General features: G+C 41.6%; 6 protein-coding genes and 1 pseudogene across 12 annotated transcripts; 5 read left to right on the top strand and 2 right to left on the bottom strand.

Annotated features, from left to right (window-relative positions):
* Positions 1–35,627: 35,627 nt before the first annotated feature.
* On the top strand, positions 35,628–46,380 carry faima (Fas apoptotic inhibitory molecule a). The gene is made up of 5 exons (XM_088353415.1): positions 35,628–35,744; positions 36,218–36,339; positions 40,017–40,245; positions 42,165–42,214; positions 43,064–46,380. Exons 2-5 carry the CDS (start codon positions 36,226–36,228, stop codon positions 43,211–43,213), a joined length of 543 nt encoding a protein of 180 aa, XP_088209541.1. The 5' UTR covers positions 35,628–35,744; positions 36,218–36,225; the 3' UTR covers positions 43,214–46,380.
* A 195-nt stretch (positions 46,381–46,575) lies between these two features.
* Positions 46,576–54,151, bottom strand: LOC148352913 (lactase/phlorizin hydrolase-like). The gene is made up of 13 exons (XM_088353511.1): positions 53,402–54,151; positions 52,527–53,175; positions 50,888–52,438; positions 50,028–50,296; positions 49,669–49,959; positions 49,270–49,468; positions 49,000–49,202; positions 48,801–48,907; positions 48,607–48,738; positions 48,327–48,550; positions 48,028–48,264; positions 46,666–46,854; positions 46,576–46,601 (listed from the first exon to the last, which is right to left on the bottom strand). The coding sequence occupies exons 1-13, from the start codon at positions 54,149–54,151 to the stop codon at positions 46,576–46,578; spliced, it is 4,827 nt and encodes a 1,608-aa protein (XP_088209637.1).
* Positions 54,152–57,233: 3,082 nt separating this feature from the next.
* hecw2a (HECT, C2 and WW domain containing E3 ubiquitin protein ligase 2a) lies at positions 57,234–91,123 on the top strand. Of its 5 annotated transcripts, none has more exons than XM_088352419.1 (30): positions 57,234–57,556; positions 64,269–64,751; positions 67,732–67,839; positions 67,911–68,005; positions 68,075–68,141; positions 68,228–68,397; positions 68,924–69,063; positions 69,140–69,240; positions 69,303–70,093; positions 70,186–70,456; positions 70,543–70,635; positions 71,098–71,248; positions 71,322–71,428; positions 71,510–71,634; positions 71,708–71,893; positions 72,890–73,024; positions 73,114–73,219; positions 73,291–73,387; positions 74,232–74,315; positions 75,311–75,396; positions 75,470–75,590; positions 77,869–77,982; positions 79,823–79,975; positions 80,049–80,147; positions 80,663–80,792; positions 82,454–82,600; positions 82,672–82,786; positions 84,576–84,661; positions 84,747–84,859; positions 86,218–91,123. In XM_088352419.1, exons 2-30 carry the CDS (start codon positions 64,373–64,375, stop codon positions 86,327–86,329), a joined length of 4,482 nt encoding a protein of 1,493 aa, XP_088208545.1. In that variant the 5' UTR covers positions 57,234–57,556; positions 64,269–64,372; the 3' UTR covers positions 86,330–91,123. The 5 variants fall into 5 exon arrangements, with proteins under 5 accessions (XP_088208545.1, XP_088208544.1, XP_088208543.1 ...); XM_088352418.1 differs by having other exon boundaries at positions 73,096–73,219; XM_088352417.1 differs by having other exon boundaries at positions 67,911–68,141; positions 72,953–73,024; positions 73,096–73,219.
* A 1,071-nt stretch (positions 91,124–92,194) lies between these two features.
* Positions 92,195–108,864, top strand: stk17b (serine/threonine kinase 17b (apoptosis-inducing)). The gene is made up of 7 exons (XM_088352926.1): positions 92,195–92,592; positions 98,410–98,622; positions 100,628–100,766; positions 100,838–100,964; positions 101,290–101,338; positions 103,166–103,345; positions 104,860–108,864. The coding sequence occupies exons 1-7, from the start codon at positions 92,483–92,485 to the stop codon at positions 105,074–105,076; spliced, it is 1,035 nt and encodes a 344-aa protein (XP_088209052.1). The 5' UTR covers positions 92,195–92,482; the 3' UTR covers positions 105,077–108,864.
* Positions 102,764–102,853, top strand: LOC148352911 (U2 spliceosomal RNA; annotated as a pseudogene).
* A 1,462-nt stretch (positions 108,865–110,326) lies between the features above and the next one.
* Positions 110,327–116,116, bottom strand: c14h2orf69 (chromosome 14 C2orf69 homolog). The gene is made up of 3 exons (XM_088352976.1): positions 115,517–116,116; positions 113,429–113,667; positions 110,327–112,102 (listed from the first exon to the last, which is right to left on the bottom strand). The coding sequence occupies exons 1-3, from the start codon at positions 115,712–115,714 to the stop codon at positions 111,634–111,636; spliced, it is 906 nt and encodes a 301-aa protein (XP_088209102.1). The 5' UTR covers positions 115,715–116,116; the 3' UTR covers positions 110,327–111,633.
* On the top strand, positions 115,373–124,752 carry ftcdnl1 (formiminotransferase cyclodeaminase N-terminal like 1). Of its 3 annotated transcripts, none has more exons than XM_088352974.1 (6): positions 115,373–116,776; positions 117,204–117,343; positions 117,949–118,044; positions 120,690–120,845; positions 121,053–121,241; positions 122,852–124,752. In XM_088352974.1, the coding sequence occupies exons 2-6, from the start codon at positions 117,229–117,231 to the stop codon at positions 123,277–123,279; spliced, it is 984 nt and encodes a 327-aa protein (XP_088209100.1). In that variant the 5' UTR covers positions 115,373–116,776; positions 117,204–117,228; the 3' UTR covers positions 123,280–124,752. The 3 variants fall into 3 exon arrangements, with proteins under 3 accessions (XP_088209100.1, XP_088209101.1, XP_088209099.1); XM_088352975.1 differs by lacking the exon at positions 115,373–116,776 and adding an exon at positions 116,786–116,995; XM_088352973.1 differs by lacking the exon at positions 115,373–116,776 and having other exon boundaries at positions 116,786–117,343.
* The last annotated feature ends 342 nt before the right edge of the window (positions 124,753–125,094 follow it).

Here is a 125,094-nt window from a genome sequence, read left to right as displayed (position 1 = left end):
GGGTGTTGCAACAACAGATTAAAAGAATGACTGATTTCTAATAAGATTTATTTGCTTTAATCACCTCTTTTTAAATAACTGTCACGATTGCCGATTGGTTACGCCAATACAACTAAGTAACCCAGGGTAGCGATTTGAGTGCCTTGTTCAAATGTATTGGCCATCAAAAGCTTAGTTTCCAATTTTTAAGTTTATGCTTCTCCCATTAGCATCACTGCAAGCTTTGGGACCCATAGCCAAGCACGCGTGATTCTGAACCGTATGAAGTGACAGAAAGGCATTGTGGGAGTTAGTTCAGCCAATAGTATATTAACAATTTTGCTATGACGTGACACGTAGCAGAGCAGTATTATATACGAAGTTGACCAAACACTGATAGGAATCTTGACAATTCATAGGTTTTTGTGCATGCAAAATAATTTGTTCTTGACATCATATTCTGTAGTGGGAAAATGCTATAAAAGAGTGCCCAAAAACACATTTTTCCACTTAAAAGTGAAAACGTAAGGCGATTTTGCCGTTTCGCTGGGGACCTGCTGCTAATTGAAAAAAATGATTTGGATGGACTGAACTGGGACCAAATTGGTGAAAATAAACCTAACAAGGACTGTTCTTTGGGTCCACTATTGATGGGCTATAATTGACCCAATTTTAGATGTCTACTTTTGGACTAAATCATGTCCAAAACTGACCAAACCAATTTTAGGGCCAATTTTTTGGGAGCTGGTCTTGTATCCTCTAGGTCACTATCAGGTTAAGATCTAAATTCCTGTTGGTATAGATTCATTGTTTAAATGCTAATTTGGTGAACCCCCCCCAGGACAGAGGACTGTTTTCATATGCGGATTCTTTCTCAGTTCTCTATTGTACGTCTTTATCTCAGGAAAGATAAGAGGTCAAAATTGCAATCCTAAGCAAGTTTGGTTACAACCTTGCAAAAATGAGGGCTTTTTGACAAGTCATACTTCTGTTCACATGTTTTGGAGCCACTCAGACAATTTTGTGTTTTCCAAGAAAAAGTCACACTATTCGGCTACTAATTACTGAAGTTGCAGGTTGAGGACCTTTAAAGCGTTTAATTTTCAGACTAGGAACTCTAATTTACTCGTAATTTTGCCACTCTCTTTCTACTCTTTTGTGCTGTTCTCCGAAGGGAAGTAGTAAACCCCATTGTAGGAGATCTTCGGTTTCTTGGCAATTTCTCGCACAGAATAGCCTTCAATTCTTAGCTTAAGGATAGGCTGTCAAGTTTCTCATGAAAGTTCTCTTTTCTAGCCATTCTGAAAATTCAAACACACCCACAAACCTGATGTGCCAGGTACTCGACTAGCTCAAAGGAAGGTCTGTTCAATACCTTCCCTAACCAGCTAAACTGTTTTCAGCTATGCTAACATCATTGGACAAGGGTTTTCTAATCATCGGTTAGCCTTCTAACGTAATTTACTATAAGAAGACTGGAGGGCCAGTTGCTGAAAACGAGCCTCTGTACATCTGTCTAGGTTTTGCATGAAAAGGACAAAATGCCATAAAGCTATGCTTCTTCTAAAAAAGTACAAATTAGAAACTATGCATACACAAATAATTAATTGTATCGTATAAATGACTTGGATTGTGTTCCTCACATTTGTTTGCAATGCATGATTGTTTTTATTATCGACCAGTCGCATGCAATGTTTACAAGGCTAGTGTTGGTATTTGGGCTTCACGCCTGAAACAAGTCAAGTCATTCCCTTTTATTGGTATAGCCCTTAATCACAAAATGTCTCAAAGGACTGTACAGGTTTCAATTACACCATCCCCTGATCTTAAACCAACATGCAGGCTGTTGGGAATTAAATATCAAAATGTCCAGTTTACCAAATTGTTCGAATTGGTTATCTGATTGGCTGGCAACCAGTTCAGGGTGTCCCCTGCCCACTGCCCGGAGATGGCTGGGATGGGCTCCAGCCCCCCAGCGACCCTAATGAGGATAAGCGGTACAGCCGATGATGGTTATCTGACTCCATTAACCAAACACAACCTACATTCACCCAACAATTTATGCACGCTCGTTTCTTAAGGGAAAAGATGAACAAGAAAGCCAACATTTTCACACGGGGGCAGATTTAATTTCATTAACAACTTATCTAAGTGTACTCCATCGAAAACGGCCAAATTAGTTTCGTTGGAGTCTCTGGGAAGCCCTCTTCCGAAGTCCTTTAGCTCTCTCCTATTGGCCATCTTCTCCCCGCATAATACCGTGCCGACTCCTCCCATGGGCGTGCCAAGGAAGCCCCTCCTGGGCGTCACGATGTCTGGAACACTCAAAACAACACCGAGCGTTTCTACATCATCAGGGCCTTTATGCGTTGGGATGTGCTCATTATCTTATCAGTCTTACGTCCCGTTCCCGCCGTTCCTGTAAACAACTTTTCCCGCCAGGGTGCCCTGAAATCGAACTACAGCCCAGTCAGTGAATATCTTTTGCATTAAATGTAATTTGTAATCAATCATATAAAATCCTTTATAGTCAAATGTATAAAATCCTTCAGGGAAGAAAAAACCTCAAAAACCTCAGCACGGCCTCATAAATGGTAACCCCCCTTCTAAGATGACCAGGGAGCAATAGGTTTGGCATTGGGTCGCAGTACACGGACATGGTAAACATCAATAAAATAGAACACTAGGTAACATGTTGAAATTTGTCCAAGAAGTCCATAACCACAAGGACACAGCTTCCCATTTCTCCCAGCTGGTCGATCCAGGCGTTGACATGCTTCAGGTCAGACGCTGGTCCGCTGATTCATCTCAAATCGTCCTTCTCCCTCGTATCACCACCAGCCAGGCAGTTGGAAAGGACAGGAAAAGAAAAGTATGAGGTGGGCATCAATCATAAGCTATTGAACAAAAGTGGGTCTTGAGTCTAGTATTTGAAAAATGTTCACTAAGAAAATGAAAAGATATTTTGGCAATATAATAGGTAAGTCTAGCGACAATCATAAACGTTTAATTTCTCTTACCTGATATAAAGTGTGTGCTGCAAATTTTTGATGATTGCCTCGGTCCAATCTTTTCGCTTTATTGCATTTAACCACAACTCTCTTCTTTTTCTTTAATCCTTGATCAGGAGTAAAACTTCAATTACGATCACTAAGGTTTTTTTCTGCGATTCTGGCACCCAAAAGCACAAAATGACGACATTTTAAAACCCAACTAGCAACAACGACAGCTCGGTTTTCTTCAGTCTTTTGACCGTCTTGTTTTTCCTTTAATTTCGGCTGTGCCGTCAAGCGTGACGAAGGATATTAAACTGCCCATTGAAACGGAACCTAAATAAACGTCAGTGCAAACTCAAAATTGTAATTGACAATCCAAAAGCGGGCACGGCGCGTGGCAAACTCGTTAGTAAAGCTCGCCGGGAACTTTGCGGCGCTTGCCCGGCCAGATTTATGACCGCCTCACGTTGTTAGGTGTCTACGACCATGAATCACAAGTTTCGCTGCCCGCCTGAGCTCAGCACTATGAGGATTATAAAAGGCCCTCTTCCTTGCCTCCCCTTGCACAATAGCTTAATGTAAAGCTTTAAATGGCATTCCATCAAAAAGTGAACGTCTCTTTAAACGCTGCGCATCGTTCCCGGGGGATGACTCGGCACTTTCTCTTTTAGACGAAGACGGATGAGGTGCGAAGGGGCTCCATGTCGGGGCTGCCCTCAGCGCAACTTTTAGGGAAAACAAAAGTCCCCCAAAAATATTGCGATAGATAGATCTAGGTTGTTTTCAGTAGCTATTGTGGATGGATCAAAATAGATCCAGAGATAAACATCCAAATGATTAGATAGATTAAGGTACATAGCTTGATCTAGGTAGATGCATAGATGCATTTAGGAAGATTGATCTAGACGGATTGATCACAATAGATACATCTTGATCAGACCTGGTCACTCCGGTCCTCAAGGGTAATGTGTCCTGCATTATTTTTTAGGTTTCTCAGCTTCAACACAGGCTCCTGCCAGCTCGCTAACAAGCTGATCCTTTGTATCACCTGAGTTGAAGAAGAAAGTCCTCCAAAATCAGGCAGTGCACGCAGACCTTCCAAGACCAGAGTGCCCCGGTCTGAGAAGCTCTTGAGTTGATGTAGGTAGATTGATGGATTGTTTTTGTAAGATAGGTATTGATGATAGATAGAGGTTGGTTGAGCTGGGTCGATCTATCTCAATAGATCGTTTGAATTAGTTGAATGGATAGTTGATCTGGGAATATTGATAACGATATCGATGGATCTAGATGGAAAAATTGATTTATCTCAGTAGATAAGTTGATCACAGTAGATAGTTTGATCTCGATCAATGGTTCCCAAAGTGGGCGGTGGCACCCCCCGGGTGGTGGTGGAAAGATCTGGGGGGCGGTGAAGAAGAAGAGGAAGTTGAAGTCAGAAGTTTGAACGTTTTTTTGACGATTTGTACACAACAAGTTAAGACTACACGGTTAACCGAAATTGAATCGACATCGCAATGTGACGTAATGCTGCTGTGAAAACGCAAAGCACTGCGTTTTTTTCAAGGTTTTGTAGTGAGTGGTGGAGTTTTGGCCAACCACAATTGTTACTGTTCCAGTTTTAAAAGCGCCGACCAATCAGAGGCAAGTTTTAAAAATAGCACATTCAATAAACGCGTTTGAAAGTTTGCAAGCCCCACACTATGCCACACCCACCGTGTAAGCTCATTGAGTGTCATGGCGGACTGCGTAAACATAGCCCCAGAGTCAACAAACGAAAAGGAAACGAAGCTTGCACCGAAACAGGGCGGTACATCACTTGTTTGGACCTATTCTGGTTTTGACGAAAAAGGACGTGGGACAGAAGAAAACGCCCGTTGCAGAATTTTCTTTCACGTAGATACAAATGATCACATATTAAAATACACGGCATGTCAAAATGGATTACAACTAAAAGACGAAGAAGGTACATCTACAAGTGGACTGAGGGGTAAACAAACCTCCATCAAAGCAGCTTTTGCGCCCATCACTGGGGAACCAAGGGGGCACCAGCCTGCAAAGGTTTGGGAACCATTGATCTAGATAAATCTGGGTGGATGGGTTAATCTAGATGAATAAATCAATCTAAGTGGATACATTGATCTCAGTAGATAGTAAGACTCAACTCAACTCAGTAGATTAACCTAGGTAAATGGATGATAGATGGATCTAGAACTCATCTTAACTTGGGGGCTGCAGATAGTGTCAACATTCTCTCGGGGGCCGGGCTAGTAGATTAGAGAGAAAAAAAAGAGTAATAAATAAGATAAAGAGCGGGGGAGAAAACTAGAGAGGGTGGGACAAAGAAAGAGAAATGGAGAAAGAGGGAGAGAGAGAGCGTGAGAAACAAAATAGATAAACAGAGAATTAGAAAGAAAGAAAAGAGAATGAGAGAAAGAGAAAGCAAGAAAGAGATAAATAAAGAAAAACCTGAGAGCAAAAGAAGGTAAAAAGACACAGCGAGAAAGAGACAATGAGGAACAAAGACAGAGAAAAAGAGAGTGAGAGAGAGAAATAAAAGTACAGCGTTTGTGAGAGGCACCTGGCTTTGGCAACATCATCTGTACATATTTCAACATAATTTTTCTCTTGCGCTTCCTTGAGCGTTGCTTCGCGGGCCGGATTCAATCCCCTAGCGGGCCTGGTCCGGCCTGCGGGCCGCCTGTTTGACACCTGTGTGTATCTAGTTGATGATGAAGTAGATGGATACATTAATCTCAGTAAATAGATTGATCTCAGCATATAAATCTTTCCACCCAGGTTTATCTAGTTTAATATATCTTATTAGACCTAGATGAGTAAATTGCTCTCTGAAAATAGTAAGATTCAACTCAGTAGTTAGTTCAACCTAGGAAGTAGAATGGATAGATTGACCTAAGAAGTTTTTGATCTAGATAGATCTAGATGGATCGATCAAATGGATCGGATGGATGGAGAGATCTATGTATCTGTCATCAGTACAAAATTATAGAAACTAGACTAATACTTGTGTCAGACTCGCCTATCCCAAAAACAAGAACGCCTCGAAAGCCATCCCTGATATGAACTCAACTCCCTCAATTATTTTGACGCACTTTATTATCAATTGTGAGTAAAGCCTAGTCTGCAGCATCACCATCTGCTCCTGGACGGGGGTAGGGCCGTCTGTCTCCACGGCAACGCCTTACTCCTCCTCCCAAGCACTAAATTGGCGGTTTTGGGGGTCGTTTTTTGCGGGTTCCACGTGTTGCCAAATGTAACCTGAGCACCGGCCCAAAAGCGTGCAGATTACGTCCAGTTCACAACATTCCATTCCTCTTCCACTCCAGCCCGCCAAAGAGAATTGGGGGTAGACTCAACCAGGAGATTAAGTCCGGAGAGAATCCCCACTGAGCGTGTCCGACCCCTCCCCCATTTACAACAAGGTAAAGCCTGCTGTTGGCGTCACAACCCCCGACATGCCCCAATAAAGTGGGGGTACGTGCCAAGACTGTAGTCAGCAGGAAGGAGGCAATAAACCACTTAAACATCTTTTAACTCCAGCATAACACGAAACATCTATTCCAACCCTTTGATATCCGTGTTAGGACGTACTAGTATGTTAGATTCCAGGAGGTGGAGGTGCAAGGTGAGAATTGCTGTATTGAGGGGGGGTAGAAACCTATGGTAAATAGCTACTTCCTTCCGAACCCTCAATGCCCCAGATAAAAACATGAAAATAACAGAATACTATATAGTAAGTGCTACGTACTTGTGATACACGTGATGTGCATATGGTTAAATAAATGTACATGTAAAGTGATAGGAAATAAATATATTAAAAATGTTCTGTTTAACAAATTGTTCAAATTAGTTATCTGACTCCTTTAACCAAACACAACCTGCATTCTCCTAACAATGCGCGCTTGTTTCTTGATGTGAAAAGACGGATAAGAGACCGGCATTTCCACACGGGGGCAGATTTAATTTCATAAACAAATTAACAGAGTGAACTCCATCGAATTAGCTGAATTAGCTGAATTAGTGTCGCTCGAGTCTCCGTCAAGCCTCCTCACTCGATTCTCCCTCTCGATCCTCTCAAGTTCTTCTCCCGGCTCACGTTTTTGTCCCCAAGCTGGTGTGCCGGCTCCTCCCATGGGCGCGCCCGGAAAGCCCCCCACGTGGGGTCCTTCATCCCGGAGAAGAGCGTCGCGATGTCTGTCCTTGTGCGTCTGGCCTTCTCCGCCAGAGTCCTGTTATCAAAATTCCCCAGCCAAAACATTACGCATTTGGAATGGCGTGACCTGAAGCTCACTCAATGAAAATCTTCATTGCACTCGATAAATGTAACTTGTATTTAATAAAATCCTCTATAGTAAAATGTATAAAATCTTTCAAAAGGAAGAATGCAATTTTATTTACCCCAGGTGTGACATGATTAAGATGGTACAGTCAATTTATTGGGTGTTTGCAGTGGTGGGGGAAGATGGCGGACTTCCACTCGTGAGGATTGACTCGGTTGCTGCAGTCGCATCCTTATTCTCAACAATTGTCCCAATCGTTTATTGGTTACTGCCATGTTCCTTCGTGAGCGTACTTATTTGTGTGCCTTGTTGCATATTTTTGACAATCTCGAGCTTCGTTTCCATGGTTATCATGTGTTTGCTTCTACCTCTAGTAAATCTGCAAGTCCTTAGGACCCATAGCGAATGAATACAGTACCAAAATACAGTTATGTATCGCCATTTTTAAAAGTACACTAGATACCAAATTGAGCGAAGAGAAAGAAAAGCATTTTGAATGGGTGTCCAGTAAATAGCATATCGGCATCTTCATGATGCCATGACGCAAACCAGTATATGATATCGACCAATAGGAGTCAGGTATCTTACAGACCCAACTTGTCATTTGCCCCAACACCGCAAACTATGATATATACTGTATATTATGTTATATATATTATATTTCGGCATACGAAAAAATTGATGTTGATGTTGTACGGCGGGGAAAATGCCGTAAAAAGTCTCAAGAGTCCTATTTTTCTACATCGTTCCGTGAAAACATCACAACGTGGGGATGCCGTATCCTGGGGGTCTACTGTATGTTTTAAATAATTTTTCAGTTGACTTCATAATAATGGCAGCACGGCGGCACAGTGGTTGGCGCGTGTGCGGCACAGCTCTGAGGTCATGAGATCGAACCTTCCCGTGTGGAGTTTGCATGTTCTCCCCGTGCTTGTGTGGGTTTCCTCCGGGCACTCCGCTACCTCCCACATTCCAAAGACATGCATTTCAGGTGGATTGGCCGGTCCAAATTGTCCCTAGGTGTGAATAAGCGAGTAAGTTGTCTGTCTATGTGTGCCCTGGGACTGGCTGGCAACCGGTCTAGGGTATCCCCTACCCACCTCCCGAAGATAACTAGGATGGGCTCCAGCACCCCCGCGACCCTACTGAGGATAAACGGTGCAGAAAATGGATGGATGGATGGACTTCATATCATTTCAGATGCAATATCCAGTACTGGTCTTCTACAAAAAACACTAAGACCCCTTCAGTGTTGTTCGTTCCCAAAGACATTATCAAGCGTACTGTAAAACCTAAAGAACTCTTTCAATCTTGAAAAATGGTACAAAAGATCCATGCTGCAGAAAATCTGTGAAAACGAGGCCAAGAATTTTCTGGCAAGGAACTCAACTTCCCTGTTGCAGCAGCAATTAAACGGGAACGTTTGGCATACTTAATTCAATTGCGTTCTACTCGGCCAATACAAAATCCGACGCACGGGAGCCGATTTACGATCGTTTTTAGGCAGTGACTCATTCGTGTGCACCAATCAGTAAAGGTGATGGAAAAGAAAGTACAAATTTATGATTGTTGCCCAGTGGGGCCCGCATTTCAGAAATACAGAAGACATGCGGGATATGGCGTTCCCACCTTGGAAGGTTTTCATTTTATATTGTGGAATAAGATGGTTTTTAGGCCCCACTTTTAGGGGATTTTCGCCGCTACACGAACTCTTGTGTGTTTCAAGACGGATAAAATTCACTTTTCTGAGTTGGTGTGTATGACGGGTTACTACTCGTCATCGTATCAAATATTGGTCTGCTATTGATTTGCCTCATAAAGATGCCGATGTGTTATAGGCTGAACTCTTTCCCATAATGATCTCTCTCTTTTTTATTCAGAATATTGTGTAACAGACTTGAATTTTTCAGCTATTGGTCCCCAGACTTGTCGTGATGCTAAAGGTTGAAAACTTTGCACGTCAACAATGCAATACTGTGTTTTTCGCAGTAAAGCAAAATTATAACACCGGAAACGAAGATTGTGATAATCAAGAAATACGAAGAAGGCCCATAAATGGCTACTCTCAGTAAGTTGCGTGACCGTAACCAATCAATGATCTATTATTAAAAACGGTGTGGTGATTTAAGCAAGCAAATCTTCTAAGGCAAGGGTGGGCAAACTACGGCCCCCATGGAACACATGGCCCATCCAGCTTATTAATAAGGCTTGCTGAACGAAAATTGTTTAAATATAATGAGAATACATACAACGGTAAATCAATGACTATTGCTACTATTAATTCAGTTTTTGTGACTCACCTGTCACCAATATCCTTTGTTTTTCTTCAGGCTGAGTTATCAGATTAGTATCCACAGATTCAAAAGAACGAATCAATAACTTTTTTTTCTCCCTGGCCCGGTCCATCTGCCAAATTGTTTTTATCCAATGCAGCTCGCGACTCTAAACGTTTGCCCACACCTGTTGTAGGGGCATGACGGTCTACGAAAGTAAAAGTTTTAAAATCAGTTTTAATTTGAAGTTTACCCCCTATGTCTCCTCTTTTCATCCACCCGCCGCCCCGCTCGACCAGCTGAAGTCACGACCAAAAGTGAATCAAATTTCATTTTTCCTTTATTTGTAATGTTATTTAATCCTATACACAGTTATTAAACGTATGTCCCCGGTTCACGGATCCCTTAAAGGGATAACAAAACACCCATTGTTTGTTTTCAATTGGGCACAAAACGTGTTGTGTTCTTCCCCACGATCATGCAGATATGTTTCAAAGTATTTCATGCGCCACGGATCTTGAGGAATTTAAGTAGACAGTTTAATCTCATATTCCCTAGAAGCCAAAAATTGGCACGCCCCGTCGAAAAACAGACAGAAATTGTAATGACCAGCCAATGGATAGCGCTCATTCCCGCTTGAAGTAATTGGAACTTTGCCTACCATGTCGCTGGGCGACTTCCGACTGTTTTGTCCGAGTTGTGTTCTTTGATCATCTCAAGCTACGTCCAGTAAGTCTACCTGTCATCTTGTACAGTGTGTGTTCCTTTATTGCCTTTGCCTATTCATAGGTATGTGACTGTGACTTTTTCTTTGCTGTTTTTCACCGCATGTTTTGCAATCAATATAATATTGTCCGGATAGCTCCCCGTTAGCTTTCGGACTTCTGAAGGGTTCCAGTTTTGTTTAGTCTAAGTTAGTCCCGGAAGCAGTCGGCTAGCTGGTTGGCCTGCCGTGCTCAGTTTTTTTCTCCTAGCTGGGTTTGTGTTTGTTGCTGTCGTGGCTCGCAGTTATCCTGGCTGCTTACTGCATGTTTTTGATCGGACAGTCTTCCGTTTTTCTGCCTGTCCTTTGAGTTTTTCGGACATGTTTTGACATATGTAACGATGTCCTCTGAACCGTTTTTAGCTTCCGGTTAGCCTGCAATGTCTCGGCTGGTTTAGCCCCTGAAAGCTCTCTGTTATTTTTGCTAGTTCGCCCCATTTTGGCTGCTCGCTATTTGTTGTACCATTGCTGCGCCCACCTGCGACACAACGCAAAACAAAACTTTTTCAACTGATTAACATGTAAACCAATACGGTGACTGGCTTACTAGGGTGCTGGTGTTCTTCACATGATGTTAGAGCTCAGAAGGTCAAAGACGAGACAGACTGTCTTCAAAATTCATTATCTTGGAAAATAATTGGAATATACCAATGACATATATCGATATTATACAAAAAATATATATACTATTTACTCACATTTTGTATGTTTTAGTATTTGTGTGTCCCTTCAACCGCCTGAGTCGTCAGGGCACCACTTCCTGTTGTGTGTCTTGGGCAAGTACAGCCTGGCGGCGCCCATCCAGTTCTTACTGTATATTATTTTGTTTTCTGAATGTATTTATCTGGATTACTAGGGATTCGGTTAGGTTTCTATCCCCCACCACACGGCAATTCCAACATACAATACCCACATCAGAACAGATTCTTGTTGTATACTGGCGGCCTACTCTCTACGGCCTTTGTCGTACGTCTTTACCCGTGCTTTGGCCTGAATCAACCGCCTGAGTAACTTGAGTTCAAATATCGCGAGCAAAAGAATGTTGGCAGAGAGCGGTCATTCTGACCACAGTGGCCCCGCGCATGCGCTATTTAGCCTTTCCACATTCAGGCAGTCGTGTGCTCCAAGGCAAAACAGACAAGAGGATGATTCAGAGAGGGTCACTTCCTGAGTCCCGAGTCCAAGAAGGCATCAAAAAGCCCTTTGAGTTCTTCAGACATGTTTTGACATATGGAACGATGTCCTCTGAAAAAAGACCAAGCACAAAATGAACGAATGGATGCAGGACTTTGCAGAAACTAATTAGCAGAACTTGTACTTTTCCTTCTTCAAATGCTTCCACAGTCTTTCGAGGCTTTTGGGCTCAATGAGAAGGACCATGAACCATCAAAAACATGCTTCAGTCACCGTTTGGCACGGGTAACAATTATTCAAATCTCTAGAGTTTAAGACTTATTCCACTTTTTTCCCTCCACCCAACCCCAAGAAGTCAGTAGTGGACCGCCTCAATGAAGGGATCATGCTGTGCTTTGCTAGAGAATACAGGAGAAGCTTACTGATGCTCATCAACAGAGGTCAGATTATTATGAGCTGCTCTGTGCTCAGTCTAAAGGACATTACCAGCTCTCGCTACCACACCAGAGACAAACTTTTATTAAGGACTCCTCCACCCGATGTGGTGTGCTGGCTGTATGGCGGAAGAGAGGCGCACTTATTGAGTCTGCAACACATCCCAGAAAATAATTGGCTCTCTGACCAGTCTGGAGGACATTGGTTGCTCTTGTTACGCAGAGCTGAAAACCGTATTAGGGATTCCTCTTAGCCAACTGTGGTACGCCAGGTGACAAGAGAACCGTACAGTGAGTAATCAACACAATATCATGGGCTGCTCCCTCCCGAGTCTGGAGGACATTGCCAGCTTTTAGGCCAGTCTTCAAAAACAACCTTGTAAATGTTGTTATCAAAGAATTCGTTTTGATTAAATTATTTTCTTTTCTGACGTGTTTCTCCTGGAGTGCCCTGTCTGAGGTACACTACGTTGTGTTATAATAACATATTTGTCAACCTGTACGTTTTTGCCGTACAAAGTACGTTTATTATGCATTTTAAGACGTGTACGACATACAACGAAATCTGTATGGAAAAACGCAAAGTTATCAATTATGGGAACCATCCGGTATAGACCGACTATCACGAAACAGCAAATCAATCAAGTCAAACGGGTTCGCCGCGGTAGCCTCTATCTCTGTATCGTTTTTTTTCGTTGCAGACTAAGCGAGCGGTTTGATGCTACTGTGCGCATGCGTCTGCTGCCTCAGATTTCATGTGGTAGTTATGTAGTGAAAGGAAGTCCGTCTCTTTTTAGAGAACCGGCTTTTCCGGCTCAATTCATTAAAGAGAGCCGCCTCTCAAACGGCTCACTTGCTTTGATGCAGTGTATTACGAATTATTATGTTGTGTAAAGAAGTTATGAAAAAAAAAGGAAGTATAAAAGGAGAAAATGAAAAAAGACAGGTTTGTGGTTATCCCTTTAATCAGTATATTACCAACAATAATTTAATGCAGAAAATGAATTAATAATTTGAATAAGAAAATGTATTATTCTACTTAATTCCATTTGCATGTATTTTTCCCTTCTACAGTGAACGTCCAAGCTACTTCATTTTTTAACCTTTTTTATAATAAACCTCATTCATGTCGAGCAACTCAGTATCTCACAACAAAATGTTAATTAAGAATATATATGATATAACGAAACGCATGTACTATAACATGTTAAACTACATAAATAAACAGGTTTGAAAAACATTATATGGTGTAAGATTATTTTGTATTTTGTAAGGGAAAATACAACATTTTGTAAGGGCATGGAGCCGTGGAGGTTGACAGGTATGTAATGATATAGACCTTTCTAAATTTGTTCTGGTCTGTTTTAGAAATGATTCAGGCCAAAGGGAACTGTCTAAAATGAGGCCAAGTTTATCCTATCCAAAGTGAACCTCAATGGATTCCAGAAAATAGTAATTGTCATGTCAGGCTCATCCAATGTGGTCCAATTATAGTCCCCAAAAAGTCGTCTTTTCAACTATCACACCAAATATAGATGTCTATGAAAGAACCAAGGCAGCTTATAAACATCTTTTCTTCATCTTTTTAATGTCTTTTCAAGAAGTTTTTTGGTGAGCGTCGATTGGAAAATCAGTTTGTCCTAACAGGACCCACAACAAAGGCTTAAAAACTCAACATGAAGTAATACATTTTACGTTGAATGAGGCAATTTGGGTTGTTTTCTCAGGTTTAAATTTGTGAGACTGTCAGTCATCAGGTGAAAACACAAAAATGGCTAAATCTGTTATGGTCAGTTTTAGCACATTTTTAGCTCTGATTTTAGAATGACTGGAGTTCTAGATTCTTTCCATTTTTTCCTAAAATTGCTGCACACCAAACCAAGATAACCGACCTCTTTATATTCGTCAAACGAGTACTTGGAACTATTTGATGTAACATCTCCTCACGGTTTCTTTTGTGAAATGACCTCACTTTTTTTTGATTCAGGTCTCAAGATTTTTTTCATCTTTTATTCGTCCCGTCCATCCAGTTTCAAGGTGTTGAGCGAAACTATTGTCTACTTCTGTTCTGCTTCAAACTTTCTTCTAAAACGTTAAATCATTTTGAATTGCCATGAACCCCCCACCCCACCCCCTTATGGCCCCACAAGAAGCACAACTTGAAATTGTGACCTGACGATCTGTAAGACCGTCCGGCAGCCTCGTCAAACCCCTAAACAAGTAGCCCTGAGTCTTTTCTTTAGGACTTTGGATTCTCTCCTTGACAAAAGGGCCACATTACTCCCGTGACTAAGGGGGGAGGGCATTGCATTCTTTTGGTGACCCCCACTATGCAGCGTCTATGAAACAATAAATGCAGCGTTTTGTCCTTCTACAATAGACTGTGCCTGAAAATGTATAGGGCACTGAATTGTAAAATTCCTGAAAGGAATTGCTCCTGAACTGAGGACACAACTTGCAAGCCTTGGAGTTATTACAGTTATGAATCCATCAATCGATCTATCAATTCACATATCTCAATCACTTGTCTAGATTTATCTCGCTCAATTTTTTTAGATCTTCTATCTCTCTCGATTTTTCTAGAGCTATCTTTATCAAATTACCTAGTTCAATCTATCTCAGTAAATGAGTAAATGTATACCGATCTACCCATCTTTCTTGATCAACTTGTCTAGACCCATCCATCTCTATCAATTTATCTAGATCTAACTAGCTATCTGAAACAATTAATCTCGATATATCCATCTATTTGGATCGATTCATCTATATCTATCTTCACCAATTATCCAAATCTACCTATCGAGCATATTATCTAGATGTAGCCGTCTATTTCGATCCAATTTTCCAGATTCAGCCATCTACATCGATGAAATTATCCAAATGGTGTCACAAGCCAGAAACGGAGACAGGACCCAATAGCGTTTGTTTTACTCAGTTTTATTGAGAAAGAGAGCAGTGCTTGCTTTCACGATCCGATGATCGGCGGTCACGGGCAGCTAAAGGCAGGAACGCGGAAGTCGCACTTCCGTGTCGAGCGAGGGTAGTCGTAGACAGTGTTAAAACAGGTCGGTGGCCGGGACGGAGGAGCAAGGGCAGTAACTAGTCCAGAAAAGAGGTCGGCAACAGGTATCAGGCAGGAAACAGGGCAAAACAGGTCGACGGAGGAGCAAAACAGAAACGGGTCCAGAAACAGGTCGGCAACAGGTATCAGGCAGGAGAAAACAGGGCAGGAGAATGTTGTATAGTACAAAGCTTGCCTAACTGAGAGCATAGGTTCGCAGACGTTGGTAACACTGAGCCGGAGGGGGTTAAAAAAGTGGCAGGGAGCCAATCAGCGACCGTGGCTGTTGGCGCCAACGGGGCAGCCACCGGTGCCCCGAATCAGTAATCATGACAAATTGATCGGTCTACCTCGTTTCAATTTTTCATATCTGGCTGTCTACCTTGATCAAATTGTCCAGATCTAACCGTCTACTTTGATCAGATCTTCCAGATTGTTGTCTAGATAAAATTGTTCGGACCCAGCCATCTACCTAGATCAAATTACCAGTACCCAGATCTAGCTGTCTACAACGATCAAACTATTCAGATTTATACATCTGTCCAGATCAATGTATCTAGATCTACCCATCTACCTCTATCAATTTATCTACGTTTACCCATCTTCCCCATCATTTTTGTCCAGATCTATCCATCTACCTATAATTATCTAGGTTTATTCAACTACCAACAGCAGATCAAGTTATCAAAGAGGTAATGTCTGTCTGTGTTGGAGTAGTAGTGCCTAATAATGTTGTTGGCAATGCTATCCAGACTGGGAAGAGAGCAGAACCTGATTTTCTGGGCTGTGCTGATTATTCTCTGTAAGGTTCTCAAACCTCTGTGCCTATCTCTCCTCTTTTTATCCACAAAATAAATGCCTAAACTATGCAGGAAAAAACTCACACTCCAAATGTCCTTTTGAAAAGAAATTTGGAGACGATTCACGTGAGAGCTCGGTCAAGACTGCTAACCGCTAAAGCTAAAAGTTGAAAGAAGACATTCTTGAAGTGATTGTAGGGTTGGACCTGACTTTTCCATGCAGCTGGCGCCATGTTTGCGTGTATTTGTGTGTGTGCGTGTGGGCAGCATGTTACTCAATACTGCAGCTTTCCACATCTGGTACGAAAGCTTAACGTTGCACTCCCTGTTTTGTTTTCTCTCTGGAGGCCTGTTGGACGAAAAACAAGAAAAACGTTCCGATCTTGACAGTGTTGTGAAAAGAATAACCTCGAACTGCTTTTTTTTGTAAATGTTAGCGTCTTTGCAAAATAAATCAGGACTGCGTATGATAGTTTTATTTACAGTTTGAAAGTATAACGCAATGCACTGGGTCAGCAGCGCATGAAATCAATTAGCATTTTTTGGAGGGGACGTCTAGCAGGGCACAATTTGATTGGCTGCGTTCAGAGTTGCTTTTCGCAAGTTCATTGCAACTATTAAACTTTTATGCTTTTTTATTGTTGACGACCAGAAGGGGGCGAAGGAGGAGCTAGTTCGCAGGATCGAAGCCAAATGTAGCATAGGTCGTTTTTATTTACATTTAAAACTATTCCCTGCCCAAGAGTATATTATATTGCGACCCCTAGTGGTGTAAAAGTAATTAAATCATTAAATAAAACGCTTTTGATTCAAATAATTGAAAACCTATGTACTATGTCACATACGACTGCCATCTTGCTACTACAGAAGCCCAAATGACAACCTTGCCATGCTAGCTTGTCTTTGCCACTTCCAGCGCACATCCCAGCCTAAGTCCCGTGATTCAGGTATCTGTCGCTTTTTTTCCCAATGTTTCCATCTCTAGTCACCTGTTTTAGCCACTTATTGCATTTTAAACTGGTAGCCGTGGCAAGGGAACTCTAGTTCCATTTTCATTCATGCCAGCAGCACTTCGTTGCTTTTCTATATTAGAAAAAAAATGAGTAAGCAAAGCCAAAACGTCACAAAAACAAGAAGTTGCGCAATCATCCACAAAAATGAGCACAAAAGTTTACTGGGCCTCTTCCGTCTGAGTATTGCCCAAGCGCCCGAAATCTCCATTGAGGAAAATTGCTGAGCAGGCAAAAGAAAATCGAGTGTCTAAATTGTGGTGAAGCAGCGGCAGCCACATTTTTCGCCTTCAGCAATCCCGTCGTCACACAAATAAGGATTTTTGTTTTGTGGCTAACTTTCACTGAGATTAAATAAAAAGTGGTTGGGGGGGAAAGGGCCACGGGGAATCAATTAGTTGATGCTTTCTAGTGGGGAAAAGTGGCAACAACTGTCATATTGTGTACTTTCTGTACTTTCATATAATTTTGATGCTTTTCAGTGAGATTTTACACTCTGATGTCTTAAAAGTTTATCATATTATTTCTCTCTACCTTGTTTCCTCACAGTCACTATCTCCTGCTTGCTACTTTCATGTTTTGCTCTGTTAGAGTTAGAGTTGTTAGTCTTCCAAAAATTGTGTTTAATGGTCTTGTATTCTTGACACTCTCTTTACTGTTCTATCAAAGTTTGTGGGTACATATTGAAGGATTTTATACATTTTACTTTAAAGGACTTTATACGATTAAATACAAGTTACATTTATCGAGTGCAATGAAGATTCTCACCGGGTAGGCTGAAGTTCAATGACAGGTCACGCCGTTCCAAATGCGGAATGTTTCGGGTTAGGAATTTTGATAACAGGACTACGACGAAGGCGTGGGGGTTTTCCTGGCACGCCCATGGGAGGAGTCGACACACCAGCTTGCGGAAAAAAATGTGGCAGAGGAAAAAAGGCGAAAGATCGAAGAAGATTGAGAGAGGAGGCTTGACGGAGACTCAAGCGACACTAATTCAGCTAATTCGATGGAGTTCACTTAGTTAAATTATTTAAGAAATTAAATCTGCCCTGTGTGAAAATGTCGGCTATTCTTGTCCATCTTTTCCCATCAAGAAACGAGCGCGCATTGTCAGGAGAATGCAGGTTGTGTTTGGTTAATGGAGTCAGATAACTAATTCCAACAATTTGATAAACGGTACATTTTTAATAAGGTTAATTCCGAAGAATATCTAGCATCATCTTGCTCTCATGGTTTGTTCAGTTAGAGACAGCTAGCGGGACGGGACGGGAGAGCGGATGTGATCGGGATCAAAACAGGTTGTAGCCGAAGACAAACGGGAGCAAAAACGGGACAGTCGGGAGTCAGGGTCGAAAAAGGCTTGCCTTGTATACACGGAGATTCGCAGACGGACTGACAACCGGGGATTAACAGGACTAGGTTCAAATATTGACAGGGAACCAATCAGAATACATGACAATTTAGGCTCTGTTTAATGTTCCAGCAATATATTTCATGGTTTCACCATCATATAACTTCTGTTATTGTTCTACCAATGTTCAGATACAAATCCCGTGTTGTCTTTCTTTTGTGTTTTGTTCTGTTAGAGGTGGTTAGTGTCCAGCGTTATATTTCATGGTCTCGTCCTCATAGCACTTCAGTGTTGCTGTATTATGTGTGAGTACATGTCCCAAGTTGTCTTTTATTCCACGGTTTGTTTAGCTAGAGCGAGTTGGGGACTTTGTGTGGTCTTCCTTTCATATTTTGTTCAATTAGATTCTGTTTAGTGTACCAGCAATATATTTCATGGCCTCACCTTTATGGAACTCCTGTTACTGTTCCATCAGCATTTCATGTCTTGTTCGGATAGAGCTCATTGGTGTCTCAATCCTTTGAAGACATGTTTTCATGTTTTGTTAAGTAAATGTTCTATCTGATTCTGCATTGTCTTTTCTTTTTTTGTTCAGTAAGTTGGTTCCAACATATCCTACATCGTCTTCTTTGTGCCTTGTTTTTTTTCTTGTAGAGTTACTTAGTGCTACATGTCCCATGCTTTCTAATTTCTATGTTTCGTTCTGTTTGAGGTTGTTGGTGTTGGACCATAATGTAGTATCTACATGTGGGTATGTTCCCTGTGTCCTTGTGCTCTCGTGTTTTGTTTAGTTAGAGCCAGTTGGTATTCCAAAATATCCTGACTTGCTCTTATCATGTTTTGTTCAGTTTGAGCTAAATAGTGTTTCAACATGGAGTAGGGATGTATAATTGGGATTTGTATTTGAATACTGGAGATCCTAGTAAACACCCCTGCTCTGTTTGTGTACATTACCCGCCACCGCTAAAATCATTTTCTAAAATCTTTTATTGTTTCCATGTTTATGGGATCTCCTTCTCGGGTCACACCAGAACCTGAATATTCTCCTGCAAACTCAAAACGTTTAAATGGGAACTTCTTGAATATTGTTGGATTCATTATGTTTTGAATAGAAATACTTGTTTTAGATCATGAGTCCATACTGCTGGAATGCGAACAAAGAATATTAAGCAGCTGCGTGCCGGATAAACAAAAGTTTGGATTGTAAGCATGAGCTTCAGCCCCTGCCCGCCTTTTTTGGGAGATAGTGGAACTTCTTAACCGGTTCCATGTGTTTTTTTTCTTTGCATTGTGTTCTTCTTTTTAAGTGCGAAAACAAGTCGACTGACAATTGTGACAATGCAATAGACCTTTAGGGTACTACCACCCCGCCTCAAGACGTTTTTTTATGTTACGAAGGATATGATTTTTAGACCTCTAGTTGCGGTCCTTTCCCCCCACTTTACATCAACAACGACAAATTATTTTGCGGGTGAAAAGCGTATTAAATTAAAACTTCGCAGTGTGCCTCTGTTAAGATTCTAAGATACCTTGCTGCTATTGGTCTTGTCAAGAACCAGAACGGGATCAGGACCCAATCGCGTGACGTTCTCACACAAGCCTTTATTTTACGGGAAATGGGGGTTCATGCACGTTAGGCAGCCGGTCTGGCGTGGAAAGACGGAAAACCATAGACCGACGAGATCGATAACGAATCAGGATAACAAAAATAAACAGGAGAAACTAGACGGGAACAAAAACTGGAGAAACTAACAAACAGACAGAAATAAAACTGGAACCCGAAATTAAACAGCACAAAAATAAACGGGAACAATACCGGACTCTAAATACCAACAGCAAAAGAGGACCGAGTCAGAACCCACATCTTGTGGGGCAGAAGTTCGTTTGATGGGCTGACAACCGAAGCAAGTGAGCGCTGAGCTTTATATAGACAGAAATCCAATCTCTCAACGAGCCGCAGCTGGCGGCCCACGGGCGGGGCTAATTGGGCACCAAGCCAACCGTGACACACACAGGCATGCCTAATTGGGCACCATGGCAACCGTGACACACACGGGCGTAGCCAATTGAGCGCCATGGCAACCATGACAGGTCAGCGTCATATAAAATGCTGCTCTGCTATTGGATTGTATCACGGCATCATGCAGAAGCCAATATGGGATAGGCTGAACTCATTCCCACGATGCATTTATCTTTTTTCATTCAGTTTAGAATTTTGTTTAAGAAACAAATGTGTTAAGTTATGGTCCCAAGGCTTGCTGTGAGGCTAAACGATGAAAGAAAAACATGACATGGAAACGAGGCTTGCAATGAGGAAGATATACAAAGAATGCAAAACGTGTCTTTACCCTTTCAAGGCTGTAATCAATCGACGGTCAGGACTATTAATAAAAATAAGGAGGCGATTATAGCAAAGAAATCTCCTGAGGGCTTCTCCGCCCTATGTATACACCCTTTAACTCCACTCTCCCAGCTCAAGTCACACCAAATGTAAATCAAACGTCATTTTTCTTTCATGTATATTTATTCATAATTATTTAATCATATGCGTGTATATTACACAGTATTACTTACAATATACAAATTTCTTATTTGAATATTTTTATCTGGCTTTTAGGGGATTTAGATTTAATTACAGTAGGTTTTTATCCCCACTATGTGGCAATTTCACTTTACCATACCTACCTCAGATTGGGTTACTGACCTATCCTGGGGGTCTGCTGTACTTGGAATGAGCCAATTTAGTGGGCAGAGGACACCCTGAACAGCCAGTCGCAGGGCACACAGAGACAGACAACTCACCCGCTCATTCACACCTAGGGACAATTCGGACCGGCCAATTAAACTGGACTGCATGTTTTTGGAATGTGGGACGAAACCGGAGTGCCCGGAGGAAACCCACGCAAGCACGGGGAGAATATGCAAACTCCACACAGGAGGTATGATCTCATGACCTCAGAACTTTGCTGCACACGCGCTAACCACTGCGGCGCCGTGCTGCCCCTAGATATGAAATAATAAATAAATAATACAATAACAATAGATGTTCAGATTTCAAGACATTATCTCTTACAAAACTAAAAATAAATCCTGAGAAAAATGTTCTGCTATTTTTCCTTTGCATTGATTCTTTTTATACATGTGATGTAGATTTTATGTTTTCTTTGCACTGCAGGGATCTCCTTGTTGACCGATGATGTGTTTTTGTGGTTGCCAAGCCAACAAATTCAAATCGTGCCAATGGTTAGTCACGTTTTCAGTCATATTTTCTGCCTCCTCCCCCAAATATGACTCAATCCTGTCTGGTCCATAAGGAAAATGCATCATTTTCCCCGCTCTGTTCAGGAGTCTCCCAAAAAGAAAGTTCAAGTTTCAATTTTTCAGTCCCTGATCCTCTAAAAATGGCCACAAACTTAACATATCTTGAAATAGAATTGGGTTTATTCTCATTCATAACAATGTAGCGTACGTTGTTCACAACGAGATTATACTTGGCTCTTTGTCCTCCAGACTGGGTAGAGAGCAGCCCCATGACTTTCTGGCCTGTGTTGATGACTCGCTGTAAGGTTGTCCTGTCTTCTGCTGTGCGCTCAACATTCCTCTCCGTGATGCTGTTTGCCAGTCATTGTCAGTGGCATTGTCCTCCAGACCATGATTTTCTGTGTTGTGTTGATGACTCTCTGCAAGGTTCTGTCTGCTGCCGTGCTCCTACTATACAATACCAAAGTGAGATGAGCACTTAATAATGTGGTCATCTAGATCTTTCAGACTGGGCAGAAAGCAGCCCATGATTTTCTAGGGAGTGTTGATGATTCTCTGTAAGGGTCTTCTGTTTTCTGGAAATGTCCTCCAGACTTTGCGAGAGCAGCCCATGATTTTCCAGCCTGTGTTGATGAATTTCTGCAAGGTTCTTCTGTCTGCTGGCAATGTCACCCAGATTGGGTGGAGAGCAGCCCATGACTTTTTTGCCTGTCTTGATGACAGTCTGTAATGTTCTCTTGTCTGCTGGGTTTGACTTTCAGATTGGGCAGAAAGCAGTGCCTGATTTTTGTGCCATTTCGAGGACTCTCTTCATCTGCTGGCCATGTCATCCAGAATGGGCAGATGGTAGTCCATGATTTTCAGTGTTGTGTTGATGACTCTCTGCAAAGTTCTGTCTGCTGCCGTGCTCCTACTGTACAATACTGTAGTGAGTTGAGTGCTTAAAAATGTGACTGTGAACATCCTTCAGACTGGGCAAAAAGGAGTGGCTGACTTTTGCATCATGTCAATGACTCACTGTAAGACTTTTTCATCTGCTGTCTATTTCATCCAGACTGGGCAGATAGCAGTCCATGATGTTCTGGGCTGTGTTGGTGACTCTCTGTTGAGTTCCCCCGTCTGCTGCTGTGTATACAGTGGTGTGCCTTGGATGTGTTATAGCTATTCGCCCATCCCCCTGCACTACATAATAAACCAAACAGTTCTTGATTCTTCGATTCTCGAGCTTGTGATCGACAGAAAGTACTCGAATGTTTACCGAAGTTATACATCATCACAAGACAACATTCGCAAGTCCTGGTTCACACAAAGAAGACTTTGTGCTGGTAATCCAGCAGAACCACTTCAACGCCTCCCTCTTGAATAAACACCTTTTTATTTCTATTCAAGAGGAACGACACGGCATATAAATCACGAGCGCTATCTGGTAGGGAGCGTGTCGGCCTTCCGTTGCATCCAAGGTGTTCTGGTCGCTCCTACGCCGTGTCAGCGATTCGTCACCTCCGGTTTGTTTCCCTTTGGCCCAGATGACGCTGCCAAAAAAACAAAACCAGCTGTTGACAGGACGTACCCATTGCTTCCTGGATTTGCTTGCCTTGCAGTTGCTGTGTTGCATTTTTTTGAGAGATTGTTTTACATCAGTTGTAATCCGTCTTGTTTGGATGTGAACAGATATCGGTAGTCCACAAAAAAAGATTTTTGAAAATAAAACATTTTTTTTACCTTTATGGATGTAGTTTCTGAAAAACATCTATGGTGTCCAGAGTGCTGTTTACTTATCATGATTTCGCAGATTTTAGTTGTGCATTGTGTTCTGCACTTTGTTTGGCTAAACAGAGAAGGATGTTTTCCATCGCAAAAAAAAGGAAAACCTCTCCACCTGCTAAACTTGCTTTGTTAGCTCCCTCATACCTGTCAACCTGTACGGTTTTGCCATATGTTTTTTATGCATTTTAAGACGAGTACGGCGTACAAGAAAATCTGTACGGAAAAACGCAAATTTGTCAATGATGGGGGCCATCCGGTATACACCAACTATCACGAAAAGGCAAATCAATCAAGTCAAGGGAGTTCGCCGCGGAAGCCTCTATCTCGGTATCGGTTTTTTTTTCGTTGCAAACGAAGCGAGCGGTTTGATGCCACTGTGCGCATGAGGATTTCCCATCATGCATCATTCCGAAAAAAAAATATTGTGTACGATTATTTTGTATTTTGTACGGGAAAATACGACAGATTGTCGGGCATGGAGCCGTGGAGGTTGACAGGTATGGCTCCCTGGTGATTTTTTAAAAATGTTTGTGCATGGAAAATTATGTCGTGTCTGTAGGACAGAACTAGAAAGTTAAATTTAGTTTTCTATAACTTGATGGCGGCAAAGTATCATTACAGGTAAAGTGGATTGGGTCCTTAATCCAAGTTATTTTTAAAATTGTTATTTGACAGTACAGAAGATATTGATAAACAAGGTTTATAAAGTACAATACTCTTTGCTTAACAAATATTCTACTTCTGAGGTTTGGACTTGCGGTTTTTGCAACAAAACCACCGCAAAAAACGAGGGATGACTATATTCCGATTGGACAGTGAATATTGGATTTGTGGAGAAATATGAATGATTGTAATGTTTTCACGCATGGAGACTAACTAATTCCCCATATACATGCAGTTTACGAGTACAGTGGTACCCCAGTCTTCAACCGCATCAAATTGGTGTTCGACCAAAAAATGTGCGCTAAAAATGTTTTGATGCTCAACACAGAATTCGGTGCCCAACTGAAAATAACCGAGTCAAAGTAAACGAAAATAGTAGAATCGAAAAGAGATTTGGCACGTAACGAGTGGAGCCGAGTGGAGCCGAGATGCACTCAGCGGCACGAGTTAGCCTAGCTTTAGCGCCACTTCTATACGGACCGCCAATGAGTGACGGGGTACGTCATTTTCGAAGTTATTTTTTTCCTAGTTTGTGCTTTTGCGTTGCTTTTAAAAATGGGTTCCAAGAACAACAGCGATAAAGGGAATGGATAAGAAGAAAACAGTAAAGAAAACTATTGGACTGAAAAAGGAAATAATCGCAAAGTACGAAAATGGTTTTCCAGTGTCTGATCTCGCCTTGCAATATGACATTGCAAAGTCGACAAATTCAAATTTTTATAAAACATAAAGAAGCGATAAAGAAAGCTGATGTGGCAATGGGAGTGAAGCTTTTATTTGAGAAAAAGCGCTTGCCATTTACAATGACCTACTGAAAGGTATGTAGCCGATACAAAATCGTTTATGTTTCTTCTTTTTTTATGTTTATTATATATTATGTACATATTTATGGTCTTGAAAGTTGTTTGGATCCACGTTTTTTTTAAATATTTTAGCTATTTTTTTTATGGGTGGAACGGATTAAAAAACATATCAATGTTTCCTATGGAAAACATTTTTTTGGTACTCAACCAAATCGGTACTCAAACAACAACCAGGACCGCATTATGCTTGAGGACCGAGGTACCACTGTAATCAGATTTCAAGGGTGAAGCGGGAACGACAGGACAACGCAAATAAATGTAATTTCTACATTTCACGTCTGTGTCACGGACCAGGGCAGGAAACAGAATTTAGAACCCACTCGGGTAACGTACTCACAATGTATTAGGGAGAGGAGGAATGCGTGCACACTCGATCTGGGGATCGATGGTCGCAGAAGTGGATTGAAATCCCCAAAAAAGTGTAGTAAAAATCAAACAAATCAGGCCAAAAATAAAACAGGATCAAATGCTGGCAAATTCACATACTAGATAGATAGATAGATAGATAGATAGATAGATACTTTATTCATCCCCATAGGGAAATTCACACTTCCAGCAGTCTACCCCGTTGTTTATTAACAGATTAACATGATGCCCTAGGGGTGCTTGTAGCGGATTGGATGACGTCACGCTAGTCCAAAAGTTCGACATCCCTGCGGCAGATGGAAATCTTTTCTTTATGAAAATCCAGGCATACACCACCTCGTGTTAGCAAGTCCGCCTCCTCTCCGATTCCCCCCGGCTTTTGTGTCTCTGTATAGCGGCGTTGAAGCCGGATAGCTCCGGGTGGCTACACTTTAGCGTCCGGAATGCTAAACGTGAGCCACGTTTCCGCAAAACACAGCAACTGCACTCCCTGTGCGCTTCGATGTTTTCCTCCAGCACTCGATGATCTTATTTGGTCATGAGTTCGCATTTACTATGATTACGGATGGTACCGAAGACTTATAACGCAGCTAGCCGCTTAGCTAGCTCCGGCTCTTCTTCCACGATAGGCCCCTTCATCACGCCGGCACGAGAATTCTTCAGGGCAAGGAGTTGAGATTCCTTGAATAATAATAATAATAATAATAATTTCCTTTGTATTGTCATTCTTTGTAACAATGTACACAGAACGAAATGTCGATTTTGTGCGCTAAAACCCATGTCCATAGGATAGAAGTAATCCATAGTGTAGTTGTCAAAACGGGAAGAAAAACACCGAAGATAGGAGCAGACAATAAAACAATAGGGCAGCTGCTGGAAAAGGCAGCAGCTCGTGGCAGCGCCGCTACTAGGCATTTCACAGAGTTTAACAGGAGTCTTGCAGAAGTTTCACAGATGCCCAAACAACTAACGGCTCAAAGGACCGCGTTTAAGTACTCCCAAGGAGCAATCAGTCAACGCGTCTCAGCCGGTGTCCATGGGCGGGGCCAATTGGGCGCCGTGGCAACTGCGACAGAATCCGGTGCCACCCGGCTGGGACCTACTGGGCGCCATGGCAACCGTGACAGTTTGAAGTAAATTAAAAGAATATTTTATCCACCAAATTTAACTAATAACTTGCTTTCTCAAAAAAATTGAGCTACATTTCGTACATAGCAAGCTAAAAACATAGACTTACATTATACCTTTTTGAATACAACAAAAACTACTAAATAAATGTCTCTGAGAAATCTACTTCCGGTACACGCAAGGAATCGAAACACTACCACAATAGTCTTTATAGGTCTTGATAACAATGTAGGGAACATTGTTTACGGCAAAATTACACATGGAACTCCAGAATAAATCTGTAATAACAAACTTAAAACAAAAACTCTCATGTTTGCTGATTCAGGGCACATGTGACTGCCCAATTGGCGCCAAAAGCCCTGAGAGCTGATTGGTACTGAGACACCTTTTAAACCCCCGGCTTTCAAGAGGAAGCCGTCAGATCATTGCGAACCTTTGCTCCCAGCTAGGCAAGCTCATTCCGTCCGACAATCTCCTGCTCTGGCTACCTGTTTCTGGACCTATTTTGCCCCGTTTCTGCCCTGATCTGCCATCCCGACCAATGATCTGTTTTGCCCTGTTTCCTGCCTGATACCTGTTGCCGACCTCTTTTCCGAACTCGATACCGCCCTTGCTCTCTCGTTCGGCTAGTGACCAGTACCCCTGCTGCCTACGACTATCCTCGCTCGACACGGAAGTGCCACTTCCGCCTTCCCGCCACCTGCTACCCTTGTCCGTCGATCATCAGATCGTGGAAGCAAGCCCTGCATTCCCTCTTTATCAATAAAACTGAGTAAACGAACGCCACTGGGTCCTGTCTCCGTTTCTGGCTTTGTGACAAAAACAAACACAAAAATTAAGAAATGTATTAGGATATATTCATAAGCATCAGAAAATAGTTAAAAATAATGTTATCAGCATAATTTATCAAAATATAAGAGTAAAGAAATTGACATAATTACACCATATTCCTAGAGTCTTCAGTCATACATACCTACAATTGAATTGAACAATAACGGAATGACTATGGTGGCAATACCTAGAAAACTGATACACTTAGCAATCAAGTGAAATGAAATAAGCACTTTTATATTCCCTAGAGATTTTTGACATTACATGGCAAACTTCCTGCCGTCTTGTCCATATTTATAACACTTTGTTTGGATCATAAAATAAGTGTGAAATATTTTACGGCTTGATGACTGCCGCTAGCAGCATTCAATCTTCTGCCGGTGACAGCGTTATTGTCTTTGGGGCTGTTAAACTTGGTCAAGCTAATTAACACTAATTCAGTGACCGTAACTCTGCTCTAATGGGGGAGTTTAGTATTAAAGAGGAGTTGTTGCTGACAAAGTCGACAAAGACTGTTTTTATTTCGCTTTTCCTTCTAATGTTTGAATGAGTTTAGTTACAAAAAGCTGTCTGTGTGGAATTAGGGCAGGAATGCTAATAAGTGTCAGGCTCCAACCATAAAAAGTGCTTTTGTGGAAGGAAACACCGATACCTTTTTGCTCTTTTTCAGCGCCACAAGCCGTCTTCTGTTTTGGACACATTTCCACGGTTGCTTAGTTTGAGGTATTTTAGCCCGGATGGGGAGTCTGGAAAATACCAGCGCCGACATTGGATTAGGTTTGCATGGGTTGGGGGATCAAAGCTAGTGTAACCGCTTCTGTTGAATAGAGGTTTGAAATTGTATCGCCGTGGGTTAACCTTCTAAGGTTTTTGAGAAAGGGGACACGCCTAGGTCCATGACGTTGACAAAGAAAATAACCATTTTGACCTAGTTACAAGAATCCTTTGATGGATTCAAGTAAGACTTCTATTTGTAAACCAGATTTGAAATATGAACCTAGCACGCTCGTTAGCATTAGTATCATGGAGCTTCCCTTTTACAAGCATACTTTTTAAAATTCAATCCAAACTCAAAACCCAGACTACAGAATAACCCAAAAAAGATGGAGGGACACAAATCCAATTTGGATAACGGTAATGTCAGAACCAGAACAGGAGGAGGACCCAGATGCGTAACGTTTTCGAACAAGTTTTGTTTTACGGGATGGGGCAGTCATGCGCGTGAACACAAACGCCAGTAATTCAGCGATCTCTGGGCAGAAGAAGTAAGACAGAAGTCCGGCGTGGAAAAACAGGAAACCAGAGGCAGACGAGATCGATACCAGATACACGAGCAGATACCGGACAGACGGGGTCGATACTGGACAGGACGGGACAGCCAGGATCAATACTAGATACTGGAGACTGGAGTCAGATATCCGACAGGACGAGACAGGCGGGATCAATACCGGATACTGGATACTGGAGTCAGATATCAGACAGGATTGATACCGGATACTGTAGACTGGCGCAGGATATCGGAAAAGATGAGACAGGTGGAATCGATACCAGATAGGACGGGACAGACAGGATCGATACCAGATACTGGAGACTGGAGTCATATATCTAACAGGATGAGATAGACGGGATCGATACCCGATACTGGAGACTGGAATCAGATATGAGACAGGACGAGACAGACGGGATCAATACCAGACACTGGGGACTGGAGTCAGATATCAAACAGGACGAGATAGACAAGATCAATACCGGACAGAGTCAAAACACATGTCTTGCAGGTGCAGAGGTTCGTTGACGGAGTGACAAGGGGTGAGTGAGATCACTGAGCTTAAATAGGGGGGAAGCCAATCAGGCAACGAGCCAAGGCTGGCTCCAAACGGGCGGGAACAAGTGAGGGCAATGGGCAGCCGTGACAGGTAAATACAAATAAATAGATTCAAAAAAGCAAAATCAACAAACCCAAAAGTTCAAATAAATAAAAAATGTTTTCTAAAAAGCGTCCACACTTTATTTCTTTTGGCAGCTATTCTTTGTTCCCTTTCGACTAACCCACTTCTCCAAACTTTAAGTCCTTTTTTGGTTTGTGTTTAATATTTTTTTTTGATATATTTAGGAGGGCTGCACAGTAATTATCAAGCCAAAAGTGAACGGATCATCCATCCATTCATTATCTGCACTGGTTATCCTCAGTAGGGTCACAGGGGTTCTGGAGCCCTTCCCAGGTATTTTCGGGCAGGGGACACCCTAAACCGGTTGCCAGTCAGTTGCCGGGCACAAAGAGACAGACAACTCACTCTCTCAGTCACACCGAGGGACAATTTGGACCGGCCAATTTACCTGACATGCATGCTTTTGGAACGTGTGAGGAAACCAGAGTGCCCAGAGTAAACCCACGCAGGCACGGGGAGAACATGCAAACTCAGCAGGGGGAGGCTTGTAGCCGGATTTGAACCAATGACCTCATAACTGTGCCCCGGACACGCTAACCACTTAGCCGCCTTGCCGCCCTGTAATTGGATTAACGTCCAAATACAAAGGGACACTTATTGTTCCGATAGAAAAAGAAAACGCTGATTGTTGAATGTGATGTTGCCATACACATCAATGTCATGTAAAGTACACAGTACTATTTGATAAGGCGGAGTTTTGAATTCATCATTGTCATTAAGGGCAGGACCTTCCCAGAACACAATTGGTGAAAGCATGACCTGATGTCCTACTGGGCAGCGTGGTTTCCTTATACAAGGGAAACACGTGTCTCTAGTTCTTTTTACTCGGTGACGGAACAAATTCGCTCGAGAAGATATGAATTCTTCGAGAGAGCGAAATAGCTCCACTGCGAAAGACCAACACTGATAATGAGTCACTTGACGCCATGTTATTATCGTGTTTATGCTCCTCATAACAATTTGATTTTCTATAGAAGTAGCACAACTTGTTCCTGTCTCCTCTCTACCTTGAAAGCCGGTAGTCACTTGATTCCACATTATAATATTTAGGACTGCAATTAACGTTTATTTTAATCATTGACAAATCTGACGATTATTTTTTTTGAGTAATCGAAGAATCAGATTTTTTTTAAACACACATATTAATTTCCTCTTCTTTATTCAAATATTGAACATGTGTGGACGGATTGGAAAAATGAGCACAAAACAGAATATTGTCACAACCAGAACGGAATCAGGACCCAATTGCGTAACGTTAACCACAAGTTTTATTGATAAAAAGAGGAAGGGCAGCACCCACGATCCGGTGCTCGCTGGACACGGGAAGCAGCCGCTCACACAATCGGATCTTGATACAAATACGGAAGTGGTTCTTCCGTGGTGGGATTCGGCGATTGTTGGGTGGAAGATGTAAGGTAGCAGTCTGGCAGGAATGACAGGAAGCCAGAGGCCGACGAGATCGATACCAATTGCTCGAGCAGATATCGGACGGATGGAGCGATACCGGACAGGACGGGACAGACAGGATTGATTTCAAAATTGGATATCGAAATTAAAAAGGACAAACTAGACGGGAACGAAACTGGGGATCGATATAAAACAGGACAAAATAGACTGGAAAAATACTGGACAGGAAACACAGGCAGGGAACCAGACAGAGTCAAAACCCACATCTTGCGGGGCAAAGGTTCGTTGACGGACTGACAAAGGGTGAGTGAGAACACTTAGCTTAAAAAGAAGCCAATCAGTCAACGAGTCGCAGCTGGCACCACTTGGACGGGGCCAATTGGGCGCCATGGCAACCCTGACAAATCCCCTTCAAGGATGACCAGGCTGCAAAGCATGTTGAAAATAACAAATAATACACAGATATTGTCAACATGAAATATAGGTCATTCATAAGCTATAAAATATAAGTGGGTTTTAAGGCTAGATTTAAACAGTTCCACTGAGTTTGCGGATCGATTCTCAGGTGGAAGAGCATTCCACAGCATCGGGGCACGAATGGAGAACCCTCTCGAACCTGCCGATCTCGTCTTGGCTCTTGGGATCACTAGTAGACCAGCCGTTTCAGAGCGAAGGCTTGGTCTCATCGCTACCTATTCATATAGTGCGCGGGGCACCAGAGACCTTAGCTTGTTAGAAAGATTCTAAGCATGTATGTTCCCAATTATAATATATTGTCATGATTGCCGATTCAGAGCACTTGTGACAGCTTAATTGGCGCCAACAGCCCTGAGATCTTATTGGCTGATGAATTTCTTTTAAACCCCCGGCTTTCAAGAGATCCCTGTCAGATTGTTATGCCAACTGTTTCTCCCAGCTCTGCAAGCTCTCACGTTCAGACTCTGTTCCTGCTCTGTTTTCTCTGCCTGTTACCCGTTGCCAACCTGTTTCCGGACCTGACTCTGCCCCGTTCTGCCTTCCCGTTATCCGACCTGTTTTGCCCCGCTGCCTGCCTGACTCCTGTTGCCGACCTTGCTTCCGAACTTGACACCGCCCTTGCTCTCCAGTCCCGGCTAACAACTTGCATTCCCTGCCTGTCTTCGAACCTCCTCGCTCGACACGGAAGTGCCACTTCCGCGCCTCCTGCTACCCTTGTCCGTCAACCGATCGTGGAAGCAAGTCCTGCTCTCCCTCTTTATTAATGAAAACTGAGAAAACGAGAACTATTGGGTCCTGTGTCTGTTTTTGGTCCGTGACATATATTTTGATTTTTCGACAGAAGTACAAGCACAATTTGGTCGCGTCCGCCCTCCACTGCTTAGTATTGTGTGTGAGGCACTGGAGAATCTATGGCATGTCTTAAGATATTGTGATTGTAGAGGCTGTTTTTTTTTCTTTTCAGAAATTTTTTTCTTTCTCGTGGCACTCCTGTATGTGTTTTATATGTAAACGCTGATTTATTAAAATTAACAGCTCGATTAACATTGACCAAGTGGCAAACAAGTGTCTCAATGGCGACGGAATGTGGTTTTTCGTATGAGACATACACAAAGCGTAGTGTAGATATCTCAATGTTTTGTACTCCTTTAGCAAATCATGGCTGCCATAAATGCACTTGATGTTAGACCTCCACGGCCTTAATTAGTTAAACATATTTCATTTGCCCATTGTAGCATTTGTTTAGTTCTTTTGATTGATGATAGCTACTAATGTGTAGAGCTTAGATAATGCCACTTGAAAAGAATGAGTGATCCATTTGTGACTTTAAGCATTGGAGCATTTGTAAAACATTTACAAGTGACGTATTTTCACATCACAAACACACCCATAATAATATACACATTATGCACTATTTACAGAAGATATATATGTATTACTGCAAAAGTAAGTATTTATTGATTGGTTGATTAAGTCAAGCTCCAGTGTAGTGTCTCCAACACAAATATTATCTTCATTGTTGATAAAAATAAAGACACATGAAAAAGTAATTGCATTATGCGTGTTTTTTGTTTGTTTGTTTTTTTTTTCAACATAGCATGCGCTTTGTAAAAAAGTTATCGGTATAACAGAAGCAGGATATTGTCTGTTATGGTAAGAAAAACAGTGCATCCCTAATATTTAGAACCATGCAGTAATTTAAAGTGTCATGATAACTGATGTGACTCACCTGTGCCCGCTCATTTGGCGCCAACCGCCGCAGGTTCTGATTGGCTCCCTGTCGGTATTTGAACCCAGTCCTGTCAGTCCCCTGTTGTCAGTCCATCTGCGAACCTTAGTGAATACCAGACAAGCCTTTTTCTATCCTGATTTCCACCTATCCCGTTTTTGCTCCTGTCTGTCTCCGGCTACGACCTGTTTTGCTCCTGACCACGTCTGCTCTCACGTCCCGGCTCACAACTCATTTCCGACCCCGACCACGCCTTGCTCTCCCAGTACCGACACGTTTTTTCCGTTCCTGACACCGCCATCGCTCGCCACGGAAGATCCACTTCCGTTTTCAGATCACAATCCGAGTACGACTTGCTTTGCGGTCCAGCGAACACCGAATTGTGGGCTCAGTCCTTGGTCTTTCCTTCACTAAAACTTGTTCGAAACGTAACGCAATTGGGTCCTGTTTCCATTCTGGTCCTGACATAAAGACAGGGATCAGTAAGTAAATACTGGACTGGCATGCTCTTATCTGATCATGGCAAGGGATGAATAATATTAATATTATTCATTTTTATAATATTATTCATTTTTCATTGTAATATTTGTTTTCATAGCTCAGCACTGTGGTATGATATCACTTCACCATCAGGACGGTCATTTTTAATTTGGTTGTTGAAGGATTTTATACATTTTACTATAAAGGATTTTATCCGATTAAACACAATTGAGTGCAATGAAGATTTTCATTGAGTAGGCTTAAGTTCAATGACAGGTCACGCTGATCCGAATGCAGAACATTTTGTCTAGTTCTGTTGACGGCAGGCATTGTTTTGATAAATGCTCTGCTGTAATGAGTTTTTCAGACATCGGGACGCTCTTCTCTGAGATGGTGGAGCCCATGTGGAGGCTTCCCTGGCACGCCCATGGGAGGAGCCGGCACACCAGCTTGCGCAAAAACATGGGCCGAGAGAAGAAAGCGAGAGAACGAGAGAGGAGGCTTGACAGAGACTCAAGCGACACTAATTCGGCTAATTCGTCCATATTGGAAGGAGTTCACTTAGTTTAGGAAATTAAATCTGCCCCCGTGTGGAAATGCCGGTCTCTTGTCCATCTTTTCCATCAAGAAACAAGCGCGCATTGTTAGGTGAATGTAGGTTGTGTTTGGTTAATGGAGTCAGATAACTAATTCAAACAATTAGGTAAACGGTACATTTTAATATTTAATTCCTAACATTGTGCATTTCACATGTCAGAATGACAATATAATATGTTACGTTTGATCTTGATGCTCTTCTGGGTCGCCCATGTCATAAAATTCTGTGTGATTGACGTGGATGGTCTCATGTTGTAATTAGCCGTCAATTTGTGTGTTGCCCGAATTCCTAACCCTAGAAACCGTTTTTGCATGCCACCGAGTGGCCTTAATAAACAGGCCCTGTGTCTACAGATTTAATCCCCTGACAGAAAAAACAAGCTAAACACTGTAACTTGGCCCTATTTCCAACAAAAGAGATCTTCAAGATAAATAGGCCAGAGTGTGTGCCCGATTGCCTTCCTTTTCACAATCATGCCAGTAAAGGCCGTGTGAAACAAACGGTCATGGAAACATTTCAGAAATGCCGTCTGCATGTGGTTGACTTCTTCTGTTGGCGGGTTGAAAAGGAAAAAAGAAGGGATCGAAGGAAAAGGTGGAATGTAAGTGAAGGGATAAAAGCTATAAAAGAAGTCAAGGTGAAAAGAAAGAAAGAGAGTGGCTAGGAAGGAAGGAAGGAAGGAAGGAAGGAAGGAAGGAAGGAAGGAAGGAAGGGGGGAAGGGAGAAAGGAAGGAAAAAAGAAAATAAAGATAAGGTGGAAAGGTAGGAAAGAAGGAAGGAAGGAAGGAAGGAAAGAAGGAAGGAAGAAAGGAAGGAAGGATTGAAGGAAGGAAGGAAGGAAGGAATGAAGGAAGGAAGGAAATAAAGATAAGGTTGGAAGGGAAGGAAGGAAGGAAATAAAGATAAGGTTGGAAGGGAAGGAAGGAAGGAAGGAAGGAAGAAAGGAAGGAAGGAAGGAAGGAAGATAGGAAGTAAATAAAGGTAAGGTTGGAAGGGAAGGAAGCAAGCAAGGAAGGAAGGAAGGAACAAATGAATGAAGGAACAAAGGAAGGGAAAAAAGAAAATGAAGATAAGGTGGAAAGGTAGGAAAGGAAGGAAGGAAAGGTGGAAAAGAAGGAAGTGAAGATAAGGTTGAAAGGTAGGGAGGGCAGGTGGAAAAGAAGGAAGCGAAGATAAGATGGAAAGGTAGTAACAGAGGAAAGGAAAGGTAGAAAGGAAGAAAATGAAAAAAGGGGAAATGTAGGATGGAAGAAAGGAAATAATGAAAGGGGGAAACCTATGATGGAAAGGAAGGAAATTAAGAAAGGGGGGAATTTAGGATGGAAATAAAGGAAATGAAGCAAGGGGGAGCATTGGATGGGAAGGAAGGCAATGAAGAAAGATGGAATCGTAGGACGGGAGGAAGAAAATTAAGAAAGGGGGGGACGAAGGATAAATAAAAAGGAAGGGGAGAAAATGTGCAAAGAAAGGAAGAAAGGACACGTGTAAAGGTAGAAAAAGAAGGAACGTATAAAGGAAGCTAGGACAGGAGGGTAGGGAATAAAAGAAAGATGAGGAAGGAAATGGGGATTAAGGAAAGAGACGAACAAAAGCAAGAAAAGGGGAAGAGGGAATGTTCTGTTGCTTCTGTGGGACCCCTGGATAGATTATTTTGAATATTTTTTTCCCGCTTATTTTTACTTGTTAGGCAATGTTTATGTATTTTTCATTTTTTAATCCATATTTCTATTGGTGCGATATTATATATCAGAAACGACCACTTTTAATCCCCTTGCTTTTTTTCATCAATGAAAAATAAATAATTTTGATCGGGTGCCGCCTTCTAGCGACCTAAAAGAAAATTGCAACACGAAAGCAAAATTGTTTATAATCACACTATTGCAAAACCCTCCAAGGAATAAAAAGAAAACACTTTTTGTGCAACATTAATTATATCTAAATTAAAACAAAATCGTCACGAAAAAAAGATTGACGGAGAAAGGGCGTGGCCAAGCGTTCACGTCACGGTTGGTCACGTTGTTATGGTTACGGGATCGCGTATCACTGCGCTCACCTTGCATTGTTAACTCTTTCGTCAAAAGTTTCGCAATAACTGATAGAATTCAACGTGTAAGACATTCAAGGTAATTTGCGACAAGTAAATGGTTTATTGTAGTTTAATTTGATTGGGGAAAAATAGCTTTTCTAGAGTGAAATGCTGACGTTAGCTAGCGGCGCGTAAAAGCTAACGGGAGAGATTACGATGTCAAGTTTGTTCGTCTCACGCTGTTTCCGTTTCTTTTCAAAACAAGTGTAACATGTTGATTCTCGAACTGCAAAAAAAAAATCATAACGCCACACTTGTATCGTATCTTAATACTTTAATAAGTCTAATTTTGTTGCTGAGTCGTTTATGGAAGTAAAATAAGATTTTGTCATTTATAGTGTGCAAGGGTTTTATTTATTTTGAAGAAAATTGGACTTGACCATGAAGACGAAGCGCAAACACTGTGATTATTTTTTTCTTCACCGATCTACTTGAATAATGTCGATATTTTAGGTGTTATTTTACAATTGGGCTCATTGAATGAGGTGTGAATCACTGTTTTGTCGTCAGCTGCCAGTATGTCCGGCGACCTGGCTGCCGTGTGGGACGTCGCCTTAAGCGACGGCGTCCACCGTATCGCCTTCGAGCACGGGACCACCACCGGCAAGAGAGTCATCTCCGTGGATGGAAAGGTTACGCAAAAAACAATTTAAAATCATACCTGTCAACCTGTACGGTTTTGCCGTACAAAGTACGTTTATTATGCATTTTAAGACGTGTACGACGTACAAGAAAATCCATACGGAAAAAAAATTATGGGTACCATCCGGTATACACCGACTATCACGAAACGGCAAATCAATCAAGTCAAACGAGTTCGCCGCGATAGCCTCTATCTCGGTATCGGTTTTTTTTTCGTTGCAAACGAATCGAGCGGTTTGATGTAGTGAGTTTTTAGAGAACCGGCTTGTTCGGCTCAACTCATTAAAGAGAGCCGGCATTAGGGATTCAGTGTCTTTGTCCATATAACACGGAGGAGCCGGGATTCGAACCTGCGATCACTTGATCCCAAGACGAGCGCTCTACTTCCTGGGCTAATGCCGCCCTAATGCAGAAGATAAATTCATAATTTGAATAAGAAAATATATTATTCCACTTAATTATATTTGCATGTATTTTTTTCCTTCTACAGTGAACGCCCAAGCTACTTAATTTTTGAACTTTTTTTTTATAATAAACCTCATACATGTCGAGCAACTCAAGATCTCACAACATAATGTTAATGAACAATATATGTGATATAAGGAGGGCAGCACGGCGGGGCAGTGGTTAGCGCGAGTGCGGCACAGTTCTAAGGTCTTGGGAACCTCCTGTGTGGGTTCAAATCCAGCTACCGGACTTCCTGTGCCGAGTTTGTATGTTCTCCCCGGTTTCCTCCCACATTCCAAAGACATGCATTTCAGGTGGATTGGCCAGTCCAGATTGTCCCTCCGTGTGAATGAGCGAGCGAGTTGTCTGTCCCTGTGTGCCCTGCGATTGGCTGGCAACCAGTTCAGGGTGTCCCCTGCCCGCGACCCTACTGAGGATAAGCGGTGCTGCTAATGAGATGAGATGAGATGATATAACGAAACACATATACAGTATAACATGTTAAACTGCATAAATAAACACATTTGAAAAAAAATATGGTGTAAGACTATTTTGTAAGAGAAATTACGACAGTTTGTAAGGGCATGGAGCCGTGGAGGTTGACAGGTATGCAATTATATCTTCACATTTATTGAGCCTAATATTATGAATTAGTCTGTTTTAGTCAGCTAAAATTGGTTGAAAAGGTTCCGTCCAAAACATATCTTTATTTTGCTGATAACTGGGTGTCGAACAGACGTCTTTCAGTAGCCTAGATTTGGACAAGTTGATCTAACAAGGAAAGTAAATCAGACAATTGAACAGCTGTATGTCAATGACGACAGTGTTGTATTGATCAATGGTACCATTGGAGCGTGGTTTCTAAACACAGTGTATGCCAGAGAAGGCTGCATTCACTCTCAAACTTTATTCAACATCTTCCTGGAGAGGATTGAAGCCCTGGATAAACATGAAGTTACAGTCAGCCGTGGGGGACACAACATCACTAACCTGTGTTTTGCTGAGGATATAGCGGAACTGGCAGGAGATGAACAGGGAATCGGAGATAAGGTCAAACACCTGGACAAAGTATCAACCAGTATGGGGTGGAAATCAGCACGGAAAAAACAAAAACAATGACCACCAAACCCCAAGATATCACCAAAAACATCTCCATCAACCAATAGAAGCTTGAACCTGTCACCAAATTTAAATTTCTTAGAGCTGTCATATCAGAAGAAGGGCTTCAGAACCAGAAATCATGACCAGGAACAATAGCTCAAACCACAGCCAGACTTGCCAGACTTAAACCCACCTGGAAGGAAAAGAACATAGTAGTGAAATTAAAGACAAGACTCTTGCAAGCGCTGGTTACTTCCATTTCCTCTCCACTTGTGAGACAGGGACTCTCACAAAAGACTGGAAAGGAAAACCCAGGCCATGGAGATGCCATGCTACAGGAGACCTCGTGACATCAACTACATAGCCCCTGTGACAAACAAAACAGTGGGCACATTTGAACCTACCTAGAGCTGTTGTCGCAGACAAAAACTGCCATATGGTCACATCACAAGATCATCAAGATTGGCCAAGATAATTCCCCAGGGCACAGTCCAAGGGGGCTGGAGGAGAATAAGACAGAAAAAGACCTGAACTGACAAAATCAAGGAATGGACTGGTGCTAACTTTGCAACGACCCATACTTAGGCCAGAAACCGTCAACAGTGGAGAAAGCTGTCCAGAGTTGCGTCCACAGTGGTGACCAAACAACCCAGGCCGTTAAGGGATCAATATAAACCATGAAATACATCTGACAAGGACTATTTTGGGACAAAATTTCATCTGAATAGGAAGGGCTAAACACAACTCAATTTTAGATGCCTGTTTAGACCAAAGGTCAGAAACCTTTTTCAACCAAAGAGCCATAAAAGCAGAAGTATTTCATTTTTATTAATTTATTTTGAAAGTGAGAGCCACACCATATATTTCCAAAGAAAATTCAACAGAACTGCCAAACCCGCTCACCAGACAAAAGATCATTTTTAAGCACATTTTAATTCACTGTGTAATGTTTGATGATTTGATAAAATCTATAAAATAATTATAATGCCAGAGCCTGTGTCAGAGCCTCTGGGTGATTGAAAATTGTTATGTGGCTTTTTATTATATAGAGTCTCAACAATGAACATAGATTGTTTAAAGGATTGTTTAGCGATTTTGCAGTCAAAACCGGGTCTGTTGGTGTGACACCTCGACGGTAAACTAGTGAAAAAAGTGTCCTATATATGCTGGACTGAACCCTTTTCACAGTCAGTATCATCTTGGCATCGCCCGTGTGACAATCGGTCCGAATGTAACAATATATAAAGTACAGTATTTGCCATTTTATCTCTTTGCCGTATATACTCATGAAAAAAGCCATGTATGGCTTGCGAGTCAATCCTTTAGAAATTACCAGGCCAGTTTTAGCCCCAAATCCAACATCTAAAAGACATCTTAATTCTGATTGATAGTAGATAGACAAAAAAAAACGTCTTTAAGAGATGTCTAGTGTGTTGTCAATTCGGACAGAATAAATGAAACAAAAACTATTTTGTCTGAATGAGATCAGCTAAACACAACTGAACTTTAAATTTATATCCAAACCAGGCAATATTCTGCCCCAAATCTATCGTCCAAAACACGTCTTTATTTGGTTGAAAAATGGAGGCAATAACAAAAACATTTTTTTTTTGAGTGTTAATTTGGTCAAGTTATACACATAAATGATTCTTTTTGGACTAACTCCAATTGTAGATGTCTATATCGGGATTAAATCATGTCTAAAACAGACCAGGTCACATTTAGCCCCCAATCCAATGTCCAAAAAGGTGTTTTTTGGGGGGGTCAAAAAGTGAAAGATGGAGAAACGTCCCCTTTAAGAATGTTGGTGCTTACATTTGGAAAAGGTAAACACTACAAGGACTAGTTTTAGAAAAAAAATCTGTCCTGTGAAGGAAGGGTTCAACACAACTGTATTGTATTTATGAATTTTACAATAGCTGCAGGGTTGTGATATTCTATTTGGGGAGTCTGTAGAGCAGGGGATTACAATCATCTAAACGAGAGGAAGTAATAGCATTCGTCAGCGAAAATATTGTCTACAAAAGACCAGGCCACATGTAGCCTTAAATCTGACGTCCAAAAAATGACCGGTGTCGGTCTTGGGTCTCAACCCGGCGCTTTATTTTTCCTTCCTCAGGAGGTGCTGAGGAGGGACTGGATGTTCAAGCTGGTGGGCAAGGAGAGCTTCCAAGTGGGCAAGCTGGACACTAAAGCCACCATCAACATTGACGCCGTGAGCGGTTTCGCCTATGAGTACACCCTGGACATCAATGGCAAGAGTCTGAAGAAGTACCTGGAAAACCGGGCCAAGGTGACCAGCACCTGGGTGCTCAACCTGGATGGGACGGATTCCAGGGTGGTCTTGGGTAAGATCCTCCTCTTTGTAGCTGAGTACAAAAGAAATGGCTACTCAAAGCACATTTTCAGTTCTCCAGTCTTGCAACTGTCCTGAAACTGATCAGATACCTGACACATCATCTAGCCCACAGGTGTCAAACTCACGGCCCACGGGCCACATCCGGCCGGCAAAATCCTTTTACAGTGTGACCTCGGTTCTCGACCATAATCCGTTCCAGAACCCTGTTCGAAAACCGATTTGTTCGATCACCGAAATCATTTTTCCCATTAAAAATAATGTAAATCGTTTTAATCCGTTCCAACACCCTGAATGTTTACCTTGAATGTTTAACGTAATCATAAAGCTAACCCAGGCTAATCGTACTTTCGCGTTATCGAAATTTTCCGTACGAAAGATTACGCTAACACGAACGTGTAAAAATAAAAAAATCAGGTCGTTTACAAGTCATTTAGCACCCGGGTCTCCACAACAAGTGGTGAGCGGTTCATTGGAAAGGGGGCTCCGTTCCAACACCCTGAATTTTGGGCTCAGTTCCAACACCCTGAATGTCGAATCATAAAGCTAACCCAGGCTAATGGTATCGTAATCTTCCGTACAAAAGATTACGCTAACATGAACGTGTAAAAATGTAAAAAAAAAAAAAGGATAAAGAAAAGAATTATGAATAGGATTTCTTACCTTTGTGGTGGTCAGCAGAACGCGCAGGTGGACGGTGGTGCTATTATTTCTTTCTTGAATAGTTGTACGCAGTACTTTTCTTTTTTCACCTGTAGCAACTTTGTTGCTTGCACTGACTTTCTTCGGAGGCATAATTAGGTGCTAAAACACTTCGTACACCAATATTAAAAGCGAAAGCAAAACGAAGTACGTCCGCACGCAATAATAGTCGGTCAGGAAAAGAGTGATCTACACCCGTACGCCGCTCAGCATTGCACCCTAGCCGTTTTTTTGACCGAACAGCGAAGCAAGAATTTCTCGAAATTTTTAATAGACTCCGATTTGTTCGAACTGAGAGGCGTTCGAAAACCAAGGTTCCACCGTATATACATCTACTATAATGGCCCGGGTCCATGAAACCCTGATAATATTCAAATTATACTCGGATACTAAAAACCACAATGGCCGAGAAAATTGACAACTGACATTGCTGGTAAACCTGTGTGTCTTATTTGTGGAGATTTTGTGGCCGTAATTGAGGAATTTAATGTAAAATGGCACTACAAGACAAAACTTCAGAGTAAGCTGAAAAACCTTGAATCCAGAGAAAAGATACAGAAAGTTGAAGAGTGAAAGAAGAATATGAAGATATTTTTCACTAATGCAAATTCCCAAAGTGAAGAGCACAAATTTTATTTATATTTTCCGTTTTTTCATATTTTCATTTTTATAGTTTTGACAGGAGATATTTTTATGGAGAGCAAGGATTTTTAATTCATTTAATGTTTAAGTTTGTTCTGGAATAATATTCCTGACTGTTTTAAATTCATAATTATTTATTAAAAAAATAAAAAATAAAAAAGGAAAGTGTATTCAATAAATATTTATCCTGTTCGGCCCGCGGCCAAAGGTGTGGTTTGAGTTCTGGCCCTCCGTATAATTGAATATGACACCCCTGGTCTAGCCCAAGGTTAGGTAAACTATGGCCTGCCGGCCACATTGGGGCAAAAAATATGGCCAAGGGGCTGGGCCATGAGGGAAAAAAATGACCAAGGGACAATAGAGACAACAATGGAACCGAATCATTACATTTTTATGATTAGTACTTTTTAAAACCATTTTCTTTTATGCTATAATTTTATTTTTTTCCCTTTTTCTGATGAGTCTGATAAATAACCCTGACTGCGCAAATATGGCCCGCATGCCATGGTTTGATGTGCCAATTCTCTAAACTTTTATATTAATCTTACTGTTTTACTTGTTTTGCAGAGAAAGACACTATGGATGTTTGGTGCAATGGACAGAAAATTGAAACTGCAGTAAGTGAAATTGAGTTGTGTACCTTTTTGAAAATATTTATGTTGAACATGTTATAATACGGGCAGCACGGCGGCGCAGTGGTTAGCGCGTGTGCAGCACAGTTCTAAGGTCTTGGGAACCTCCTGTGTGGGTTCAAATCCAGCTACCAGCCTACCTGTGCGGAGTTTGTATGTTCTCCCCGCGCTTGCGTGGGTTTCCTCCGGGCACTCCGGTTTCCTCCCACATTCCAAAGACATGCATTTCAGGTGGATTGGCCGGTCCAAATTGTCCCTAGGTGTGAATGAGCGAGCGAGTTGTCTGTCCCTGTGTGCCCTGCGATTGCCTTGCAACCATTCAGGGTGTCCCCTGCCCACTGCCCGATGATTGCTGGGAAGGGCTCCAGCACCCCCGCGACCCTACTGAAGATAAGCGGTGCAGCTAATGAGATGAGATGTTATAATACATAATACTGGAAAAAATAGAAAAATACGGTGTTCCCTGGCCATATTGATGCAACACAGATTCATTTTCTATGAATTTGCCGTGTGTTTTTTGCGTGCACACTCAATCCAATAGAAGAATTGCCTTCTGTTCCTTGGTGCTGATTGCAGCAGTCTGAATGTTTTTTTCAATGACTGGTGACAACAAACAACCCCTTATGCTCGTACGTTGCTTGCCATTGACTTGCACTATAGATGGATCGATACAACTGTGGCATCCACATAATAGTGATATAGATCGTCCTGTTTTCACCTTGGAGGAAGAAAAAAAATGGAAATGTCCTGGAGGAATCAAACAATACACAAAGGTTTTTTATTCTAGCAAGTAAGCTTTGGATGTTTTCGATTTGCCGATGTATTCTCCGTCAGGGCGAGTTCGTGGATGACGGCACGGAGACTCATTTCACCCTGGGCGAACACAATTGCTGCGTCAAGGCGGTGAGCAGTGGTAAGCGGCGAGATGGACTCATCCACACGCTGCTGGTGGACGGCGCCCAGATCGCGGAATGCACCGAGTAACCATACCGGTGGTGAGACGCCCGCCGTGGCCATGAGTAGTCTCGTCCAGGACCTGCTGTCGCTTTTGCAAACACTGGGAAAACAACCGGGAACTCTGAAAAGCTGACACTAAAATTCATTTATATTTTCCTGCCATTCTTGACATTCTTTTTCTATCCCCGTCCCTTGATTGATTCCATCATTGATGGTCTCAAATTGTCCACATTTCAGAGCTACCAAATACTAAGAATCGTGCGTAGTTTATTACGTCAATTTATAGCAAATTGAGAAATAGGCATTTTCTGTGTGATAAGTCTATAGTTTAGACCAGGGGTGGGCAAACGTTTTGAGTCGCGGGCCGCATTGGCTTAAAATTTTTTTGAAAGGGCCAGGAGGAGGAAAAAAAATGTTGATTACATTTTTTGTATATAGCGATACAGTCTCAAATACAAACCTCAGCAATACCTGAGTGTAGCTCCTATGCTGTTAGACAGAGGAAATAAATGCTACTGGACTTGCTCTAGGTTTGAGGAGTGGTAATATTTATTTTGTTAAATATGTTTAATTTCGGGCAGTGGTTAGCGCGTGTGCGTCACAGTTCTGAGGTCATGAGATCGAACCTTTCTGTGTGGAGTTTGCATGTTCTCCCCGTGGGTTGCGTGGGTTTCCTCCGGGCACTTCGGCTTCCTCCCACATTCCAAAAACATGCATGTCAGGTCAATTGGCCGGTCCAAATTGTCCCTAGGTGTGAATGAGTGAGTGACCTGTCTGTCCACGTGTGCCCTTCGACTGGCTGGCAACCAGTTCAGGGTTTCCCCTGCCCACTGCCCGAAGACAGCTGAAATGGGCTCCAGCACCCCTGCGACCTTTCTGAAGATAAGCGGTGCAGATAATGGATGGATGGAAGGAGGTTTTATTTATTTTTCAGTTTGATAGCCGGTCATCTACTCTAATTTCGTTGTTAACCTATTTTTAGTAGCAAAATTTACGTTTATTTGCACTGATAGGGTTTAGAATTAACAATCAATCTATTTTGTGTCAGAATAAGTTACACAGTAATACACCTTGAATTTCAACGACAGTTCAAATGAATGACAAGAAGGTTCATTAAATAAGCAAAGAAAACACAATTCCAATGTTTTCCAGCTCAGGGGATCCTAAATGCATGGGTGGAAAAGCACCTTCTCTGTTACTGGCTCCATCTAGTGTTAAAACTGAGAAGTGCAACAGAGTTGAGCTCAAGCGCCATGTGCGAGCCGCAGTTGGCCCGCGGGCCGTAGTTTGGACACCCCTGGTTTGGACACTCAAACCTTGATGGATTTGGAACTTTCAAGGAGAACTTGAGAGGACCCAAGCCTCAGATAAGAATTTCAAACCTGTTCTAAAAGCCCACCCCTGAACTCTCGTTATTAAATCTCCTAGGTTACAAAGAGCAGATCTGCCCTCAAGGGTGTGGAAAGATAAGAACAGCAACATGATTGGCCAATTGTGACAATGATGTAAACAGTGCGTTATAGTCAAAATAGTGAACAACAGTGAGCAATAGTTGTCAAAATAAAGAAAATCTATGCAATCTTCTTTGCAGGTGTCCAAAAATTAAAAACATAAATCGTAAATCGTCTGCATTTGTATAGCGCTTTTCAAGTCAAAACTACAAATTAAATCCTCTAGATTAGTGGCACGCTTTATTTCTTGATAAAAAATCACCGGGTACACCATATGTCTAAAATGTAAAAAAAATAAAAAAAAATAATAATAATAATAATATATATGTATATATATATATATATATATATATATATATATATATGTGTGTGTGTTTCCTAGTTACTGTACAAAGTTATTATTATTATCTTGGGTAGGTAATACAGGTTATTGATTTTAGTAACTAATTTTGCTGTCATGGGATTTATAATATCTTTAAGCTTTTTTTTTTCAAGTTTGACTATCTTTTTATATTTTTCTACTTGAAAAATAATACTTAAAACGTGCAACATTTGTTTTACAGTGGAACATTTTCTTTACTACGTTGTAACTTTTTTCTTTGGGTTTGCAAAATAATATAATAATCATTTAAATTATTTGCACTCATTTCACTTTACTCCAATTAATTATTTTTTTCCGGGAAATCCTTAACAGCTTCATAGACACAAACATGAGTTGTTAAACATGTATACCTGTACTACCCTATGAGCCGATAATTCTTATATTTATACAAATAAATAATTATTGTGCTGCCACCTACTGATATGGATGGATGTTACAGTTACTTAGCTGATCGCTGGACAATGGCATGTTTTTTTTCCGTTTTTTGTTGTTGTTGTTTTTGTTCCCCCCCCCCCAAAAAAAACCAACAAGTTGGGCAATTTCTTGCAGGGCTTCAATCTAAAAAAACAGTTCTAGATGGCGCTCGGAGTTTAAATACAAAGGCTAGTTTAATTCATTTCCAGTGCGTCATTAAATAGTGCCATCAATGTAATCAATATATAAGAACATTGTCTCACAAGGATTTTTATCACCACCCGCCACCTCCCCCCAAACCAATGACACTCTTAAATGCTTCTAGAAAACGTTTTTCAATTCTGAAAATTCTCCTAATCCATTCTAAATTAAGATTGTCAATATATGGCAGCTCTGACATTTTGACGATTCACTTATTTGTTTCAGTTTTGCTTCATCAGCATTCTCACAATTTGAGCAAAAATGGCATTCTTAAATTTGATGTCGTTTATATCAGTTTCTTGAGTTTTTTTACTCTCATTATTAAAAGTGTTTTTCTTATGATTGAAACCTATTTTGAGAATTAGACTGAAAAACTGTGTTGGCTTTTAATGCTTTGAATTTTGAAAAGACGAGTTTTTAATACTTCTGTCCTGTTACTTGAATATTACATGTTTTTTTAAATCATTATTTCAATCGTTTTCCATGTTTTAGTATGACAATAAGCTATACGTTCAGAAATTATTGAATATTTTTGAAGGATGTCTTTTAGGACCAGCATTATTCTCTAGGTCATTTGCTGTGAAGTAGCGTAGATTTGTTTTTACACTAACGGCAATAAACATTTCACACTGTTTGTTACATTGTTTCTAGCTAGAAAAATGCAGCAAAACAGTTTTACCAATGTATTTATTTCATATTTTAAAGACTGTAAATATTCCATGGAGTGAATAAAGTGATTCTAAGCATTCCTGTGTAAAGCTCACTAATTGACTCCACCTCCTGTTTAAGACAATCATGGATAAAATGCACAACCCCACCCCCTTGGAATCAAGCTCTGCCCCTGACAATATCAACAGCAGATCCTGGGTGTCTTCAGAAAATCCAAGACTATTGGTCTGTGGCCCATTTTAGCTTTAAATCTGTGATATTACTGAAAAGTCTCAGTGTCGAGGTGGACATCTGTGAACTGACAATTCATTTTCAGGAAACTGACATTCCATTTTATTTTGAATTCGATATCAATTGAATACCATAGCTTTCCTCAGGCCATCTTTTTGTCTTTAAGAGAAAAAACAATAAACCAATCACAGATAGCAGAACAACAAAAAGGAGAGCAAAGAGAGTGTATAGTCCGGTCTCTGCGTTTACGGCAGACAGAGTGAGGCCAAGGAAGTTGACGTTGGTGATGGCGGGAGGTGGTGTGCTAGGTGTGCTCGTACCTGTAATAAAAGCCAAAAACCAAATGATATTCAGAACAAGCTGCTGAAATTGTACATTTTCATACAAATGATGAACTCTAAAGAAAAGTTTAAAAGTCATCCTTCTCAGCTTTGACCAAAATAGTTTCGAGGTGATCATAGCCCTTTTTAGAGCTAATAACCCAGGAACATTATGCACCAAGAACTCCTTTACCGGGAACCCGAAGTTCTTTATGCAAGTCCCACGTTAGCATGTCTACACGTCTTGTAATTCCCCATAAATTATTTTAACCCGTATAATTACTAAAGTCATGGGGAACAAAACAAGCTGCAGTACTATTTCTGTCCAGTGTGTGACAGTAACAAAAGAAAGGTGAGGGATGATATGTAGTAAAGTCAAATAGCAATCAAAAAATCCTGCGTCCTTTCTTACGCCAGGATTTGTGACGATGTGAGCAGAAACAAGCCCCCCTACCAACCAAATCAGCTTAGTTCAGCACAGCCCTTCCCCCATGAACAATCTAGGGTTCTCAATAGAAGAGCATAGTGGATAGATGGTAGTCTAAAGGCACCTGGAACTTTCGAAGGAACTGCTTTTTGGGTGGAAACCACACTCAAAATAATACAGACCCTGGCATATGCAAAACCTCTTCCACACTTTTCGCTCTTCCAAGAAATGAACGGTGACACGTCACCCTGTTTGACAAACCCATCAGCGTAGCACTCCCCCCCATGAATAGTTCAGGGGTTTCAATGAAAGATTTTCGTTGATATGTGGTATATGGGTGCTCTGCAAAAGACCCTTGTGGATAGGTTGTACTCCAAAGGCACCTTTGTTTATGTTTCCAGGAACGCGAAACCCGAAATAATACATACCCTGGTACATGGAAAAAGAGCTGATGAGTCTACACCTCATAAAGGATCCCTAGTTTTTTGTTGCAGATGGTTCCAACTGAATGATTTCTTAAGTGTACACGACCATTAACAGGAAAATAAAATGTGATCAAAGTAATCTATAACCACACAAAAATGACTTCATCAGAGGGGTAGAAAAACGGAGACAGGCCGAATCAATCACAGAGCGCAACCCATTAAAGTATGTGCTCGTCATCCCAAAATCGAGAGTCTCGAGAGTCGTTTCAATATCCCTTCCAAATGATTTAAAAACTGAAGGCTCCAAACAAAAACAATTACCTTCCACCTCTTGCTCGAGACACTCGTGAGGCCCAGTAGCTGGGTCTGGAAATCCATTACAGGTGATTATGGTGGCGTAGTAAGCTGCAGAGTTCTTGGCCACGCGAGGGAGTTTGGGATCTGAACGGTTGACGTAGAAGAGGCCAAACCTTTCCGAGAATCCCGTGGCCCATTCCAGGTTGTCCATCAACGACCAGGCTGTGTAACCCCGGACGTCTACACCATCCAGTACGTATGCTACAACAATATCAGAAGGCTAAGAATATTTGTGTCTTTGTTTCCTCAGACTTCAAACTCACCTTTCAAAGCCTGGTTTATGTATCTCTTGTAGTAGTAGCTCCTGTGGACATCATTTAAATCCACAGGTCCACGTTCCGAGATCCCGTTCTCAGTGATGATGATAGGAGGATTACCATATTCTTCCTTGATGAAGTTCAAGATCCTCCGGAATCCAAAGGGCGAGACCTTGAGCCAGGATGAACCAGTGTCCAGCCAAGTCCGATCTGCCACCGTTCCTGCCCCTCTGCAAGATTTCAGGACAATAAAGCCAGAGAAAAGATGCCAAGAAAATTGGTGTACCTGTCTGCATCGTAATGCTGAAGGGTCCCGTAGTCCACAGGGAAGGCCAGGACTGTCGTGTAATGGTTGAACCCAAAGTAATCATGAGTGCCCTTAATTCTTTGGATCTCTTGTTCTGTGAATTCAGGTAACCTGAGACAAGGGGTAGAGAAATTTGTAGCTCCACAAATGTTAATACAAAAAGTAGAGATTACCGAGATTTAGGCAGGCCAGCTTCAAGACTTCTCTTTTTGATGATGGTCTTCATCATGTTACTGTAGTCCCCGTTAAAGACTGGGTGGGCAAACCAGCCAATATAGAACTAGAATGACAGGACACTCATTTACATTAACTGGTCCGTAGTGCCAACAGGTTTCTGGTATTTTGCAGTTGAAAAAAAGCAAAACTTGAGACCTGCACCACACGTCTAGCAGCATCAATGTCTTCCTGCTTGTAAGGGTTCCTGGGCTCCGCCCAATCTGAATTAATAGTAATTGAGATTACCCCGCCCTGTTTCCTGCGGTACTCCTCGTCGTAGAGATGCCAGGCCTCGGCGTGAGCTTTTAACAAGTTGTGCCCAACAATGTACGGTAACGTTCCCGGCCGGAAACTAATACCTGGACGGTGACCATTTGCGAAGTTGCAATAGTCAAACTGGATTGTAGACCTATCATAATATTGTACCTGGTGCAGCTGCTCCGTAACCATGACCCACATTGGCGATGTTGTATGGCTCGTTAATGGTAATCCAAAATTTGACTTTGTGACCCAGGCTTCGGAATATGACGTTGGCGTAATCTCGAAACTTGACTACAATGGTCTCGTTTTCCCAACCGCCCATGTCCTGAAGAGCTTGAGGAAGGTCCCAGTGGTACAGAGTAACCTAATAGAAGCAGGAAGCAACGGACGGAATGCTTAAAACCACAGCAAAGTCTGCGAGTAAACAAAAACACTACGGCAACCTACCTATCATATATATATATATATCTCACATTCTAAGATGAGGATGGCACTGTGAAATTGCGCAATAAACTGAAAAAGGCATAAAGCGCGGTCATCTTATTCTCCTGTTTGTCTACTTACATGAGGTTGGATGTTGGCATTCAGCAGGGCGTCCACCAAGCGACTGTAGTAACTAAGTCCAGCCTCGTTCACGTAGTCTGTAGTGCCGTCGGGAAGAACCCTCGGCCAGGATATGGAGAAGCGATAATGGGTGACCTTGAGTCTCCTGAGTATGGCGATGTCCTCATCTATTTTGTTGTAACTGTCGCAGGCCACATCCCCGTTGTCATCGTTGAAGACTCGAAGAGGCGTGTGGGCAAACTTGTCCCAAATACTCAGACCTTTTCCGTCAGACCTCCATCCTCCCTCTATCTGAAGGTAGGGAATGAAAATCATCAGGGTAAACAGACCTTTACCGGCGTTTTGCTATCTAACGCTACCTGATAGGACGCCGTCGCCGTACTCCAGATGAAGTTTTTGGCAAAGTTCCTGTAAAGTATTTTTTCATCCTCTGGCTCAGGAAAACCGTTGTCCCTGATGACTCGATAGTAGAAGTGAGCCGAGTACTTAGGTGTCCTCGGACGGTTGGGGTTCTGGAAGTCCACATGGTGAAGACCGAAGCCCACTTTGTAACCGGAGAGCCACTCGAAGGAATCCATGAGTGAGGCTGCCGTGTAACCTCTCACTTTCACGCCGTCCATGGCAAACGCTGCCGACATGGAAAAACTGATGATGAAATATGTGTTACGTAATAAAATAAAACTGATGCGAAGGTGCCTTGGTTTTAGAACACCTTCGAGCTGAAATTTCAGCTTGCAGATGGCCCTTGTTAAGCAGAGAGCGGCTGAGTCTAACTGAACTGGCTGATATAAACTCTTGGGAATTAATTTTGCTATTTATTTCTTATGAGAAAAATCAATTCAAAACTCGGCCTCCAACCCTGAAACGGATTCAGTTCCAAAGCTGAGGCACCACTGTAAATTGAAACGTAGCACCTGGGTTGAGGAAAAGATCGTCACTGCTGTTGAACTCAAGCTTAAAAGACTGACCAAAAAATGTGTTTGTATCAGATTATTTTGTAATGCATTTATATATCAGTGTTAAATCCAGTAAATCTCCAAGCTTATGACTAATTTGCTGGATTTATCACGTTCTTTCGGAAAAAGGTGGACATTCATAGGGTTCAGAATGGATACCATGATTTCTGATGTGAAAACTCATTTCAGACCTTAACCAATTCAGACCAGGACCTCCAACCTGGAACAGATTCAGTTCAAAAGTTGAGGCAATGCAGTATTACCTTTGAGAAGTTCGTTGATGTAGGTTTTAAAATAAAACACTCTAGCTGTGTCGTCCACCTTGGTCTTGGATTCTGTGGCAACACCATTCTCAGTGATATAAATCTCCGGGTCTCCGTATTCTATCTTGACCCAGTTCAGGATTCTTCTCAAACCCCATGCCACAGCTCTCTGGTTTTTGACCGCTGTCGTTGGTGAATCAACGTCTTCTTCCTCTATCAAGTCCAGATCGTATTCGTAGGACGGCGGTGTCAGTCGAGCAGTGCCATGGCGGACTATCTTTGTGGTGAAATGGTTCAAGCAGAAGACATCCGCAGTCCCCCTGATGGACATCTTCTCTTCTTGGGTGAACATGGGTAGCCTGGACTCTGCCAGACCTTGGAGTTCGCTTTTGTTTCCGACCTGCCACTTCATGGCCTCGGGATAATCGCCGTTCTTGAAAATCGGATGGGCAAACCAGCCCAGTTGAAACTGCAACGCGCGGTCGGCAGCCACCACTTCGCGGTGAACGTTCACCTCCTGTGGTTCAACCCAGTCGGAACCAAGCGCCAGGGAAACCAGACCCCCCTGAAATTTGCGGTACTTTGCATTGTAGATGTGATAAGATTTAGCGTGGGCTTTGATGAGGTTGTGTGCTACTTGATAAGGCCCACTTCCTGGTTTTTTAATATTTGGGGGGATTTCTCCGAGTCCGTATCCCAACCACGCAATCATGTGCGGCTGGTTGAAAGTCATCCAAAACTTCACCCTGTCCCCAAAAGTGGAGAAGCAAAAATCTGAATAATCAGAGAAATTTTCAATCATGTCTGGATTCTCCCAACCGCCGAGGTCCTGTAGCTCCTGGGGAAGGTCCCAGTGGTACAAGGTCACCATCGGTGTGATGCCGTTTCTCAGAAGCTCATCAATGACAGTGTTGTAAAAATTTACAGCCTTTGGGTTGAGGGAACTTTGAAAACCGGTAGGGAAAATCCTGGACCAGGACAAGGAGAACCGGTAGGACTTTACTTGGAGAGCTCGCAGCATGTAAAGATCTTCCTGAAATCTGTGGTAGCTATCACAAGCAACATCTCCGTTGGCGTTCCCTGGTATAGAGCCCGGTTTGTGGGTGAACACGTCCCAAATACTTGGTCCTTTCCCGTCGGCGTTCCAGGCTCCTTCAATCTGGTAAGCAGAAGATGACACGCCCCAGCTGAAATTTGCCGGGAACGTGCTGTAATGGTAAAGCTTCCGTTGAAATTTTGATTGGTGGGAGAATCTCTCCCATGTGACCTTGGACTTGGACGGAACCTCTGACGGAGGTAACCCTTTTGAGAGGGGCTTGAACTGTATAGGTATCACTTTGAGAACACTTTGTGGATTTGCACCAAATCCATTTTGCTTTATAACCTGTGAGTAAAAGTATGCTGATTGTTTGGGGGTCCTTGGTCTATCAGAGTCCTCAAAATCTACATGATGAAGTCCGAATCTTTGGCTGTAACCATGGCTCCCTTCAAATCCGTCCATCAGGGACTGCACTGTGAACCGGTGAACGTCCACCTCGTCCAGAAGTCTTGCTAAGAAAACAGAATGAAAGTAGACCAGTTTTGATTTCGAATAAGTCAAACTACAAATACAATGCTGTACACAATTTTTTGTTCCAACCTTTTAGTGCTTCGTTGATGTACCCCCTTAAGTAGTTCACCCTGGTAGTGTCGTTCAACGGGTCCATTCCAGACTCTGTTGGCATGCCGTTCCCTGTCACATACACGGGTACCTTATTTATTTTAAGGTATTCGGCAGTGATATAATTGAGAAGCCTTCTCAGACCCCAGGCTGTGGAATAAATCCAGTCGGAACCTGTGGGAAGCCACGATGGGTCCACATGGGACTTGTAGTCCCCCACAGCTTGTGGACCTGAGTCGCAACCCCCATCGCTGTTTCTAACCAGCCGCGTTGTGTAATGGTTGAGTCCAAAAAAGTCAGCGGTTCCATTGATTCTTTGACTTTCTTCGGGGGTCAAACTCGGCAAAACGGCCGGTTTGGAATCAGGACACTCTTTGTCCTTTTTAGCAATCTGAGACTTCAGTGTTGCTGGGTAGTCTCCGTCCACAAAAATCGGGTGGGCGAACCATCCTAACATAATGTCCAGGTAACGGCGTGCCGCTTCCACATCCTCAGGTCTGGAAGGATCTGAAGGTTCTACCCAATCAGAGTTTAACGCGATTCCCACCTCGCCGCCTTGTCTGGTTCGGTATTTGTCGTTGTAGACATGCCAGGCCTCGGCGTGTGACTTAATAATGTTGTGAGTCACCTGTAAGAGAAAGTAGGTGATTTAAAACCCTCATTCGAGGCCCAAACCCTAGCTGGAAACCTTAGTTCAAAACCACAATAACTCTTTAAAACAAAACCAAAGTTTAAAACTGTAGTTTTAGACCCTAAGTTCACATTAAAACCCTAATATCAGGTTTGGACCCTAGTTAGAAACCCTAAATTCAGTCTTCATTTCGGTAGCATAAAAAGTTTTTGTCAAATCTTACCTGATAGGAGGCCACCACGTAATCCCTGATTTGTGGCGGGTGACTTCCGAGACCGTAGCCCGCGTGGCTAACTACCCAAGGACTACTGAACGTGTTCCAGGTCTTGACTCTGTCTCCAAATGTCAAGTAACAGAAGTCGGCGTAGTCCTTGAAGGCTTCCACAATGGAATCGTTGGTCCAACCTCCCTGGTCCTGCAGAGTCTGGGGCAGGTCCCAGTGGTAAAGGGTGACGACCGGTCGGATTTCCGACTCAATCAGCGCGTCGATGAGTCGATTGTAGTAGAGGACTCCTTTTTGGGATTGACTCCTCCGATACGCGGACGGAAAAATCCTTGCCCAGGAGATAGAAAACTGGTACGTGTTAATCCGAAGACCTCGTAATATGTAGACGTCGTAATCCACTTTGTGGTAACTGTCACAAGCCTGATCAGCGGTCGCATTGTCATAAACATGGTTTTGGTGACCAAAGCGATCCCAAATGGTTTCTCCCTTTCCGCCTTCTGCCCACCCCCCTTCCACTTTGAAGGACTCGCTGGAGGCCGCCCACTGAAAATCTGAAGGGAAGGATTCATTGAGAAGGTGGTCCCGTTCGGATTCAGGCTGCCCGTTGAACTTTTCCCAAACCGTTTGGTAACTGTTCGTCTTTTCTGTGCTGCCAAGAAAAATTGGATTTGCCAGAAACTTAAATTCCTTTTCTCCACCCACTTGGATGCAGAGAAAGTACAGAAACACCAGGAAGACGGTCCTCATGGCAGCCAGAATGGAAAAAAAATGAACTTATAGCGCTCGTGTTGTCCTCCGATATCCCCATGATGCAATGTTGTGATAACGGATCATTTTATTGCAGATGGACGATAAATGCAGGAGACTCTGGACTCGGAAATGTTGCTGTCCTGGTGTATCTGGTTTCTGATCAACTTTTTCTAATTATTAAGGAAGCACCTTTTATGGCTTACTGAAATATTTTTGTTATACTGAACACCAGACAAATGCATGATTCAATTTAAAAAAATGAAAATTCCTAGATCTGTTATCACACGACATTGTCTATAGTAATTTATTGCGGTATATGAGCAATAAATGATCAGTCGAAAAATGTTGTTGAATAGGTGGGGCCATGATTAAAATCATTTGACAATGTAAACTATGAACAAAATACAGAAAAAAATTACAATGTATTTATTTGCATGGCTGCATGGCCACTATTGGTGTGTGAGTGTGTGTGAATGGGTAAGTGAAAGCACATTGTAAAGCACTTTGGGAAGTCTTCATTGACTTGAAAATCGCTATATAAATGCAGATCATTTACCATTCATTTGTTGTACTTAATAGTCTGATTCATTATCAGATACATCAAAGACTTGTTTCCCTCTTTGTGGTTTAGTTGTGTTTATATTTTTCAGGACGATTTTGTTTTTTCCATTCTCTAACTTTAGTGTCTGGTATTGTGACTAACTGTAGTTTGTTAATGGAATAAAACCCAATGCCTTTTCCTATGCCTGACACGTTTGCAGAGGTGTACCCAAATGCAGGGAAGTGCAAATGGAGGCAGCTGTGCTCAACAAAGGATCTATCTATCCTAGTCATGTCCCGCGAGAGGGGTGACCGACAGCAAGACAACACATACAAAAATCAAGAAAACAAAAAGAAATTTGAAAAAAAGGGAAAAAGTAGCAAAAAAAAAACCCACACACAAAAATCTTTGGACCATGGCCAACCCAAATGCCCAAACACCCAAACAAGTTAAGCACCTCAGCATCCAAGTTGGTCATGCTTTCGTCCCTCCAGATGAAACAGGGCACAAGAAAGCGACCATGTCACTTTGGTCAGGGTGACACAACGCACTCTTCTGTTCAACAGCAGGGCCCGACAGCTTTCACTGGTTTACCCCTGCCGCATCATACGGGTGCCCTACCCATCCCTTAGAACGCGTCCAAACATCCCACTATCCTTTCACAACACCTCTCCACTCATTCCTCAACAAAGGACGGTATTTGTGAATAAAAACTAGGAACAAACCAAACCATGCCAAATCTTAAGACAACTAACAAAGTGTCCAAACCAGAGACAAAAACCCAACGTGACATGGTGACAGAATCCAGGATGGAAGTGTCAAACGCAATGACCCGACGCAGTGTGCCGTCCAAGCAGTCTATATAAGGTCTTGAGATAATTAGGGGCAGGCATGTGGAGATTGGGCCCAGGTTTGTTCAGCAACCTCCTAATTTGACTCCTAATCCTGACAATGTCATTTTCATCTGCAGTGATCTAAGTGCACTGGGTTTCAACTGGTCTGACTTCAGGACCTACCATTTTACTCTAAGTATAAGCTGCATCTCTAATCAAGATATCAATATTTCCACTTGTCAATTTAATTTAATGAAAGGATTGTGCAGTTTAAAGCAGATATAGTAGAATATACTCAAAAAATGTTTTTATTTTTAAACCAAAACCACTTCAAGTACTGTATATAGTCTCATACAAGCCTACATTGCATATAGGCGACCCCCTAAAACTTCTCTTAAGTACAGTGGAACCTCGGTTGTCGACCATAATCCGTTCCAGAACCCTGTTCGAGAACCGATTTGTTCAATCACTGAAACCTTTTTTTCCATTAAAAATAACGTAAATCGTTTTAATCCGTTCCAACACCCTGAATGTTTACCATGAATGTTTAACGTAAATCGTTCGTTCGCGTTATCGTAATCTTCCGTACGAAAGATTACGCTAACATGAACGTGTAAAAATAAAAAAATCAGGTCGTTTACAAGTCATTTAGCACCACAAGTGGCTAGCGCTTCATTGGAAAGGGGGCTCCGTTCCAACACCCTGAATTTTGGGCTCAGTTCCAACACCCTGAATTTTGGACCGAAAAAGGAAATAAAACCAACAAAAATATAAAAAAATCAGATGTGGTCACTCAAACGCACTGTTGAACTGATTGAAGAGATGGAGGGGTATTGTCGCCATCTACTGTTAAGAAGATTAATTGACCCTCTGCTTTTTACTTACTATTATTTTGCCTTGGCAAGGGCCCTCGACCCACTGAAAATTGGTGCGCGACTCACTTCTGGCTTTGGTGTAGTGATGACACAGTAGATTGAGGCTGATTGTTGTTTGGGGGTTTTTATCATTATTGTTATCATCTAGACTGGTTTTTGGTAAAAATATACGGCCCAACACCCTTATTAATCCGACCCACGAAATGAAAACAACATTATAATATTTTCACACTAACAATTTAAATTTTTGGACCAAATTGAGAAATCAACTTCTCGTAGAAAGCAGCACTGTCTATCAACCAATCACAGTGCAGATATTTTTTTTTAAAACAGCATTTTTGCCAAACTCATGATCTTGATTTGGACATTTTTTCTCTTGAGAAAGGCACTTTTTCCCAAAAGTATATAACAACGCAGCACCTATTTACTCACAGCAAGACATAATATGTAGAATAAAACTAAGATAACCTGTGCAAAACATTTTTTTTTTAATTTACCAAAAAAAGGACTCTAACAATTATTTCTGCATCTTGTTTTGTTCTACCCCCAGTTGCAGGAAATTCGGCTTTGCTTATTTTACGCAGCAATAGTAAAAAGAAATCCCGTACAAAAATTGTTATACGGCGTAAGCTACACATTGTAATGATAAAAAAATATATATTTCAAATCGTCGTAAAATTATGTAACGGTTAAAATAACCCAAACTTGTCTTGTTGCACTTCCCCGAAAAGCTTGTTAGGGGGCGCTATTGCACTGCAAACCCTTCCTTCGTGCTCTGCGGCAAGTAGCAGCATTTTTTCCCTAACAGTGGTGCACAGGAACCCCTGAAGACGTCATGTGGCTTCGAAAAAAACCCGTCACGTTGACATGCTTGTACGGGAGGGGCCCCAACCTGCAGCTATCAGGACCCCAAATCCCATCCCGGTAGATAATTTTCATTTCTTTTTATTTTATTTGCAAACGCGTGCTCGTCTACATCAGCATCCTCGCATGCATCATCCAGCCATTGACTCATCCATCCATCCATCTGCGTGGGTGCGGGAGGGGGGCAACGAGTACCCCGCCCGTCTCGCCTCTTTTCTGGGAAGGGGAAAAGGATCTGCGGCCGGGGGACAAGAAGGAGCCCCGACGCGAGGGTTCCTCTGCGGCAAAGGTAAGCGAGCGTGCACGCTGGGGGAGGGGGCGTGCGTGTCTTTTCTGGGGGGGGTCGCGTAGAAGGCAAAATGACGTAGGGAATTCCCACAGTCATGCAATAGCTTGAGAATGCATGCAAGAATGCATGCATGAATGCGTGCATGGAGATTGGTTAAAGTTGGGGAGGGGGGCAGGGTTAATCAAGTAGTTGCGTAATCTTGTGGAGGTATTTTCATGATTTTCATTTCCTATTCATCCCAAAATGTCATGCGTGCTTGTGTAAACAAAGATGGCAGGCAGGCTCGCCAACCTGTGGATGAGCTGCAAGGCAATCGTGCTACGACAATAAAAAAAAAATATACAGCCAGCCCCCCTCCCCAAAATAACGTGTTTTCTGTATTGAAAGGTGCATCAAAAATTCAATTTTTTGTTATGTAGGTGCACTTTATAATCTGGATAAAATGGTATTTTACAACTAGAAAACAAAATCAAATTGTTGATGCGGCTTATAGTCAAGAAAAGAAAGTATAACGTAAAAATATTTCTTTTTTGGATGCGCCTCGTAGTCCAAAAATACAGTATCTTAACATTAGAAAATAAATTCCAATTTTAGTTTTTGGGATGTACTTTATAGTCGGGAAATTGCAGTATCTTAAAACTACAAAATTCACAGTTTGATGCACCTTACGGTCTAGAAAATACAGTATCTTATTACTAGAAAATTCAAATTTTAGTTTTTTAAGATGCGTCTAATAGTTCAGAAAATATGTTAGATTTTTGAATGTTATATCCAACCTAGGAAAGCAAGTTTTATTAATCTGGCACTTACGTTTTAGGAGAAAATGGTTTTCTTATATGCGGCATGGCGGTTGAGTGGTTAGCGAATCGGCGGCACAGTTCTGAGGTCATGAGATCGAACCTCCTGTGTGGAGTTTGCATATTCTCCCCGTGCTTGCGTGGGTTTCCTCCAGGCACTCCGGTTTTCTCCCACTTTCCAAAAACATGCTTATCAGGTTAATTGGCTGGTCCAAATTGTCCCTAGGTGTGAAAGAGCGAGTTAGTTGTCTGTCTCTGTGTGCCCTGTGACTGTCTGGCAACCAGTTCAGGACCCAGCACCCCCGTGACCCTACTGAGGATAAGCGGTGCAGAAAATAGATGGATGGATGGTTTTCTTCTATTGTTTCTTTTGACGTTTTGCCCTGACTGCCACTCATAACAGTGTGCACTTCTTTTAAGAAATCTACTTAAAGTAAGGTATCTTAAAAGTAGAAAACAATCCGATAAGTGTTTTATGGATGTGCCTTACAGCTTGGAAAATACAGTCACTTAAAACAATAAAAAATGTGCATTTTTATTTTTTTAGGTGCGCCTTTATAGTTTGAAAAATACAGTATACCGGTAATCAAACTGTGCCTCCCTCCCCCTGTCAACTGTGATTTTAATTATTTTTAGTCCTTATCACTAAAACATTATGGAAGCGTCTGTTATTTCATTCCAAATATTATGTCTTTTTTGGGCATGAAGTTATTCATGCACTTCCAGTTTTATTCCGAAAACCTTCTGCATTCCTGGAAATTGTATTAAACAAAAAACAAGTTTGATATTTCAAAGTAGAAGCGTAGCTTTTTTGGGTCAACATTGACTCAGAGTCACTAAGACGTCTACCAAAGGTCTAAAAGGAGATGTTTTTTAGACGTTCACATTTTGACGACTATATATATTCAAAACGGTCAGATACGATATTGGATCTTCATTCAGATGTCTTAATATAAATAATGTACTAGGTCGAGCTTGGTTTAACCACAAGTTCCAATGAGGTCTTGATTCAGATTTCTAAATGACATTGAAATGTAAAGTAAAAACTAGGTCCACCTTGGTCCAACAGACGTTCCTATCAGCTTTCGATTCAGATCTCTAATTGACAACCAAATATAAAGGAAAAACTAGGTCCACTTTGGTCCAACAGATGTTCCTATGAGGTATTGATTCAGATCTCTCGATCACATCCAAATATAAAGTAAAAACTAGGTCCACCTTGGTCCAACAGACGTTCCTATGAGGTATTGATTCAGATCTCTAGATCACATCCAAATGTAAAGTGATAACAAGGTCCACCTTGGTCCAACGGACGTTCCTATCAGGTCTCGATTCAGATCTCTAAATGACAACAGAATATAAAGTAAAAACTAGGTCCACTTTGGTCCAACAGATGTTCCTATGAGGTCTTGATTTAGATCTCTAAATGACATCCAAATGTAAAGTAAAAACTAGGTCCACCTTGGTCCAACAAACGTTCCTATCAGGTCTCGATTCAAATCTCTAAATGACAACCAAATATCAAGTAAAAACTAGGTCCACTTTGGTCCAACAGACGTCCCTATGAAGTTTTGATTCAGATCTCTAGACCACATCCAAATGTAAAGTAAAAACTAGGTCCACCTTGGTCCAACAGACGTTTCTATGAGGTCTTGATTCAGATCTCTAAATGACATCCAAATGAAAAGTAAAAACTAGGTCCACCTTGGTCCAACAGATGTTCCTATGAGGTCTCGATTCAGATTTCTAAAAGACATCCAAATGTAAAGTAATCAGGTACGTAATCAGGATACAAAAAATATAACTGTATTCCATTACAGTTACAGAAAAAAGACTTGAAGTCTGGTGTGCACTAGTATTAACTCTTTTTTTTTTTTCCTCATTAGCTTTGTTTACATTCGCCATGTACGATCGTGACATTCTCTCTCTCTGACTTCTCATTTATTACACATACACACGCAGCACACACAGGACATATTCCCTGACTACAAAACACGATTATATGACAAAAATATTTGCTAAACTAACAGAAAAGTGCCATGTAATTGAAATACAACAAACAAGACAATATAAACAAAACAGGAAATCTTGCTACAAAAACATATAATACACAGCCAGCCCCCCTCCCCAAATTACTGTATCTTCTTTACTTTATCTACAAAAATATATATATAATACAACTAGAAAAACAAAATCTCATTTTTGATGCGCTATAGTCAAGAAGAGACAGTATGAACAAATGAAATAACATGAAATGAAATTATAAATGCAATTTAATGCCTGGGATCATATGCCCTCTTTTATAGCACCCTTTCAAGCATCCATTCATTCTTTTTCATCCACCCATTCACAAGTATCTTACATTTACATAAACATAATGCACTCAGAAATGAATTGTATCTATTATAATTTTAATTACCGACACTTAACAGACACAGATTCCCAGAGTGTGTTGGGAATTTAGAACTTGAACACTTTTTGTGTTTGAAATGATATTGGGTTTTTGATGTGCTCTTAATATAAACCAAAACAAATCTTATCTTATCTCATCCCCCATGTGAAAGAACAAGTTTTATTTTAAACACTAAATTACGTGGTTAAAATGTATGCATCTTTTTGTTGGACTACAGGCAACTACCTGATCTAGGTTTCCTCGATTTCTTGATCGTTAATCTTAAACATCCATCCATTATCTGCACCACTTATCCTCAGTAGGGTCGCGGGGGTGCTGGAGCCCATCCCAGCTATCTTCGGGCAGTGGGCAGGGGACACCCTGAACTGGTTGCCAGCCAGTCGCAGGGCACACAGGGACAGACAATTCGCTCGCTCATTCACACTTAGGGACAATTTGGACCGGCTAATTAACCTAACATGCATGTTTTTGGAATGTGGGAGGAAACCCAAGTGCCCGGAGGAAACCCACGTAAACACGGGGAGAACCTGCAAACTCCACACAGGAGGTTTGATCTCATGACCTCAGAACTGTGCCGCCGTGCCACCCTTATCTTAAACATAATTTTGTAATTTTATTCGTATTTAGTTCATTTGGTCTTTTATTAGCATATTTGGTATTGGACTAATCCAAAATAAATAAATAAAAAAATCAAATTATGTTACTTTAATGTTATTCAGATTACATTGCTAAATACGTTTTTCAACAGGTAATTAGTAACTGTATCGGATAACCTTTTTACAGTAACCCTCCCAACCCTGGTTGTCTGTCAGGTGAAAATCCACCCTAAATTGTAATGGAACAGTAAAACCCCCTTTGTTAAATTAATTTACAATTTCTGATCCTTATCAATGACAACTATTTAAGTCAGTGTCATTTTTTCGGATTAAAGAAGGCCGAATTCACTTCAACGTCTACTACAAATGTAAGAGCAAACTTTATTTGAGTTCATATTTAGATCAATATATCCAATATCTGCTCCGCTTATCCTCAGTAGGGTCGTGGGCATGCTGGAGCCCATCCTACCTGTCTTCGGGCAGTGAGCAGGGGACACCCTGAACCGGTTGCCAGACAGTTGCAGGGCACACAGTGACAGACATCTCACTCGCTCATTCACACCTAGGGACAATTTCAGGGGACACAGAGAAACAGAGAGATAGAGACAAATAAAAGGAGAAAAGAGACAGAGAGAGAGACAACACAAAGAGAGAGAAGGAAAAAGAGAGAAGAAAGAGAGAGAGAGAGAGAGAGAGAGAGAGAGAGAGAGAGAAAAGAGTGTTATGTGAAATAAATGAAATTTTCTCGACCTACAACGCGCTAACCACTCAACCACCATGCTGCCGAACTAAGGTATGTCTCTTTTAAATCCCGACTAATGCTAATTTCAGTGTCTAGTCAAGTGCAGACATTCGTATGAGGTCTGGATTTCGACGTTTTACAAACAGAACTTAGTTACCGCATTTTCTGGACTATAAAGCGCATCAGATTATAAGGCGCTCCATTCAAAAATAGTCTTTTGTGAAATATTTTCACTTATAAGGCACGCAAAATTAACACTACATAAAGAATTGTAGGTTGCATTAAAAAAAGCCACAAATTAAAAGTATTTCACAGGACATAAACATCATGAAATCTTGTTCATAAATGGTATCAATTAGTCTTTCGTTGTAACTATGCCTTTCCAATTTGTAGTTTTCATCGTACAGAAAACACAGTTGAATAATATTTGGTTGTCTAAATTCGGGCTAAAATAGACCAATGATAGGCAGTTAAATTTTGTCCAGTTGTTGACGTCCTCTAAAACGTTTTAGGGTTTTAAGCTTTTGCGTGGGTTTTCATTTCTCAGTCTGGTTTCCAAACAGAACGAGACTTTGAATTCAGATTTGGTCTTTTAAAGTTTAAACCCGCATTTGGATTTTCGGTTTCGGGATTATGTTAGTTAGTGCTTCTGCACCAATGGTAGGATTCCAAATTAGCGCCACAAAGTAAGGTTTCAGGCATTAAAGTATGTTTTTAAGACTGGATTTGGATTTTTAGTTTCAGGTCTATAGGTTATCGACTGGGCGTAAAACTCCGGATTCCAAATTAGGCAAATTAGGGTCTCCACAATGAGGATTCAAGCTTCAAAATAAGGTTCTCAAGCCTGGATTTTGATTTTTGGTTTCAAGCTTTTATGACTGCATCCGGCCAATGTCCAAATTACTTTCCCAAAATGACGATTCAAGCTTCAAAGTAGTTTTTTAAGACCGGATTTGTATTTTTCTTTTGAGGTCTTTAGGTTATTGATTGGGCGTAAAACTCCCATTTCCAAATTAGGCCAATTAGGGTTCCCAAAATGAGGATTCAAGCTTCAGAATAGGGTTTCAAGCCTTGATTTGGATTTTCGGTTTTAAGCTGCACAGTTCTCACTTCAGTCTAGATTCCATAACAGGGTCTCAAGATGAGGATTCAGGATCTTAATACTTCAGTGGAATAGTGTAAACAGACCAATTCCTGAATGCCAGGTTTGGGTTAACAGAAGATCACAGCAGCATAAGAGATTATTTTTGCGTTTTAAATTCTAGAAACTTGACCATCTCGAGTTGGAAAATGTCCCGATTTGTCCAGACGTCATTCCTTGCCAGGAAACAAACAAGCGTCCTTTTCTGACACTCAGACAAACAAGCGCAAAGTCGAAATCGGCGCCGTCGTAAGTCACGACAGACTATTTTGCTCGTAAAAGTTATGACGGAGAAGGGTCGCGTCCTCAAATCGTGTCTTTGTTTTCTTCCTTTTCAACTGGGGTCGATTTTCAGTAGAAGGTCGAATAATCGTGATTGGACGGCTGTCCTCAAAAACGTTTTTAACCTTACATGAAGTTCACCTGCATGAAAACAACCGAGCTATTTTTAGAAGGCCACAACAATCAAACCCTTCTGGCCTCGTCCCAGAAACAATCGGTAATCCGCGATGGGACGGAGATTAAGTGTGGAATCGCTCTAGATTGAAAATGTTTCCAGAGTCGATGGTTTGTGGTTTTTCTGCTCTGAGAGTTCAGCTTTGGTTTTCTGCCACAAAACCAAAGTCCAAAAGGTCCTGCAGTGGGTGTTCTTTTAGTTTTCCTGAGTCTGAAAAGTCCAATAGGTCCTGCAGTATGTGTTTTTGTAGTTTTCTTGAGGTTAAAGATAGATCTTTGGTTTTCTGCCAAAAAAACAAAGTACAATAGGTCCTGCAGTAGGTGTTTTTGTAGTTTTCATGAGTCTGAAAGTTGAGCGTCCAATAAGAGTGTTCTTGTACTTTTCTTGAGTCTGAACATTTCTTCCAGAACACCAAGGTCCAATAGGTCCTGCAGAAGGTGTTCTTGTAGTTTTCCCGTATCTAAAAAAATTGAGCTTTGGTTTCTGCCAGAAAACCAAAGTCCAATCAGACCTGTTGTAGGTGTTTTTGTAGTTTTCCTGAATCCGTTCTCTGTTCTCGTCTCCAGGTGCTAATAGACTAACCTTCTGGAACACCTGAGACCTTCCTCTATCACCATGCGAGAAGTTGTTAGCTTCCGAGTTCCCGGCTAGACCGGATCATTCTTTCAAGATGCGTCCGTCCCTTGCTACAGCTGTCCTCCCGGCCAGGACCCGGGGCCACCAGGCTCCCAACCTGTCGGTGGGGGGCCGCGAGCACCTGTCAGCCCCTCGGAGGCGGAGCCCCAACCTGCGCCACACCCTCAGTCCGGAGAACTTGCGTGCCCTGGCGGAGAGAGGCGGGGCCTCGCTGGACACCGTTTCGGTGGCCGGCAGCGCAATCAGCCTGCCCCGAGCCAACAGCGATACAGACTTGGTAAGCTCCCAGACCAGGTCTTCGCTGACCGCGTCTACTTTGGACTTTACACTGAACCGGGGACAGACGCTGGTGATTTCCTGGGACATCAAGGAGGAGGTGGATGCCACCGACTGGATCGGTCTCTACCATATCGGTAAGAGAAAGGGACCCTATTTGTGTAGTCACTTATTTCAGGGGACCTTATTGAAGTCCTTGGCAATCAGAGACAGTTCAACTGGTTTCCAGAGGAACTGTCTCCTGACTCATCGATGCAAAGTATCGTAGTTATTTCTTGTCCGTCCGTGATCATACTGATCCAGTGATCCCTTTCTCCACTTCAGTATTTGTCAGCATAACATTAGCAAAGGACAGTCGGATGAGCATTCCATAAAGACAAAATGCTCAACTCTTGCTAGTACCGTAATTAGGTTGAGGGGTGAGCAAGAGCTTCTCCCAGCTTTCATCATATACTTCAATTCCAGTTGAAAAAAAACATCATCCACTGCATCCTGAAATATGTAAGACGTCCTAAGTGAAATAGAAGTGTTCTAGCTACCATGCAAACTAAGCTAGCATATTTGTTTCCCCCAACTGTAATCAAAAACTTGCAAGGAGGAAGGAGTGAGTGCTGAACAAGACTGTCGGGCTCTTAGTCTTTCTGACGAGGCTGAAAAGTAATACTTGAGTAAGACAAGCAAGACGGTGCACTCGTCTCCAAAGGTCATAGTACTGGTTGCTGGTTAAGATTGAGGGTTTGAAATATCAGGCTTTGGTTTTAGTTTCATTTCTTTAGCCTGTGAAAGCAGAATTTCCGCTTCACTTGTGTAGTGCATTGTGATGCTTGGCAAAAAATGGGAAGATGCCCTCCGGACATGCTGGCTAGGAATTTAAACTAGGGTTTGGGACTCACTAGAATAGAATAGAAAAGAATAGAAAAGAATAGAAAAGAATAGAATAGAATTGTCTTTTTTGTCATTGATATCAACGTTGTGAAACATTAATTGCAACAATGCATGCAACAAAAACATGGCACTCCAGAGTAAAACATGTAATTTATTTTAATTTCAAATTCAGGATTTTAAATTGAGATAAGGGTTTAAAAATAAAGCTTGGGCCTCATATTAGCGTTTTTACCTTAATTCAGTGATTCAAACTGGAGTCTGGGCCTCATTTTAGGGTTTCAAACTAATTTTAAGGTTTCAAACGCGGGTTTAAAACTATGGTTTGGGATTCGTTATAGTTTTAAACAAATTGTGGTTTTAAACTGGGGTTGGGCTTCAGATTAGGATTTTGAAGCAATTTATTAATTCTAACTAGGGTTTCAAACTCTGGGTTGGGCCTCATGTTAGGGCTTTGAACTGAATTTAGGCTTTCAATCTCAGGTTTTAACTTATGTTCATCGTCTCATATTAGGCCTTTAAATCATATTTAGGGTTTAAAACTAGGGCTTGGGCCTCACATGAAGGTTTTAACTGAATTTAGTGCTTCAAACTAGGATTTAACTCGGAAAAATGGCACACTGTGGTAAAGAGTTTCTCAGGAATTTTATATAGTTGTTATTGCTTACCCCATTTGTGGGCCGTCCCCTAAGACAAAACAGGCAATCTGTTTTGGTTTAAGATACCCTACCTCTTTAGGTCATCAAGAGTTAGGATTTCACACCCTGAAAGCAGACTAGAAGACTGCATTGGTCAGTAGGGGTGCCGAGAGTCTGAGATCTCATTTGGGAATGAATTTTGGGGAAATTTCTGCTCAGTAGAGAATATGACACATGTTTAGTTTCCAATAATAATCAGTACATCATTAAAACTTACGTGTAACAAATTTTCAAGCCTGCTGGTGATAAAAATATATTCTGGTTAAAAGGGATCAAAGACACTATCGGGTACCATTGAATTTGGTGATATTGATTTAAAGGAAGCAGCACTTCATTACCTTGACCAAGGTCTTAACACCAGCCTCATTTCTTGACTAAGCAAACATTCAATGACACCTTCCCCTTTAGGGTCCGCATTGATTCCAGAATTGAACTATGTCAGCAAGTTCAACTCTTGCTCACTTTTTGTGTGTATCGCCTCTGCAAAGAAACACAAATGGTTTAGAACAGTAGAAGTATAGAAGGGGCCTGGCATATGCAGTAACATTACTCTGTTCTGAAGTGGGGGTGTATAGCGGAATATATATATATATATATATATATATATATATATATATATATATAATGTGTGTACATTTATATATGTATATACATTTTTATATGAACACATTGAAAAACACAGGAAACGTAGTAAAATCATTTATAAATCTACAAAATTGATAAAATACAAAACGATGATAACCTTTTTATGCTCAACAATAGCAAGCAATAGCAAGTCAATAACACAGAATTCACAAAAAATATATATTGATAAATCACAAGAGAACAAATGTGTCTCGGAGGGAACCACCGGTTGATTGGTAGGGTTTTGGCCCCATTCATTCACTCCCAAGAGCCATTTCGTTAGCGAACAACACAAGTGGAATGCTGTCAAAACTCAGCCCTCATTTGCCTTTTCTTTCAGCACCCTAGTTAGACTATATTCGTAATCGCTATCTAGCTATACTGTAGTCGCTATTTTGAATGGTGACATTTTCCGAAAAGACGTAACATCACATAAACAATTCTGAGGAGAAAGGTGAAAATCCTTGAGTACTTCTGCAAACGTGAGTGCATTGCGTGTCCTCTTCTATGCATGCCTGACAGTTGTGGAGCATTCACTATGGAGGATCAAGTGGCATACAAGTCGCATTTAGTTGGAAATGTGAACTTTCTTAAGAAAACATCGACTTTCACCCAAGAAATCGGAATTGAGCATAATGCTCTGCAGTGTGAACTTAGCCTTAGAGATGTAAATTGTCCTATGCATAAACACTGCAAAGTTTTGGTTGTTGATGTGGTATAGTGGGGTAAATGCCTACAAAGGGGCCAAAACACATCTCATTCAACACTTCAAAGTAAAACGTGTTAAGGCAGGGACGCCATTTCTCAGGGGCCTATTGTAAGTATTTTTGAAGCTGTTAGACCATTCAAACGATTAGTGGCTAGTCAGCAGGCAAGGAGTCAACCAGTCTCAGGTCTGGTACTGTTCCTCCAGATGAAACCAGTCCGTCCAATGTGTGGGACTGCAAAAACCGAGGGGTGAACGGCACCCAAAAGGGCCAGATCGTCTGGAGGCTGGAGGCGGGGCCTTACTTCATGGAACGTACGTAAAAGGAATAATTTGGGGTTCGTGAATGAGAATCTAAAACTCGTCTTGGTTTTGCCATCGCACAGCTGAGACCAAGATCTGTTTCAAGTACTACCACGGTGTGAGCGGGGCCCTGAGAGCAACTACACCCTGCATCACTGTGAAAAATACAGCAGTCTTGGTATGTGACCCACCCCAAAATACCTTAATACCAAGAGCAATACTTTTGAACAATCTGAACCTTTTCCAGGTTGAAGGCCTTGCAGAGCAGGTTGGCGTAGAACACCCTCGGAAACTGATTAGCTTCACATTGACAGGTTAGACCACATCAGGTTTTCTTGCGTTTCAGGACAAAGGGCCAGTTGATGGTCCAGAGGTTTTACCACCAGACATCTTCTTTCAGATCTTCGTGCCACGGGCCTAAAAAAAGGCATGTTCTTCCATCCGGACCCATACCTGAAGATGTCCATCCACCCTGGGAAGAGAAGCGTCTTCCCTGTGTTCAGCCACCACGGCCAAGAACGTCGCTCGGCCATCATTGCCAACACCGTTAATCCGGTTTGGCACGGAGAGGTCGCTATGCTCTAATCCTCAGATTTTAGCTCTAACAGACCCCAACGACCACAAGTTCTAAATTGAATTTTATGTTCATGATAACGCTGAACTTCTGAATTTACCCCTTAAACTTTTCTGTCAGCCATAACTTTGCCTTTGAGCATAAATCTTGTACCATTCATATATCCCTCAACCATACAATGGTACCCTTTAACCCTAATCTCTAAACCCTAACCCTAGCCTCTAATCCCTAAACGCTAATCTTTCCCCTAAACTTGTAATCCCTCGCCCTTAACCGCTAAACCCTTACCTATTACCCTTTACCTATTAATGCTACCCCATAAACCCAGTTTTTTTTGTGTGTAAATCCTAACTTTTAACATTCAAACCATTACCCATCGCCCTTTACCTATTAACGCAAGCCCATAAACCTTAATCTTTACCACTGACGTGTAAACCCTAACCCTTAACCTCTACCCCTGTATAATTTGACATAACCCAACTCCAATCCTAACCTTAACCCGCAACAACTGTCTCTTTTCAGAAATATACATTTGTGGCCTTGATGACGGATATCCTGTACATTGAGGTGAAGGACAAGTTTGCCAAAAGTCGGCCCATCATCAAGCGCTTCCTCGGACAGTTGACCATCCCTGTGCAGCGGCTGATTGAGAAAATACCCGGGTAGGTGATGGCCTACCTGACAACTGTTGCAAATCTAGGGAATCCTGAGTAAACCAAAGCCATCTGTATGATTCAGAGTCCAGCCCGTGACTTTTCCCCTGTGCCGGCGTCTACCCACGGAGCATGTCAGCGGACAGCTGCAGTTCAAAGTCGAGCTCACCTCCACTGGATCTGATGGTAAGACGTAACATGAAGAAAAAGGCCCTCAAAGACCTAAATGTCTTGTGCCCCCTGGCCAGGTGCCTCGCCAGATTCTATCATGAGCCTCTCCGCCTTTAACGGTGCTCCAGGGACACCTTCGGATGACGAGGACCTTCCTCATCCTCTTCCAGGAGTAGTTTCCACCGGGCCCTCCCCCACAGGGTCGCACAGTCCTCATGGGACGTGGGGAGGAGGGGCAGCGGCCGCCTACCCAGACAAGGAACTGCTCCTCCTCAGAGCCGGGGCCAGGTTTTTGGAGGGGCGCCAGTTGTTCCAAAGGTCTCTCAGTGAGGGTTTGGACGCCATCGAGGCCCCCAAGGGTCCTGGTGAAAGACCGTTGGGTGCCGCCTCACCAAAACTGCGCTCCAGCTTCCCCACACACTCGCGGCTCAGCGACATGTTGCACATTGACTCTGACGAGGACGAGGATAGGTCTGGGTTTGCAGAGATCTCCCCCATGCCGCTGTCCCCGCTGCTACTCAACGGGAACCCTCCTGATATTGGCGAAGACGAGCCATCCCCTGAGATGCAGCTATTTCCAGAACCGTCTGAAGGGGAAGAACCAGATACAGTCCAAGTGGCCCCAGAGATGGAAGCCACTCAGGAGCAGGACAACCTGGATCCTGATGTATTTTCGGAGGCGGAAGAAGCGGAGTTTGCCGAGGCCCCTTCCCAAAATGCATTGCTCGACGGCGGGGAAGCCCCCGAGATAGGACAAGGACCCAATGAGGAGCCTTCGTCAGAGATGGACACGTGCTCAATGGCAACAGCCCCGCAGACCCTTGCTTCGTCCTCGGATAGTTGTCCAGTCACCTTAACTGCGACTGCGGTGAGTCTGAGCTCGTCTTTGATCTCTGTTCTCACGATCCCTTTCGTTGTGCTCCGCACAAGTTCAAAACTCTCTGATAACTGAACCCTTAGGAAGCAGAAGAAGGAGCCGACACGGCAATCGACCCAGGGGGACAAGCGACGGGCGGAGTCCGACTGTCCACTCCACCTGAAGATCGTGAGGGTGTCCAGCTAGGAGAAAATGCCTTGGCTCCGGAGTCCGAGGAGAAAGTTCAGAAGAAGCTGAGTCTGCAGGCGATGGGCGGCAGTGTTCAGGAAACGGACGGTGATGAGGGAAAGGCACCCGAGGAGGCAGGCTCCGCCGATTCAGAGCAAGTAAACACAGAAACTGACGGAGAAGAAGGTATGGCGACATCTAGTTTCTCAAACTTCAGTCACATCCAATGCCTACAGGAACATAACTGAATGGCTTTTGTTTGTCCTTACCAGGTATGCCTGTGAATGGTCATCCTGTCCGCTCACTTCCCTCTGTCCGGAATGATATTCATCGCTACCAACGAGTGGACGAGCCTCTGCCACCAAGTAAGTATTTAGAATAGAAGTTTTTCAATTATTTAGTGTCATTTTCTTCTAATTGACCCAAAATGCTCATTGGACTTCCTACTACAATTGGTTTGCCCAACCAATTTGAAGTTTTAGCCAGTTTTACAAGCTTTGCTACCATGGTTCATACGCTGCAGTCTACACACCCAGCCCACTTCGGCCCCTCCCGCAGGTGGTGAGCCAGCTCTGTATTAGGGGTCCACAAAAGGGACAAACAAAAGTATTTATAAGCCCCGAGAATCTCTTGAACAGTAGTCGCCATTTTTCTGAGCGACAAAGTTTTGCTATGCGTTACAATAAACTGCACTACCAGAGACTCCTTTGTTGCTTTGTCCTAATATTTTGAGGTCGGGTTGAAGTGTGGAGAAGTGTGGAAAATCAGCGATCTAGTCTTTTTTTGCCTTCAGTGAACAGGAGCTTCTAAACCTTCTCTCCTGACAGACTGGGAAGCCCGTATCGACAGCCACGGCAGAATTTTTTTCGTAGACCACGTGAATAGAACAACCACTTGGCAGCGGCCCACCGGACCTCCAGCACCGCAGGGCCTGACCAGGTCCAACTCCATCCAGCAGATGGAACAACTCAACCGCAGGTGTGTGTCGACTGAACATTTAAATGATTTCTGTCATAAGATACAAATCTCATTTGAGCGTTTTTCCAATCAGATACCAGAGCATCCGAAGAACCATTACTAACAGCGACAGGGCGGAAGAAAGCACTGCTGACCTGCTCCCTGAGCCGGAAGCTGAACTAATTCCTCACTCCATCTCCGGTCTGTTTGAGCACAACCGTCAGACATCCAGCTGTCTCCTGATGATCAAGTAACCCCTGCTGGTCTTCGGTCTCCTCGTAGAATATCGCAGAGACAGCATAGTTGCGCCGTCCAACCCTCGGTCCCGTCTTTCGTTGCTGCTCCAGTCGCCCAGCGCCAAGTTTCTGTGCAGTCCTGACTTCTTTACTGTGCTGCATTCTAACCCCGTCAGTGTCGTCCGTCTTGATTTGTTTCCAGTTCTTCTTTAGATTTATTAACGTTTTTGTGGGTTTTGTCTAGAGTGCCTATCGCCTGTTTACGAGCAACACCTGCCTGAAGCACATGATCAGCAAGGTGCGGCGGGATGCTCACTACTTCGAACGCTACCAGCACAACCGAGACCTGGTCACCTTCCTCAACATGTTCTCCAACAAGCAGCTGGAGCTTCCTCGGGGATGGGAAATGAAACACGACCATACCGGAAAGGTGGGTGACCAATGACTTTATTATAACATAGTGTTAGCTTGTTTTGCTAATTTCATTTTCCCTCTTAAAGTTCTGGAAGAAAGAGAATTCTCATTACTTGATAAGGTTTGGGTCTGGAGCGTAATACACTTAGTCCAAAACCTTATGAAGAACGTTTTTGGGATGAGAAGGGTGGGAACAAGCAACAAAAAAAATCCAGAAAAAGTCATGGGTAGGAGAGTCATTATACAAGAGAACAAAGTCTGGAGGAACTTACGGCTGGCAGAGCTCAAAGAGCCAGAGGCCTGGTTGACTGGAAGCGAAAAGGGGGGATTGGATGCAGGTGTGCACAGTTAAGCCACTCTCCCCAGGTTGGCCTCCTCTTGTGGAAGGTGGCATGCCAGATCCTGTGGCACCCTAATCTTATTTTGGGCCATTTCCTTTAAGTCTGACACCATTTTTTTTCATTAGTCTCATGAAAAAAGTTCCAGGGTTTCTTTGTGGACCTCACATCATTTGACTGTGTAGCTGGACCACTTACAACCATTAGCAAACACTCCTGATACAAAGTATTATTTTCTTGTTGCTAGCTTTGTGTTATCTTGGTGTTAGCTTATCATCAGCTGCAGACCTTCGAAGTACATAAAGAATAAAAAATAACACAAACCAACTAAATGTACGAAGGCGAATGTTTTTACAAATTCAAATTAAAAAAAAAAGGATGAGTAAAATCTCCATCTTGGAGTAGAGCGTCCTTAGCCAGAGCTGTACTATTTGAACGTCAGAAACTTTTGCTTGCGCTCAAAATGAAAGTGATCCTCTGAAGCAAAGCCGTTTCACTCGTTATTTTCAACTTTTTATTTATATCTGAATCACATTTTGTCCAGAAATAAGGTCTTATTCATCTCTTCATATTAGTTCTAAATGTTTAAAAATGAAACTGTTTCCTCTTCACTCAAAGTCAGGATGGTTTGAGACTATTTTGCTACTTTTGGCGGTTTTTGATTACGTCTCCAGCCATTCTTCGTGGATCACAACTGTCGCTCCACCACCTTCATCGACCCTCGGCTTCCCCTGCAGAGTTCTCGCTCTACTGGGCTCCTGGCCCATCGCCAGCACCTGAGCCGCCAACGCAGCCACAGCGCCGGCGAGGTGAGTCCCAGGCTGGTCAAAACCAAGACCCGAGGGTGAGAACCAAGACCCGACCCCCCTCCCACCTTCAGCTTCTGCTGGCCCCTCAGGTGGCCGATGACTCCCGGCAAAACAACCCGCCCGCTGGACCCAGGAACTCCAGCACCTTCAGCGGATCCAGCCGCTCCGGGCAGTACCACGATGTGGTACCTGTGGGTATGTAGGAGGCCGGCAGCGACTGATCATGTGAGGACGAGCGTCCAATCATAATTTTTGTGTTTCTGTAGCCTACAATGAGAAGATCGTGGCTTTCCTTCGGCAACCCAACGTCCTGGAGGTCCTGCAGGAACGACAACCGGAGCTGGCCAGGAACAACTCGCTCAAGTGCGTCTTGTTGGCATCCTATCAGCGTGTCTCAATGCCGTTTCATCTGTGTTTCATCGGTGTTTCGTTCACATTTCGTCAGCACCGTTTCTTTGGCGTTTCGTCGCCATTTTGCCAGTATCCCGTCAACATTTCGCCAACGTCAGCATTTTGTGAACATCTTGTCTCTGTTTCTTTCATCTCGTTGCCATAACATTGCCGTATTGTCAGTATCTCATCGCCGTTTGGTCGGACCCCTCATTACAATTTAATTGACCTTTCGGTGCCATGTTGTTTCCGTTTCGTCTGTGTTTTGTTGGCGTCAGGTTGCCGTTTTGTTACCGTTTTTTTGCAGTTTCTTGGGGATCTTGTTTTTTGGGGGCTTGTCGTTGCAGTCTTGTCGGCATTTTGTTAGCAAGTTGTCACCATCTCGTCTGTGTTTCGTCACCATCTCATTGCTGTGTCATCGGCGTCTTGTCTGTGTTTCTTCTGCGTTTTGTTAGCGTACAGTCGGCGTCTCGTCACTATCTCGACAGTGCTTGGTCGCCGTTTCGTCAGCCTCTCGTTTTATTGCCATTTCTTCTGCGTTTCTTCCACGTCTTGTCATTGTTTTGTGTTTCATCACCGCTGCGTCACCGTTTATTTGGGGTCTGGTCGCCATTTCGTCAGCATCTGGTCAACATCCTGTCGCCGTTTTGTCGGCATCTCGTGGCCATTTTGACAGGGTCTCGTCACCATTTCGTCAGTGTCTTGTAGCAGTTTTATGTGTCTTGTCTGCGCCTCTTTGGCATTTCATCAGGGTATAATCACCGTCTTGTTTTGTGGGGTCCTTCTCCAGCTAACCTTTGACCTGTTTCACCTCCAGGGAGAAGGTGCAGTTCATTCGCAGCGAGGGTGCCGCGGGGCTGGCCAGGCTCTCCGGAGATGCCGACCTAGTCATGCTGCTAAGGTCAGAAGCACTTTCTAACACCTTAACGTTCCAACGTAGCCCTGTCACCAGTCACTGAAAAATGTCATGTCAAATAGCATTGGAAAGCTTAAACTCTTGGGATTCAAGACATGATTTTCAAAATATACTCATCACAGAAACATCACGGTCAGTCTGAAACAGGATATCCGAAAACTATAAAAACAGGATAGCTCACCCAAAGGTGCTGGGAACTTCTACTCATGACACAAATATGGTGTGGTTACATACACCAAAATCCAGTGACTCCAATCATATAGAATATTTACTACCTAACACACAATAATGCTGTAAGATAAAAAAGAAAAAAGATCTGCCTGCAAGCATTCCTGCATCGTTTGAAAATCTTTATTGTAATCCGTCTGTTTGGCTCCATTACTCCCCTTTAAAAATAAACAGACCCGTCAGACTATTTTAATACTTCCGTTAGCCTCTGACCTTTCTATTAACACCACTCTTGGCCAATTACAAGCTTTTTTCACCAGCCTTAGCCTGTGACTACCTATGAGGGCCTGTATTGAAAAAAAATGTCATGACCAATTCGGCTTTAAAAATCATTCGTTCCCAACTTAATTTTTACGTGTGATTATTACGCGCGAGCGTGCACAATCAGTGATTGTCGTATGGAAAGAGAAATCCAACATTTAAACATTTTTCACTCCATTTATAAATTTGCCAAAGTAAAATGCACAAATGCAAAGTGTCTGTGCGGGTTTCCTCCGGGCACCCCGGTTCCCTCCACATTACAAAAACATGCATGTCAGGTTAATTGGCTGGTCCAAATTGTCCCTAGGTGTGAATGAGCAAATGAGCTTTGTGCCTTGTGATTGGCTAGCAACCAGTTCACCATGTCCCCTGCCCACTGCTCGAAGATAGGTGGGATGTGCTCCAGCACTTCCGCGACCCTACTGAGGATAAGCGGCACAGAAAATGGATGAATGGAAGTGTAAAGGTATTGTTGATGTTGTTTTCTACAGCTTATTTGAGGAAGAAGTGATGTCGTATGTTCCGCAATTGCTCCACCCGAACTACAACTTGTGCTCGTCTCCTCAGAGTTCGCCAGGCAAGACCAGACCCCATTAAAACACATCTTATGTTTTTTTTCATCTTCTGAACACATTTTTATTTTCCGTCAGGCACGCAACGGGCCAACGCTCGGGCCCCTGCGCCCTACAAGCGAGATTTTGAAGCCAAGCTGAGGAATTTTTATCGGAAACTGGAGACCAAAGGATACGGCCAGGGACCCGGGAAAGTCAAGTACGTTACGGTCACATTTGAATTAGAGATGCAACGTAACTGTCTTTCCCTAAGGATACTGATAAATCATAACACACACACACTATCCAATTAGTTTTAGATGTGTCTTCATTTTAGTTTATGGTCATAAAGACCTTGTACAGCTTCGGTTAACACGTCTGCAAAAAGTGGTATGTTTACCAACCGATTGATCAATGCCAGTTTTGTAGTTCAGTATTAACTGTAATTGCAATATATTGTTGTACATTTTGCAGAAAGTGTATCCATCTATGGGTGTGTGCATGATTAGCAACTATGACACTTCTAAACATATTTAGGTGCTCAATACTCACACATGTCTTGGATATGAAAATACATCAATCATATTAATCAAGTGACATGATCTTAACTGTCTTCATTAATAGTTATTTTAAATCAAAATAGATTTACAAATGCTACATTGGGTGACTGCAACGTTTGACAGATTACAGCAGTAGATATGCACGCTACGCTTTGCGTACGTCTAATATGGAAATGGGTTGAGAAAAGACATGACCAAGTCGTGCTATTTCTACAGATAATCAAAATACATTCTTATGAGGAACATATATGCTGCAAATCTTGGCTGAGCTCTCCAGTGCCTCGCACGCATTACGGCAAGGTAGAGAGGAAACACGACCAAGTTATGCTATTTCTACATAAAATTATAAAATATTCTTTTGAGTAACATAAATGCTGCAAATCTTGGCTGAGCTCTCCAGTGCCTTGCATGCATTACAGTGAAGTAGAGAGGTGACACGACAAAGTTGTGCTATTTCTACAGAAAATCTAAATATATTCTTATGAGGAACATAAATGCTGCAAATCTTGGCTGAGGTCTCCAGTGCCTTGCACGCATTATGGTGAGGTAGAGAGGGGACACGACCAAGTTGTGCAGTTTCTACATAAGATCAAAATATATTCTTATGAGGAACATAAATGCTGCAAATCTTGGCTGAGCTCCCCAGTGCCTCACATGCATTACGGCAAGGTAGAGAGGAAACACGGTCAATTTGTCCTGTTGCTACAGAAAATTATAATATATTCTTATGAGAAACATAAATGCTGCAAATTCTGGCTTAGCTCTCCAATACCTTGCATGCATTATGGCGAGGTAGAGAGGAGACATGACCAAGTTGTGCTGTTTCTACTGAAAATTAAAATATATTCTTATGAGGAACATGAATGCCGCAAATCTTGGCTCAGTTCTCCAGTGCATCACACTCATTACGCCGAGGTAGAGAGAAGACCCGACCAAGTTGTGTGGCTACTTCTGCAGAAAATCAAAATATATTCTGACATATAAGATATATTCTTGAAATATTTCTAAAAAGTCAAGGTATCCAGTGGCTCGCGCACATTGAAAAAAGGTGGAGAGGAGACTCAACAATGTTTTGCTACTACTTCTATAGAAAATCCGAATACATTCCATTGAGGAACATACTTTTTAAAAAAATCTTATTTCAGGCAAGCTCTCAAGTGCGTCACACACATTACGCATCGGTAGAAAGGAAACGTGTCCAATATGTGTTACTACTTCTATAGAAAATTTAAAAAAAAAACATTCCAATGAGGAACATAAATGCTTACAATTTGATTTGGGTCAGGCTCACCAGTGCCTCGCTTACATTAGGAAGATATAGAGAGGAGACACAACCAAGTTTTGTGTCTACTTATTTTACAGAATTTTAAAATATATTGAAATGAGGAACGCAAATGCATGGAATATTTCTAACAACAAAAGTTTCCCAGTGCCTCACACAAATCATGCAGAGGTAATGAGGAGTCACAACCATGTTGTGCTACTCCTTCTGTAGAATATCAAAACATATCCTGATGAGGCAAAAACTGCTTGGAATCTTTCTAACAAACAATTTTTCCAGTGCCTCGTGCACATTAAGGAGAGGAGACACAACCAAGTTGGGCTACTACTTCTGTAGAATATCAAAATATACTTTGAGGAAATAAATGTTAAATATTTCTAACGAACCATGCTCTCCAATGCCTCACACAAATTATGAAGAGGTGGGGAGGAGATACAACCAACTTATACAATTACTTCTACTACATAATTGGTTGTTTTGCGTTCGCTATCGATTTGATCATTATCACACATCCCTAAATCAAATATAACTTTACTACATAGAATACGCTGCTAATTTATGATGCAATCCATTAAATGATTGAGTGACTAGTCTATGATTTTCCCACATGCTTTTGTTTTAATATAAGCACTAAAATGACGTTTCCTGCCCCTCAGGCTGATTATTCGTCGGGACCACCTCCTGGAGGACGCCTTCAACCAAATCATGTGCTACTCGAGAAAAGATCTGCAGAGAAGCAAACTTTACGTCAGCTTTGTGGGCGAGGATGGGTGAGGTCTTGGGCGAGGGAGGGTCACTCCATGGCTAACTTTTGATACAGTGGTACCTTTTCATACTATCTTACTTTGTTCAAGTATCTTGCTCGTAGCTTCAATTGTTCTTGCCAATTTACCCGATATGAAATCATTAAAAACTAATTGGTGGATTCCCGTCCTCTCAAAGTCTTCCAAGTGTACCCTAAATAGCTATTATTGGATTTAAATATCAAAATGTACCGTTTACCAAATTGTTCGAATCAGTTGTCTGACTCCATTAACCAAACACAACCTACATTCACTCAACAATTTATGCACGCTCGTTTCTTGATGGAAAAGACGAACAACAAAACCGACATTTTCACACGGGGGCAGATTTAATTTCATTAGCAAATTAACTAAGTGTACTCCATCGAAAATGGCCGAATTAGTGTCGTTGGAGTCTCTGGGAAGCCTTTTTCTGAAGTTCTCTCGCTTTTTCTCTCGGCCCACGTCTTTCCGCAAGATGGTGTGCCGGCTCCTCCCATGGGCGTGCCAATGAAGCCCAACGTGAGCTTCACAATCTCAGAGACGAGCGTCCTGATGTCTGTGGTTCCTCAAAACAATGGAGAGCGTTTCTCAAAACAATGCCTGCCGTCCTCCGTCATCAGGGCCTTTCTGCGTCTGGATGTGCTGATTATCTTATCAGCCTTACGTCCCGTTCCTGCCATTCCTGTAAACAATATTTCCTACCAGGGTGCCCTGAACTTTCACTGCTCATCGAATAAAGGCACAGTCAGTAAATAACTACAGCATTAAACTCAATAAATTTAACTTGTTTTCGATCGTATAAAATCCTTTATAGTAAAATGTATAAAATCCTTCACTATAAAACATCTTTCTTAGCACTAAAAACACGTCAAAAAAGTAATAAACGTAAAAAATACCGTAAATAAGAGGATATTTGAGGTATAAACTGTGAGTTTATTATGAGCACTTACAATGGAGGTTGACGCTATAATAACGGTGTACGCGTGGTGTGGAAGGAAGGGGAGTTGGGCATACCTGTCAATTTATACATTTTCCGTGTATATATTTTTTTTTATTATTTCAAATTGTGTACGCTGCATAACAATTTTACCAGGATTTTTTTTTAAAGATCGATTTTGACTTCCCCTTTAAGGGTCTAACCATAATGGTCACTGGTAGCAGACAACAACGTCATCGTAGATTGATAACATTGTCACGGTACTCCACAGAGTCTGTCTTGCTGTGAGTAAATAGGTGCCTCGTTGTGTTTGTAGGGTTATTATTGCTTAGTAAGGAGAATTGCAACCTATAACTCATTCAAATGTTGACGTCCAACCACCACGCTAATGACATCAAACCTGTCGATGGTAAAGCATAGTTAAAGGGTTTTGTTGTTTGAAATATCTTTAATAAAAAATCAAGGGACAATTAAAATGTTGTTACAGGATAGATAACAATGTTTATTAACTCGTTCAGTACAATGAACAAGTTAACAAGGGAAACAATTAGCTGTGGTTGACCGGTATGAGATCAAGAGACTGTTGGTGATACAAAAGTACTTACGGTACACTTAAAAGTTACTGCAACTTTAAATGAAGGTACACAAAAACTTAGGACAGCACAATTTATTTTTTGCCTGTAGTAGTTTGTATGCCCTAACTGGACCATCTGATGCTGGCTATGAGCGGTCTCTAGTGTCTCTGGGAATGCTCGTGACCTGAATTTTCCGTTGTATGCCAAATACGATTTTTCTTCAAAATAGAACTCGTCTATCGAAATTCTCGTGTTTCGATGTGTACGTATAAAGAGGTGCCACTGTATATTTTATATTTTCTTTTTCTTTCAGGCTGGACTACAGCGGTCCCTCCCGAGAGTTCTTCTTCCTGGTTTCCCGAGAACTTTTCAACCCTTATTACGGCCTCTTCGAGTACTCGGCCAATGACACGTACACCGTCCAGATCAGCCCCATGTCGGCTTTTGTGGACAACCACCACGAGTGGTAATTTTTAAGTTTTACTTTGGCGGGGCTTTTTTGGGGAGATAGTTGTTTGAAGATGTGTTTTTGTGTGAAGGTTTCGTTTTAGCGGACGTATTCTGGGTCTGGCCCTGGTTCATCAGTACCTGCTTGATGCTTTCTTCACTCGGCCTTTCTACAAGGGCCTCCTGCGAATGTGAGGGATGCTCTTTCTCTTGCTCTCTCTGTTGTTTTCTCTCTCTCTTACTCCCTCTATCGCTCTTTCTCTCTCTCTCTCTATCTCTCTCTCTGTGTTTCAGTAACTCCTCCTCATTCACACTGTTCTCTATTTTTATTGTTCCCTCCTCCACGCTCTCTCCTTTCTATAAATCTTTTACTTCCCACTCTCTGTCTATCTCCTTCCCTTTTCTTGGTCTCAATCCCTTTTCTCTCTCTCTCTCTTTCTTTCTCTCTCTCTCAAAAACTCTCCTATCTTCTCTCCTCTGTCTCTCTAACTCCCTTCTTCTTTCCTCTTTCTCTCTCTCCTGCCTTACTTTCTCTCACTTCCTTACTGGCTTAACTCTCCCTTCTTCTCTCCTCTTTCTCGCTCTCTCTCCCTCTAAATATGTATAATATATAAACATCCATTTATCTTTATTCTGTAGGAATTATAAGCTTTTTACTCTAGCCTAACATGACTTATGGTGATGCTTCCTCCCGTTGCCATGGCAGCCCGTGCGATCTGAGCGATTTGGAGTTCCTGGACGAGGAGTTCCACCAGAGTTTACAGTGGATGAAGGACAACGATATCGAGGACATGTTAGACCTCACCTTTACTGTCAACGAAGAAGTCTTCGGACAGGTCTATATGTAGCACCACACAGAATTACTTTTAAAGATGAAAGTACAGTAGACCCCCTGTATACGGTGACCCTACCTTAACAACTATACGGTGTGGAATAATATATTTTCTCAGTACCTTTTTTACTGCATTTTCTGCACTATATTAATATCTGCAAAAAACAGCTTCACATGCCCCACGCCCCTTGTTTTTTTTAACTGTACTTTGTTATTTATGTATGTATTAATATCACTTTTCTATATTCTGTGTACAGCGAACTTGGATGATCTGAAAGGCGCTTCTAATTAAAAAACATATGAAATATTATTTTTATTTTTACATCACATGATTTAGTCGCCCAAAAACAAGTTAAGATGTGTATCTACCGTTGGTCGACATTATATAAGCAGCTGGTCTGCTATTGGTTTCCGTCACTCAACACGAAAACGCTATTACCTGAACTTCCTCCCACAATTCCTTTCCTTCTCTTCATTTGTTTCACAATCCCGTATGCTTTTTGAAAAACTTTGAGCGACACAATACACTAATTATGTACTGTATTTATTGGCTATGGGTCTCAAGGCTTGGAGTGATGCTAAAGGGGGTAGCAAAAGCATGATAACCCTGGAGAAGAAGCTTGCGATAATGAAGAAATATGAGGAGTTGTACGACTGGCACCAATCGATGACTCAAACTATTATCAAAAATAAGGCAGTGATTAAAGCAAGGAAATCTTCTAAAGGGCATGACAGTCTTTGCAAGTGGAAGTGTCCTTTTTAATCTGACATATCCGGCCATTATTTGCATCCATCCGCTACTCCTATCGACCAGTCATGTCACACCAAAGATAACAACATTTCATTTTTCCTTTACTTGTATTTTTAGAATCTTTAAATCAAATGCATGTATTTTACATACAAGTAGTATTTCCTATATAGAATTTTGTTATTTGAATGTTTTTATCTGGAGCACTGATGGGGTTTAGAAGGCATTAGCTAATTAGCATAGGCCTCTATCTGTCATGGACCAGGAACGGATACGGGACCCAGTAGCGTTCATTTACTCAGTTTTATTGATAAGGGGGAGAGAAGGGCTTGCTTCCACGATCCGAGGATCGACGGACAAGTGTAGCAGAAGACGCGAAAGTGACAATTATGGGTCTGGCGAGGAGGGTCGAAAACAGGCAGGATTTACAAGTCGTGTAGCCGAGTCTGAAGAGAAAGGGTTCTGTCAAGTTCGGAAACGAGGTCCGCAACGGGAGGCAGGCAGGTAACGGGGCAAAACAGTTCGGATAACAGGCAGGCAGAAGGGGGCAGAGTCAGGTCCGGAAACAGGTTGGCAACGAGGATCAGGCAGGGAAAAGCCGGTCAGACTCTGTGTCTGACATAAGGGCTTACTGAGCTGGAGGCAACAGTTCGCATAACGATCTGACGGCTTCCTCTTGGATTCCTCTTGGGTTTAAAAGGAGTACATCAGCCAATCAGCTGTCCGTGCTGTTGGCGCCAGTTAGCAGTCCCAGTTTCTCTGAATCGGCAATCATGACACTATGCCTCCCCTTAATATTGTATCCCGGTGGCTCTACTGTGCTATCAATACCTTGAATGTTTTTTAGTTCAAAATAAAACGGTAACTGCTGTTAAAGACTCAAAATCGTAATGTTCTACTTTGAAATGACACGGTAGATCACGGAGCGAGAGCTGAAGCCGGGCGGGGCGGGTATCCCCGTGTCAGAGAAGAACAAGAAAGAATACATCGAGCAAATGGTCAAGTGGCGCATCGAGAGAGGCGTGGCCCAGCAGACCGAGAGCCTGGTCCGAGGATTCTACGAGGTAAAAGTCAAAGATGCTCGAATTGTTTCCGAGGATTCACTCTCACCCCATTCCACCGATCGTTGTTTCAGGTGGTGGACGTGCGACTGGTATCCGTGTTCGACGCCAGGGAACTGGAGCTTGTCATCGCCGGCACGGCCGAGATCGACTTAGCCGATTGGAGGAACAACACGGAGTACAGAGGAGGTACGTAGGAAGGAATAACCAGAGGTTATACAGAATTTATTCAAGTAAATGTACTGTTACTTCAGAGTAATATTACTCAAGTAGATAAAAGTAGTAAAAGTAGTCATCCAAATACCTACTTGAGTAAAAGTAAATAAGTGCTTGGTGAAAAGGTGAAAAAAAAATACTGAAGTACTGAGTAACTGTAGTAAGATTGTATTTATTGATTTTTTTAAAAACAACCAATCAGATCATCAAATTATCAAAGTCCATCCAATCAACAACAAATACAATACATTTAATTTAAAAATACATTAAAATAATCAACGTAAATTCAAGCCTTTTAATAAACAATAAAATAAAGATAGTATAAGCTGAGAATGTTTAAGGGGGGATAGAATTTTCTCAGCCAATTTTATGACACAGTCTTTAATAAATTCCCCTCTGTGAAATGTTTGCGCTGCTTGACGATCAGTATTGTGACCTCCTAGCTCGCCTTTGTAGGATTGTCATTCGACTCGCGGTGTTTTGGGGTTTCTCTCCACCGAAAGGGGTGCCAAGGAAGCAAAATCAGTGTTACTACTCTTGCTGAAGGTTTGATTTCCTTTATTGAATCCACCAACAGCATTCAGCCATTCAGACAGTCCGGGTAGGTTATAAAACTAAAATACAATAATCATAAATTATTCTACTTTCATTTCAAGTACCAAATAAACAATAAACCAAATTAAATGATATATATTTTAAAGCAACCTCCTGTGTGGGTTCAAATCCAGCTACCGGACTTCCTGTGCGGAGTTTGTATGTTCTCCCCGTGCTTGCGTGGGTTTCCTCCGGGCACTCCGGTTTCCTCCCACATTCCAAAGACATGCATTTCAGGTGGATTGGCCGGTCCAAATTGTTCCTAGATGTGAATGAGCGAGCGAGTTGTCTGTCCCTGTGTGCCCTGCAATTGGCTGGCAACCAGTTTAAGTGGTCCCCTGCCCACTGCCCAAAGATTGCTGGGATGGGCTCCAGCAACCCCGCGACCCTACTGAGGACAAGCGGTGCAGCTAATGAGATGAGATGAGAACTACAATACCCATAATTCACCGCACCATGAAAGTGTGGTCATGTGACCGGGCCAAGTCTAAACATTTGCGAACTGCGAAGCTCAACTAAAACAGCGATCGCAAAGACAGCAATATCAATCCGCTTAAAGAAACAACCACAGGTGCTCACAGAAATAATAACAACAGTCAAACTCGAGCAAAATGAAGGAGGACTTACTGGCGGCGTTTCGCATCGCCTGACACACGCTGCCGATTTAGGGTCCTCTTGACTCGAGCTCCAATGCACATTAACGTGCGCGCTCCCGTTTTAAATCCTGGAAGCAGTTGTTTCCGATTTCGGTGAAAAAAATACTCCAATTTCCAATTGTCCTGGCAACAGTGGCCCTCACAGTCAACCTTCCTTTTTTATATACAGTCGCCATGTCAGAAATGGGGACGGTGGCCGAAGGGCTACTGGCACCATCCGGTGAAATTTTTGTACACATTCATTTTATACTGCCAGCAACAATAATGGTGGTCCACATATTATTAATTTTATGACAGAGGACTTGGGCGAGTATAAATTTCATCACAGGCTGTATCTGGCCCGCAGCCTGGACTTTGGACATCCCTGGGTTAAGTGATGCAATGCCTTTTACAGCCATCCATATTATTGTGTACATTTTTCTGATATAAGAGCAAAAAAGACCTTGTTGTCGAAAAGACAAAATCTGTCTTTGTAATTCCTGTGACATTCCCTCTTTTTCATGATGCGTTAGGTTACCATGACAACCACTTGGTCATCCGCTGGTTCTGGGCTGCGGTGGAGAGGTTCAACAACGAGCAGAGGCTGCGACTGCTGCAGGTATTGCGCATGCGCCAACGCTGACACCTGCTGGCCATCGACTGGTACTGCCTCCATTCAAAACAAAAACAATATTTTGTTGTAGTTTGTGACCGGCACGTCAAGTATTCCTTACGAGGGCTTCGCTTCGCTGCGCGGGAGTAACGGACCTCGCCGCTTTTGTGTGGAGAAGTGGGGTAAAATCACTTCTTTGCCAAGGTGGGTGACAAGAACAAAAAAACAGGAGAGAATTGAACGGTTTAATAACCTACGACATCTCAGCCAAAGCTGGAGGCAAAACAATACTTGCACTGGTCGGAAGACAGAGGAAAAGAAAGCTGTCATGTGCACTGCAAACTTGAGCATTTTTGACGAGTGCCTCGGTCCAAACTTTTCGCTTGATTGCATTTAACCACAACTCTCTTATTCGATCAGGATCCCAGTTTGCTGCGTTCCCTTTGCATTTCATCTTAGGTTTTTTCCTCAGATACTGGCACACAAGCACACAACGTGACAACATTTTAGAATCATCGAGTTTTTTTTGCCTATCTTTACTAAAATGTATTGTCTTGTAGAGTTTATTACTGTGCATTTGTAAACCAAAGCCTGGTTTCTTCAGTGTTTTGACAAGCACGGAGTATTTTATTGCCTCCAGCTTTGACTGGGACGTCACATGTGAATTAGACTATGAAAGGGTCTATACACAAAATGAAACCGTTTTTTCACGGTTATCATTAGGTGCGTATTTTATGTTGCTGTTGTTGATGTTTTGTATTTTAAAGGTATTCATTATGTTGTTTTTCCTTTACAAGGTATGTATACCTTTTTTCGTAATTTCAAAAGGTACATACAATTTTTGCATTAGTTATAAGGTATGTACGTTTTTGCGTTTACTGTAAGGTATGTACCTTTTTTACAATATTTTTTTACATTTATTAAACAATATGCACTTTTATGCCCTTTTTTAACGGTTATTTTAAGGTACGTACATTATTTTGCGTTTATAAGACGCATTTAAGTATAGTTTTGCGTCTTAGAATGTGCGTATTTCTTTTTTGTTCATTAAAAGGTACATTCATTTTTTGTTTGTTTTTTGAGTTGATTATAAGGTACATCTTATTTTTGATATTTATTTTGCAGAAACAAAATTGTGTGCATCCTTACCCCAATGTGTAATATTTGACCACTAGATGGCACTGTGTTGTCTGGTGCGATCTAGGGCCAATGCCACAGAGCACAGCGTGGCGGCAGGATGCCGGACAAGCAAAGCGGCAACTTAAGTAGGGATTCCACTGTGTAAAAGAAATACAAATTTTTCGAACTATGATTTTTTATATATAGTTAACAACTGTAGGCCTGGAGAGGGATGGGCGCCACAAGGCTGTACTTGCCCAAGACACACCACAGGAAATTGTGCCCCTATGACGCTGTGGTTAAGGGATCCAATGATAATCCCATCTATTTTTTGCCTAGTATTCCTATCAATGATAGGGTTTTTTTTTTTACCGAATGATTTTTTTTTTACCACTAGGAGGCACTAAATATTACACACTGTCCCTTTAACATTCCGATTTTAGAGCACACACGTGTTTCAACCGCCTGGACCTTCCCCCCTACCCGTCCTTCTCCATGTTGTACGAGAAACTGGTGACAGCTGTGGAGGAGACCAGCACCTTCGGTCTGGAGTGAAGACCCCTAAGAGACCCTCAAATGGATATGGTTTCCATGACGACAGGGGACCCTTCCAGGTGGGCTTTATCATCTTTGTCCTTCCGCACCTGAAAGCGAGTTGACAAAGACGGACCTTCCCTTTGGACCTTTAAACTGTGTTTGCTGGATTGGAGGCAAGAATGACACTTGCTGGGAAATGTAGTTTTCATTTGGGACTGGATGCACTTTAGGATGCCCTCATCTTCTACTCACCTAGCGAGGTTCTTCCAAAGCTTTTCATTTGACGATTTCACCTCAAAATTGGATGAATTGGATTTATAAGACAGTTTCTGATTCGTGAACATTTCATTTCATAAAGCATCTCTGCCCCCTTTCTCAAATTTTTGGGGGGATTATTTTTAAAGTACCGGGTAACTCAGTGTTTCTGATATGTGATCATTTCTACTAGCCTATTTTTAAATTTACTTATGTTTTATCTTTTTTAAGCTCCGAGTTTTTAAGTTGTGATCATTTTTACCAGCATCATAACCTCTTTTTATTTGATTGTTTATTTATTCATTCGTTGATTTTTAAATGGGCTCTGTGTTTTTGCTTTGTGGTAATTTCTACTAGCACCATTGCCCACTTATTTTTTAAAGTATTTTTTATTCATCTCAGTGTTTCATGATTGTTTCTCATAACATCATTGTTTGCTTGTTTTTTTTGTTTATATGTTTTTTTCTGATTATTTTTTCATTCATTCAGTCATTCATTATTCATTTATTTTTAATGGGCTCACTTTTCTGATCCGTGATCATTTCTACTAGCATCATTGCCCATTTTACGTTTGTTTGTTTGTTCTTTGATTCAGTTTTCAGGGCCTGAGGGTTTTTGATCCGTGATCTTATCTACTTGCATAGCCCCTTTTTATTTACTTTTTAATTTATTTTTAAGATCAGTCTTTCTGATTTCTAAACATTTCTACTTGTGCCATTCCCCCTTTTTAATTTGTTTGTTTGTTTATTTATTCACTATCAAAGGAGCTTGGTGTTTCTGACCTGAGCTCATTTCAGCTAGCACCATTCCCCTTTTTTTATTTGTTTTACTATTCTTTAAAGGCACTAAGCCTTTGTAATTCATGATCATTTATCATGGCATCATTGCCTATTTTGTATGTGTTTGTTTATTTGTTTATTCATTCATTCTTAAAAGAGCTCAGTGTTTCTGATCCGAGATCATTTCTATTAGCATCATTTTTTATAATATTTTTATGTTATTTTATTTTTTTAAGGAGCTCAGTCTTTCTGATTTGTGATCATTTTCAGAGAATCGTTGCCCTCTCCTATTTTTTTAAAGAAGCGAAATTCTACTTAAGGTTTTGAGGTATTTATTTTCTATTTTTTCTCTCCATTTCTAACATTAAGAGTTAAAATGGAAACGTGAATGTATCTGAAATGTGACTGAATGTATGTGGGAATCTCGAGCCGAGCGGGCTTCAGAAAAATGATTTATTCTCACGCTGTCCCAATAAATTAAATGTTAGGGTCTGGAGCATGCAAATTCTCACTCAGGTGGGACAACTGAAAATTTTGAATCTGCCCCTAGAATTTCTTTATATCCATTCATCCCTTGTCCCTCAGAAAAACAAATCATTGGTTGCTAAAACCAAAACAATGATTGGATGTACAGTAGAACCCCAGGATACGCCAGGATAAGTGGGGATTGCAAAGTGAAATTGCTGTATAGTGAAAGCGAGAAAGCTATCCTAATTAGCTAATGCCTTCCAAAACCCTGGTGTAATGTTACAATAACAAAATAGTATTTGGCAAGTACTACTCATGTGTTATATACATGTATATGATTAAATATTATTTCAAATAAGTGCACATGTAAAAGAAAATGATATATTTTTTTACGTTTGATGTGGCGGGACTTGAGATTGTAAAGTGGGGTTAGGGGGTGGATGCAAAGGGAGGAGGAGCCGGCAGATTCAAATTAAGACAGATTTTAATATTAAACTTATTTAGTTGATATATACAGTACAAAAAAGTATTGTACTCTAGATTCTACACTGAATGAAGAGAAGGGCATTGTGGGAGGTTGTACAGCCATTAGCATATCAGCATGTTCATGATGTCGTGACACAGACCAATAGAACACCAGCATTTTATAGGACGTTGACCAATAGCAGACAGGCATGTTAGAGACTTGTCATCATTTGTGGCCACGCAAAATAATTTGTAGTTGACGTGGGAAAATGCCATAACAAGGGGCCAAAAAAACATCTCATTCCGCGACTGTAAACAAAAATATCGTAAGTTGGGGGTCAACATATCACATGTGTCTACAAATTTTTTTCATGACGGTAAAATGCCATAAAAAGAGACTGAAAAAGTTATCTTATGCCACCTCGGAAATTGATGGTCGCCATATCCCGGGTGTCTACTGATTTTTTTTTCATGTCCAAAGATTCCACAGAGGGGCCCAAAAAATAATCTTTTTCCGCTTTTTAAAGTGAAGCTGGCTTGTATCCCTGGGATCTACTGTATGTTCTTCATGTCAAAAATGTTGTAGAGAGGGGTTGAAAAGGATCTTCCATACTGTGAAGTGAAAACGTCATAAGGCAGGCTTGCTGTACCTGGGGTCTACTGTACTTTTTTTCATTCTAAGAAAGGCCATAAAATTCTTATTCCACACTGTAAAAGGAAAGTGTCCTTTGGTAGGGTACACATATTCTGGGAGTCTACAGTTTTTGTTTTGTTTTTCATGCCAAAGTGGCTTCCCTGCTTATCCTGTCCCCGAAGAAGCTTCGGCTGGAGATTGCTGAAGATTTGTGTTGTGTTTACAGCCCAAAACAGAACTCGGTCGATCTGACGTTGGCCTCACTACTTTTGCCTTGACAGCATGAGAAAAAAAGAAAGAAAAAAAAAGAAAAAGAAAGCCAGACTGTTGCGTCCTTCGCTCTTCCCCAAGCTCAGACTGAATTTAGGGCTGCATGCAAAAAAGAAAACCTCGGTGTACAAAGCGAACTCGGACTTTTCTATCCCACGGTGCATGCCGGCGGACCCCGGCGGGCTCCGTGAGCTTCGCCGGGGGCCACCCTCGCTCGATATTGCATGCAAGACTCGACTGTCCTTACTAGCTTTTTTTCTGCATGAGGATATCAGGAAAAAAAAGGTGATGAATTGTGTTTTTGTCATCGTGGAAATCAACATACAGTGCCCTGCAAAAGTATTGCCCTCCCCCCAAGAACTTTTAAACATATTGCCATATTTCAGACTTCAAACAAATGAAAAACTCCAAGAACATGTGAGACACAATCGTCAAAAGAAACCGAATGTATTCAACATTTTATATTGTGCTAACAAATAAAAAAACTGAAAAGTAGGCATTGCAAAAGGTTTTGCACATCTTGTAACCAAAATATTTGCCCATTTTTCCTTACCAAACAGCATTTTTCAGGTCTTTCCACAAATGCGATTTAGGATTGAATGTAGTTTTGGGACGTCGTCCTGTTGGAAGGAGAAGCTGCACCCCATTCTCATGTCCCTTGCAGACTCCAACAGATTTTCTGACAGAATCGCCCCAAATTTGGGTCCATACAGCTTCCCATCAACTTTAACGATTTTCCCTGTCCTTACGGAAGAAAAGCAAGCCCAGAGCATGAAGTACCCACCACCATGTTTGACGAGGGGATGGTGTTTTCAGGGTGATATGCATTGTTACTCTTACATTAAATTTAACAATTTGCATTAAGCCCAAAACATTTAACTTAGTCTCAACTGAGAAAAACACCTTGTTCTGCATGTTGTTTGTGTCTCCCATGTGGCTTCTTCCAAAAGGAAAACAGGCCTTTCTTCTTGCTACTGCTCCATAAAGGACGATTTATGCAGAGTGCAACTAAAAGTTGTATTATGCACAGATTGTTCCACCTTAGCTGTGTATGCCTGCAGGTCATCCAATGTGATCATGATCTTGATTGCTTCTATGATTAGTTTTCTCCTTGTTTGGGCTGAAAGTTTAGAAGGACGGCCAGGCTTTGGTAGATTTGCAGTGGTTTTGTGATCTCTCCATTTTGATATATTGCTCGCATAGTGCACTGGGAGTTGTGTAAATGTTGAAAAATGTTCTTGTATCCCATTCCTGCTTTGAACTTTTCTACAGTATTACCCGGACCTATCTGGTATGTTCTTTGGTCTTCATAATGCTGTCTGTTCTGCAGTGGCTCTTTCACAGACCTCTGTGACCATAATAGAGGAGGTGCACTTAAATTGAGACCTAATGCTCTTCGTCATTGTTAATCGTTTAGGTCGACATTGGATCATTCAGAAGTCATCAGGGGACATCTGGAGTCAGTGTCTTGAGCTTAGAGAACCAGGGGCGAATAATTTTCTTTTTTTTTCATTGTGATATACTATAAAATGTTGAAATAATTTGGTTCCATTTCATGACTTTGTCTCTCGTGTTGTTGATTTTTAGAAAATATTTTCAGTTATTTTAGATTTAAGTTGAATGGTTGAAATGAGGAAAAATGAAGTTTTTGGTGTGCGGGGCCCAATACTTTCGCAAGGCACTGTAAGTCACTTTGAATGAGCTCCGGGAATGTGCAATGTAGTTCGAATGTGTCTAGTGCGGCATGCTAGCCCCCCCAAAAAACCCTGACTTTCCATACGCGTCCCGTCCCGCCTATCTTAGTAATAGGTCGATGAACGGATAAGGCAATTGGAATTTCCAGGATGCTTCTATGTGGACCGCAAGTGCAGCCGTCATCTTTGTATATAACTGTACATGTGTCCTGTTGTGTGTATAAATATATATTTTGCACTCAATGTACTAAGCAGTCCAGTTTTCCTTGTTTTCACATTCACACTTTTTTAAATACTTATTTGCATTCATAAGCCATTTTCTATTGAATTAAAGGGACAGTGAGTATGGTATAGCAACCCTTTAGTGGTGTAACAATTTTTCATTTGTTTAAAAAAAACATTATTGATTCAAATAACAAGTAAAACTGACAAAAGTACCTCAAAAATCTGAGTTTATTTAAAATGACTTATTAAATATATTACACAACTTGAAGAAACTATCATGTTTGGTGGCCACCATGAAACTACGGAAGCCCGAATGAGGATTTTTGCCAAGCACAGCTGCAGGCTATGGGTTGCCACCATCCGCTATTGTTAGCTGCTCCGACCTTGCTCCATCATTCTACAGCTCATGCAAGTGAATGTCACTAAGTTCCTTGATTCAGGCATCTAATGCTTGCTGTCCACTTTTTCTCCACTGTTTTCCTCCCTAGCCATTGACATCGCTCAGTCCCGTGATTAAGAACCACGAACGCTTGACAAACAAAGGACATTTTTTTAATGTAAAGACACTTTGTTGAAAATTTCTGTTTAAACAACCCTGTGGAAATCATACGTCTTTATTATAAAAAAAAAAATGATTTTCCTAAAATTAAAAGTTGATTTATTTATAAATTTTTTGATTAGATATGTTGAAGATTATTAATAATTGAAATGATAAAATCCTATTTTGAAAAGAAAATTCCAAATATATTATATTTTGTCGTGATTGAGCACCATTGTTTTTATTTCTTAAGGTGATACTAGCATGTATTTAATTTTGGCACTTTTGGGATTCCGTAGAAATTCTGATGATTTTTTAATATTTCAAACTGACTAGTTCCCGAATGATAACGGCTTTGCGCATGCGTGCTGAAGTGACATGCAGAGAGGTGCCACATTAAGGAAGTTGTTTTAAGATGCAAAGTTGTTTTCATTTGATTTTGTCACTTTTAGGGGAGTTTATGGAAATAAAATATGTTTTAAAAAAATATTTCAAACAATCACGTTTGAACATTTGTCCTAGTTTCCAAATGAAAACGGCGTTGCGCATGCGCGTTGCGGTGACGTGTCGAGGGGGAAAAAGGAAGTTAAAAAAAATCACCAAGGAGTGTTCGAAAGAAGTCGAACTTGACGCGGTTCGGTAGAGATTGGACCCGCTTATTAATGGAGAAAGACTTTTGTCGGAGCGTCGAATTGAAGCCAGCACAAGTTAACCGGACTAGCATGGAAGAAGTAACCGGCGGCGGCCGGTGTTAGCTACCCCTTGGCCCGTTTCAAGTTCCCCTTTTTACTTCGAGACCTGCTCTCCATTTGGACCGCATTCGGAACCAGACCGGACCTGAGGATGTCTCGGAAGCGGCTAGACAGCCGAAGCGGGCTCCTGGCCGAAAGCTTAACGCCCATCAGTGCCGACCCGCTGGATGCCGTCTTCCAAGTCACCGGCGAGCTGGGAAGGTGAGTCGGAACCGGGTTAGTTCTAGACTTAAACAAGTTGGGACAATCTTGCATTTTTTAAATTTAAAAATACGTTATATATAAATATATAATTGCATTTAAACAAAGATCATCACGTAATGAAAATATATTATAATTCAAAGAAGATGAAACCTCTTGGAAAAGGTTCAGGAACCGGTCCAGTTCGGAAGGACAACAAATCAAGAAAACCTTATATGTAAAGAAAAGAAAATATCTTAGTCCGAGAGTCAAAAACGGGCAGTATTGGGACCAGCCGGCCTGCTAAAACAAGCAGAGGAAACAAAATCCATCCTTCCATCCATTATCTGCACCGCTTATCCTCAGTAGGGTCGCAGGGGTGCTGTAGCCCATCCCAGCTGTCTTCGGGCAGTGGGCAGGGGACACCCTGAACTGGTTGCCAGACAGTCGCAGGGCACACAGAGACGGACAACTCACTCGCCCATTCACACCGAGGGACAATTAACCTGACATGCATGTTTTGGGAATATGGGAGGAAACTGGAGCGGCCGGAGAAAACCCACGCAAGCACAGGGAGAACATGCAAACTCCACACAGGAGGTTCGTTCTAATGACCTCAGAACTGTGCCGCACACGCGCTAACCACTGCGCCGCCTAGAGCAAACAAAATACTTTGTATTATTATTCGACACATTTTAGCCAAAAACATCGTCATGAGAATATATATATTCTATACCTGAGCCAATCATTTCCATATTAATGATTGTAATTCCATTTTCCATTTTTAAGCGATAATAAACCTTACAAGTATTACGTGGCACCTATTTACTCACAGCAAGACAAAAATGAATAAAAACACTGATTCATTGTGTAAATTTTTTTATTTTAATTACCAAAAAATCTTCAAAAAAAAACAATGAAAAAGGAAACATTCTTGAATTTAGAAATATATATATATGTTTTTTTTTTAATTTAGGCAAAAAAGTTAATTTTTAAAACCAATAAAAAAAACAACATACTTGAATTAAGAGAAGGAAACATAGAATGAAACGTAAACATTCTTAGATATTCACACATATCAAAACATGAACAATTCTTGTATTCAGGCTAACAAATAACACAGATGCACCAGGCGGGGGCATAAATGTTTTTAGAATTTAGTATAAGGAAAAAAAAAACATTAAACATTTTCGAATTTAGGCAACATTTTGAATTTAGGTAAGCTAAAACACAAATATCCTTCACTATTCTTTTATTTTTTATTTTTTTATTTTTTTATAAATCCTGGAAACGGCACTGCTTAGAAATGTATCCTTTGCTCTCATTATATGACAAAATTTAGAGACAAAATGGCATGTTCTTCCGCAAAATAGACCCTCAATGGTGTCCAATTCTGTATTTTGATCCCCCATTGCTATTTCGGATGGTAATGAGTACTGAGATTTTGTCCTATGGCCTCAAATTCAAGTACAAGGCCTTTGGTTTCATGTTCCATTACCGTCTGGTTCAAATGTAGGTCATTACTTCTACTCTCTGTTCTTGCTCGTGTATAAGTGACAAACATGAACTTTGTTCAACCAGTTCTGGCGGTTCGCTCTCTGCTTTTGGGTTTTGTTATTACTGCCTTCAAAAATCTCACATCACCTGATGAGAATTCTGATGATGACATACAGTAGAGCCCCAGGATACGACGTGAATCTGTTCTGAGGTCCGTACCGCAGAATGAAATTGCCTTGTAGAGAAAACTATTCTAATTAGCCAATTCATTCCCGTCCCCCCCGTAACTAAATAATGTAAGCTGTACTTATGTGTAATTAGGGGTGGGGCGATATGCTTTGGTCACCATTTGATTGTATCAGGAAATTAAAGTGCCGATTCGATTTGTACCACTATCTATCTATCTACCTTGGTCATATTCCTCGAGAGGGGTGACCGACAGCAAGACAAACACAAATACAAAAACAAAGAAAAGAAAACGGAAAAAGTAGCAAAAAACACGAAAAATTTGACCATGGCCAACCCAAATGCCCAAACAAGTTAAGCACCTCTGCACCCAAGTTGGTCATGCTTTCGTCTCCAGATGAAACAGGACACAAGAAAGCGGCCATGTCACTCGGGTCAGGGTGACACAGCCCGACAGCTTTCACTGGTTTACCTCTGCCGCATCATACATGTGCCCTGCCCATCCCTTAAATTGCGTCATAAGATCCCACTATCCTTTAACAACACCTCTCCACTCATTCCTATCACCAACAAGAGCTCTAGCTTCCACAATATTTAGACCTCTTTCCTGCAGTGCACTCATAACACCATCTATCCACGTCCATCGCGGCCTTCCCCTTGGTCTCCTTCCATTTACTTCTCCTCTGTAGATCCTCTTTAACATTCGCTTCTTATCCAACCTATCCATGTGTCCAAACCAACCGAGTACTCTCATATCCAGACGTTTGTTCAGTTCCACTACGACTCCAGTTCTGTCCCTCACAATTTTATTTCCCAATCTATCCAATCTTGTCACTCCTAACATACTCCTTAAACACTTCATCTCAAAAACATTTAATTTCCTTCTCAAATCCGTGTTCAGGCTCCAATTCTCTGCACCATACAACACAGTCGGCACAATCACACTCTCATACAGTCCCCTCTTAACATCCATACTCATACTCTTGTTGCTCATCACTCTCCTCAGAGCACCCAAAACCTTGCTTCCTTGATTCACTCTGTGCAATATCTCACACCCCATTCCACCAACTGCAGTCACATAACAACCCAAGGACCTAAAGCTTCCAACGTCTTCCAGCACCTGAGACAGCAAGGGAAAAAAAGGGGGGCGGTAGACCGAAATGTCTCGCAGTTATAGGGTCACTAAATGGGAAAGGATGTGGATTTGCATCACGATTCTCGATAATTGAGATTGTACCTGTATTGTGTTTTGATTGATGATTGCAATTTAATTTTCTTTCTTTAACCCCTTAACGTTCGGATGGCCCGCCAGCGGACTGTTGAGAAGCAAATGCGTGTCTTATGTACCGGTTATGATGTCACAAAAATTGATTACGGGATGAAATGTCGATTTTTAAAAAATGCCAAAAATAAAATCACTGTGTGTGCGTGGATTTAATTTCTTGTCCCGTGCTTCTGTGTATTATACTTGCATAGGATTAAGTAATGGCAGCACGGCGGCGCAGTGGTTAGCGTGTGTGCGGCACAGTTCTAAGGTCTTTGGAACCTTCTTTGTGGGTTCAAATCCAGCTACCAGATTTCCTGTGCGGAGTTTGTATGTTCTCCCCGTGCTTGCGTGGGCTTCCTCCGGGCACTCCGGTTTCCTCCCACATTCCAAAGACATGCATTTCAGGTGGATTGGCCAGTTAAAATTGTCCCTAGGTGTGAATGGGCGAGCGAGTTGTCTGTCCCTGTGTGCCCTGCGATTGGCTGGCAACCAGTTCAGGGTGTCCCCTGCTCACTGCCCGATGATTGCTGGAGATGGGCTCCAGCACCCCCGCGACCCTACTGAGGATAAGTTGTGCAGCTGATGAGATGAGATGAGGATTAATTAATGTCATAAAGATACAAGTAAAGAAAAAATAATTTTGTTTTACCTACAGTGTGTCGTGACTTGAGGTGGTACAGTGGGGTTATAAGGTGGATGCAGAGGGGAGACAGACGGCCAATAAAAATATAGAAACTAAGTTCTGCTTGCAAAGACTGTTATTCTGTTGGAAGATTTCCCTCTTTGAATCGCCTCAAGAGCTTTAATAATAGTCCCGGTCATGCAAAGGTTACAGATATACAACTTATCAATAGTAGTGATTCGTGTGCATTTTTTCTTCTCTGACAACCACAAGATTTGTTTCCATATATAGTTATTGTCCTTTTTTTTCTCTTCTCCATTTAGCATCACTGCAAGTCTTAGGACCAAAAAGGTTGTTCCAAAAGGGTAGACCCAATTCTAAATGCCCATATCTCAGAAACTACCAATGGATGAAACTAAATATACTTTAATAATAATAATAATAATAATTTCCTTTGTATTGTCATTCTTTGTAACGATGTACACAGAACGAAATGTCGAATATTGAATGTATTTGAATGGTCTTTATTGTCATTGATATAAACATTTTGAAACATTGTATGCAATGAGATTGGACATGGCACACAAGGGTAAAAATTTACTAAAAACTTTAGAGAAAGAGATGGATAAAACACAGAAGGTTGAAAGTCCTTGGTTTTATTGGTTACATTTACGAAAAGTTAAATTTAAGAAAATTACTTTTTATTTCTATGGCAGATTTTCATAAATATACATTATTTACCCGTTAAGTCGGTATACAAGTTTGTGCCAAACTCACACTAGCAGCCATTCTCTTGATTTTTTTGGTACCAAGTCCTCTGAGCAAAACATGCAAAATGCCTTTTCTTTTAAAGTGAACAGCATTTCTCAACCTGAAAAGATAGAAATGCCAATGTTGCACACAAAAACCTTAAATGTTTATACACAAGCTGTAATTATTTGAAGTCATTCCAACAGAAATTCTAATCTTGATAAGCTTAAGATAATTTGTTGTCACTGTTGTTAGAGTGGGGGAAAAACCATAAGGAAGGGCCCAAAAACACAACAAAGCCGGGGTGTCATTTTCCTTTTACCTCTGGGGCCACATGGTAGAAAATCCATTCTCACGAGAGCCGGACTAGTAAATGAATGACATGCAAATGGTGCCTTGGCTGGAGGGTTGGGTGTCTTTTTGGAGGCTCACAATTGAACTATGTTTCATAGATGTACTGTTTGATTGTAAAACATTTATTGGGGGTTTCTTTCCTTCACTAACATTTCATCTCTTTTATACAACTGTGTATTTGTAGAAAACAAATTAACTCTGGGAAAGTCATGCAGAATGGAAAGTGGCAAATATTGCATACACTCATTTAGATAATTGAATCAATGATTCAAATGTCTTTATTATTTTATTTTTTTATAAAAATGTTAACCTGAATATGGTAACTTTGCTGTTAGATTTCTTATTTACAATAGAAAGGAGCTAAAGCTTCTTTAAACTTCTGCAAAGACACCCAGGTGGTCTATGTTTGATTTTGTATTTTTGTTTTACCTTAAACAGCACTTCTGTAACTTTTATTAAATAAAAACATTGGGATTGGTTTTCTCAATGTTTTCTGGTTGATTAAGTGTAGTCGGCAAATACACCGTGTTCTGCGGGCGTTACCTGGCTTTGGTGACATCCATTGGACATACAGTATGAATAACTGCATGTCATTGATTGACGCTAATACTTGTTGCTTATTTTTCCTCTTCTGCTTCTCTCAGCATTGTCTTGCGGGCCACATAAAATCAACTGAAATGTCATCTAAGTGTATATTGTGATGTGATGTAACTATGCATTTTTTTCTGGGATTTATAGTTTTTTTTTTTCCAACACAGCGCCCTCTCTAATCTTTCCCCGCTGTCTGCTTTCTATCAGACTACAATGCAAGATACAATAATATCAATGAAAAAAAAAAAGATGATTCAGTTCAAAATCCGCAAAGGTTTGAACCATTGATATTCAAAGTGCGAAGTAACAAGGAGTCTCTGTACATAACTAGCACAGAAAATTCACTTTTCTTTTGAAATTGAAAAACGCATCGAAATTACAATACTGGTCTGAAAAATGACAATCTTTTTTTTCCCCAAAATTGTGCAGCTCTGGCAGCCGGCCACATTCGGCCCGTGGGCCATGAGTTTGACACCTGTGCCATAAAGAGAAAATGTCTAAAAGGCCAGGGTACAACGTATCCCGGGGCTTTACTTTACGTTATTTCCTTTTTTATCTTTTCTTCTTTAAGGGGAAAATTTGCCGTGGTAAAGCGTTGCGTGGAGAAATCCACGGGCAAAGTGTTTGCGGCCAAATTCCTGCGAAAAAGGAGACGAGGTCGCGACTGCCGCGCCGAGGTGGTCCACGAGATGGCCGTTCTGGAGACTGCTCGAAACAACCCGAGGGTGGTCAACCTGCACGCCGCCTACGAGACCGACCACGATATCGTCCTGGTGCTGGAATAGTGAGTCGGAAACTCAAACTTGTTACCTGGCTTCCATTTTGAAACGCAATCTCTTTTTCTAAATTACGTTTCGAGTAGTTGAACGGAAAATTATTGTTATTCCGGAGAATTGTGTTGACTTTTCCGACAATGGACACACCCTCTATTTAGGCAAGGGCTTTTTCCACACAGCCTCAACAAAGCAAATACTTTTGTGTCCAAAGGAATTGCAACAAAAGTGTACCCAGCTGATTCTTCAATTGTGAGTCAGACAGTTTGCTTTAAGGGACAGTGCGTAGTATGTAAAGACTTGTAGCTGTGCAAAAACTTTTTATTTAAATGAACTCTATTGATTTTAAAAAATAAGGTTTAACACTTACACTACCTCATAATCTTGATTATTTTAAAAACTTGTAGGTTCAGATGTCTTTTGAAGAAGCCGCGTTCTGTGATTCACGCATCTGTAACTTTTTTTTCAGTGTTTCCTTCACCAGCCAACTATGTTAGCCACTTGGCTAAAGACTATATATAGCGCTCACTGCTAGCCACAATTTTTATTTCTAGCAGCTCCTACTTTGTCCTTTACTGTCACCCGGCTTTCAAAGCTGAGTTTCATGATTCAGGCATCTTCTACTTTTTTTCTCCTCTTTTCTTTTCTAGACGCTCATGCTAGCCACTTGATCCCAGGCTATGGCTCGCAATTAGCCATTATTGTTATTATTGTTAGCTACTCCTGCTTTGACCTTCAGTGTCACTTGCCTTCCACAGATGCTCATACAATTGAATTTTGCCAAGATCCTTGACTCAGGATATCTGGCGCTTTTATCTTCCAGGGTTCCTGCAGATCCATGAAAAATATTGAAAAGGCAATGAATTCATTATTTCAAAAATAAGGCCTTAATTGGCATTAAAATATCTTAAATTCAATTCGTCAAAGTCTTAAAAATTTGAACAAATTATTAAGATTTATATCTCTTTAATCTAAAAATATTTAGTAACATTTATCAATTGTCTTTTTTAATAATTGACTGATTTACTTTTGTGGCAACATCGCATGACCACAATAACAGAACTCTAAAAACTGATGTGGTTTCATTCAGGCCATTTAGAGCAGGCGCATGTTCTTAGGTCTACCTATAAAAAAACAGCAACTTCGGACAGAGACGTTTACTTTGGACCATGGGAAAGTGTACATTTAATTAGAAGTGCTTGTCCGACAAACGAGTTTTGCCATGGCTAACTGTGCCGGGTAATGTGTACAAGGCACGATGTATAGTGTGCAAGAAATATTTGTTTTTTCGTGTTGTTCATTTCAATTGTTTTTTTTTTTTTGTTTTGTTTTTTCACTTGATCCAAAATTTGATTTCAAAAGGCATTAAAAAGTCTTAAATTACTGAATTTAACTTGCTTTTAGCCGTAGGAACCCTGTTTCCTCACTCTTTCCTTCTCTAGCCACTTGGCTGCAGCTCACGGCAATTGTTTTTTTTAGCTGCTATGCTTAAATAAAGTCGTCTTCATCCTTCCAAAGCTGTTCATGTACTGTAATCATACGTCAGAGTTCCTTGATCCAGGACTCTAGTGCTTCCCCCCCACCTCTGCTTCCTTCTCTAGCCCCTCATGTTGGACACTTGGCTGGCGGCTATGGCTTGCCACTATTATTAATGTAGGATACTCCATATGAATAATGCTTGTTTCGTCCTTCAGTATCACTTGCCCTCCGAAGCTGGCCATGCAAGTGAACATCGCTGAGATGTTCCACTTTTTTACTCGATGTTCCTTCTCTAGCTACTCATCTTGTCGCGTTCCGTGACTAAACGTCACTGCGCTTGACAAATTCTAGTTTGTGTTTGTAATCTTTTTCTGGCGTTTCTAGTAGCTCTACGTGTTAGCTGCTAATACCAGCTCTGACCAACTCCAGCCGTTTGCTCTCGCTCGAGAAAATCTAGATGTACCTGTATGTGTTGGAAATTGTACACACTGTCACATTAAAGCAATTCTAACTGAAAATGTGTTTTCTGACTACCAGCGCGGCTGGCGGCGAGATCTTCGACCACTGTGCATCTGACGAGCTGCTGTCTGAAGCTCAGATCACTCGTCTAATCAGACAAATGCTGGAGGGCGTTCACCAGCTCCACCAGAGCAACCTGGTGCACTTGGACCTCAAGGTGGACGTCACACTTGACTCAACATGTTATGTCAGAGCTTTGACGGAAACTTTTTTTTCTACTTCGCTCAGCCTCAGAATATCCTTCTGACCAGCCTTTCTCCTCCCGGAGACATTAAAATTGTGGACTTTGGCCTGGCACGCAGATTGGGCGCGGTCGGCGAGCTACGAGAGATTCTTGGCACACCTGAGTATGTGGGTAAGTAAAGAAAGTTGACCAGCAACTGCAAGATTTTGTTTCCATGGTGTGATCTCGTCTTGTATAATTATATGCAAATCCAAATCAAAGATTTACTCATGTATTTATTTTCATTTATTTCAAAGTTCCAGTTTTCAATGTCTGTATAAAATCTTCTATTAAAAAAAAAGACTACGTCTTTACTCCCTGCCTGATATCCCAGAGAATAATATGCACAAAGATAATGAGATTAAATGGCAAGGCAGCGACAAGGCATGTGAGGAAATAAAACATATTGTGATTAACTCCCACTGAAATAAATTGTGGTTCCTTTTCTTTTCTCTAGCTCCAGAAATTCTGAATTACGAGCCCATCACGACGTCCACAGATCTTTGGTGAGTGGCAATCATTTTAGGGAATGCAAGGTAACCGCTCTTCCTACTGATGATCAGTAAGATCCTAATACCAATAACAGATTCCTTTTTTCATGTGACTGCAGGCTAATTATTCAAAATAAATATACAAATACTACATTGGGCCAATAATGGCTGTGGAGGGCTTCTATATTGCCTCACGTGAAGCAAATTTATAGCAGCAATCATTTGTTAAAAGAAGTAAGAAACATTCAAATATGAACACTACTCTATGTATGTTTTAGTACAGAAAATTAACACACTAAGACATAATTTTGTGGATTTGGTCTTGCAGCTTTCAATTTTAACGAGCTGTCACTCTTAAGCAAATTCTACCCAAAAAACAACCGGCAGTGTGACAACAAAGGAAAAAAATATTCTAATCACAAATCTTGTCCAATCTCAACATCCTTAGCCATTCGACTGATCATGCCCGAGTCTAAAGTGCCTCGCTCACATTACGAAGAGGTAGAGAGGTGACACAGACAAGTTGTGCTACTACTTGTTACAAAATTAAAATACATTCTAATGAGGAACATAAATGCTTAGAATCTATCAAGAACCCCTAAAACTGCATTAAAATAGTCACTTAGTAAAATAAGTAGAATAAAAGGTGTTCACCATCGTGCTGCCTACCAATCACCACTGATGACACACAACCAAAAATGTGCATGTAAGCAGAATCCTCGATTTTAGTATTTTATTTTACAGTTGTAAATTCAGCTTGGATGCGAGTTTATACAGTAGGGAGATTATCTTTATGAGTAGAAATTTTGTACCTCGGACTCTGATCCTGATACGGCGCCGGATAACTGTATTGTTTTACTAAATAAATAGCAACATGCCCAGCCTTTGGGAAGTGTTGCTTTCAGATTGAGGGTTGTATTTGAAGGAGTGATGCAGGAATACACATCAATCAGAGGACACTATAAGTCATGATCTAATTTTAATAAGTGAGGGATAATGTGGTATTGGACCATGTAGTAACAACAGTAGAGTAACAAATTATTAATAACGCATCACAGTACAGACTCTCCCCTACCTACGACCATTCTATTTAAGTAAAACAGTAGATACAAACATTTTTGGGGGATGTCGAAAAATATCCGGACATTGCTGTAAGTCAGATTTTTTTATTGTGTTCACCTTTTTCCGAGTACAGGACATTACTGTTCATTCCGCCGCTACCAGCGCGTGGTGCTGTGAGAGGTCACACAGCATCCACCCGGAAGTAAAAGAAATCCTCTTCTTCTTTCTAGTTCGTATGTAAACATAAAGTGCTACGTTTACTGACACGTTTTTTTGTTTAATATCTCGTGCATCCGACCCTGAAATTCTAGATGTATCAGCTTGCTCTGCCGACTGTGAAATTCAAAATGTGTCGGCGTGTGTTCGGCATGTGTCGGTTTTGATTTTTGCAATCTGGAGATGGAATAAGAGCTTGCTCTGTCCACTCCACGCATCGGCCCGGTATTGCAGTACCTCCGGGAACGGTGCATTCGGACTGATCGCTGCATGGCTCTGTGGATAGGACCTTGACTCGGCTGAGAGCAAGTGTCTCGGCCCCTTGGCTTTGTAGCGTATTATGATTTGACCAATAACGGATAATGGATAATTGATAAAGAATATAGACCAATAAACCTTACAAAATCTCTCAACCAACCCCCCCTTCAATATGGTTGGTGTAAAGTGTAAAGAAGAGGCAAGGAAAGGAATTGTGCCAACAAGGATTATTATAACTGTTGTCAGTTTGATAATTATCTTGCATTAATACACAATTTGAAATAGACATTTTACATTTTTTCTCAGGAGCGTGGGCGTGATCGCGTACATGCTGGTGACGGGCGAGTCTCCGTTTGCGGGCGATGACAAGCAGGAGACGTACTTGAACGTGTCTCAGGTCAACGTGGACTACAGCTGCGAGGCTTTCTCCAGGGTGTCCGAGCTGGCAGTCGACTTCATACGAAAGCTACTGGTCAAAGCGCCCGAGTAAGTCACCACCTCCTTTTGAAAGAGTCCAAGTCGGTATCATATATATATTTAAGGGACAGCGTTTATTATTTAACCACTGTAAAGTGTAGTGCACATGTTTCAAACTCGATGCCCGCGGGCCACAAGACAATGATGAAAGAAGAACAAGAGAATAATGTGCTTCTTCGCTTCAAACAACGATTTGCAATTTTAAATATGTCCACTGGATGTCGCCAAAGCCAAGCGCCAGTCACCACTCGCAAGGCACCCACTATAGCTGTACACGCTGACTACCATTAATCAACCAGAGAACATTGAGAACACTTTTTTTCCTACCGTTCTCTAACACCGTGTGTTAGCCACTTGGTTGCAGGCTTTCATTGTGTTCAGTTTGTTGAATTCGTATTATGATAGTTAAAAAATACAGAGGTATTTGGAATTATATTTCTTTGTGCTTTTGGGAAAAATTACTCAAAGTCAAGTCAACCCTAATCAAAAACAAAGCATTAGACCGAAACCTTTTCTGAACCATGGACCAGTTCAATGACTGACATTATTTTCTTGACTCAGCGCAAGGGCAGCAATTTACATCTTTATACTTTTTATATATTATAATAAAAATAACAACATTTATACTAATAACATTATTAATAATAAGTAAATAATAGTACATCCACCGTGTAGTCATGTGGAACATTTAGAAGTTCTCGTAAAATCACGCATATTTAATCATTTCTCGGATTGCTTATGACTCATCTCTCAGGGTTTCTGGAGTCTATCCTAACCATGTTTTTGGAATGTAAGAATCTGGAGAGCTCTAGGACATGGGGAGAAACTGCAAACTCCACAAAAAGATGACGGTAGCTGGAATTGAACCCTGAACCTGTGAACTGTGCGGCAGACTTGGTTAAAAGCAACACACTCTGGTCGTTATTGTAAGGTTTATAGCAAAACGTCACATTTATCCGCGCGATTAAAAATACAAATGAACCAACCCCGCAAAAAGCACGTTTGTGTTATGTGATTTCAGTGTCGTGTTTTTGACTGAAGGATCCATGCATCTTTCAACTCTGTTGCCAAAAGTTTTTCCGTAGCACCAAGTTGGTTGACAATCTTTCTAGCATGACGTAGTGGGCTGCAGTTGAGCAGACTTATTGCTTATTGGTTGAAAGCACAAAAGTTTGGTTTGAGTCATTCTTCACTGTATGTTCAATCGGCGGGAATCGTTGTTTCCAACGTCGCAGTTGCAACTGCGCCCGACTGTGCGAGCCACACATCCCACCTCAAAGCCCTGCTTTAAGATCAGTCTAAAATGTACCAGTGTCGGTAAGATAACAATAGGTCAAAAAATAATGGAAGTAACTTTTTCTCTCTGTGCAACCTGGTACCAAACTCCCCACTGCCTGGTAGCAGTCTGCAGGCTCGTGGTTGCCGACCACTGAATCAAAGAAAACAATCTGGAGGCTCGGGATTGTTGTGCAAGTGCCCTCATGTTTTTGTTGCTCCACTGAATGCTTTTTCTTTGCCGACAGGGACCGTCCAAGCGCCATCGAGTGCATCAGCCACCCTTGGCTTTGGCAGCAGTCGCCAGAGCCAGTCACCATTCGTGCCCGCGAACGAAGTTGTGGCGCCAAGTGGGCGGCACCCCCACCTGAAGACCCCGAGGATAAGGAAAACTTCCTGGAGGCCTCGCACGCTAAGCGCCTTCGGTTGGACGAGGAACCGCTTCTTGGAGACACGGACGTGTGAGAATCAAAATCGGTTGTTTATCCTCGAACTCAAACCAAAGATAATCGTCTTTCTGATCCGCTTTTATCGAAACAATGAACTCAACGACCACGTGAGGGCTTTTCTTTTTAAGCATTGCAGTACATAGTGTTGCCCTATTACTTGGCACAGCAATTTTTTATGATACTTTTATTTGAAGGAGCCCACGTGAGCGTTTTCTACCTTTTTCTCGTGGGTACTATTCGCATATGTTAACGTCAGATAGTCTGCTATTGTTTTTGTGGATTTTCAATCCTAAAGATCCAGCATAATTATTAGATCAGATCCTCAACTGTTTTCCGATGAGATCGGGAGGTCAAATCACTGGAATGTAAATTTGCGTTTAAATGTGTGCCAAGTAAAAAAAAAATAAGACTAAGCACATTCCGTATATTTTTTACCATTTTTAGAAGAATCTTTGTATTTTTGTTTCTCTATTCAGTGTTAATCCGATTCTCAGGTTACAGCATTCTTCGAACTCGTCATGTTTCGCAATACATCCGATTGGTCAAACGAGTTCCTCTCTGGCCAAAAAGGGAAATGCCAGCTAGCACTTAAATTCTCTTTTAATAATGAAGGCTCTTATGGGGAGAGAAAATGTCACTGCTCACTTTTCTTATTTCTCTCATCACTCTTATTGTTTTTATTTATGATTTTTATGAGGGATGCACCGAAATTGACCCAAAAAAATTTAATAGTGAAAGGGCAATACCGAGATATTATCCCCGGAATAAATAATAACAATTATTAAAAACATTGATTTGGTAATGATTTAATATACAATTGTAAAGAACCGACTGGCCTATTACTAGCTGCTAATTTTAAGTATGTCTTTGATTAAAGGCTTTTAAGTGCTTAAAGAAATTCTTCTTGGACAACAAAGTGCCACAGGTAAAGTAAAACTGCTAAAAGATTGAAAATGCAAATACTGCTAGCGAGTTTATTCTCACAAAAACCGTCTCGCAGAAAAACTGGAGTAGTATAAATTGATGATGGTGCTGTGGGGTAGCTGCTCCAGTGTAATGCAACAAACATGTCACACTCACACATATTGGCTTCACAATTGAATATTTGTGTCACAATTGAATGTGATCCACACAGAAAGTGAGCTATGTACTGCTATCCAGTAAACATTAGCCAAAGTCCTGTAGTAAGTTTGCTCTTTACTTTTAGCGGAAATTAACCAAAGTCCGGCTAGCAGCTAACCAAAATTTCATGGACAAACAAACTGTATGTGACTCACAAAGTATGTCTTTATGATTTAAAAACTTCTCCACTGTAATTTGTTATCTTTATAATGTAAATATTAGCCAAATACCCAGCTAGTGGTTAACGAAACTTCAGAGAAAGTGACTTGCTGGTTTAAAAAAAAAAAAATTAAAAAACTTGATCGAAGTCCCATTTTCATGGCGCTCTTCGTCTCCTTACTTTTCATGTGCAAATTCTAAAATAACAAGAAAACGCAGTGAAAGCCAGCTTCACACTGCTCACCTCACTATAGACATTAAATCATCACAACATGGTTCTTTCAGAATATTTTTTTCTGTTTTATCTTTTCACTTCTGTCTATTTTTGACCGAAAGTTTTTCGGTGCTGAAATTTCGGTGCATCCTACTTTTTATGTTATGTGTTTTTTGGTATCAGCTTGGCTGTGGAGTGTTCAAATTTTGAAGGAATTGAGAAAGTAGAAGGAAGGAGAGACCAGCTGTGGTCAAAAATGGGCGTGGCCTTAGAAGGTAAAGTTAACGTTTATTTTTCAAGAAATGGCGGGATGCCTCACCGCAGCGTAAACCCGAAAGGCTTGTTTCTCGGCACTGTGTTAATTGTTCTTTTGTCGTTGTCATTTGTGATGCTGGAAAAACTGGAACTCATCTCTGCCGCTTTTGTCCTCGTGATTGACATCCGCCAGCCACCGCAATTACTCAATTTGCGTCAATTCGAGTCATCTCCAATCTGGAGGCGCTCAGGATTTCCGGTCGTGTGGGAGGATGAAAGAAAAACTGCGAGCTTGCGCCTCGAGAGTTAAGCAAGTACAATGTTACCTCAACTTGCGCGTTCAATTGGTTCCAGCAGTGACGTTATATAATAAATCAGTTGGAAATTGAAACACCTTTCCACATTGGAATAAATGGAAACTGGATTAATCTGTTGTAAAGTCATCAAATGCAACCAAAGTCCCACTAATTCAACTTTAACTGCCCTGGAGGAAGACTAATGTTCAGTTAATGTTCATAAATTTACCACATTGTATAAAGAGACTTACCACTGCCCGAAGATAGCTGGAATGGGCTTCAGCACCCCCCGCTATCCTACTGAGGAAAAGCGGTACAGATAATGGATGAACGTATAGTACAAAGAGAACAGGAAATAAGGATAAAGAAGTTCTTGTCCGACTAAAATCGTCCTCGTTATGAGATCAGTTTTCCATTAACCGAAGTAAGTGACGTTACCACGCACTTACAGCATCCTGTGTGTATCAACTAGGTTAGACCTTTACAACACCCATGCATTCAATTGCCACATGGTTTAGTCAGTTAATTCATTGGTTCCAACCAAAAGGGCTCAATTCTGCCATTGCGCTTTGTTTACAGTGATATTTAATTTCTTAGAATTGTCCAAAATGTCGATTGATTGCAGCCATATTCCTAAGAGAGGGTAACAATGAGTCTATTTCTTGATAACTGCAAGATTTGTTTCCATGGTTATTATGTTTTTGCTTCTCCCTCTAGCATCACTGCAAGTCTTGGGATCCATAGAGAATAAATACAGTAAAAAAAGTTTAGTTACTTTTGTTGCACGAGATTCTGAACTGAAGAGAAAGACATTGTGGGAGAGTATCGCCATTTTCATGATGCCAACATGAAAAGTTTCAAGCCAATAGCAGACCAGCATCTTAAATGATGTCAACCAATAGCAGACAGGCATCTTAGAGACATAATTCATCAAAAGCACAAACACCGCAAAGTTTTAAATTTATGGGCAAGTGAAATAATAGGTGGTTGATGTGGTATGATAGGGAAAATTCCATATTGAGGGGCTGGAAAAAGTTGAATTTCACATCGTAATGTAAATACATGGTAAGATATGGACGCCGTAATCTCGGGTTCTACTGTGCTTTGAAATGACTGTTAATATAGCATTTGTTGAAAAAAAAAATCTGTGGTAGGATAAATTTCAATCAAGTGAAACCCTGAATTGTCTTTTCATCAGTAAAGGCAGCACTTTATCGGAAAACTGACAAGTTATTTACTATGGCAGATCTGCGTATAAAGCTCATGTTTAATATTTATGTTCTGCTACTTTGGCCCCTTAAGTGAGAGGGTAAACCTTTAGATGTTGCTAAAGCTAATGTTTGCTAACACTTGAATAAATTGATTGTGTTTCCAATCCGGACGTCGTTGGAAAGTGGTGGGTGGAGCTTTCCTTATTCTCCATGAGATTATGCAAAATCACAATTTGAAAACCAAGTCTTTTGGCAATTTTTTCTGCAGTCAGTTTTGAATACAGAGTTTCTCTTATTCTCATCTTTTATGAGCTTATAGAAAAAACACTTATGCGCTCGGGTGTTTTTCTAAACATTTGTCATGTGCCACATTTGTGCTCGTGGGTGTCTGGGAATGTTTGTTTATTTTGAACTTTCCAATGGAATGTATGAGCAATACCATTGCGTCCAAAAAAAGCTGTAATGTTGAGATCAAGCACAAACTGGAAATGTCATAAAGATTTAGGAATTTATTCGCTAAAAGGATTATTAAAGATTGCAGAATTGATCTGGCTCCGGTGATTGACTTTTGCTTTTGAAAGATGCATGTATTATCTCTTACGCAACACATAGATGTAGAAATTTTGCACTTGTATTTCACAACTAGACAGAGTTGGCCGCTATCTTCTGACTACGGAAGCTCAAATGCCAAAGTAACTTTTTTGTTGTCCGAACAGCCACTTACCTTTCACAGCTGATCCAGGCAAACAAACGTTGCCTGTCATTCAGGCATCTTCCATAGTTTCCTTCTCTAGCCACTCATTTTAACAACTTGGCTGTATGCTATGGCTCGCCACTCGCCGTTCTTCATTGTTAACTGCTCTTGCTTTGTCCTTCTGTGTCATTCATCTTCCACAGCTGTTCATGCGTGTGAACGTTGCAGAGTTAGTCAGACATCTGCCACTTTTGTCAACTGTTTCCTACTCTAGCCACTCATGTTGCCGAGTTCCATGATTCAGGGTCCCAACACTTGACAAATCCAATCTTTTACTGCCGTTTTTAGTACAGGGTTCCTGAGGATCTTAGAAAAGTCTTGAAAAGCATTGAATTCAATATTTTAAAAACAAGGCCTTAATTGGTAATAAAATGTTAGATACAAAATGTTTTGAATCCAATTTTCAAAAGTATTAAAAATGTCAACACAGTAATAAAATGTATATTTCTTTGAACTAAAGATTTAGTAACAGTTATGAATTGTCTTTTTTAGTGATTCACCGATTTACTTTTGTGGCAGCATCGCGTGACCACAAAAATTGGAAGTATCAAGGCAGTGATGTGGTTTCAGTCGGGCCTTTCAGAGCAGAGGAATGTCTTTGGTCTACCCACAATAGACATAGCAATTTTGGACAGACGTTTACTTTGGACCATGGTAAAGTGAACAATTAATAAGAAGTGGCTGTCCGACAAACGTTTTTCGCTAAGGCTAAAAGCTTTGCCAGGTAACGTGTACGAAGCACAAAGTTGTGTGTGGAAAAACATTTCTTTTTTTTTTGGTTTTGCTTGTTTCTATTTTTTGGGGTTGTTTTTTTTTTTGTCGACCTGGACTTCATTTTGATTTCAAAGGGCATTAAGTCTTTAAATGTCTCAAAATTAAAGTGCCTTCACCTGGAGGAACCCTGTAGTACCTTTTCCTGCAAGCCACTGAATTTATTCCAGCTCTGACCAACTCCAGCTATTGTCTCTTTTCAGCTGCTCCAGGTACATCCAGCTTGGTTGTTCTTTTGTTGTTGCTGGTGGTGAGGATTAACATCCTTTCTGTCCTTTTGCTGGCAGAAATTAAGAAAATCTGGAAATTGGCTTGGGTTTTTATCTAATTGCGATCTTTCGGGCTTCCTTGGTGGAACCTTTTCCAATAAATGAGTTCCATTCTAAGCTACAACAACCTAATGCTGATTTATTGCATATTCACTTTCAGAGACTATTAATTTGATTGAAATGAATTAATAAGAAAAACAAAAGAACAAATCAGATGTTGTCTGACATTTTTTATTCATTTGACGGACGGCTGGATTTAACATTTTCATTTGCACAATTCTTAATAATGGAATAGTCGGCTTTGCTTACATTCAATCTTGAGCAAAAGTGCAGTTCCTTAGAAGGAAGACTTAGGTAAACATTCACAGGAAAGGAAGAGCATGCTAGCGCCCTCTTACAATCAGGATTTAAGACTAAAAGGCAGCCAGTGTGCGCTTAAACATGACTTGCCTCGAGGCTAAGTCGGGAACTTGCACAAGCTGTCATTTAGACGACCACACAGGAAACGCCAGGGGGAAAAAATGGGTCAAGTTCTGGGAAAAAAAAACTTTCCGCTAGACAAACAAAATGGAATGAAAGCAGTACATTCTAGGAACAGTCTCATTATTTTTGGCCAACCTTCACAAGAGGAATAATCAAAGTATATTTTTTCAACTCGCTTTTTTGTAGCGAAGCCCTTAACCCCTTTTCCACCACGCAAAAAAATGGTGAAATCGAATCCATTTTTTAAGTAGGCCTAACAGGCTAACGGGGAAAAGGAATCGAAGATCCAGATATGCATCAAAACGCATTCCCAAAGATTGAGGTGGAACCTTACTCACTTTCAGATTCAGAGTTAGACGTCTACTCATGATCCAGATGATTCTGCCCCCATCCAGTACAGAACTTGAAAAGACGTATGCACAAGATCCAGTTGATTCAGTCCTTATCTAGTACAGAACTGGATACATGAGCACACGATCTACTTAATTTCCTCATCCAGTACAGAACTTGAAAGTAAGAATTGGCACAAAATCCAGTTGATGATGCCCCTATCCAATACAGAACTAGAAAGTACACAGATGCACAAGATCCAGACAAAAATCACTCCCATGTAGGACAAAACTTGAATGGAGATGTAAGCACAAGATTCCCTGGATAATGATGCAGCCATCCAGTACTTAACTTGAAAGTAAACAAAAGATCCACTTAGTGATGATGCATCCAGTACAGAACTTAAATACACATTTAGACAAGAATTATTTGATGACCAACCGTTCGAGTGCAGAACTTGAAAGATCCAGTTGATGTTTCTGCCTTGTCCAGTACATAAATTAAAAGGAAACTCATGCACAAGATCCAAATGATGAGGCCCCAAATGCACAAGATCCAGTTGTTGCTGCCTCCATTGAGGACAAAACTTGGAAGGCTCAGGATTCCTGGATGACCCTAAAGTGGTTCTTAATAGACGGGGGGGTTGTTCTAAGTCAAGCTAAACATAGTTACAAGAATCAGCACCCACCCAGTACACAACTTGGAAAGCTCAAAATTCTCGAATGACCCTGAAGTGGTTTGCAATGGACGGAGGTTCATCTTCAAAGTGGATCTTCTCACTCAAAGGTGCCCCAAACTCTTCCAAGGTCTTGACAAAACAGGCATGCTCCCGGCCCACCCAGGCCCGCAAGGGGTCCCGGACTTCATAGGGGGTCACGTGGACATGGACCCCGATCCCGCTGGCGGCTAGCCGGCCTAGCAGGCCCCGATCGGTCACCCAAGTCTCGCTGCCGCCGGGGTGCCCCCCGTCCAGCCAGAACATGTCGCGGAGGCTTTGGGCAAAAGTGCTAAGGTCCGGGTCCGCCAGGGCGCCGGGCAGCTCGTGGACCACCTGGTTGAGGACCACGCAGCCTTTGCTGAAGCCCACCAGGCTCAGGGAGAAGCTGAGGGGCACGTCTCCGGGGGAACGGACGCTTTCGGGGAGACCGGCTCGCTCCATTCCGTGGATCAGCAGGGACCTGAAATCACAGTCCAGGTGAGTCTTAAAGACCTGGGTTTTCAGGCAAGTGTAATCATATTTTGTTGATGTGTTGTTGCAAATGCTGTAAAAAGGGACTGAAAAACATTTCATTCCACACCCCGCAAAGCAGGAGTGTCCGAACTACAGCCCAGGGGCCACAGGCTTTCTTATCCAGCGTGCCCAGAAAACATGATAAAAATAGAATATATATGCTTGTTGGCAGCATGTCAGTGCAGTGGTTAGCCCGTGTGTGGCACAGTTCTGAGGTCATGGAATCAAACCTTCCTGTGTGGAGTTTGCATGTTCTCCCCGTGCTTGCGTGGGTTTCCTCCGGGCACTCCGGTTTTCTCCCGCATTCCAAAAACATGCATGTCAGGTTAATTGGCAGTCCAAATTGTCCCAAGGTGTGGGTGAGCGAGTGAGTTGTCCGTCTCTGTGTGCCCTGCGACTGACTGGGAACCGGTTCAGGGTGTCCCCTGCCCACTGCCCGAAGAGAGCTGAGATGCGCTCCAACACCCCTGCGACCCTACTGAGGATAAGCGGTGCAGATAATGGATGGATGGATGGATATATCCGGATTCACGGATCACTTCACCGCCACAGTCGTCTGATTACCACTACCTGTGGTGCGTCTTTGGCAAGTAGAGCCTGGCCTGCCAATGACACTACATCCTTTGCTTTTGTGAGATAATTACAGGTCTTTGTCTGGTAAATGACTGAGTTTCATATATTTTGATATATGTATTTAAGTATTTTGATATCTAGAGCGATTAATAATTATATGACAAAAGAACATGCAATAAAATAAGAATGAAATGGTTCCTTCAGAAATAAACATATTTCTGAAAAACTTGCCTTTAGTGTCCCATCGCAGTTCTCCCCCCACCAATAAATTTGTAAAGCATTGTGTACTTAAAGCCAACAGCTTTCTGATTTTCTGTAATTGCTACTTTTTGGAATCATTATTTTATCAAGATATTTATCACATTTCATGCAAAAAACATTTTAAGCTAGCCATGTGGCATTGCGTTTTTCAATACATGTTAAATTTAGTGCCTTTAAAAATGGGACACAATTACTTTCATTTAATTCCTCGTGTATTGCCAGATTTGAGACCAAAGGCAGATACAAAAAAATATCTTTTTCTCCTTCCTTCCCTGGCCCACCCAGTCACGTTTTTTTAAATCCAATGCAGCCCACAACCCAAAAAGATTGCCCACCCCTGCTTTAAAGTGAATATGTTGCCGTATCCCTGGGTTCTACTGTAATACAAAAGCCCAGCTCAGGCCAATCAAAAGCGAAAAAAGTAACACAATCACCCCACCTGAGCTGTCGAAGCGCCCCGCCGTCTGGCGAAAGGGGGGCGTGCTTTGGGGCGCCGAACATGTTGCTGTCCACAAAGTTGCGGTAGCTGCTGAATTTGTGCAAATACATTCGGGAGGCCCGCACCAACCAAACATGCTGGCCCGGGAAACGGCGGCTTAAGACCGCGCCCACTTCCTCCAGACTCCACGAAAGCCAATGGGAGCAGTCCGGCTGCGAGGACATTTCTTCCTTAAAGTTCTGGTGGAGAAGATGGAGAGGTGCAAACGGCAATCAACAAACATAAGGGAAAAATAACGCCTTAGATAATAACCCTGAGTACAGTGGCTTGCAAAACTAAAAAGCCCCCCCCCCCTTTGAACTTTGTGACCTTTTGCCACATTTCAGACTTCAAACATCAAGTGGTCTGATACTCCTTCCGGTTCAATATTATTGCTTGCACAATTCTCCTTGGGATGTTTAAAGCTTGGGAAATCTTTTTGTATCCAAATCCAGCTTTAAACTTCTCCACAACAGTATATCGGACCTGCCTGGTGTGTTCCTCGTTCTTCATGATGCTCTCTGTGCTTCAAACAGACCTCTGAGACTATCACAGTGCAGATGCATTTATACAGAGACTTGATTACACACAGGTGGATTTCATTTATCATCGTTGGTCATTAAGATCAACATTGAATCACTCAGATCTTCACTGAACTTCTGGACAGAGTTTGCTGCACTGAAAACAAAGGGGCTGAATAATTTTGCACACCCACTTTTTGGTTATTTATTTGTTAAAAAAAAGTTTCAAATATCCAATAGTGTGTTCCACTTCATGATTGTGTCCCACTTATTGTAGATGCTTCACAAGAAATTACAATTCTATATCTTTCTTTGAAGTCTGAAATGTGGCAAAACGTCAAAGTTTAAGGGGGCCAAATAGTTTCGTAAGCCACTGTACGTCTACATGCAGGCTATAATCAGAACGTCTTGAAAAATACCTTTTTTCAACTAAATCAAGACATCTTATGGATGGAACCTTAGCCTCTTGTTAATTTTGTTTTACCCCGTTTTTGCCGGGTGAGTTGTGCAAACGTCATGAACTTTGCAACCCTAACTCTGCTAGCTTGCAGGCTAACGAATGTTAATATTTTAAATCGTTGGGTTTTAGTGACATATGTTGAATTTATAAACTCATGGGCTAAAAATTGCTAACGTCTTATAAACGTAAAAAATCCCAAATCTGCTACTTTACAGGTTAGCGAATGCTAACATATTGATGATGAAGTGCGTTGTTTGAGGTGTCCTTAAAATTTGAAAAGCAGTATATTTTTTCTAATAAGTATGTGTTAACAACGGAGTTCAAAGAGTTTTTGTTTCCCACTGCGCCTGCTTTTATCTTGCTTTGATCAGATTCTCACAATATGGAAGGTGGGCAAGGGTGGGAAGTTACACGTTCATGTTAGCGTAATCTTTCGTACGGAGGATTACGATAACGCGGACGTACGATTAGCCTGGGTTATCTTTATGTTTACGTTAAACATTCAAGGTAAACATTCGGGGTGTTGGAACGGATTAAAAGGATTTACATTATTTTTAATGGGAAAAATTATTTCGGTGATCGAACAAATCGGTTTTCGAACAGGGTTCTGGAACGGATTATAGTCGAGAACCGAGGTTCCACTGTACTTGCATGTGCCACAGGTTAACAAACACTAGCATATTAGGTTCTTAAGAGATACTGAACAACAATTGTGAATCCAAATTCAGCCCACCAAAAGATGTCCATTCGACGTCTTTAAAAACTATATTTGGACATTTCCTTTTTTTGTGAGAGAAGAAAATACACTAGTTATTTGTTTTGCGGGTCAAACAGAAACTTTGGTGTATCATTTGTCTCAGTACCACAAGCCCCACAATGCTTCGGGGCTTCAAAATATCTCGGCGGATGGAAACAATCTGATAATACGCAGACCTTTTCAGATTTCTGTGCTTGTTTACATTACCGAATATGTCAATATACCCTTTCCAGTCGTATTATTATCATCCGTGTAAACGTACCCACCGCTTCTATATCCACTGTGAACATTTTCTACGCCTTTTTCCTCACCTGAATGTCCCCGTGGAAGAAGACGACATGCCTGCTGCTGTTGCAGTCTTCTTGGTCGTCTTCGGGCCGCAGGAGAAGCAAATCGTTGTGCATGTTGGCATTGCAGCCGGGCACAGAAAGAAGCTTTTGGAATCTTTGCGGGTTTGGTCCTTTGCACAGGTTTTCCAGACGCTCGCTCGATGTTGCTGTCGCCGACATCGCACACTCCTATTTGCTCAGCTCGATGCAATCGCAAGATGCATTTTAGCGCGTTGAGCAGCACGGGTGCAATCTTCCACTTCCTCCCCTTTTAAAACTTGAAGCCAGTGTGTGACCTTAACAATCGTTTTGTGTTTATTGTGCGTCAAAATGTCGCTAATTGATCATTTTACTGCACACACCAAACGCCCGTGTGTGCACATTTTGACAGCACTTCATTGCGCATGTGCACCTGACTAACACGATTATACACTCACATTTCACTCGATTTATTTCTGTTTGAGGTTAAAAATGGCAAAACCAGGGACGAAAATTATAAAAATACAAAATCCATAGCGAATATTAAAATCATGTCTCAAACCATTGTAGTCGTGAGTTTAAAAAAAAATCTTCCGAGATCCATCGTTCCATCTCCTTTACTTCCGTGTTCGATCACGCTTTTTATTGGCTACCAGAAACAAACTTAAAAGCACTTTTTATTGATATAATAAAGATTTTAGATACATTTAATGCATGTTCAAAGTATTAAAGTTTAAAAATATATTTTAAAAAAATAGTTGGCCAACTTAACATATCTGCTTGCTCTACGTATCTCAAGAAAATTCACTCACTTTTACTTCCGTGTTCGATGACCCATTATTAAGCCTATGTTAACACATTCAAAACTGTTTGGTTGACACAAGAAGGCTTAGTTTTGAATGTAATAAAGCCCTTTAAAATATTGACGTGAGTTTAAAATAAATAACTGTCTTCCTTGCACATAGCAGGCAGCGACGGGCTCCTATACCTCAAAAAAGTTCACTCTTTTTACTTCCGTTTTCGCTTTTTATTAGCTATGCTAAACAAATTCAAAAACACGTCTTCGTTATTATAACATGGTTTGATTCTAATGGATACATATACAGTACCATGATTCGAGACACGTCTAATCAATAGCTGTTGCGTGTATGCAGCCAAACATTGCTTTTATTTTGTAAAGCGAAAGTTTGGACTTTGGACTCAAGTCTTTGGACTTAGTTTTCCTTCGGCGATGATTAACAGCTCGTGATTCTCAAACACTCGGTGACGAAAAAAATCTTTTAAATGTATTTTATGAATGCACTGTCATTTTTAGGACAATAATTTGGTGTATCAAAACATTGTTTAGACATTTCGCTTTCGTTCCGACACGGAGCATCCTAGGCGTGCACAGGATGTGTTGCTAGCGCTAGCATGATTCCTACTTGACATCTGAGAATAAATACATAGAAAGTGGATGTACAAAATGATGTGATGTTAACGGTATAATTTTCTAAAAGTATGACAAAAACTACTGATGTAATGTCATATACATGGAATGAAGATTTGTTGCACTTAAGTTAATTTAGTATAAGCTTATGAGGGTCATGTGACATTTCAAGCGGCCGCCATATTGGATTACAAGTGAAGATATGTGTGTGTTTATATCTATATGAATGGTCTCTGTCTTTCTCCTACCCTTGATGTACAGATATAGATATATATTGGGTAGCAACATGGCGGCTACTTCATTGGGAAGACGGCTAGCGGCGTGTCTGCTCAATGTCTCGGAGGCTCGCAGAACGGATCTTGTTGAAAGTGTGGCCAAAGCTGCCCTCTACGATTCTCAAGGTCAGTCTAGAGCACAAACACAATCAAACTGAAGCATGTACAGTTTGATTTGATAGCAAATGTTTTTTCCTTTTTTTGTGATATGACTTTTGTGGTCAAGTAAAGTAGCGGGTAGATGCAGTGGGGGTAAAAGACGGCGGATTAAAATTACAATTGATTATAAATCTTACATGTTTGAGGCTTGCCACACCCTTATAAAATATTTTTTTGCCTTAATCGCCTCCTAATTATTAATAATTGTCCTTAATCGTCAATTGGTTATGCCAAATTCTTTAGCGAGGGTAGCCTTTTTCATATTTCTTGGTCATTGCAAACTTTATTTCCATGATTATCATGTTGTTGCTTCTCTGAATGAGCAGTGCATTATCGCCAGCTACCGTTAAGGAGTGTAATTGACCCTCAGTTTTTCCTCTTTTTACAATTTTTTTTGCCAAGGCAAAGGCCCGTGATCTACTGAAAAAAAGGTTTTGGGTCGGGGACCCACCAGTTAAGAAAAACAGGCTAAGACAACCAAAAATTTAGTCCAAAATTTGTCAAGCCTCGTGGCACCTGATTGGTCAATCAATAGAAACTGACTAAGCAGCCATTTTGTTGCGTTTTCATAGGAGCGACTCGAGCCGGGACCACAGTGCTGAACATCTTCAACGACCGCGACTACAACCGCTCCGTTATCACTATCGTGTCCACAATCGAGACTATCGGTGAGTGCTGCCGCCTTGTGGTTCACAGTTCATGGATCCCTTAACCGCCAGCGCCGTAAGAGCACCACTTCCTGTTGTTTGTCCTGGGCAAGGACAGCCTGGTGGCACTCATCCCTCTCCTGGCTGTTTTTTTGAGTATGGGTTTGCTCCCCCGCATGAAACGGATGGTACTACTGTAGTTCCATGGTTACCAGTAGCAGGAGAAGCCTCCTGATCTTATTCATGTATAGCACCTTCATCATCTGGTCGCCGTTGTGTTTCACGACCTTGGCATTGACGAGACGCAGCAGTGACAATACTAATCAATTATCGCTGGTTCACTCCTTTGCGGGGAAAAAAAAGAACTAAAAAAAATATTGTAATAGTTTTTCAAAATTGGATGCCTACCGCACCACGAGGAACGTTTCAGGCAGCCAATTTTTATACCAATTGGCCAGCCCCTCTTGACTTGATAGCCGATGCCGATTGGCCAATTCATATCAACAATTTTCATACTGTACTTTGACCGTACACCTGCTCTGCACACATCTGCATCTCGCTGAGAGTTTTTGTCCCACTCCTTTTGTCATGCCGCCTAAACAATGCATCTCTCTCTCTCTGTTTCGCTTGCTCGCCCACTCGCTTGCTCTCAGTCAGTAAGCCTTCCAATCAAGGTGCGCACTAAAACCCCCCAAAACATCGACTAATTTAAAATACTGGGTTTTAGTTTCTTTCTCTCTCTCTGTTGGTAAGTCAGCAAGTCCCTTTAATGAAGGCGTGCCCCCTGTTAGGAATTAATATATTAAAATTGTATCGTTTACCAAATTGTTCGAATTTGTTATCAGACTCCATTAACCAAACACCACCTAACAATGCGCGCTCGTTTTTGGGAAAAGATGGACAAGAATAGTCGACATTTTCACTCGGGGGCAGATTTAATTTCTTAAAGTATTTAACTAAGTGAACTTCATCGAATTAGCAGAATTGGTGTTGCTCGAGTCTCCGTCCAGCCTTCTCTCTCGATCTTCTGAAGTTCTCCCGGCCCACGCATTTTTCTGCCAGCTGGTGCGCCGGCTCCACCCAGGGGCGCGCCAGGAAAAGCCCCCACGTGGCCCCACCGTCATGGAGAAGAGCGTCTCGATGTCTGGACCCCAAGCATTCCTGCGTCACGAAGGCCCCTCTTGCGTCGGGAAGCGCTGATTATCATATCAGCCCTTCGTCCCAGTTCCTGCTGTTTTCCGTAAACATCATCCTCCACTAGGTTGCAATGACCTGCCCCACAGTTGAGCCAGTGGATATCTTTTGCAATAAATGTAATTTGTATTTGATCGTACAAAATCCCTTATAGTCAAATGTATAAAATCCTTCACCCACCCCAAAAAACAATAACTAAATTAGAGTAAGTACCTTATTTTCTGCACTATAGGGCGCACCCCCAAAAAATAGTTTTTGTTCCTATATCTTCCATACATAAGGCGCACCGGATTATAAGGCGCTACAATGGGAACGTCGACAAAACAGTCAGATAGTTCAGTCAAACTTATTACCCCCTTAACATTCTGAAAGCTTGCAAAGAAGCAAATACGTGTCGTAGACACGTGCGGATGCGGTGTCCGTACGATGTCACTCAAATGCATCGTTCCAAATCTCATTCGGAAGGTTAAAGTCTTGGGATTCAAGAAATGCCAACCATTCCTTAGTTTCCATTTTCTTTTTCGCTCGCAACTTTACTGTGCATATGACAATAAACACTTGGAATTGAGTTTAATTTAAAAAAAGACCCATCACAGAAACATCAAGATCACTCTGAAACAAGATACTGGGAAAATATATAGCAGGAGTAGCTTACCGAAGACGTTGCGTTCAATAATAATGTGCAACCATGGTCCTCTTATATTCGTGAGTGTAGTAAATCCAGGAGAGTAAAATATTTACAAATACAGAATAGTAAAACATGTTTTCTCTATGCCGTAGACAACCAAACTTGCTATTCACATTCATCTTTTTTGGCCAATTGTAGGCTTTGTTTTGCCCCTTTAGCCTATGCTAAAGGGGCAAAACAAAGCCTACAAAGCCTACAAAGTATTCGCCTCCTTTACCTCCGAATAACTTTAGCCAATAGTGATCGATTCAAATGATGATTGACACATTGGCTGGGAAATGAAACGCCGGTATATGTATCCCAGCATACACCGCGGACGACTTCGCCTTCGGGGGAAAATCTAGTCGGCGGCTGCTTGCCTTAGTTGCAAGACTTTGCGACTTAATATTGATCCATATATAAGGCGCACTGTATTATAAGGCGCATGGTCAGCTTTTGAAAAAAATAAAGGCTTTTAGGTGCGCCTTATAGTGCGGGAAATACGGTACTAGGTTTCAGTTTGTTCTCTCTCTCTTTCTTGGTAGGTAAAGAAGGCGCGGCCAAAAAACAAAAACATCGACTAATTTATAACACTGTCTCTCTCTGTTGTCATGTCCGCTCTAATGAAGGCCGTCCCCCCCAAAAAAGGTGCGACACTACTTTGCAGATTTTCACTTTTTGCAGGTGGTCCTGGTCCCAGTTAACTCCACTATGTATGCAAAAATGAGTATTCATTTTTTGGGGAATTATGTTGCTGCAAATCTGATTGAATTATTTGAATGAAAAAATGTTTCCTATCTTGAAGGTGACGCCATTTTGTCAGCCTGCGAGAAAGCTTTTGAGCTAATCGACATGCGCACCCACTTCGGGGTGCACCCCTGTTTGGGCGCCGTGGACCTGGTGCCCATTTACCCCCTGGGGGAAGATGTGGGACCTGAGGATTGTGCGCGAGAAGCTCGTGGTGAGATCATGTTTTTTTTTTTCCCAATTCACGGTGATGTTTTTTGCTCAAAGTAAGTGTAGAGCTGACACTAACCACTATTTTAATAATCAAATCGTCAACCACTATTCAAACGATCAGTACAATTAGGATTTTTTTTCATTATTGGCCATTTTTTGTATAGATTTCTTTTTAACAACATGGACTATATTTCTTGTTTGTGTTCAGTAGTGGCGACGGGCCTGACGAGCGGCATCCCGGGCACGAGCGTCTTCCTGTTCGGGTGGGCTGACTTGCCATTGAGGAGGGGATTGGCACAGAGGAGGAAAGAGATGGGATGGTTCAAGAAGACCACCCACTTGGACGGCGTTCGGGATGCGGTCGGCCCGTTGCCGCACAAACGCTTCGGACTCACCGGTGAGTGGACCTCATCTTGCTTTTGGTAGTGGGACCACCATTATCTGGAAATGTTCTTCAGTAATTATCTTTTGAGGGGAGCATTTTGTGTTCACTCTTTGGTTTTTATCAGTAAAAACATTTCAAAATCAATTTTACACACAAGGAACCGGAAGTCGTCAGCACGGCAGCGCAGTGGTTGGCGAGTGTGTGGCACAGTTCTGAGGTCATGAGATCGAACCTTTCTGTGTGGAGTTTGCATGTTCTTACCGTGCTTGCAAAAAACATGCATGTTAGGTTAATTGGCCGGTCCAAATTTTCCCTAGGTGTGAATGAGCAAGTGAGGTGTCTGTCTCTGTGTGTCCTGCGACCAGCTGACAACCAGTTCAGGGTGTCCCCTGCCCACTGCCCGAAGATAGGTGGGATGGGCTCCAGCACCCCCGCGACCCTACTGAGGATAAGCAGTGCAGAGAATGGATGTATGTATGTACCGTAAATTCCGGACCATAGAGCGCACCTGATTATAAGCAGCACCCACCACATTTTAAGAGGAAAACCGATTTTGTACATACACAAGCCGCACCTGTATATAAGCCAAATGCGCGCACATTTAAACATTTAACACAAACACAAAATTAACCCAAACCCGACTTCAAGTCCTGCGATTGAAACTAAATCTCCTTCATTAGAGTCACAGTCCAAAAATCACAGCCGGCAAAATGAACGGAAAATGATACCGTTACTTAAGGTTTGATGCAGACCTGCAGAGTCCAGGTCCCGTTGAAAGTAATCCAAGGAAAAAACTGTATATTTCCAAAGGTAAGGGTGAAAAAAATATATCAGATGAACACATTTACTCACGCAACTCCTTTTTCTTTCTTTTTACCCGCTCTTCTTTCCTTGTCTGTCCCTCACCTTTAGCGGTCCCCACTTAAACTCGGCACCCCGCGTTTGTTCCGCCCCTCATTTTTCGTTCACCCGTGCAAAACATATTAGAATAAGTGTCTAAAATAAATACAAATCAATACATTACAAAAATATACAGTTGCAAATAAATATTATACATGGGTTACACATATTTACAAAGAAAGACGGTACACCGAGAGAGTTTTCAAAGCTTTGAAAATAATAATATAGCTTTGACAGGGCAGTTAATGGTAGCAACACTCGAGCGCCGCTAGCGGTCGTTAGAAAAATTTCATAAATTGGCCGCATCACTGAATAAGCCGCAGGGTTGAAAGTTAGGGGGGAACGTAGCGGCTTATAGTCCGGAATTTACGGTATATATATTTCAGTTTTTCCAAATATTTTTGGGCCAGTATTTTTTTATTTTCTTTCTGTTTTTGAAATTTGTTTTCCTCATTTTCAGAAAACATTTTCTGTTTTTTGCCATATTTTTTTGAACCTGTTAAGAATAAGGTTTGTCTGTACTTTACAATGTTTGTTTTGAGTTCTCCAATTAAATGTTTTTGTCATTTTTTCAAAATATTTTTGGATCATGTGTTTCGTATGATTTTTTTTTCTTTTCAGTCTTTCCCCTCTTTTACGGTAAACATTTTTCCAGTATTTTCAGAATATTATTGGATCAGTGCTTCATATGATTATTTTCACAGTTTTCTTGGTTTTGCCAGGTGTGGGTGCCAGCCCATACGTCATGAACTGCAACGTAACGATCGAGACCGAAGACCTGAAATTGGGTCGTCGGATCGCGGCGGCCATCAGGGAGTCTTCGCCTGGTGGTCTTCCGGGGGTGCAGGTCCTGGCCTTGCCTCACGAGGGCGCCATCGAGATCGCCTGCAACGTGGAAAGCGTGGCGGGCGAGGGTCCGGCAGGCTCCGCCCCCTGGCCGTCCTTCACCGTGGGTGGCCGCCTGTACTGTCACGTGCCCGCCTCCTTGGTCGCCTCCAGGGTGGCGGAGCTAGCAGGTGAATCGGGCGTGGCCACCAGGGGGGCCGCCTTGGTAGGGTTCACCCCCGGCGAATGTCGGGGTTTGGCCGAGGCGGCCCTCGCGAGAGGGGTCCCCGAGTTTTGGAAACAACGACAGCAGGTGCGCATGTGAAAGACTGAGAATCACGTCCATTTTTTTTTTTTTTACCACATGGCACTTCATATTCTTGGTTTATTGCTCAGGTCCTGTTCCATTTGCAATAGTTGCGTCTTTTTTCTTTTTCTTTTTTAAATCAACACCCTATTTGGAATCATTTCCTTAAACAGGGGTCAGCAACCTGCCGCTCTAGAGCCGCATGTGGCTCATTAGCGCCGCCCTAGTGGCTCCTCGGATCTTTTTGAAATATGCTTGGAAACTGAAAAAGAGAGGGAAAATATTTTTTTAAATCTGGTTCCTGTTAGAGGACAAACAAAAAGCAAATGTTTTTAAGGGACAGTGTATAGTAAAAAAACTTATTCATTAAAAAAAATTAAATAACAAGCAAAAATAATATTAACATGTGTATTTTTTAAAGACACATAGATCAAGAAATTGGCATTTATTCAGCCTCACTTAAAGGGATCTGACAGAAATGCCAGTCATCTTACTGCTACGGTCACCTCAAAAAGGTAGAGCATAACATGTAAATTATAATGTGGTTTTGGGTCATTTTGAGTCTCTGAAGTTTGTATTCTTCTTTGTGCTTCTTAGCACTCGTTTCAGTTGCATTAAAGAAGACAGTGACATCCAGAGGTCAAATAATACTCTAACGTTTTTAAAGCTGTAAAAATGTTTAGAATAAATATTAAATGAGTATATTTTATTTATAAATCCCTTTTTAGTTTGATTGTTAAAAGGCTTTTACCGTATAAGGCTTTTTGGAGGGGGGTTCCAGACTTCTTTTTTTAAAATCTCTTATGGCTCTTTCTAAATTTTTGGTTGCTGACCCCTGAGTTAAAGGAACTGTGGGTCATATTTGACCACTAGACATAGAAAGATAGTGTTGTGCAACCGAAAATGAGTGCTAAAAAACACAAGGGAAGAAAACTACGGAGAGTCAAACTAATCAAGGCGCACCATTTTAGTTTTTTTTTGTTTGCCCGGCCTTTCCGAAGGTTTTGTTTCTTATGGGTACCCTTAGTAGCAATATGGCTGACAATGTCAGCTCCCTTTAGGTGAGAATCATCTTACGTCAACTAAATGCTAATTTCTCAATCTTCAAGTTTGTTGGTTGGACCCCTTAACCACTTTGGTTGTGGGGCGTCTTTTCCTGTGTCTTGGGCGAGTACAGCCTGGTGGCGCCCATCCGTCTCCAGGCCACCTGGTTTCCACCTGGTCTTGAACCGAGGACCTTTTGCATGTGATGCGAATCCAATCTACAAGTAGTTAAAGAAAAAAAAATGCACATTTATTTGATGGTTCATGTATTTTTGCTTACTATTCAAATTGCCATGTTTTTTTGTTTAATGAATGACAGGTGCTTGAAATCCTTAAATGCTTGAATATATATTTTTTGTTTTCATGGTTTGAAAAATGCTTGAATTGTGGGTGAAGTATTTAGAAACTCTTGACATTGTTGCCATGTTTCTCTGCAGTCAATAGACATAGACCATGCATTAAATGAAGAAAAATAAAACATGTCTGCTTAAAAACGTGTCACTCACAAAAGGACCAAGATTCTGAGAAGATGCCGTTTAAATAAACGATAGCTAGGAAACAGACAATGCAAACATTGGCTAAAATGTGGAACAAATCCACGCACAGCATGCTGCAAATTAGGCAAAAAAGAGATCCAACTCTTCTCAATGGGAGAGTCTGTATTATCCCCCAAAACTTTGCTAACCATTTTCTTAAACATAAAATGTGTATTAGTGCAAGCATGACATAAATTGTGTCATGAACCTGAACAAGAGGAGAACCCAAATGCATGACATTTCTCACACAAGC

The sequence above is a fragment of the Urocampus carinirostris genome, chromosome 14, assembly GCF_059441175.1.
Source record: "Urocampus carinirostris isolate Australia breed hairy pipefish chromosome 14, RoL_Ucar_1.0, whole genome shotgun sequence".
NCBI classification, from domain to species: domain Eukaryota; kingdom Metazoa; phylum Chordata; class Actinopteri; order Syngnathiformes; family Syngnathidae; genus Urocampus; species Urocampus carinirostris.
The sequence above is the reverse complement of the archived record's forward strand: the minus strand, read 5'-3'. Positions and strand labels throughout refer to the sequence as shown.

Coding starts and splice junctions, on each gene's coding strand:
- ftcdnl1 (XM_088352973.1), top strand. CDS start 117,169: ATGGTCTCTGTCTTTCTCCTACCCTTGATGTACAGATATAGATATATA. Junction 117,344..117,948: donor TGCCCTCTACGATTCTCAAG/GTCAGTCTAGAG, acceptor GCGTTTTCATAG/GAGCGACTCGAGCCGGGACC. Junction 121,242..122,851: donor CAAACGCTTCGGACTCACCG/GTGAGTGGACCT, acceptor TGGTTTTGCCAG/GTGTGGGTGCCAGCCCATAC.
- c14h2orf69 (XM_088352976.1), bottom strand. CDS start 115,714: ATGTCGGCGACAGCAACATCGAGCGAGCGTCTGGAAAACCTGTGCAAA. Junction 113,668..115,516: donor TCTTCCACGGGGACATTCAG/GTGAGGAAAAAG, acceptor CTTCTCCACCAG/AACTTTAAGGAAGAAATGTC. Junction 112,103..113,428: donor GGGGCGCTTCGACAGCTCAG/GTGGGGTGATTG, acceptor CTGTGATTTCAG/GTCCCTGCTGATCCACGGAA.
- faima (XM_088353415.1), top strand. CDS start 36,226: ATGTCCGGCGACCTGGCTGCCGTGTGGGACGTCGCCTTAAGCGACGGC. Junction 40,246..42,164: donor GGATTCCAGGGTGGTCTTGG/GTAAGATCCTCC, acceptor CTTGTTTTGCAG/AGAAAGACACTATGGATGTT. Junction 42,215..43,063: donor GACAGAAAATTGAAACTGCA/GTAAGTGAAATT, acceptor ATTCTCCGTCAG/GGCGAGTTCGTGGATGACGG.
- hecw2a (XM_088352415.1), top strand. CDS start 64,373: ATGCGTCCGTCCCTTGCTACAGCTGTCCTCCCGGCCAGGACCCGGGGC. Junction 71,249..71,321: donor ATGGAACAACTCAACCGCAG/GTGTGTGTCGAC, acceptor TTTTCCAATCAG/ATACCAGAGCATCCGAAGAA. Junction 82,787..84,575: donor CAACACGGAGTACAGAGGAG/GTACGTAGGAAG, acceptor ATGATGCGTTAG/GTTACCATGACAACCACTTG.
- LOC148352913 (XM_088353511.1), bottom strand. CDS start 54,151: ATGAGGACCGTCTTCCTGGTGTTTCTGTACTTTCTCTGCATCCAAGTG. Junction 49,203..49,269: donor TTACGGAGCAGCTGCACCAG/GTACAATATTAT, acceptor GTCACCGTCCAG/GTATTAGTTTCCGGCCGGGA. Junction 48,739..48,800: donor GCTGGCCTGCCTAAATCTCG/GTAATCTCTACT, acceptor CCCTTGTCTCAG/GTTACCTGAATTCACAGAAC.
- stk17b (XM_088352926.1), top strand. CDS start 92,483: ATGTCTCGGAAGCGGCTAGACAGCCGAAGCGGGCTCCTGGCCGAAAGC. Junction 92,593..98,409: donor GTCACCGGCGAGCTGGGAAG/GTGAGTCGGAAC, acceptor TTCTTCTTTAAG/GGGAAAATTTGCCGTGGTAA. Junction 103,346..104,859: donor CTACTGGTCAAAGCGCCCGA/GTAAGTCACCAC, acceptor CTTTGCCGACAG/GGACCGTCCAAGCGCCATCG.